The sequence below is a fragment of the Bos javanicus genome, chromosome X, assembly GCF_032452875.1.
Source record: "Bos javanicus breed banteng chromosome X, ARS-OSU_banteng_1.0, whole genome shotgun sequence".
NCBI lineage: Eukaryota > Metazoa > Chordata > Mammalia > Artiodactyla > Bovidae > Bos > Bos javanicus.
In genome coordinates, this window is record NC_083897.1 from 128198046 (window position 1) to 128309441 (window position 111396).

A 111396-nucleotide genomic window follows, 5' to 3' on the forward strand; every position below is an offset into this window, starting at 1 on the left:
CCCCCAGATTTTATATCAGGGGATGGTTCTTGCCTAGCCCAGTCTTCATTGTGATGATTACAAAACGCTCTTTTCAATTCCAGCATTCCCTCTCCCTTAACGAGCTGACTCCCAGCTTTCTATGTTAAGTGCCTCATTTGTTAGTATATTTGTGACCTCCACTTACTTGTATATTTATTTTCCATATACCCTTCATGACTTTCAGTTTTTTCTGATGGTTTATAATTTATCATTCTGCTTAATTATTTTAGGGCAAAAACCCTTCTGGGTTTATCCAGTGGGAGTCAAAGTTCAGGTTCAAACTACGCATAAGCAGCCAGGATCAGAGTCTCGTGGTCTGGCTGACTGGGACCCTGAAACCCAGGCCACAGCCCCCTATAGGCTGACCCGGACCAAAGTGGAGGGCTGGAGTAAGAATTCCAGCCACTGGGTAGGGAGTCACCAAGGGCAGAGAGGATCAAGAAGGACAGAGTTGACAGTGGAGGACAAACAGGAAATAAGAGACTCGCAGCAATGCCTGACATCCAAACGGCCGCAGGTCCTATGCAGTGTTCTGGTTTTCGGGTCTGAGTGCTCTATGCCTTTCCGAGTCCTGTTCGTCTTCAGTCTGTGGGAGCACCAAGAAGGAACCCCGAAGACACAAGCCCTGGTGAAAGGACCCTTCACCCACGCTGAGACCACACCCTGCTACGTGTGAAGGTGCGGCATGTTCTCCCTCTATCATCACAGTTGCTCTTCTTGAACACACCCACCTGTGTAACTTCTTCACGTGGCTTCTTCTATGCTCCCCTGGGAAAATGCACTTCTAAGAGTTCCCTTCACAGTGCACTGTAACCATATGCATGAAGCATTAGACAAGCTGAGCAAGAGGTACCGGGTGACGGCCTTGGGAGCTTATACTGTAGCCATCTGTCACCTGGACTTGGGCTGAAGGCCCTGCATCCCGTCCCCACTGCGCTTCGCTTCCATGCCTCCAGCTCTCACCTGACAGAGTCAGAAATCACTGCTCAGCTGTGTTCTTTCCCAGTGGGACTCACCATCCCTTCAGACGTTAAACATTTAAATATACGTGGACAACAGATAAGGGATGAAAACTTAATGCTGAGCAGAAAAAGTAGAAACACCGACTGTTAAGGGACCATGCAGCGGACGCAGGATATGTTGACAAAAGCTCCCCTTAATGCTGGGAGGAAGGACAGAGGTGTGATTTCATGTATCAAATTGAACTCAGACATCTGAAAGCAGGCAAAGGTCTAGAAAACAGAGAACATGGAATATCATCCCAGGAGCATTTCCATCCCTCTGCAGTGAACTCAGGGCTGTCAGAATCCCTTACTGAGAACCTGAGTTACCAGGTAATCATCAACCAGTATTTAAGACTATTTTAGCCCTAAAACAAACATGCAAAAAAAGTCGCTCAGTCGTGTCTGACTCTTTGCGACCCCACGGACTATACAGTCCATGGAATTCTTCAGGCCAGAATACCTAAGTGGGTAGCCTTTCCCTTCTCCAGGGGATCTTCCCAAACCAGCGACTGAACCCAGGTCTCCCACATTGCAGGCAGATTCTTTACTAGCTGAGCCACATGGGAAGCCCAAAACAAGAAAAAAGGATTTCCTCATAGGCAGAGCCGGGAATGATCTCTCACAAGTCCATCGTCAAAGCCCACATCTACAACCAACTGCCCCTTGCCCATCTTTACAATCTTGGGCCTCCATCTCTAGGCTGAGGTGGGGCAACCCCTCAAGACCTCCCTCTGGATATTGGAGGGCTCCTGTCCAAACAGGAGACCCCGTGACTCATTTATTGTTACGTTCCCTACTCCCTAGTATGTCATCTGAAAGGAATCAGTCACTCATCAAAATGACCACCACGTGACTGGTTGCTCCCCAGGGATGTGCTCTACATTAACAAAATGGCCAGGGCATCGCTGGGACCCCCAGATCCAGGAGATAAGCTTACCTGTCCAGTTACATTTATCATCTTACTTCCCAGGGAGATCCCATCCAAGAGTACTCCAATAGCCTTCCAAGGGCACTGGGCTATTTCTTGCCCATGTTCAATTTCTCATTTTTGAAATAATGAGTAAAGCAGAATCAGTGGAATGATTGCCCTGGGTAGTTGAGATTGTAAATGGTTCTGGCTGAGAACAACTGATCCGCCACTGTTGATCTGAGGTTGTGACGGCAGGCAGAAGGGACCCAGCTACCCTTCCCCACCGCCTAAACATAATCCAACAGAAGCCAAAACTATGGGTCAGGGGTTCCTAACCTGGCATCTATGGATGCAATTCTTCGTGGCTCTAAACTTGGTGGGAAAACCTTTCTATATTTTCATTAACCTCCTACTGAAATCGAGCATTTCCTTTAATCATGAGCACAGGTGACAATCCATGTTAGCACTGACAGTACCTATGACTTTGTCAACAAGTCAGATGCGTTCTTTGCACATTTCAGTTGCCAGAGATCTTCTATTTATGCTCATTATGCTTCAAAATGACAATATGTGACCCACAACTAGATCCAGCTTTGTAACATGTCATTAAAGCAGAAATATGAAATCAGATGTCTTTGAACAACATTGTAATGTATTTCCTCGTAATCTTATCTCCTTGATGTATTAGAAAACTTGTTTCTGAGGAGGGGTTCACAGGTTCACCAGGCTGCCTGAGGAATCCACGGTACGAGGAAGGTTAAGGACCCCTAATGTGAGCCTTGCGACAGCAAATTCAGAATGCTGGAACCTAAATTCAGATTGTTACTGGCCACGAGACCCCTGGGTATATTTCAAATTTTGACTACTGGCCTACTCAGTGATATTCACAATTCACAAAGCTCACAAAGCTATTTTTAAGACTGAGCAAGAGAATGTAAAGGAAAGTTGTGTACTGACCCAAAGCACAGCACCGTAAAAGATGGTGCGGTAGAAAGACATTCAGCAACAGGGTGATGTAGAAGGAGGTGAAGTGTTATCTCAAAGCCATGTAGCAGCCTGAATCAAATAATGCTGCCCACCTGGCCTCAAGAACAGTGCTACTCACAGTGCTATTCCAAGACTGGGGAAGGACCGTGCCCTGCAGTGGAGACCAACATGCTGCTTCGTTCACTGAGGTGGTCTTGCTGGGAATGAAAAAACTTCAGCTGAAGCAAACGAAACAATGTGCATAGAACATAATGACCTGCTGAAGGACCACACCAATTAATACTGCTGGAGTCTTGGGCATAGAGCAATGATACATCGCACGCACGCGCGCGCACACACACACACACACACACACACACACCCCTTTCCCTATCCCAGGAGTCATGAGAGCAATGAAATTGATCAATTTATTGAGACAAATGCAAAGTCTTATGGCAGCAATAGTTAAGCAAGAAGGCGTCTGTTCGACTGCAGAGGAAGAGCAGCACACTTTTCTTCAGTGCAGTAGAAAAAGTGTCAACCCAGCCTCCCTCCATCCCAGTAGGATCACCATTAATCAGGTTTTTAAAACAGCCAATCACACTGTCAGAAGGCAGCATTTCTTCTTTTAATAAGCAAATTCTTAGTAACTGCTGATGTGCTGAATAGAATTTAAACTACAGCCACACGTCTTTAATTAAAAAGCAGCTATATAATACAGTATATTCTATTTTAGATGATAAAGGGGACTACAACAGTAAATAACACTACAGCCATTAGAGTAATATAGCAGTGCTTAAGATTTTACATTTCCTTAAAATGCAGCAGAACTGAAGGTTGTTGATAGTTATCAAGAGTTCAGTTTGCATACGTTTAACAGTTACAAAGATGTTCAAAAAACACTAGACATCCTTTCCCTACTAGAAAGAAATGATTGTGCTCAGAATTCATGATTATCACCTGAAACAAAAGTTTTCTTTCCATTTCCTTCTTCCTCCCATACCACACCCCTTAGTCTCTCCTGAACACATCTTCCATGGTCTGTTCCAACCCGATCCATCTCGTTCCTAACTCTCAGCTCTTGGCAGGACCTGCTACATCAGCAGATTTAGCTTCAGTCTCAAGCTAGTCTTCAAGTATAAAGTTATATCACATATTAACACCACCATATCCAGACAGCAGATACACTTGCTTTCATTTTTCAAATGAAGAAAAACACCCCAAAACCTCCACTTCCGTTTACCCACTCTGTGTTCAAACAGTACCATACTGTTTAATCTTACACAGTAGAGAGACTTTGAAAGACTGAGGAAGTTGGTGGTAGGGAGGCAAGGCAGTGAGTAGGGTTCCTAGTGTCTATATATCAATGCCATTTTTAACCTCTAGGCACAAGAAAAATATTTGCTGAAAGCCAATCTAGTTCCCATATGAGTCTAACTGCTTTTGTTCATTATTTTTTCTCCAATGCCAATCCCACAAAAAAGAGTAAGTGGACATATATTCATTTTGAAAGATTTTATGTTTCATACCATGAACCTAGCTCGGAAGAATGTTATGGGCTGACACTAATTCTATCTCAGAACAGACAGTGGGTATATTTAATGGTTTCCTTCCTACAAATTCATCATAAATGAACTCATTTCCTCGATAAAGCATAAACCTTTTTAAAAACAACAGGATAACCCAGTGATGTCTAACAGTCTGAGTCAATATAAACTTACCTTTTTATGTGAATTGTGACCCACACATACACTCCCCAGCAGTGACACGCACTTCCTTAGGTGAGCTGAAGTTGCTCCTGTGGCTGTGGGCCTCTACATAAACTATCCTCTATCTGTGCGTCTAAAAAACTCAGACAAGTTCACAGCAGCAATCCACAGTGATCTTTATTTTCACATCTAATACACCGATAAAGAGTTGGAAGAGAAACTCTTATTAAGAGAAATAAGCTTTTGACTTTCAACTTTACAGTAAGGCCAAATCTTTTCCCATCCTCCAGGTCAATTTTACAATGAAGAAGTGGTGAATGTAATAGGCTGTGTATCATTTACCAAGGTGGTAAATGAAGTCATTACTACTGTTCAAAAAAGGCCCTAAGGCCATCCTATTATAGAGATAAATGGCACCAACTGATAGGATAGAACCAAAAAAAGACCAAGGAGACACCTTTGTTCTGTGAGATCAGAAGTGAACACGAGAGGACCTGGCTGAAATAAAACGACAGACACATGAAATTTCTCATTTGTAACTTTAATTGAAGCGTTGCTAATCATTTTTAAAGTCTTTCCTCATAAGCACCAAATTTTAATATCTATATCAATTTGGGTGGGAAAGAAACTCCATGAAGAACTCCCCTCCAGAAGAAAACAATGATGTTCACTCCTCCAAACAACCAAATTCAAAGTCTACCAAAATGAAAACAAAACAAACAAACAAAAAAAAAGCCCACACAGAAAAACAGAAACAAAAACAAAAATCACATTCTAGGGGTTCAGTGCATTTAGCAGCCTTCACTGTGCTGTCTAATCATCCTAGTTCATCAAAATATACATTTTTCCATTTGATTTTTAAATTAAAAAAATAATTAAAAACAGGAAACGTGAAGGAATTCACAATCAATTGCCTGACTTGTTTCGATTTCACGTACAGCATAGAAAGGTCAGGAAGGCTATTTGCAGCACACGTGACTCGGGGACACTGATTTTCAAGGTTTAGCTTTCTTCCAAACAGTGTAAAATACCCACCTGGATAAGGAGTCAAGGAATAAGAGTAGGTAATTGAAGGCATCACTTAAAGTTTGTTTACTGGCCTACAGATTGGAAGATGAATGAGCACTTCACAGCTTACAGCACTGTGGTAATGACGCGAAGGCCTCCGAGACAAGGTCACTTCACAGCCTAGATGCCCACCATCTGTGACGTTGGGGTGAGGTGTGGGGGAGCTTAGCAGAGAAAAGGTTAAAGGGACACAAATATTCTCTCAGAGAACACTTGTGCTTCCAAAGACTCTAAAATGTTTTAGGGAATTAATATGAGAAGGAAGGGTGGGAAGGAGAGAGAAACATCAGAGGGAGTGGGGGGAGGAGGGTGGTGGAGGTGGGAGGAGAGGGACCGAGGAAGAGAAGGAAAAAATGGTGGAAGGATGAGGGACCAGAGAGGAGCCAGAGGGTGGAAACCTTTTCTCCAGATGTCATCAACTGCTTTCAAAAGTCTTTGAGCATGTAGACAAAGATCTGACTGTCACGGAATGCTCTGGAGAGCAACCCTGATGAAGGTGCCAGGCAGGGAGAGGAAGCTTTGGTCTGCAGAACACTGTCCAGTTTTTAGGAGGAAGAAATGCACTATGAAAGTCCAATGACAATGTTCTCCTTTGCCTTTTCTCCAGGTTCTTCTCTTATTTCTCTGGACTGACTTTACTAAGTGGAACTAAATGAAGAACACCAACCCTGACTTTGTGATGCCTGGCATTATTTTTAGCTCTATCTCTACTGCAAAGCAGCATCAAGCCAAGTGTAGAAATTAATATTAAAGTAGGATAATATAAACGTAAAAGGACAATGAGCTTCTTAAGCCAGCCTGCTCCAGCTAGGGTGGCTTTCTGAAGCTCTCAAGTGCACATCAATCTCCTGGCAGGCTGGTTGAGACAGGTCACGCAGCCCCAGCCTCCAGTATTTCTGATTGGACAGCAGGCTGGGGTGGGGCTTAATAATGTGCCTGTTTAACTAGCTCCCAGGTGATGTCACAGGTCTGGTGGTACTGTGAGGACCAGTGGTGCCATACCATCCAAACCATCTGGGAGGCTGTGTCAGGCCACACCCCAGCATCTGAGGCTGGGACCCAGGAATCTGTATTGTTTTCAAGTGCCCAGGGGATTACAACATACAGCCCAGTCTGAAAACCAGGGCCTTCTGTATACTACAGAACTAATTCTGTTTCTTGAAACTGGTAAATGGGCATGATTTTACATGGGGGTTCTGATTGGGCAACACGATGATGTGGTCAAAGGATATAATTCCAAGTACGAAGGGACACAGACGATCTCCTTGGAGAATTCCACAGGACAATACAGGCGCCCCAGCTGTTCTTCATAGAGCGACAGGGCTTCTGTCAAATTGACACAGTTTCCCTAAATCAAAGAGAGAAAAGCAAACAATAGGAATCTTAAGTCCTACAGAGGGTCCCAATCATTGGAAGGTCTCTAATAAATGAGAACAATTCTAGCTTTAGATAAAAGTTCATCTCTGAAAATGAGATAAGGTTTCTGTACTTTCACAAATTGCATTGCATTCTATTTATAGGTCCATTAGCTCATTATCCTTCTACTTCATTTACCAAGCCATTTCAAATTATTCGAGGATGAAGCAAGAGAAAGCAGTGAGACCAATTTCTCATTAGTGACAGTCATTGTATCAACACCATGCAATTAGCAAACATTCATACACATAACCCATTCAAAATAAGTTTTCCCTAAAGTCACTACAGTATTGAGGATGAAGTATCAGAAACATAATGTTCTTGATTTTCAGAATGACTTAAACTACAACCCTCTTAAGAGTCTAAGATGTTGACACAAACTCTTTCTTTCACACCCTTGTGCTTTCTCCAACAAAAGTCAATTCCAGATATACACACTAAAGGTATTCCCTAGTTTACTCTTTATCAAACATTTTGTCTTGACTTCACTGTTCTAATTTTTCTCCGTTTCTTGCCATTTCTTTTTTGTCTCCCCAGCTTGTAGGAGTGGTCAATGAAATATAGTATAAATCTGCTGGAAAAGATTTTTTTTGGAAATGTGTTCTTTTTCTTAATTATTGAAGTATAGTTGGTTTACAACATTGTGTTAGTTTCAGCCATACACCAAAGTGACTCAGCTACATATATACATACACCTATATATACACATCTTTTCAGATTATTTTCCATTGTAGGTTATTAAAAGATACTGAATATAGTTCCTTCTGCTGTATGTTGTTTATCTATTTTATGTATAGTAGTTTGTATCTATTAATCCCAACCTTCTAATTTATCCCTCTTGGTCCCCTTTCACCTTTGGTAACTATAAGTTTGTTTTCTATGTCTGTGAGTCTGAGTCTGTTTCTTACAGATTCATTTGTAGTATTTTTTAGATTCCATGTATAAGTGATATTTGACTGTAGACAAATCAAGGATAAACACAGTGACCTTGCTCCTTCAACTTTCTTCCAGCCTGCAACTTAGATGTGATATGTAGAGCTGCAGCAGCCACTCTATGACTATTAAAAAAAATGGTGAAGAGAATCAGAAATGCTGGTGGCCAAGACCCAGGAGAGCTGGTGAATGGATACAGAATCTGCCTAATTCTAGAGCTGCAATTCTCAATTTTTAATGTGTATATGAATCATAAGGGGCCTTGTTACATTGCAGATTTTCATTAAGTAGGTCTGGGGTAGGGTTTATCATTTGAGCACAATTTTCCCCCAATTTTCTCATAATGGATTTAGAAAACAAGATGAGCATTTAATATCAACTATTTCCTTTTAACCTCTGAAGTTCTAAACATTTGGAAGACGACTAGAATATATGTGTTGATAAAATTCCTTCATAAGAACTTCATTATCAATTTGCCTCAAAACAGCCAAGATGAAAATTATTCACAAATAAAGCATCCTGTGATACAAGCATTTCTAAGGATGGCATTTCAAAATCAAAAAACCAGCCAGCTACGGGGAAGTGGGTAGACAGGACTATTCTGAGAGCTGGCCCGGGCAGTTTTAACTGAGCACATTTGATCAGCATGTCGTCATACTTCAGTGCCAACCTGTTTAGTAACCCATCATCTAGGGTCCTGCAGTGGGAATTGGACCAAGTGCCTTTGACCAGCATATAATTTGGTTTCAACATTAAGTTCACCATGAGAGTATATAAACAGCACATGTGTAATTTAAGATGCACAAATAGAAAACACTGCCCAGTTGTTTTTAGAACACCTCACTACTAGGGAAGCTATAGAATGGAAATACCACCAAGGTTCACAGTTCAAGCTTTTCCTTGCCATCTTAAAAATGACACCATACTCTCTCTTTATAGACGGAATACAGGAAGACCTCCTTACAAAGAATGTAGTAAATAAACAGAACAGTTTCAATTTATTCTATCCCAAATGGTCAAAAAGCAGTTTAAGAAAGAAAAACCCCACAAACAGATGCCTACCCCAAAAAAGTACCATGATACATTTCACCTTTCTGTGTATTTAAATGCAACTACACTGTTCTTAAGATATATAGGGGATACATAACAAATTGCTAATAGCAAAGAATTCAGCACCTATTGAGGAGGAGAGGAAGAGAATAATATGGCAAGGCAGGGGCATACCTGGGAGGTAAACCACAATACAGCGTCTTCCATTCTATAAGGTTCTTGCTGCCCCATGTTAGCTCTGGGTGACACCTGCTTTTTTACCTTAGAGATTTTAATATTGTTTGTATCTTTCAAAGAGTTTATGTCATATCTGTAATATAACAAAGTCTGGAAGACTATTTCCTTAATGATACCATTTTAATGTCTTCTAAAACAAGCAAAAATAACGTGATGATTTAGGAAATCACACATATGTGAAATACCTAAAAAACAGAGGGGAAAAAAACTCTAAATGAGTTACTTCCAGAAGGTGGGAGGGGTTGATGGAGAAATGTAGATGTGTCAAGCGTACTGGTAACATCGAGGTCTGTGGGGGGTGGGGGGAGGCGCAGAGGGGGGCTCATGTCTTTGTATCATAACTAACATGAATGTCACACACACATTTGTACTTTCAAATAACCTACAGCTTTTTTAATGAGGAGTGGAGGGGCAGAAGTCAAGTCCCAGGATCTGCCTCTTAGTTCCACAAAAGCAACTCTCTGCCCTCTGGCCCACCAGACGTGGCTCCATGAATGAGCACGTTCCAGGAGGACTTCCCCAGCTTTGTGGCCCACAGACAAGGCTGTCTTCAAGCAGCCACAGTGAAATTAGTGACATCATAAAATCTCCATGGTGATGTAAGCAATTTTAGGCAGGGACGTTTAGCTTTTGTCAGTCACCAAGTTAACAAGCCAAACACCATTTCTGTCCCATCTTTAACCTTTCCTCTGTTCCTAAGCTACAGGCCAAGGGAAGCAGGGTGTGAGTGTATTAAGGGCATTTCCTGAGCACACCATGTGCTACAAAAGGAAAGTGTTCCACTGTGGCAATACTATCAGTGCATCCTTAGTCAGAGCATGCTGTGGCTCTTGACCAAACTACTGCTTCTTCACAGGCCTATGCCCCTGTGGTCCATATGGCATGCTGAACCACCCGACATACTATGGGATTCCAGGCATCATAAAATGAGATCGCCTTGAGTTTCCAACTATTCTGAATACAGGGGTGGGAAGCACATCCTAAGACATCTTTTGGATAACTCTTAGAAACCAGCACAGCCTTGAGTATTTAAGGTGGTTTTTAGTAAAAGTTGGTTGGCAAAGGCCAGGTGATCAAAGCCTGATCTTTAGTGTTAACAAATGTGTGGTGACGATCTGTCAAGCAAGTGCTTCTATTAGTTGTCCACACTGAGAAAGCAGTCTACCAGGCAAATATTTGCAACAAAAGACACCAGTCACACTTTCCTCCTAAGAGCACCTGTTGTCTACTGCAAACTGACTGGTTTGCATTAGATCCAAATTGTTCTCAGTCTCTTTTGATTAAAGATGCCAGAGCCTCACTTTCTTTCCCAACTTAAGCCCCACGGAATTTCTATTTGCAGAAACATAAAAAGAATCCAGTTCTATCAATATATCAATGCTCTCCTTGAGAAATATTCACTTATGAAAACCCAACTCATTGAATTTGGGTTGCTTTTACAGGAATTAGGCCACTTGGTTTGAGCAGGTTTCACTGTAGAGTTCCTGTAAAGCAGGGGTAAGCAAATTTCTGCAAAGGGCCAGAGAGAAAATATTTTAAGCTTTGCAGACCATATAGTCTTCACCACAACTGCTCCAAGCTGTTGCTGTACTGCAAAAGCAGCCGCAGACACCGTGTAATGAACGGGCGTGGCTGTGTGTCAAGAAAACGGCAAAAAACAAGCAAGGGGTGAGAAATGGCCCGTGGTTTATGGACCTCTGGCTTTTAAAAAGTCAATATTAGAATGTGTTTTTAAAAATCATTCCTCGTACGGGGAGGGAGGAGGGTTCAGGATGGGGAATACGTGTATACCTGTGGCGGATTCATGTTGATATATGGCAAAACCAATACAATATTGTAAAGTTAAAAAATAAAATAAAAAAAAAATCATTCCTAAGCATCAGGGGTTACAAAAAATAAAAGTCCACTTGTAGACAGTTGTCTGTTCCCCTTGAAGCTTGCCAACACTTTCAGCAAGTATGAGATGATCAAAGATTAACTGCTACCTGTAGGGGTGTTCTGTGCAGGGGGAAGAGGAAGAAAACAGGATCGGCTGGAAACAAATTCAAGGAGTTGCCAATTTGTTTTCAGCATTATAAATCTCAGGCCTCATAAACTCCCCAGGGCTTACTTTAAAAAAGCCTCCTCAGAAGAATAAAATCAGGAATTTTCCCATAGTTCTTGACGTTTAAATATACTTGGGCTTCCCTGGTAGCTCAGATGGTAAAGAATCTGCCTGCAATGCAGGAAACCCAGGTTCAATCCCTGGGTGGGGAAGATCAAAAATAAAAGTCCATTAAATATACTAATGCTTTTTAAAAAAAAAAGTTGCGGGGGCTGGGAGGGAGAGGTAGAGTTCTCCTGAAAATGCTTAAGAACTAATTACAGGGACCAGAGTACAATACTGCTTATCTTCTGCTTATGAATCAAGGGCTTTTTCAACCAAGTAAAAAGACTGATCACCAATTAGCCGCTTTTGCCATCATTTCCAAAATGTTAAGGACTTAAGTAAGATATATATATGTATTTTTATGTATCAGGAAATACTGACTTCAAACCTTCTTTTAAAATTAAGAATACCCTAGAAAATGAGGAAAATACAATTTGCTTCCATCTGGTGGCAGCAGTTCATACTGCAGCCAGAGCAGTTTATGAAATTATATTGATGACTTTTCCTAGAGGATGAGGCCCGAAGGCAAAAAAAAAAACAAGAAAAGAAAATCACGGTCTATGTCTCCCCCTGATGTCAGCAGCTGATACTGCAGCCAGTGCAGTTTATGATGGTTTTTTTCCACTAAAGACTCTCCAGAGAATATGGGGGGCGGCGGGGGGGGGGGGGGGGAATACACATATCACGGTCTGTGTCTCCCTCTGTGGCAAAAGCTCATAGTGCAGCCACTGCAGTTTATGATGGCTTTTCTACTAAACACTCTCAGGAGGGTGAAGAGGGAGAAGGGGGTAAAAATCACGGTCTGTGTCTTCTTCTGGTGGCAGAAGCTCATTCTACAGCCAAAGCCCAAATTTAATAAATTGGAAGGTTATGGTAACAGGACAGAACAGAACAAGGTACATGCCTGCCTAGATGCTCAGCCATGTCCGACTCTCTGCGACCCAATGGACTGTCGCCCACCAGGCTCCTCTGTCCATGGGATTTCCCAGGCAAGAATACTGGAGTGGGTTGCCATTTCCTCCTCCAGGGGATATTCCTGACCCAGGGATGGAATCCATGTCTCCTGCATTGCAGGTGGATTCTTTACCACTGAGCCATGGGGGAAACTCTCAACAGGACAGGACAGAACTCATTAATTCCCTAAAAGGGACAGGTCAGCTATTTACAAACTTACTGCTTGAGAACACAGACAGACATAAGAAAAATTTTCAGTACAACAGTTTCATTTATCCACTTTTATATTACATCTTCAACTACCTACTTCCACATTGAGAATGCTAAGGATAGAATTAAAATATTGCATAAATGCTCAATGGCTTTATGCCACATTGCAAATACAACTAAGAAAAGCAATACTAATGCCATCACCACCAATATGATTACTGAAAATACGTAAGATTTTGGCATATACTTGTCCCAGTCTCTCCCACTCACCATTGTTTTCAGTAGTTGTACTGTCCCAGCATTGGAAGAGCATACTGTTGTACTATACGCAGTCCCTTTAAACCTTATTTAGTCTTCATTTGACAAGTAACTAAATAGTTAGTGCTATCATTAGTCTTTATGTCAATGTCTAAGTATTTTGGTGTGTGAAGCACAAAATGTAAAATTTTTACTGAGTATTTTTGGGGGAAAAAAACAGAAGTCTATACCTGTGTAAAATATTTCCCATCCTGTTTCAATACTTTCATTGAGAGATCAAGAATCAGTCTGAGAAACTCCCATGTGGAATCTGGATGTTAAAAAAAATTAAGTTTTATAAATATCAGTTTGCATGCATGAGAAACAACATCTAAAGTCAAACATTCACATTAATATTCAATGATTCAAAAAAAAAAAACAAAAAGAAAAAAAAGAGAACTAGCCATGAGACCCAATATTCAAGGGCTCGTGAACAAGAACACACTGTCATGTATTTTGTGTCTTGGACACACGTGCACATATACCTCTATACAAGCAAAATCAAAAGCAAATGCGGAGGCACATAACACTGCTCTCACTATACCCGTAAAGATTTGACACAAAAGCAGGCTGAAATCTGAAAGAGAACACCTTTAAGCAAAGGGAAAAGCAGTAACATCTCAGGAGAGAAACTGCAAGAGTGAGGGTGGGGACCTGAGTCTGGAAACTCAGCAGGAAGACAAGGTAATAGAAAAAACATGAACACTGAAATCCTAAGCCAGCAGTGATTTTGAGTGCATGGCATGAGAAGGGGCCTTGTCTCTGGTGTTGCTCAGAAAGGTCACCAGATTGTCCCGGTACAGGTTAAAAAAAATCCCAATATGTAAATTATGAAACAAGCAGATATCTCAATGGTATGATCATGAGTCATTTTATTTCTATACTTGTTTCAAACGACTGCGTTAATTTTGCTCATTTAGTGGCAAAACAGGATCTGACCAAAGCCAAATCTAGCCATCTTTCCACCACTGGCCTCAGTTTACTACCTTTAATAAATGAAGGAACTTCACTAGACAATGTCTTAAGATCCTTTCATTCTCACATGATGTTAAGAAAAACATTTCCATATTTCTGTGAACATGGGGCAGCCTGGATGGGAGAGGAGTTTGGGGGATAATGGATATGTATATATGTATGACTGGGTCCCTTCACTGTTCACCTGAAACTATCACAATATTGTTAATCGGCTATATTCCAATACGAAAAAAAAAAGTTTAAAATAAAAGGAAAAACAGAATCTACCTTCTTCCGGAGATGTGGAGATTGGAACAGCTGTCAAATCATTAATCACATAATCAAACTCTCTCCCTTCTTTGGCGTACCTCTTCAGTACTGGAATACAGTCTTCTATTAGAACCTTCCAGAGAGAACAAGCATAGATGCAGGTGAGCCAAAATATGTGAAAGTGGTTAAACACTTGTAGAAGGAACAGGGAAATACACACAGGGGCTGCAACACCTACCAGAGGAACAAAAGCCACTTCCACCCATACCTGCCAGGAGCTAAAAGTTCCGGGCTTACCAGATGCTTTACATGCCTTTCAATTAAGTGGAACAATTCCTCTTAGGAATTACTATCATTGCCATTTACAAATAGAGAAACAAACAAGAGACGTCACCAAGTCTGCTCTTGCGTGCATGCTCAGTTGTGTCTGACTCTTTGCGACCCCGTGGACTGCAGTCTGCCAGGCTCCACTGTCCGTGGGGATTCTCCAGCAAGAATACTGGAATAGGTCGCCATGCCCTCCTCCAGGGGATCTTCCTGACCCAGGGAATGAACTCACATCTCCTGCATCACAGGCAGATTCTTTACCACTGATCCACCGGGAAACTCCTCTGCTTCCTTGGCCCTTCCAAGAAACCTTGCTTTGCTCCAAACTCTGAAGTTTGTTTGGCCTCACTGTGCACCAGGCACACAGATTGGGTTTCACCACATCTGCTGAGCCACCCAAGGGCTGGTGCCTGTGGCAGGTTGGTCCCGGCCAAGAGCAGCCCTTTTCCTTGAGTCTCCAACAGTCCCCAGAGTTCATTCCACTAAAGAGAACTAGGAGGGACAGGTGATGCCTGCCGTTTTGGAACGAGGTTTTTTGGAAACAAATGTTGTGACCTATAGCCCACCCACCTTAGGTATGGGTTTGGGGTCTCTCCCCCACATACGTAAGCTGGGAATTCTACCTGCTCCTTCTGAGTTCACCCACTTTGGGAAAGCGAGCCACTCTGGGCTCATTGTGAGTCACCCTAATTCTCTCTTGGGACCCAGACTGATCTGTTTGGGGGCCTCCATGTGGGAATGGGAGTGCAATTTTAAACTATACTTAACCTGATCTCGTCTCTGCACCAGGGTATTCTTCCCAACCTCACTGGCTTCACTTACAGCAAGAGTACGGCTTGGTCATTTGGCTTCATCTCTAATGGGGAACTGACTGGGTATCTCCTCTCTGGGGCAAGGGAACTGTGACCTTGAGAGACCATTCTGCATTGCACTGATGTGCCCTTTGCTTGGTATTTGACAGCAGCAGCAGTGAATAAGTACGGGTAATGACAATTCTGTTCCATCTTGTAGTCCACTAGGGTACACTTTGCAAAACGGGGAGATCAGCTTTGCTCCCATGAATGAAAGAAAAAATTTCACTGTAACACTGCTTGGCCTCAGCACCCCTTCAACACCAATGGCCCTCTAAATTAGAACATCCTTCAACTAGAACTGTTTTATAAAAGGGAAGGGAAATGGGATAGAGTTCCTTATGCATAGGCTTTTACACTATTGTGTCTAAGGGAGCCTTTTGGAATTGGTTTGGCTTTTATTTGGCGTGTGTGCCCAAGTGTCTGGGTACATGAATCCTAATACTGTTCTCTCTTCTGGTTTTGACCCTCATTAAGGGGGTCTTGCCATCTCTTCTTAAGCAGAAGATATTAAGAAGAGATGGCAAGAATACACAGAAGAACTGTACAAAAAGATCTTCACAACCCAGATAATCACGATGGTGTGATCACTGACCTAGAGCCACACATCCTGGAATGTGAAGTCAAGTGGGCCTTAGAAAGCATCACTATGAACAAAGCTAGTGGAGGTGATAGAATTCCAGTTGAGCTATTCCAAATCCTGAAAGATGATGCTGTGAAAGTGCTGCACTCAATATGCCAGCAAACTGGGAAAACTCAGCAGTGGCCACAGGACTGGAAAAGGTCAGTTTTCATTCCAATCCCAAAGAAAGGCAATGCCAAAGAATGCTCAAACTACCACACAATTGTACTCATCTCACACGCTAGTCAAGTAATGCTCAAAATTCTCCAAGCCAGGCTTCAGCAATACGTGAACCGTGAACTTTCAGATGTTCAAGCTGGTTTGAGAAAACCAGAGATCAAATTGCCAACATCCGCTGGATCATGGAAAAAGCAAGAGAGTTACAGAAAAACATCTATTTCTGCTTTACTAACTATACCAAAGCCTTTGACTGTGTGGATCACAATAAACTGTGGAAAATTCTCAAAGAGGTGGGCATACCAGACCACCTGATCTGCCTCTTGAGAAATCTGTATGCAGGTCAGGAAGCAACAGTTAGAACTGGACATGGAACAACAGACTGGTTCCAAATAAGAAAAGGAGTTCGTCAAGGCTGTATATTGTCACCCTGTTTATTTAACTTATATGCAGAGTACATCATGAGAAACACTGGACTGGAAGAAACACAAGCTGGAATCTAGATTGCTGGGAGAAATATCAATAACCTCAGATATGCAGATGACACCACCCTTATGGCAGAAAGTGAAGAGGAACTAAAAAGCCTCTTGATGAAAGTGAAAGTAGAGAGTGAAAAAGTTGGCTTAACATTCAGAAAACGAAGATCATGGCATCCGGTCCCATCACTTCATGGGAAATAGATGGGGAAACAGTGGAAACTGTCAGACTTTATTTTTCTGGGCTCCAAAATCACTGCAGATGGTGACTGCAGCCATGAAATTAAAAGACGCTTACTCCTTGGAAGGAAAGTTATGACCAACCTAGATAGCATATTCAAAAGCAGAGACATTACTTTGCCAACAAAGGTCCGTCTAGTCAAGGCTATGATTTTTCCTGTGGTCATGTATGGATGTGAGAGTTGGACTGTGAAGAAGGCTGAGCGCCGAAGAATTGATGCTTTTGAACTGTGGTGTTGGAGAAGACTCTTGAGAGTCCCTTGGACTGCAAGGAGATCCAACCAGTCCATTCTGAAGGAGATCAGCCCTGGGATTTCTTCGGAAGGAATGACGCTAAAGCTGAAACTGCAGTACTTTGGCCACCTCATGTGAAGAGTTGACTCATTGGAAAAGACTGATGCTGGGAGGGATTGGGGGCAGGAGGAAAAGGGGACAACAGAGGATGAGATGGCTGGATGGCATCACTGACTCGATGGACATGAGTCTGAGTGAACTCCGGGAGTTGGTGATGGACAGGGAGGCCTGGCATGCTGCGATTCACAGGGCCGCAAAGAGTCGGACACGACTGAGAGACTGATCTGATCTGATATGAAGGGGGTCTTGGGAACTCGAATGCTGATTCAAGTTCTTTTGTAAGAGAAGCATGTGAATATGAGTGAGTGACAGGTATGTAGAAACTGAAGGAAATCTCACCCTGGAAACAGTCAAGATGGGGCTCTTTTGACATTCTGAAAGTGGTTTTTGTGTGTGCAATTAGTACTAAGCTAGCTTTCTAGGAGAAACATACAGATCTTTGTGCCTTCAAGATGAAAATGATCTACCTGAACTGGCAGAAACTTTAATCATCTGTGATCCCGGGGTGGGGTGGGGGGTGCTTTTTAAACTCAAACAGGTGAAGTTTTAGATCTGTGTCTGTACAGACATATGCATATTTATGCATACATTATAAATACAATGTGCCTCCATCTCCAAATTGCATTGCTAAGCTTGGTTTGCAGATGAGCTCTGTTTAACTTAAAAGAACTTAAGTGCTTATGTAAATTCTCAGAAATATAAAATCTAGTCAAAATGAATTTCAGGTTCATATGATCTAGGAAATATTCACTATTAAACTGATATTTGGTATTAAATCTAGCCTTTAAGTGTGCTGGTTTAATATGACATGTTTCTAGAGTCATCAGTATTAAGTTTATCACTTTTATTGCATCTAAGAAAGTCAATAAAGCTCATATTGTTATAAAATCTGTCCACAAGAAAAACTATGATGAAACATTTGAGTAAATTAAATGTAAGAGCTCCCCTGGTGGCTCAGATGATGAAGAATCCACCTGCAATGCAGGAGACCCAGGTTCAATCCCTGGGTCAGGAAGACTCCTTGGAGGAGGGCATGGCAACTCACTCCAGTATTCTTGCCTGGAGAATTCCATGGACAGAAGAGCCTGGTGGGCTACAGTCCATGGGATCACAAAGAGTCGGACACGACTAAGCAAGTAACACTTTCACTTTCAAGAGATTTCTAGGTAAAACATTTTTTCAAATGTTTTAAAAAAAGAGAAATATTTCAACACACAAGTATAGCTTTTACTGTTTGCAGTAAAAGCAGGTATGAAGAATGGAAATCCATTTTGTTAAATGGAAAAAAAGGTAATTCTGTCCTAGAGTTGGTTGTTTCTGAATGGTAAAGAAACTCAGGGACAAAATAATATATAGAAAGTTTTAGAAAGTTTGTGAAAAAGGAACACTTAGAAAAGTTCATGTATGTGCATGGTCAGTATTGGCTATGATTAGACTGAATTTAAGTAAATAAAATTTATTATCAAGAATAGGCTGATAATGCAAGACTAGAATTTGGATTTTTGGTTTTCTCTCTTTGCTTTCCCAGCATAAAATAAAGTTTTCTTAGAGTGCTAAGCTGCTTTTGCCTTTTTGAGAGATCTGATTTTGACTTCATGTATTTACTTTTGAGATCTTTTATTGTCACTTTGGTTGGGTGAATGGTTGTTGTTTCACAGTGACTTATCATCTTCTTTGACTTTCTAGTATTTCTGACAAATATCAAATTCGATCTGAAGTTCTTTTGACCTCCAGCTAACTTTGGGGTGCTTCAGAGGAACCCTTGAGGCATCTCAGAGATTAATTAGGACAATTCAGTATGTTAAATTACATGGGCAACATTGCCAAATGAGTGATAAGCCTCCTCAGGTTATACTGTGTGGGCAAATGTTTTTACACTCTTAAAATTATATGGAATACAACATTGTGAATCAACTATATTCCAATAATAATTTAAAGAAAATTATATGGTGACTTCCCTAGCAGTCCAGTGGTTAAGTCTCCATGCTTCCACTGTATGGGGCATGCATTTGATCCCTGCTCAGGGAACTAAGATCTCCACATGCCACAGGATGTGGCCAAATAATAAATAATAAAATAACATGGAATTTCTATAATTCTGATGTGTCCTAACAAAATGTTACCCCTAATTCTAGTTATTACCAAGTCTTCTGTCAGTTACATTGAGATCAGTTGTTTCACTGTACCTTTTAAGTCTTGTCACTCAGTTACTGTCTTACTGCTTTTGCAAAAATGCTTCATCTTCAAGAAGATTCACAAGAAAGGCTTTTTGACATGCCCTAGTTTCTAATAAATTTCAAATCATACCCATGAACTGGGTAAGCAAGTAAAGAATCCTAAAAGGAAAACCTGGTGGCTTCATAAAAAATGTTAACAGAAAAAAGAGTACTAAGGACTTCCCTTAGTGGTACTATGGATAAGAATCTGCCTGACAATTCAGGGGACATGGGTTCGATCCCTAGTTCGGGCAGATTCCGCATGCTTCAGGTCAACTAAGTCCCAGTGCACCACAACTACTAAGCCCACGTGCTGCAGCTACAGAAGCCTGCAGCCCTAGAGCCAGTGCTCCACGAGAGAAGCATGGCAGTGAGAAGCCCGTGCACAACTAGAGAGGAAGCCCTGCTCCCTGCAACCAGAGGAAGCTAGTGCACAGCAACCAGGAGCCAGCACAACCAAAAACAAGCAAGTTTTTTTAATGTTAGTTTATATATATAATGCCTTGTGTTGATAATAGATTTAAGATCCATATTTTACATTCAACGAAAAATCTTCTGGGGACAAGATTTAGGGCACAAAAATTCCTTAAAACTGCTAGATTCACTGCTTGCAAATCTTATACATATATACAAAAAAATCTTTCATTTTTCTTTCTGTACTACTTTAATTTTAAGATTAAAATTATTCCATCATAAAAGGAATGGGGTGTGCACTGGAACATTTTCTAAAAACGGTTAACAATAATTGTGTTTTCAAATGACAAACAGTTGCAAGGACCTGGTTTGTTTCTTAATGCTTTTTTTTTCAGTTTTATTGAGATATAATTGACATACAACATTATAGTCATTTAAGGTATAACCAAGAACCTATTTTGTCTTTTTATTTTTGTTGTTGTATTTTAATGGCTAAGGGGCTTGCCTACTGCTGTCCCACAGACCAGGAACCCTCTGCCCTTTAGAGCTTCAGGAAAACTCTTAGCATCAGAAGAGTTTGTCAGACTCCCCTTGGTAGCTATTCTGTTCCCAAAATGGGGAGGGGATGCAGTGGGGCACTAAACTTCAAGAGCCAACCAATTTAAAATATTTTTCCTTCTCAAAAAGGTCCCCCTGTCTATGTCACCATCTGCCTTTGGTGCTCTGTCCTCAGAGCTTGGACTCGAAAGTCGAGAAGTTTTTTCCTGGGGCCATTAGCAAATCTTCCCACTTACAACCACATCCTGCCTCCAATCACAACAGTCTATGACTCTATAGTACTGCAGGTTTAGATGTGCTGTCCTTGTATTTTTTTCTTAATCCATATAAGTAAGTCAACCTAAGGAGTCAGGGAGACATGAATTCGAAACATTCCTCTAAAGTTACCCTATAACCTTGAATAAATTGCCCTTTGAACTCTTCGACTTATAGTCTTCATCTACAAAACAGAAAGCAGCAGCCACATAAGGCTTTGAGGATTAAATTTTAAAACACTTAAGCAGAGGGTCTGGCTCACAATGCAAATATTTATAAACAAATTATAAAATTTGCAGATATTTTAGTCATCGTGAAAAGGCTGCCATGCTCTGAAGAACCTAAACCCGCCCTCTTCCTTTCCATGTTGCACAGCATTATAGTTTAACTTTCGTGTGTACTACAGTACACTCACCACCGAAAGTATCATTTCCATCCATTACCAGACAGTTGGTCCCCTTTACACATTTCAGCCTCCCCTACCTTTTGCCCTTCTGGGAAATACTACTCTGTTCCCTGGATCCATGTATTTTCATTTGGTTTGGTTTGTTCCTTTATTAAAACATTTTTTATATTCCACATGAGTGAAATCATACAGTATTTTTCTTTCTCTGTCAGACTTTATGCTAATTGAAAATAATACCATCAAGGTCCATCCAAATTGTCACAAATATCAAGATTTCATTTTTTTTCTTTTTTTTTTTATGGTTGAGTAGGATTCCACTGTGTAATATACACCACATCTTCTTTATCCATTCATCTGTTAATGGACAGTTAGGTTGCTTCCATATCTTGGCTATTATAAATAATGCTGCAATAAATATGGAGGTGCACATATCTTTTTGAATTAGTGTTTCCCTTTCCTTCAAATAAACACCGAGGATTAGAACTGCTGCATCATCCCTCCCTTTTTAAACTTTACAATAGTCTAAGTGAAATATGTATCTTTCCCTTTTGCCCATAAAACTATCACAACTGCATTTTAACACAGATATAATTTCTCTCTCAGCTTAAAAAAAATAATATGAGTGTACCATGAAATCAAATTTGGACACACACCTTAGAGAACATGGGTAGGAGTAAGTACTTTGTGTAACAAATTAAAGCACTCATCTAAACTGTTTATAAAACTAGAGACACATATTTAAGATTCTAGTCAAATAAAAATATGCATTTGCTTAGCTATCTTGCTCTACCAAATAATGTGGGTATGGGCACTGATATTTGGATACTCAAAATACAATACAAAATGTATCCTACAAACTGTAATGATTGGTCAACTTACAAGCACAGTAGAATTTAGGAACTTGGCTTCCCTGGTGGCTCAGCTGGTAAAGAATCCGCCTGCAATGAGGGAGGCTTGGGTTCGATCCCTGGGTTGGGAAGATCCCCTGGAGAAAGGAAAGGCTACCCACTCCAGTATTCTGGCCTGGAGAATTCCATGGACTGTATAGTCCATGGGGTCACAAGAGTCAGACACAACTGAGTGATTTTTCACTTTCACTTTACTTAGCAAGAAGCAAATATTCCCACGCCAAACATTTTAATCATCTACACTCTCTAAATTTGTAAATCCCTTCTCAAAGACTCAGAAACAGACTCACACTAAGATAGGCAAAAGGTAGGGGTTACCAGGTCATACAAAGGCACATGAGGACTTCCCTGGTGGTGCAGCGGGTAAGAATCTGCCTGTCAATGCAGAGGATACGTGCTCAATCCCTGGTCCAGGAAGATTCTACATGCCATGGAGCAAATAAGCCTGTGCACAAGCCACAACTACTGAGCCCACGCGCCTAGAACCTGTGCTCCACAACAAGAGAAGCCACCGCAATGAGAAACCTGTGCTCCTCAACTAGAGAGTGGCCCCTGCTCACTGCAATGAGAGAAAGCCCGCTTAAAGCAACAAAGACCCAGCATTGCCAAAAATAAAGAAATAATATTTAAAAGGTACAAGATATCTTTTATATAAGAATGTATTCATGCTATTAAATTCAAAGCATCTGGAATTGGCTTTTTCTTCATTAGATGTACACACTTTCCCTGGATACAAATATATATAGAACTCACATAAGAGAATAAAGGGCAGCAGAACAGGCTATCTCAAAACAGTAAATGTAGAGAGAGGCTTTCTCTGAACTCCCCTTTATCTACCTAAAGACAGAGCCCCCAAAAGGAACTAAAGTATCATAGATTCCTCCCCGAGGGATTTAACCAGAGAAGATGACCTCTTAACTCCCCTTTATCTACCTAAAGACAGAGCCCCCAAAAGGAACTAAAGTATCATAAATCCCTCCCCGAGGGATTCAACCAGGGAAGATGACCTCTTAACTCCCCTTTATCTACCTAAAGACAGAGCCCCCAAAAGGAACTAAAGTATCATAAATCCCTCCCCGAGGGATTCAACCAGGGAAGATGACCTCTTAACTCCCCTTTATCTACCTAAAGACAGAGCCCCCAAAAGAAACTAAAGTATCATAGATGCCTCCCCGAGGGACTCAACCAGGGAAGATGGCCTCTTAACTCCCTTTATCTACCTAAAGACAGAGCCCCCAAAAGGAACTAAAGTATCATAGATCCCTCCCCGAGGGATTCAACCAGGGAAGATGGCCTCTTATCACAGCAGAAGAGGCTGACACCACACCCAAACTTTGTTATGAAGTATCACACCTCTTTTCCTACTCTTCTAAAGGCCCTATCTATTTTTCCTAAGTTACCTACTCTCACCTAAGACACCTACGTCCCCCTTTCCCTGTTAGGATCGTATTTTAGTCTAAACTCTAAAGCTACCTCTGAGTTGCTCATTTTCCTGTGTATCTTCCATGTATACATGAGTGTAAAACATTAATGAACTTGTTTTTCCTCTTGTTAGTCTTCTATTACAAGGGGTCTCAGGCAAGCATTGGAAGGATAGAAGGAAACTTTTTCCTCCCCTACAAGATCATTCATCATCTTAATTTTCTTCTTTTAAAAAAATATTATTTATTAATTTATTTGGCTGCAATGGGTCTTAATTGGGGCATGTGGGATCTAGTTCCCTGACCAGGGATCACACCCAGGCCCCCTGCATTGGGAGTTTGGAATCTTTAGCCACTGGACCACCAGGGAAGTCCCAATTATTTGTCTCCTTAACCAATTACACTTAAAGCTGTTTTAAGAAGGCACAGTTGTGATCAACAACATCATATCATCACCTGACTTAATATAAAAACATTTATCTGGTAAAAATAATTACCTGATAGCAGTCTCCTTTAAGATTGTCTAAGACATCACCACACGTTTTTCGCATGTATTTCTTACATCCGTCAATCACCATTTGGTCAATGTTCAAAATAGGTTAAGGAGAAATTTCCCCTGTATTTGAACATGTCAAAGAATTCTGAAATGTTTTTAAAAAGTAAAGATGAACATAACATTTTTCACACTAATTTGGGTATCATAAAGTTTAAAAAAATGATGAATGAGACAATGACTTCATTTGGGCAACCAAGGACACTCAAAAGGCACTGAATTTCCTTCTAATGGAGAAGCTATCTCAGCAACTGCTGGGCAATCGACACGGTGCAAAGGTTGCCTGCTCTTTCATTCTCAATTCTGCTGCTTTGTTGGTGGCCTGTTGGTAGCCATATAAAAAGGCTACTGGTACTAAGTTGAAATCTTTGTTCAAAGTAATCATAACATTGCCTGTAGTATTAAGACAAAAAAGGAGGAAGAGAACAAAGTCCACCAAACTTAATCTCTTATACAGCAAAGGATATCTCTACCATAGTCACCATCTTTGGTTTCAGTTTGACTATTTCACATAATATGCCCCCGTCTCCACCTCCCAGAATCAGTACATCTTTGCCACTGTAATCTTCTTTGCCACTGCCCATGATGGCCCGGGTATACGCCAAATCACTTTCCGCCAAATCTAGGGAGGAGAAACATCCAAAATGGTGACTTAACCACAGCCTCAGAGCACCTGACTTATCATTCCAGAAACTGCTAGAATCTAGAAAATTCAGACATTTTCCTTTTCAGTCTTTAAAAACTCAGTAATATCGAGGGTTTTGATGTTTTTTTTTTTTCCTTTTGGATTGTGGACTTTTCTTCATCCCTACTCATCTAACACCCAACATGTTACCTACATAGATTATACGCATATATAGTTTAGTTTAGAAGAAAATTCAGTCTTTAGCCTGTTCTGATATGATAATTAAAAAGCAATTACATATTTCCAGATGAAATATAACAGCAGAGTTGCTTCAAAAGAATATGAGAGGGAGAAAAGTGGCTGGAGTTTAAAGGAAACAAGACTGGCCAGGAGTTGATCATTGTTGACACTCAAAGGTGAGTATATGTGAGTTCATCTTACTGTTCTGTCTACTTTGGTTTGAAATTTTCCACAACAAAAAGACTCCCTTATAAACAAGCAATTAATATAAAATAACCAACAAGGATCTTCTGTATAGCACAGGGAACTAGACTCAATATCTTAACAATAACCTATAAGAGAATGTTAATAAATATGTATTGTATATCTATGTATACATAAAAAAGAGTATCAAGACAAAGTTTTCATGGCTCTACTATAAAATATGAAAACTCAGACAAGCCACAGGTAAATCTAATGTAAATATTCATCTCAAAAACCAAACACACACAAAAATAACCAGCAGTGCCCAACGACACACCTGGACAAACCCACAATGGTGGTATGTCAGGAAAACACAATCTAAGATTGTCACTTTGTTATATGATTGGGGTAGAGATGGAATACTTACTAACATCCCCACTGAGGATGAGAATATTCCCAAATTGCTTTGAGTGTAAAATTTTAATGTTCTGGTAAGGTGAGTCTTCGTCATACACCACTTTATCTATGTCGTACTCAACCAGGCGACCATCCGCAGTGGGCCAGTATCTGTCAATGGCCCCTCCTCGAACTATGGGTGGTAATCTGGAAAAAAAAAGGGAAAGAAGGAAAACAGGAATGAGCCTTACAACAAACTGCTTAGGTGAGGCTGCCTTAAAAGAAGACCTAGGAACAAGAATGTTCCACATGGAGCCACAAAGCCTCAGACAAACTCCTAAATAGTATACAACCAACCTAAAACTTCAACTTTGAGGGCTATGTAAGAATGGCCACTACCAAATTTCAACACTGTTGTATATTAGGAATTAACTTGGGGCTTCCCTGGTTAGAATCCGCCTGCCAATGGAGAAGACACAGGTTCGATCCCTGGTCCAGAAGATGCCACAACCCACGGAGCAACTAAGCCCATTCACAACAACTGCTGAGCCTGTGCTCCATTTGTGCACTCAGCTGCCAACTCACATCCAACTCTGTGACTTCATGGGCTGCAGCCCACCAGGCTCCCCTGTCCATGGGATTTTCCAGGCAAGAATACTGGAGCCTGAGCTTTAGAGCCCAAGAACCATAACTACTGAGCCCACATACTTTCAGCAACTACTGAAGTCCATGCTCCCCAAGAAGAGAAGGAGGAAGCTCTCACAGCACTAGAGGGTAGCCTCCACTTGCCACAACTAGAGAAGAGCTTGGGCAGCAACAAAGACCAGGCATGCCCAAAATCAACAAACAAACAATGTAAAAAGCATCTCTGCAAAAAAATGGATTTATTTGGCTGTGGCAGGTCTTAGTTGCGGCATGCATAATCGTTAGTTGCAGCGTGCAAACTCTTAATCGCAGCATGTGCGACCCAGTTCCCTGACCAGGCGTCACACCTGGCCCCCCTGCATAGGGAGCTTGGAGTCTCAGCCACTGGACCACCAGCAAAGTCCCAAGAATTTACTTTTTAAAAAAACCTTTCTATAATACTATAAATTTTCCCTAAAAAAAAAAAAAAAAGTTGAAGGAGAAAATGGCCACTAGAGACATGCTTCACGCCCAAATACTCTAGCAGGAAGGACTCCCAAGAATGTCTGCATCACCACTTTGCCACTAGCACATTCATCCAAGTGCACACACATGTAAGACCATCACCTAGCTCAGAATCCATGTTAAGTGTTCCCAACTGCCCCAACTATCTCCTTCATAACTATTCTACTTTTGAATAAGAATCACATACTGTATTTTGCTTTTTTACCCTCATTTCATCTAAAATAGATAGTTGTCACTGTCATCCCTTCCCCGTGTGTTTCATGACTTTCACATCTCAGCAAAGTCCAGACCAGGTGCTCTACAGAAAATCCCTCAGGTGGGTTTGCCTGAAGATCTCTTCAGTAGGGTCACATTGGCACATTATGCAACCATCACATCAGGGACACTGAGATGTATGCCTGTCCTAATTGGTAATGTTAAGTGTGACCATGTGGTTAAAGCCAGTGCCCCCAAGATCCCTCCATTTGCAAAGGTACCTTCTGTCCCTTTGTAATTATGAAGCAGGGTGTGTGTGGGGCTGGGGGGTGGGGGATGCTGGGGGCAAGTCCATGAAATCCGAGTCAAGAAAACCGGGTCAAGTTCCTGATCTCGACACACCTTCAGCAGTGGCATCTAGGAGATTCTTGCCTGAACCAATTATTATGAGAATGTCTGCCAACTGATGATTTTCTCATGCAGTCCTTTTTGTAAATCCTGAGTGTCTTACACAGAGTGAGTATACTAGAAACTGCCAGCAGAGGTCACTACATGACAGGGAAAACCAGACTTAAAAGGGGGCTTGGCAAATGAAGAGGAACACAAACAGAGCTCCCTGCACACACAACACAACCACGTGCAAGTTCTGTGTCCTCAAATACAGTGGGGTTCACAGTAAGCAAACCCCAGGTACCTAAAATGCTGGGCTACCTCCAACTTGCTCTCAAAACTCTTTGCTCTCCCTGCTCACTTGTTTCCAAGAATACAGTCTGAACCTGTTACAGGTTAACAAGGCTTTCAATGAAGAAATATTGCATGCGTGCTAAGTCTCATCAGTCATGTCCTACTCTGTGCAACCCCATGGACTGTAGCCCACCAGGCTCCTCTGTCCACGGAATTCTCCAGCAAAGAATCCTGGAGTGGGTTGCCACTCCCTTCTCCAGGGGATCTTTCTGACCCACGGATCGAACCCATCATCTCTCACATCTCCTGCACTGGCAAGCGAGTTCTTTACCACTAGCACCATCTGGGAAGCCCCATGAGGAAATACTAATATCTGTCAAAGGCACTGAATTTACAAAGCAAGTTTCCATAAACTATCATTTAATCCCAACTCCTGATTTAACCACTTCTTCATCTTCTAGAACAAATGCAGCTGTTGGAATTAGACAGCTAAGTGGTTTTTCTTGGAAAATGTCGTTGCCCCGGCAGGACAACCCCCGAGAGCAGGCAAACAGGACTCGGGAGAAGCCTCTTCCACCCCTGGCTGATGAGTGGTGGGAGAACGAGCCCAGGTGACACTGGATGAAAGCAACAGCAACTCAAGGGCTTTCGGGGGAGGAAACCCACCCCTCAGGGTTGACAGCCAGCCAGCTATTGGCAGCTACTGAACTCTTGCACAAAACCAAAGTAAACAATGTCCATTCTCACATGTGTCAATGGTGCCTTAGGTGCAGGTAGAGCGCTTTATTGAACACAGTAGTTTTTAAAGAGATTCAAAGAAGCAAGGATCTTTAAGGATGACTACACCTTGATGAATTACTCATTCTATGATACCCAGCAGGACCCTGGGGGCTCCTAAGCACAAAAGTCTTTCTTTGTCCCTCCATTTCTTGACTACAGGAAACAGGCTTCCTTCAGCCTCCAGGATCTACCATGAGTTCCAGGGAGCAGGTTCAAACACATGCTAATCAGAGAAGTGAGGGGATATGGACACAGAGGAAGAACAGTCAGAAGAAACAAGAGGGCAGCCTTGGGGTACAGTCCTGGTTCCCATCAAGGGATGCACACAAGGACATCTTTGAGAAGTTTGTAAAGACTGAAATTCTCATCAGGTAGGAGAAATTAAAGGTATGCTGCCCACAGGGGAGTAATCATTTCCGATGTTAATGATTCAGTCTTTAACAATGTCATTCCTCAGACAGCAAAGCGGCAACATTTTTGTCCTTTTGAGGCCAAAAACAAAGGGCCTACGACAAAGTATTCCCAATAACTTCCTGCGCCCTCCACCCTGATTTTATAAAAAGATGTAAAAACAGTGACGAGGAAAAACAAGGCCTGTGCTGTGTTTTGAACTGAAATCGGAAATGTAACTGCACTCTCACTTCAAAAATTCCCACACCACAACCACACAGGAACCAGATTTCATGAGTGCTGAGGCCCATAAACGCATTTCATCTATTCATTCACCCCTAGAAGTAACCCCAATAAAAACAAAAATCTGGCATTTTGATGTTGGCCAATTCATTATCACCCAACTAAAGACACAGTGGGAACCCGTTCAATTCAGATGGATCAACTCCGGAAAGATTAGGTAAACTTTGCAAACAGGAAAAGAGGGAAATTTCAGAAAAGAGTGTGGGTGTGGACAAGTTACTTGAGGACCAGGAAGGGCCTCAGGATACATAAACTGAACTTGGGGGGTAAATAAGTCTGGCTGCTCTAACAGATTTCAGTCAAGTGGCCAAGTTCTATACTGTGTCCTGTGGTCCTGCTCTCTTCACATGCAGTTTCCTGCCTTGTATTCAAGTTGGTGGTTAAACAAGTTTCTAATTATTTTACACCTGTCCTGGGGCTTTCCTCCAGGCTGATCAAATTTAGCAGGATGAACCATTAAGTACTTAAACATCCTTAAACAGCCAGTAAGGATTCCCTCTTGTGGAAAATGCCTTGAACTGGAGAAGTCTGTATTCTGGTCACTTCTAACAGTGATGGTCTGACCTTAATCAAGTCTCTCTGTGTTACTACATCTATGTATTTGCCTTTATGAGCAAGCTGTTACTGTCGTTCAGTTGCTAAGTCCTGTCTCTTTGCAACCCCATGGACTGCGGCACGCCAGGCTTCCCTGTCTATCAACATCTCCCGGAGCTTGCTCAAACTCATGTACATCAAGTCAGTGATGCCATCCAACCATCTCATCCTCTGTCGTCCCCTTCTCCTCCTGCCTTCAATCTTTCCCAGTATCAGGGTCTTTTCCAATGAGCCGGCTCTTCACATCAGGCGGCCAAAGTATTGGAACTTCAGCATCAGTCCTTCCAATGAATATTCAGGACTGATTACCAGGACTGACTGGTTTGAACTCCTTGCTGTCCAGGGACAGACCCATTTTGGGGGGTCCAATAAGGACCCACCCAGGGAGAGCAAGGCCAAACCGCTCAGAATAACTTACTGTGCAGCCATGATTAATGCACATTCTTAATTCCCAGGACCTGACAGACTCTGAAGTGAAGTGAAGTGAAGTTGCTCAGTCGTGTATGACTCTTTGCGATTCCATGGAATGTAGGCCACCAGGCTCCTCTGTCCATGGGATTTCCCAGGCAAGAATACTGGAGTGAGTTGCCATGTCCTTCTCCAGGGGATCTTCCCAACCCAGGGATTGAACCCAGGTCTCCCGCATTGCAGGCAGACACTTTAACCTCTGAGCCACCACCCCTCCCAAAGAATGCCAAAACTTTACTTCTATCAAAGCTCTTCTAACATCTGACACCACCAGCACATACATCTGTGCTGTCCAACAGAACATTTCTCTGTGTTGTCCAATATGGCAGTCACTAGCCATTAGCTAGTGACAAGAGGGGAGTAAGGAAATGAACTGTTTTTGGTTTTTTTATTAACTTAGTTTTAAACAGACACAGGTGATATAGTAGCTGCACTCCTCAACAAAAGCTTAATGGTCTTTGTCATCAACTGAAAAGAACCCACTGGGGGTGCTCAAGGTGGGTTGGCTCTGATGTTCTTGCAATGTCAATATCATCCTACCTGAAAGCACTGAGGCATATTTTCTATCATCCCATCCTGTCAAAATCTCTTAAAACTGCTTAATTATACTGTGGGGCCCAGAACTCTGAGGAAAGATAGATGATTTTTTTCTCTTCACTAGACACGGTTGAGGAGTTTTCTAGCTCCTCTTTGAGGTGCCAGCCCCATCTGATTCTCTGCATTACAGTTTCACCCCTTGGGATCACTGTACATTCTTCTGCCCCTGTTCCATTTTATCTAGCATCTCTCTCTCTCTCTCTCTCTCTCTCTCTCTCTCTCTCACACACACACACACACACACACACACACACAGTTAGTCTTCTGCCATCAGGGCCATCTACATTAGCCTATCAAGTGGCCAGAAGCAGAAGTTGACTGATTTCTTCCACATCTTACATAGACACTGCTCAGGGATAATACCACCATTGCGATTATTTTATTGATTGTTTTTATTGTTGTTTAGTCACTCAGTCGTGTCCAACTCTCTGTGACCTCATATACTGTAGCCTGCCAGGCTCCTCTGTCCACAGGATTCTCCAGGCAAGAATACTGGAGTAGGCTGTCATGCCCTTCTCCAGGGGATCTTCCCCACCCAGAGATCAAACCCACATCTCCTGCATTGGCAGGCAGATTCTTTATCATCTGAGCCACCAAGGAAGCCCATTTTATCAATTAACCAAATATAAAAGAATATTCAGGAGTGGACTTACCGCTTTACCCGCTCAGTACTGTCCTGACTCAATTCTTTCATTCTTTCTTCTACTTTGTTCAAAAGCTGCAATAACAAGAAAAGAAATCAATGGGCTTATCAAATAAGCTGAGTAGAAGGGCTAAATTACAGACCAGGAGGTCAAGGTCATGTTGACAGAGCTGTCACTCTGGCAGGTGTCCAGATATACTTGTCCTCCCCCAACTCTCCAGCAGCCTGCAGGCCTGGCCCAATTCCACACTCCCCTGTCATCTATCCCTCCCAGTGCCAATCTCACTTCAGCCTATGGTATCAACAGTATCAAAAGGAAGGCTCAAGGATATTGCAGCTATTGATATCCTGGTTAAAGGTTTACATTCCCTCCAGTGCAAAGTCAAGTCATTTACTCTGTATTCAAATGGTCAAGGGAAAGATGAGAACCAGGTTACTAAAAATCACTTGAGGAACAATTATTTTTCTTCTAAAATCACTTATCTGAAGGCAGCCAAGTTTAAAATTAACTGGGAAGTCAGCAATTAGGTGAAAATGATTTTATTATTGAACTGAGCTGTTTTTGTGATCCTTAAATACTTGAGTAAATAAAAGTAGAAAACTGACACTATCAACTTCTTTGCCTTGTGCGTCACCGTCGTAGCTCTGAAGATCCAGCAACACCAATCCATGCGGGTAGATTCTCAAATTGGCAAAGCTACAGAGGAGAGCATAATTGTAAGGTTAGGAACGGTATCATGGCACTCCAAAGAAAAAAGGCACCAACCCAGTTAAAAGGCAAAACCACTGCTCTTTTTTCCCCAAAATAACATAATTACCCTGTGGCTTTCTTATTAGAGCCTCTTCATGGGGGCAGGGAGGCCAATCATTTAGGCAAGATTTTAGACAGAATCATGAAGTGCTAAGGTTTTCAAACAGGTTATTTGGCCCAGAAAGTGATTCAGCAGGAAGTCCTGTGAATCTGATTTTTAAGAAGGTTCCTCAGCAGTGACTGATCCCTCCTTAAAAGGATGGAAGGGTGGGGCAGAGCAAACTTGGTTCTCCCAATTTCCCTCGGAGTTCAAAACAGAGCCGTGTTTTTCTGACTGCAGGCAGGTGGTGGCTACATTCATTGAGTTAGCGGCCTGCAAGTCAGATCCAGCCCTTGGCATGTTTTGTGAAGCATGCAGATTAAATATGGTTCTTACATTTTTAGAGTTGTTTTAAAAAAAAAAAGGAGCTCCTTACAGGAAAAGCTTTAACCTCTAATTCAGTGTGTCTGGCCAGCTTTTTTATGAAATAAAAATAGTGTATCAAACATGCATAAGAATTATCTGAAGAAACTTTTCCTTCAATTAGACATGTATATTTGTATATATGCAGATATGTTACGTGCACATCTGATATAAAATCACTTCTTTTTTAAAATATTTGGCTATGCCAGTCTTAGTTGGGGCATGAGGGATCTAATTCCCTGACTAGTGATCAAATTGGGCTCCCTGCATTGGAAGCAAGGAGTCCTAAGCCATAGAACCATCAGGAAAGTTCTAAAAGCACTTATCTCACTATAAGGTGTGGTTAAAGAAACATTTGAATAATAATACTAAATAAGATGAAGAATTCTGTTCAGAGAATACAAGCAGTGTGCTTGGATTTAAAAAGATAAATACAACTAGTTAATTTTCACCTTCAGCCCTTAAATGGCCTCAAAATCAAGTTCAGGCCAGGGATACCACTAACTCATGTACTCCTGAACTAGCTGATCACCCCCCACCCCAATCTGCCACACAAAGGAGAGGAGCTAGGGGTCAAAGAATGATAGAGAAATGCCACCTCTTAACCAGCTAGGTGGTTCTAGCAAAGAATCTTCCACCAGAGAACTGCAGGAACACGGAGAATGCCAGAAGGTGGGGACAAGCACTGACCTCATCTGATTAAAAGCAAAAATAATGAAAGAGGAAAAGTTGCAAGGGGGCGGGGGGGGGGGAGGGGAATGGAGACCAAAAAAAAAAGGTGACTGAGGACCAAGATCTTAGGCAACATGGAGATGGGTCCCAGCTGAGCAAGTGAGAGAAGAGGAAGACCAATGTGGAAACAAGTCTCTAAGCACGTTAGTGACTTCCCTGATGGTCTAGTGGTTGGGACTCTATGCTTCCACTGCAGGGGGCCCGGGTTCCATCCCTGGTCAGGGAACTAAGAGCCAGCAAGCTGCATGGCAAGGCCAAGAAAAAAAAGTAAACTAAACATGTTAATTTTTCTTTTCTCTGTTTTCAGAAGCAATTTCCAACAGCTCTTATCACTCAAAAACTCCCTTCCAGGAAGAATTCTAAGTCTTCTAGAAAACTGGGATTGGTGTCTAGGGTAGAAGATTCAAGAACTGAAGTAGAATGGTTGGCCCTGTCCAGCCCCAAAGGTCCTTAGGAGGTGGTAGGAGATGCAAGGGACTTCCCTGGTGGCTTCGCAGAAAAGAATCTGCCTGCCAATGTAGGAGATGCGGGTTCCATCCCTGGGTTGGGAAGATGCCCTGGAGAAGGAAATGGCAACCCACTCCAGTATTCTTGCCTCGGAAATTTCATGGACAGAGGAGCCTGGCGGACTTCAGTCCATGGGGGTTGCAAAGAGGCACACAACTGAGCGACTACACAAAAACAAGAGATTCAAGGCTTCAGCTGGGTTAGAGGAGGAACCTACAAGGTGGCAGAGAGGCAAGGTCTGATTTGCTGTGGTCCCCAAGTTATGGACCACAGCTAGGACAGGGAGAGAGGGGGGCAGAGAGAAAGAAGAGAGGCCAGAGGGTGTAAGGCCAGCTGCAGACCTCTGCTTCCAGGAGACTTGCCAGTAACTGGGCGAGGACGGAGGCAGTGGAGGGTCTGGGTAACCCTTGAGAGGAAATCACTTTAGATACATTGGAGGGATCTATTCCATGCACATATGGGGGTTTGCTATGCAGTCAGAAATACAGATTTGGGCTTGAGGGCACAGGGGTTAGGGTTTCTTTGAGAGGTGAAGATATGTTCACAGGGAAGAACTACGTGGACTTACAAAAAGAATAATAGAAGGGGAGGTGAGCTCAAAAGTACAAGTTTCCTTCACCTTACGACATTGTCTTTTGAGCCTCTCTAAGATGGGAGCAGGGGTTCTTTTAATTAGAAAAACCAGGGGGAGAATGTGGGACATTAATGAAACCTCGTGGAATTCTAGGACTTAGTTTCCATTGGGAGAAAAGAACGAAAGCCATCAAAAATACACAGGAGTTCACATTTTAAAATTAATAGTGCAAATTACTAAGACTCTTAACAGTTTTAGACTCTAGAAGATACTACATAGACTTAGGAAAATACAGAGAACTCAGTGCACCAGTATCTTCTGTTATCAGTCATTTCTTTTTTCTTTTTAACTTGGCTGTACCAGGTCTTAGTTACGGCAAGCAGGATCTTCGTAGCTGCAGCATACAGGCTCTTAGGTGCAGCATGCAGGATCCAGTTTCCTGACCAGGGATGGAACCCAGGCAGCCCCACATGGGGAGCAGTGTCCCAACCACTGGACCACCAGGCAAGTCCCCTGTTCTCAGTCATTTCTTAATTTAGGTTTCCTTCCCTAGTCTCAGGTTGACTTTCATTTCATATTGATGAGAGAAAAAGTCTAGATAGATCATCTATAAAGTCTTAAGGAGAAAACAAAACCCAAAATCTTAAACTCCTGGATGCCCCTAGCATCTTATCAAGCTCTTTGCAGACTTTTTCATCCTGCATTTGACTACAGTCTGCATTAACTGATAACCGCTTATTACAGTGCTACTCACAGTGGGGTTAACTGACCCACAGTATCAACATCCTCCAAGAGGAGCTTGCCAGAAATACTGTTTGGGGTGTGGCCCCAGACCTGCTGTGGCAGAAACTACTAGAGTAGAGCACAGCACATCTGGCTCACTGCCTGCCAGTTCACACTGCTTACGCTGCCCGAGGCTTCTGAGTCTTGGGCACACAGAATCACCTGAGGGTCTTTAGAGAAACAGCAACCCTCAGGGACCTTAACCTCTGGGGGGAGTGCCTGGACGTGGGATTCTGTGACATGTTTCTACTGCGCAGCTCGGAGCACTGGATTCTAGACCCCTCCTCAAAGACGCCAAAGGAGGAAAGGAAAAAAAATCTGGATGCCCCCCCACCACCACTCTTTAAACAAACACACACACACACACACACACACACACACACAGCTGAAGCGCTCAACCTGGATGCCCCCCACCACCACTCTTTCCATACACACAGCTGAAGCGCTCAGATCCGAATAGGAGCGCTCACGGTCACCTCACCTGCCGTTTTTGTTTATGTACGTCGCTAAATAGCCATGGTCCTGCCAGGTGTGCACTGACTCCGTCATCCCCTGCTCCTGGAAAATGGACTGGAGGCCTTTCAGAATGGTCTCACCATCAGCTGGAGAACAGGGGGAGAAGGCAAGATGGTCAGATGAAACACTGAGAAGCAAAGCACAGTTTGATGAATGAATTTTTGAGAAACCCTGAACAGAGCTATGGGCATCATTTATCCCCTTTGTTATGAACTAGAACTTTCTCAACCCTATAGGGAGTGGCTGCAGATTACCAGGTAACACAGAAAGAACAGCAACACCAACCACAGAAGAGCTGTGCCAAAAATGCAGACGGATAATTGAGCCAACTAGAAATAGCATAACAAAATATTCAGCCTAGCCAGAAATCAAATAAAAACACGATAAAAGACATTCCACTTTAGGTGAAATAACTTAATGAGGATCTAGAGTACTAGAAAAGGGTTTCCATCCATTGTTGATGGGTACCATAAATGACTTCAAAACTTTTGACTCTGTATTCCAGGTGTTCTGCAATAAGGATGCCTTGTTTTTTATTATTGGGAAAAAAGAAACAGCACAACCCAGTAACCTATTTTTAATTGATAGAAAATGAACAATTCAATATGCTACAACCTGCTAAGCATTCTGATGCCCCTCTCTCCCATCCCATGGGCTACCCCCCCCAACCCCCACCAAAGTGGAGCTCAGATCAAGGACTGAGGTCAAGGTTATAGAAACTGCATTAACCTCTGCAGGTTTACTTGAATCCAAAATCTTCAAGAACATCCAACAGTATGATACTTAGATGAAAAGCAAAATGCAATTAATTCTCTAGTTGTATCTGCCAAAGCACTCATTCCTTGAGAAGGTTAAGATAAAGAACCACAATGAGACAAAAGGAGTTACTCTGTACTGTCCCATGAGCCCACCACAGGCTGATGCTTTTTCCACTTGAAGGAAAAGAGGGCAGGCTGAGAAGCGTCCAAACAAAGCACCCCTGTGACTTAAAGCAAGGGCAAAAAGAAAAAAAATGGAAGATCCACAGTTGACCGCAGTGCGGTTTCACAAGAAAATTACACTAGAATTCCTTCCATAAACTAAGGCGTGCCAAAATGGACTGGAAGAATTCCTTCAATCTACACAGAGTTGATCTCCAGTGACATCTGGAACACCTTCCAGCGCACAGTAAGAATGAGGGCTACAAACCAGGTTCAGAGCCCACCCTGGGCAGCAGATAGGTCTTATTCTGGCCTATGCAGACTTTTTTAGCATGTAAGTTAACTGGCGTTTGAAAACCAGACGATTTCATCTATTCCCACTGTTGAGGGTAGAAGAGTGACCCCCCCACAAAATATATGGCCACATTTTAACCCTCAGAACTTGGGAATGCAACCTGATCTGGAAAAGGGTTTTTACAGATGTAGTAGTTAAAGATCTTAGAGTATCCAGGTAGGTCCTAATTCCAGTAAGTTCTTATCAGAGACTGAAGCCTGGAAGACACAGGAAGGAGGAGCAGGAGCAGGTGAAGACAGGGAGAGACTGGCATGTGATGGCCACCAGCCAAGAATGCAGAGCCACCAGAAGCTGGAAGAGGCCAGTGAGGACTTGCCCCTCGACCCCTTAGGGGAGCGTGGCCCTGCTGATGCTCTGCTTTCAGACTCCAGCCTCCAAAACTGGGAGAGAATAGGCTTCTTTAGCTTGAAGTCACCAGTTTGTAGTACTTTGTTACAACAGCCCTGGCTGACTAATACACCCACCAAAATATAGATTTTAACTATGCTTAAAAAAAACAAAAGCAAATGCAGTAGCAGAGATGGCAGTGAAGGAGTGATTTCGTTCATCTTCTCCATTTCCAAACACAGAGCAATTAGGGTAGCACCGCCCAACCTCACAGACAACATTTAGAACAAAACTGAACGACAGGCGGTGTGTATGCCTAGATAGCACGCCGCGTGTGGGTAGAGACAAGCATTCCCCACCCACAAACCTGTACGATACCACCAAGTGTGAGAGGAGCAAGTAGGCACAGCAAAGGGACTTCCAACCCCTCATAAAAATACCAACAGGAGTTCATCCCAAAGGGAGGGGCCCCCTGCTTTCAGATGGTGCCGCCTGGCAGGCCATGGGGCCCGGAGTCGGGTCAGGGAGTGTGGGGGCAGCCGAGCCCTGTGCTCAGCCAAACGACCTGAAGCCTCTTCAGGAAGGGGCCTTGTGTCCCACAACAGGAAGGGACCCCTGGAGGGGCGTCCACACCACTGCCCCACCTGAGCACAAGCACTGCCCAACGTGAGAGGCGACCTCCTGTTCCATGTAAGCCTCCCTCATTCCCAGCAAAACTCTGTGTTTGGGAAACTCATTTGACAAAAAATAATCTAGCTGGCTTTGCTATTCTGAAAGTGGTTTCAGGAAGTTAAAAGGGGGAAGCTTGAATTTTATCCCCCAGAACCATGGTTTTAAGACTGAATTTGGCCCCTGGGAAAAAAAAATTTCAATGTCAAACTTGATGGAAACATGTGATCTTGTTCTTTTTGGGTCTGAGAAGCCAGGGGTGGGGGTCAGGCCACCATGGAAGTGACCAAGCTGTGGGGTGGTGAAGACAAGTGCGCCCGGCAATACTTGAACTGTGACTAGGAAAGCCACTATGCAATTATTCAATCCCTCCTTGGCCAGAACAGATGTTTTCTGTTTTGAAAGTGTATAAAACAAATCATCACTCCCTGTAAATGGCCTCGGGCCCAAGTTCAGTTGGCACATTCCACAACTGAACACAAACCCCCCATGATGGTGGAGGGGGCCACGCCGGCAGGGCCACCCTGCGGGTCACTGGCCAGGCTGTGTGCTGAACAAGAGCCCCGGGGCTGAGCTGGAGCATACTCTATCCCTTGGGTAGGAAAAGGGGGTGTCTTTGTCTGGTACACACAAAGCCCTTGACTGCTAGCCAAGCCCAGTGTGGCGACCATCCTAACAGAAAGGCAGAGGGGGCTAACCTCCAGCCAGGTTGCAAATTGAAGAAAACACATTACAAAAGAGATCCAATTTAGTGTTCTTGTATTTCTACACTGTGGGCTTATTTCCCAATTCAGTAGAAATACCCTAGGTCTGAATGACCTTTCTAGTGGTCGCCGCCGCCTAGCTCCTGTGGCCATCTAGTGTGCCAGCCTTGCCAGGGACACAGGGATCACACCATTTTGTCCACTGTTCACCTCATGTCATATTCACCTTCCTCCAGACCTGGGGGCTCCCTTGTCAGCCAAGCTGCTCCCAGCCCTTGGAGAAGACTCCAGAAAGCAGAACTGGAGCTGAAACACCTACCTAGGATCTCTTTTCCAGAGCGAAGTCAAAGAAATGAGTTCCAAAAGCCTTAACGAGGTGACCTTCTTGGTCATCTTGATCCCAAGTGCTCAATAAATGTTTTGTGAGTCAAATGAAAAATTCATCTAGCTAAATTAATCATCCTATTTTTGTATCTTGTTGGAACACCCAGACCAGTAGTTTTCATGATCCTAGCTGCACATTATAACCACCTGGGGAATTATAAAACTTCTGATGCCACATCCTACACCAGTTACAGAAAACTTTGAGGGTGGGACCCAGGCATCACATTTTTAAAGCTCCCTGGGAAGTTCCAATGTGCAGCCATGTTTGAGAACCACTGATCTAAACCACTAAATACAAGAAAGAAAACCAAACTCCCCACTATCTCCAAACTAACCACACTCAAGTTACCAAAAGGTTATATCGATAGAAATATAACAGGGGGCCTGAAAAAAGTCCAAAGTCCCTGCTAGCTATAGCCACAGGTTTCAGCTAGAGCCACTGCTCTGCAATTAATTATCCAATCTCAACCTCTGTGCCTGTCTAGTAAGGAACATGTAACATGACCAAACAAAATGTACTGGCTGTAACAGAATTACTCAACTTGGGTTGAAAATATGATGTGAATGATTACCCAAATTTGGGAATACCAGACAGCAATGTCATAAATGCCTACAAATCAGAAAATGTGAAAATAGATTCAATGATAAAAGAAATATAAGCACACCGGATTCAAGTCGACATGGTAATCCAAACTAGGCTAATAAAAATGTTGTTTGGCACAAGTTCTTAGAAAACTCTGCCCAAGCAAGAATGACATTTAACTAGCGAAGCACTCAGACAGAGCCTTCCACAGTGCTCAGCAACACAGCGACCTGTCCCAGGGCAAAATGTGTCCTTTGTCTAACAGGCAACTCAACGTCCTCATTTCCAGACCACTGCCCACTTTGTCTGTGTTTATTCAACAAGAACTTAAGAGGAATCAACTTGGAGGTCTGGTCCAAATTAAATACACCACTATCAAAAGAAGGCCAGGGAAGACAAGGTTTCATCTCCCTGCCTCATTTTGTCCCAGAGACCCATTTATAGGCCTCTCTCAGGAGAATGAACCTCATTCCTCTTACCCTGGCCGAATCCCAAATCTGTAAATATAGCTGGAACCTTCTTCCCGCCCTAATGCTCACCACACTGTCCTGATCTCAAGTCTGGAATCAAAACCCAGCTCAGACTTCCCTACTCCTTCCCACCAATGGTTAATAACCCTGCCACTTACGATTGCCTAAAGAGACCTGCCCCCCCCCCCAGCTTCTCCCCAGAGTCCCCCACCAGAGCCTCTCTGCACCACTCAAACTCACTGGTCAGGACAGCCCTCACTTACACACCTCATTTCTTCAAATGTTAAAAAGGAGACGACTGTTTATAGGGTCCCTATAAGGAGCCTGCACCAATGTTCGATCCCTCAATATCAGGCACCACCATTTAATCATTGATCCATAAGGTGGGCGGCCCTGTGGACGTAAGTTAAGTACATCAGCCATGTACTTACATCAGCCAAGCTTACTAGCCCAAATAGAAGAGAGAGTCCTGCCAATGAAATCCTATGACACTTGGTGCCCTGGCAAAAAGGCAGGGAAATATGCTCTGGTTAGATTTCTACTTCTTCAACTTTAAGAGGCTAAGATACAGTAACCTCCTTAACTAAGTGAATTCCATTAGAGAGGCTGGCCTCAGAAAATAAGCAATTCTCACATGTTTAGAAAAACTCTGGACTCTACCCCATGACCGTGACTTGCACCTTTAAGTCTTTTCTGACTTCAAATACTTCAACTAAGAAAATTCTGGACCTCAGGTGTGAGGGCTTTAAGCTACACAACACCCAGTCTCTGCCTCTGTGGGGCCACCACCCTGCCACAATCCCACTAGTCCCCTCTGCATAATTAGGCTGCGTTCCTTTCTGCTCGCCCACATTTAAGCAGCACCTGGCTTATAAAAATCAGGACCGTCCCACCCCCCAACTTTATTGTCTCCTAGGTCTCTCCCACGAAGCTCGAGTAATTTAAGCTCCAAGAGGTTGTTAATTATTTCCATGGTTGCACCATGCCCAAGAGGTGAGGCCCCAAACCCAGCCTCCTTCCTTTCCACCTCCCACTCCCCAGACTCTGGAATTTCCAGAGCTCCCTGCCCTCCCTGATACTTGGTACCAGGCGCCCTCTGATCAACCTCCTCCACACACATCCAGGTCAGAGAGCCCACCCCTACTCCCGCCTCCTCTTTTCAGACATCTGCACTCTCTCTGTGGGAGGATGGCCCTGAAGCTGTGGGCAGATCCGTTTGCAGCTCCCCACAAGAGGAAACATAAAGGCAGGTATCCTTTCCCCCCAACCTGAGACTCTGATGTGTCAGAGAACCTAAGAGCCAGGCTTGGCTTGTGCAGTTTACCAGCTTTTTGGTCTTCTTGACAGACCCCTAAAAGAGGAAGCAAAGGAAAAGGGACTCCGAATACAGTTGGAAGCAGTTGAGTACCTGCTTTAAAAGTCCTCTCAGGTATCCTCATCTTCACAGTGGTGTGTTCACAGGACCATATGCTCTGGTCACAACTCAGAACTGTACGCTAAAGTGTACTCTATGTAAAATATATCATGTTTAAAAAAAATCTTCCAGAGTTACCAACCCCACTGGCATAACCACTCTGAGAACAACAAAATAGCATAAGCATTCCTCACGGGCCCCGTTCCACCCCAGCTGACAGCCTAAGGGTTCAAGAACAACATCCTTTGAACGCACACTGAATATGCTAGATTTTTTAAAAAAGAATATTGTAAGGCAGAAGCAACAAGGCCACATTACTGAAATTAAATGATAAACAGATGTCTTCATAGTTTATCAAAAACACACTTAAATTTAAAATTATATTTTTTAAAAATTTAATTTTAACAACAGGTCTGTGTATCAGAAGACTTCTCAGACATTCAAAAGCCTAATTCATTTCCAGGGATTAAAGTGAAGGTCAAGCAGGTGCTTCCTCAGTCTGTCTTAGGTTCGACAACTTGGTCATATAGTCCCCGTTTCTAACAGCTGCAGGATGATTAATCTCATCACACAAAACCCACGCCAACAGGAATGTTCAAAGCAGCATGACTCACAGTCAAAAAGTGAAAACACCCAACAACCCATCAAGTTATAAATGAATAAGCAAAGTGTGATACTATCTACCCCATGGACAATTATTTTGCCACAGAAGGAATGTGATATTGACATAACCTACAACACACGCTGAGCGGAAGAGGCCAGGCACAAAGGACCACACACTGCATGATTCCATTTATATGAAATGGCCAGCGAAAGCAAATCCCTAGAGACAAAAAGCAAATTGGTGGCTGCCAGGCCCTGGGATACAGGGATCTAGAAGGAATGAATGGAGTGACGGCCAAGGGGCATAGGGTTTCTTCCTGGACTGACGAGCATGTTCTAAAATTGTGGTATGGTCGCACAACTTGGAATATAATAAAAACCACTGAACTTTAATTAAGCAACTGTATGAGTCATATCTCTCAGCAAAGTGGTCCAAAAACATTCAAACAAACAAACGGCACTTTTATACTCTCAGTTACTGTGGGGTAATCAAGGCAACAAACTTCCAGAAGCCAGTCTCTACCCTTCAATCAACCATAAGACAGGCCCCAGAGACTTTGCTGGTCCAGTGGTTAAGACTTCAAGCTTCCACTACAGGGGGTGCCGGATCAATCCCTGGCCAGGGAATGAAGATCCTGCAAGCCACTTACCCAAAGGAAAAAAAAAAAACAGGTACCAGTTCAAAGGGGTCGCAAGGGGTGGTCTTCTGTACCCATCCCCACCAATCACCACCCTCATCATTTAAAATGTGTTTGAAGGGCTGCCTCATGTAGATGCTGTCTGAGGCCTTGGAGATGGTTTCCTGCCACTAACACATGTCTGCAGCCCATGTCAGTGCCTTGGGTGCAATCACAGCATTGCAGCTAGTCATGAATACTGTATTGTATATTTGAAAGCTGCTGGGAGAGTGGACCTGAAAAGTTCTCATCACAAGGGAAATAATTTGTAATTACGTGTGCTTACGGATGTTAAGCAGACACTGGGCTATCATTTTGCAATATTTCCACTTATTGAATCATTACCTGAAATGTTATGTCAATTACAACTGCCTCAATAAAAAAATAAATAAATAAATCCCAGCATCAGGGTGGGGCTGCAGAATTCTAAAAGGGACAATGACATCAACACTTTGGGCGTATTTTCAGAGCACAGTTTCTGATATGCACAGAGAAGAAAAACTAAATCAGGAAAAAATTACTCAAGACAGAAAGCAAAGGACCTATTGAAGTTGAATTGACAGCCATATAACACAGAAATAACACCCTAGCTCTTTTCATGCAAACGTATGTTAAGGAAAACCATATGGGACTGTTTACAGTACCAGCCACAATGACTATTTTTTAAAAGTCACACTGTGGTGCACTCAGGATACTGTCAACACATTGCTAATTGCTTCGCCACCCGGCCTCCCCTTTCCCGGCCTCCCCTTTCCCACCGCAGGAGCAGTGAAAAGGGCATTTCCCACAGTCATGTGGGCCCCCAACACCTACTGGGGAGGTGGCAGGAGCCTGGCTCTACTTTAAAATAAGAGCAACTTAGAAACAATCTCCTTAAGAAACTAGAGGAGGATTTAAAAAAAGAGTAATCTATGAGACACAACTGTCATCCCTCTACACTCTGGAACCAGAACACTAATATTAATAACATAGTGTAGCTCTTCTTCCTGGTACGGCCATTTTCCTGAAGACTAGGATACTTTTCAAAGTACAGCCACCACCCACAAGCCTCAGTGGGCAAAGGCGGGGGGGAACCTCCTGCCCCAGAGGTGGCATGTGGCTCAGACTCGCCCATCCTCACATCCTGACTTACCTACGTGCGAGGCTAAAACCAAGATTTATAAAATGAAGCAAAGAAAAGGGAGACTAGGCAAAAGCCTGGCTTTCTTTTGGTGGTGGGGGAGCTAACACTTTTCGTTCGTTGGCCACAAGGCGCTGAACATCAAGCCGCTTGCCCTCTCCTGGGAGCCGCTGGAGAAACGCCATGGCCCTGGCTTTCAGGGGAGAAAGAAGGCAACCAGCCTGGAGGTGTGGAGGAGACTAAGGGAAGATCACCAGGTCAGAGGACACAGAGAAGAGGTCACAGGCACAATAAACCCTCTCGGAGGGTCAGGCTCACCCTGACAGACAGGAAGGGGACGTTCAAGGGAGCTAAAGCAGACCCAGCAGCACCCCCAAAGGACAAGCAGGTGGCAAGAGGGGAAGGACAGGGTCTGGGGCTGGAGGACAAAAGACCTGAGGTGCCTGGCCCAGGAGGACCGACTGCTCCTATGATACTTTAGTTCAACACTGCTGTCCGCCGCGGGGCATGGAGAGAGCTCCAGCCACCACCTGCCACCTCCCCCCATCTCCGGAGCGGCAGGGGGAGGGCACACGACAGGCTGACCCAAGGAGGCACGGCCTTCGGCTCCACTCTGAAGGAGAACAAGATTTCTTTCCCAAAGTAGAAAAGGTAGGACTTTTTTTTTTTTTTTTAAGTCCAGGAAGGATGAAATAAGTTTTCCAATCACTTAAACAATATGAATATCCAGCTTTCTTCCCACTATTTTTAGGGGGGCAGGCTCTCTCCCAGCTCAGACCTATTATGAAAAACATGTATGTTGCTATAAAAAATGCTACGGTTTCTGCCAGAGTTTTTATGCTAGGCTGCAAATCAACCATGAAATACGATTTCCGGAGATAAAGCAGTTTGGACTTTGTGAACTTGGATGTCAAAAATCACATTCATGTCAGAAATGCCCCGAGGCAGCCCAGGCACCCTCCCTTGCTCTGGCTTTGGCTAGGCCAGACTCAGCCAAGTCGACACCCAAGTCTGCCCACCTCAGAAGGGCCCAGGAGGTGCCTGCAAAGTGAGTGTGGCTGGAGAATGGCACAGCAACAAAGACTGAGGGCACAGGGAGGGGGCATGTGCTACGACAGATGGCGAGGCACCTGGGACCTGTACTTGCACATTTTCCAGACGGCTCTGAAGCTGGCTTATATATCTAAAGGCAGCGGTGAGCAGGCTTGCTTTGTGAAGGGCCACACAGGAATGACGACAGGCTTCGCAGGCTGAGTCGGGTCCTGTCACAATCGTTTGTATGCAACTGAATTACTGCCCTTTAAAAAGGCAGAGGGAACTCCCTGGTAGTCCAGTGGTTAGGACTAGGCACTTTCACTGCCAAAGGCCTGGGTTCAATCCCTGGTTTGGGAACTAAGATCCCATAAGCCTCTGCAGCATTGCTGGAAATTAAAAAAAAAAAAAAAGTAAAAAGGCAGAAATCATTCTTAGCTGGAGGATGGTACAAAAAGATGCCAGAAGGGCAGGATTTGGTCCAAGGGCCTTAGTTTGCTGACCCCAAGTCTGAGATCTTTTCCAACTCTAAATTCTTAAACAACAAGCACGGATGCTCAGCTGTAATTCAACAAGCTGAATTCTCAGAAGTGACATTCTAGAATTCGAGACTGGAATAATCCAAGGAACATTTTCTACATTTAACTTAGCAACTTACTAAATATGGAAAAAAAAAACAGCTAATAACCTGCATAACTAAGAACCCTGCATTTTAACGAATACATAAAAATTACATTAGTAACTAATAGGAATAGCCTCACACTAGAGAGTTAAGAGTATTTTAAAGTACCAGCCTTCATTTTAAAGTCTCAACCCACAAAGCTATGCTCCCACTTCAAGAACTTAGAAAATGCGAAAAATAAACCCAAAGCAACCATGTTGACGTATGGCAGAAACCAACACAATATTGTGATTATCCTTCAGTTAAAAATAAATAAAAAACCCAAAGCAAGCAGAGGAAGGGAACAGGATAACAGCAGAAATCGATGAAACTGAAAGCAAAAAACTATAGAGAAATCAGTGAAGCCAAAAACTGTTTCTTTGAAAAGATCAATAAAAGTGACAAACTCTAGCAAGACTGATGAAAAAAAAAAAGATACAGATTACCAGTATTAGGAACCAAAGAACTATCATTCTAAATGCTGCAAACACCAGAAGGATAATAAGGGAACCTACAAACAACTGTATACACATAAATTTGACAATTTAAGGAAATGAACTAATTCCTCAAAAAACACAAACCACAACCCGCCAATATGAAACAGGTAATCTGAACAGCCCTATAACTTAAGGAAATTGAACTTGAAATTTTAAAATTCCAAATAAAAGAAATCTTGGGGCCCAGATAGTTTCACTAGAGAATTCTACCACACATTTAAAGAATTAAACACCAATTCTACATAATCTCTTACAGAAAATAAAAAAAGGAGAGAACACTTCCAAATTCATTTTATGAAGCCATTATCCTAACAGCAAAACAAGACAAAGTTAGCCCCAAAAGAGAAACCTACAAACCAAACTAATACCCCTCATGAACAGAAACACAAAAATCTTTAACAAATTCTTTAAATCCTTAATTAATTTAGCAATATAGGAAAATTATTATGTACCATGACCAAATGTGATTTACTCCAGGTATACAAGTTCAATACTTTAAAAAAAAAAATCAATCTGATGTACCGTATTAATAAACTAGGGAAGAAAATAAAAACACATGGTATTAATTGATGAGGAAAAGTATTTGGTATACTTCAACACCCATTCAAAATAAAAGCTCCCAGGAAATAAGAACAGAGGGGCATGTCCACAGCTTGATAAGGAGTTATCTACAAAAAACCTACAACCAGCATCGTACTTAACGTTAATGGACAGGATGCTATCAGTAAGGAGGCAAGAATGTCTGCTAAGTACTGAAAGTGCAGCCAGCTCAATAAGGCCAAGGCATCAAGATGTACTCACGGTGACCGAGCTAATAAGTGGTAAAGCTAGGCTCCAAAGTCAAGCAACTGGTCTCCAAAGATCCAGTGCTTTTAATCTCAGCACAGTTTTGTCTCCTTTAGTTATATATAGGACAAGAATAAGCCATTTGTCTCACATACCAACACATCAACAGTGGTTATCTACTTGTCATAAGATCAGAGATCTGGGTTTTTCCCCATTTCCTTACACCCTGTAGGGAGTCTAAAATGAGCACATAATTTAAAACGAAAACACCTAAAAAGACAAATGTATAAACCAATACTTGAACAGCTTCTGCAGTTTCTTCAAGGAAAGCCATACCCTCTATGCAAAGAAAAAAAATATGCATGTGAACTCTATTAACAATTTAACATCCGCAAAATGCTTTCTTTTTAAATGACCTATCATATTCCAAACAGAAAAACTGGTGTTAAGCTCTTTTCCTCTCCAACCTAGACAGATCCCATTTAGGAACATCAAACACTTGGACTGACAGGCCCATGACTTCCTACAACCCCAGAACTAACTGGGCCACTTAGCTACAGCATTAAACAGTTCAAAAATTCAGTGTTAAACCCCTACTGTTTTCCCAAGTGTGATCCACAGCACTGGTTCTAAGAAAAGGGGTCCCATAAGTCAGTCACAGGATGTAATGCACGGCACGGTGACTACGCATTGGTGACTATAGTTAACACCATACTGCATATTTGCAAGTTACTAAGAAGAGATGTTAAAGTTCTCACCAGAGGAAAAAATAATTTTCAAATTATGTATGGTGCCAGATGTTAACTAGACTTACTGCAGTGATCATTTTGCAATATATACACATATCGAATTATGACGCTGTACACCTGCAACGAATACAGTGCACCTCAATAAAAAAAAAGAAAGGGCTCCATGTTGAACCCAGTTTGAGATCTCTTCTAATATTTTCTAGAAATTCAGAATGCCCATTATCCTATCAGTACTGCTTGACCACTGTAATCTGCATTTGGTGTTAAATATAACAGTAGCCTAGAAACTGCTCAGGAGTCTCACAGGAGAAATTTCCACTCCAGGGGAAAAGACAGTCATGCAACAGAAACCCATGGAAGTGTTATCTTAAAAATCAAAATGTCTTCTTAAACTTCTGCTTTAGTAACTTGGAGTGGTCCTTTAAGCAGACCAACCTTCAAATCACATGCCAACCCTTTATTTTCTGCCTCTTTTTTGGCAGCAAAACTTTCCTTATCTTTCAGTAAGTGAAATTCACACCTCTTTATAACTGATCATCTTTACCCACTGGCAGAATTTCAAAGTGCTCAGCGCTAAGTATTGCAATTAGCGTGAAGTGTTTTATGTATCGCTTGACACTCTTTCAAATATTTTATTGGACATCCCACCCAACAACACAATGTGTGGGATCCTGTTATCACTGGTGCCTTTATGCAAAGGGTGAAATTAAGGTACATGGGAAACTACCCAAAGGGTCAAGTCAGCTCAGGATCCCAGAAATTGCTACTGGGTCTTACCAGCTCCTTTTGACTCTGCAACTTAGTGCATAAATATCTTTCATCACAAGTACAGCCACTAGTGCAGGGGCTCTTTCCAGAACATAAGCGACATCGTCAGTTTAACAAAATGCAAGCCCACCACAACTTAGGGCTGCAGAGTTGTCTTTTCCCGGGGTCTGGAAAAGTGCCTAGCTGTAAGGGTTTAAAAGAGCATTTGTGCAATGGTTTACATACTTGGTTTGCAGAATTCAATTGAGGAGGTTTCCCGACTTTTCAAAAGAACTGAGCCTGTAATTAAACTACCATGAAATGGTGGTTGGAGCCACAGAGCACACCAGCAGGTTTAGCTTACAACTGCAGTGAAATGGTGGATTAAAATGCCCAGAATATGCGTGACTCCAAAAACTAAAATCAATAATAGCTTTCTTGAACACGTTTCTAAACAGATGCTCAACCACAATCCAGTAACTTTCAAACTAATCCTTACCTGCCAAGGGTTACTATAACCACGGTGGTCTCAATTCAAATTACAAAGTCCATAATTACAAATCTTTCCATGGTCCCAAGTTCAACACCAAACGCTCTAACTTTTCAAAGTTTTGAGAGACCACAGCACTTCAGTCTACCTCCCAAGAAGGTAGGGAAGGCCTTCAAATAAAACTATTTACATTATACAATTAAGAGGATACAAAGAGAGACTTCCCTGGCAGGCCAATGCTTAAGACCCTGCAGGGAGTGGGTGTTCGATCCCCGGTCAGGAAACTAAGACCCCACATGCTGCATAGGGCAGCCAAAAAAAAAAAATAGGAGACAAAGAACATTCCAAACTGCTAACTCCTCCACTGCAAAATGAAACCAGCTCTCCCCCACAAAAATAAAACAAAAACCCCACAAGACAAACCATCTACCAGTCGGTTATTAAACTGGAAAACACTTTTTAAGAAACCATCACCTGCAGAGCTTCAGATTACTTGAAAAAAATACATCTTGTTAGCTGGGGTGGGGATTATTCCTAATACCTGGATTATAGAGTCAATTTCTTAAACAGCTATCATCCTTTGCAAAGCATCTAAAACAACTAGAGAACTACCAAGTAAGAACTAGGTGAGGATTTTTGATATAAAGCAAAAGTATTAACAATTTTACCATATGCTACCTCTACAGGCTTAAAGATATGGGTATAGTTTCAGAACTGTACTTGAAAAAACCATTAAGGTTTACACAATTTTTAAATGGCAAGCTCACAAGATGAATTCCGAGCAATGTGCAATTATTCAGCCTGGGGTCAAATAGAGCACGATCAGAGCTATTAAGAAGCTTGCAGAGTTGGGAGCGAAGAGCATGCCAAATGTAGGCTGACTCCAAGGAGGGACCTTCCCAGGCAGACTAGAAAACATTTTCAAAGACAATTAAGGTATGAGAGAATACCTATGTAACACAAAAAATACCTTCCCTGGGGCTGTTAGAAAATTAATTCTAAGTCCAGGTGCTATGTGGAAGCACAAGGAGTGTGAGACTCAATTGTGTGTTGGGTGAGGATACAGAATGGGTAGAAACGGACCTTCATGGACCCTGCAAGTGCTGATAAGGACTCTCAAGTCATTCTGTAGCGTGATGAGACGTCACAGGAAGGCTTTGAAATGGGAAAAGGGGCAGGGATCTGTTGACTGAGCCCTTCCCCGACAAGAGAGACAAGTTGAGAGATTGTGGCCAAGAACAGTAGCCAGGGAAAAAGTGAGCAAGGAATTTGAGAGGGTAGCAGGTACAATCCACAGCACTTAAAGACGTGGATGGGCATGGTTTCTGGTATAAGGGGGTTTTTGTTTTTAATGAGGATCCTATTACTGTGTGGTGGTTTTCATACTTAATCAGCATCAGAAGTGCTGGGAGGAAAGCTGGTTAAAAATGTAAATTCCAGGTACTACCCAGCCCTCAAAGACTGTGATTCATGTCAGTCTAGCGTGGGGCCTGTGAATGCCTTTTCCCCACTCAGCAGCCGCCCCAAGCTTCATTGTTAAAGCAGGGGTGTGGGTGTGGGTGGTGTCATGGTGGTGGATAAAGTGTAATGGGACAAAGATAATGATAATGCTGAAGGGGAAGGGAAAAAGCTTTTTCTACGCTTGAACAAAAGAACAAAAAAAGCCAGATGCAATAAAAACTGGCTTAAGTTTTATGCTTATAGTAATAGCTACTGAAAATACACAAAGATGATGTTTCCACCAGAAAGCAGCTCAGTAAACGCATGCAAGAACAGGAGTTTGGTGGAGAGGTCGATGGTTCAGGAACTCAGGGAGGGGTCACCTGAAGCCACAGGCTTTGCTGGGTACGAAGCACTAACGGACCTCAGTGCAAACCTCAGGGGAAGGTAAGGCCCATCCTCCACCCTGCCGGCACCATGGAGACTTCCAAAAAGAACCAGGGAAATTTTGCTAATGATTGGCCACCCAGATCACAACTTGGTTAGAACTTACACTGGGGATTTCTCTACCTCAGCACCAGACATGATGGCTTGTCAATGCTGTGCACTGTACTATGTTGAGCAGCATCCTTGGCCGACTGGATGCCGAAAGCACCTCACCAAGCTGAGGAAACAGCGATAAATTGGTGGAGGGCGAAGCAGGAGACATGGCCACTGAGACGCACTGCCTTAACTCAGACGCTTCACAATTGTGCAATTAACAAAAAGGCCTTGGAGTCAGAGAGACAGGGCTTTGAATCACAGATACCCCACTTAAGAGAAAAACTTCAATGTGCTTATGTGTTCACCTTTAAAATGGGGATAAGAGAACCTACCATATAGGGCTGTTGTGAGGATTACATAAAATAATGTCTTCTGAGCTTAGCGCAGAGCCTAGCCCAGGAGACAACTAGTAAACATTGGCTTTCATGTTTTCAGAAAGATGTTTTGAAGAAGCAGGGACATTTGCTTACAGCTTTGGCCTCGGTGGAAGTGAAGTGCAGTGAAGTCGCTCAGCCGTGTCCGACTCTTTGCGACCCCATGAACTGTAGCCTACCATGCTCCTCCGTCCACGCGATTTTCTAGGCAAGAGTACTGGAGTGGGGTGCCATTTTCTTCTCCAGAGGATCTCCCGGGGACTGAACCCAGGTCTCCTGCATTGTAGGCAGACGCTTTACCATTTGAGCTACCAGGGAAGTCCTAACCTCCTCCCAAAAGGAACAATATAGAGAAATGACAGTTCCAGTCCTCTCTCTAGCTCCTAGGATCTATGGGTTGACGGACTCCCAAAGAGCCACTAGACACAAATCAGGGACTCTGTGAACATAGATGAGAAAAACATACATCCTTATTTTCACTAACTGAAACTTAACATTTTATTCATTGCTGCTTGTAAAACTGCACATTACCAACTACCTGGCCATTGTCACAACAGAAACGCAGTTTTTGCTTATCAAATAACAGCTGAAATACCGATTTTCATGGCTCTACTTCAAAATTATGGAAATTATGAGGCCCGAAGCTAGACTATGTTTTAATGCGTTACTAAAGAAGCATATATTACTATTTACTATGCCACATATTAGAGGGTTTATTTTGAAGATGTTCTTTTTTTTTTTTTAAAGGGTTATTTTACGCATTTAAAATTCTTATGCTAAGAAGCGTTCCACAGGCTTTCCCAATGAGGGTTAAAGGCGATATGATTTAAGAACCCCTATCCTACACCTTTTTTGGCTAAGCCCTTAATTCCCAAGGAGACTTATGTTGTTTTTGTGTTTGTTTTTGGCAGTGGCACCCGCTTGCAGGATCTCAGGCCCCAACCAGGGATTGAACCCAAGCCATGGCAGTGAAAGCCCAGAATCCTAACCACGAAGCCATCAGCGAACATCCGTGTTCTTAATGTATTAAATAAGATTTTTGTTATGAAACTAACTTGTTCATTTGAATGGCACAAGTCACTTTGTTTCCCTACCTCAACTATATAGATCAGTGGTCCAAAAGGTGGACCCAATAGCACTGGCCACGTTTCCCCACTCAGGACCCATTCTCCACATTCTAAAGGTAAATGTGTGCCTGGTTTTCCTCTAGTGGACTTTAGCTTTCCACCTTTAACGTAACACCAATCAGGTACTGTATTTAACCAGTACTTCTCAAACATCTATGATGTATCAGAACCAACAGGTCTGTATCCCAGACCATGAAGGTCAGCTTCCAAAGATACTTCCAGCCCGGGGATGAAATGGACATGAAAAAGAAGAGTGCTACCTTGCCAGGGCAGGCAGAGGTCAGGCGCGCCTCACTCTCCTCTACCTCTAACGCACACTTGCTGGCTGCCTGATGTAAACAAACCACGTGTCCTCCACCTGCCCAGAGATGCTTACGCTATACCAATGTGGGACATGTTTACTCTTGTTAGCCTCAGGCTGAGAAATCACAAAGTGTTTTCTAGGCTCAAGGGTCTTCACAGTGAAATACTTCACTTACAAGATCAAAGATGAGATTTTTTTTTTTCCAGCAGCAATTAACATTTCCTGAGTTACCTCATCAACCAGAACTAAACAGGCACAGCCAGGCCCAACCTATAATTGGCTGCAATGGCCCAGTGGCTGCTGGGTACTAGCTGGCTTGCAGTGGTAACTATGTTATACAGAATCGCAACATAGTAAAATAACTAAGTGGTTCAAGTTTAATTCCAATAAAATCACATCATGGAACTGGAGCACTAGGAAGGATTACTGACAAATGGGAAAAAGAACATGATTCCAGGCTCCACAGGCATTTGACTCACCCTTGAGTCACATCCAATACTCACATGCCAAGAGTAATGTCTTTTGACTCATTATTATCAATTAAAATAAATGTTTTTGGAGACCTCACAGGTGGTAGACTTCTCACCAAGTGCCCCTTAATGAGAACCAAAAACTTTGATCCTAGTTTAGCCAGATCCCTTTATTGTACAAGGGTAGATACCTTAGGTATCTCACCCAAAATCAAGTGATGGGGGAATACAATAAGAATCACGGTTCTCCTTCTCCAGAAACAGTTCAGCAGAGACTCAAGATCTAACACAGATGCCTACTCACATGTCCCCTTAGTATCTTCTTTCTTCATCTTGCCATCAAAACTTTTTCATCTTGAAGATAAACAATCTGGGAATTAAGAGTAACTGGCTGGGAATTCTCCTCAATCTTTTTTTTTTTAATTTTCTCTGCACACAACTAAATTATTCAGATGCTACTTCCACACCTCACCAACTTCGAACCTGCCAGCTTCTTTCTCCTCCTCCCTTCCAAACTGCAGGTCCAGAGTTCTCTCTCCCTCTCTAACCAGTGACTGCCCCAAATGTACAAGTTCTCTAGTTTTCCCCCTGGCTTCTACAAAGGAACACAGAAGGCCATTGGGAACGGCCTGAATTAAGCTGAAAAGTGTTTAAGGCTTCAAGCAAGGGCACTTAGATTGAGGGAAGTGCCAAATCTTCCAACCTCATCGTTACCCTCCTGACAGCCTAGAAAACCCACGTTCAATGAGAACAGGTGAGTGTTCATACATGCTTGTCACCAAAAACTCAACTTAGCGGCTTAGTGACCTTGAACCACTATTTCTTCCCCAAGCCTCACTCTCCTCACCTCTAAGTTGTGTATGCTAGAAACTTCACTAAGCCCTAAAGCTAGCAGGCTAATTACTCAACAAAACCTTTTTAGCTATCTGCAATCACCATTTCATCTTCTGATTCTCCCCAGCCATCTCCAGCCCCACACCAGAAAGGAGCGAACTAAGAAATGCTTTTTTCTCCTTGTCACTTCCCCACCACCCAAATAGCCTGATACTACTTAACAACCTTGCAGTGTTTTACAGAAACTCCATTGAAAAGTCCGGGGCGGGGGAGCCCTACGAAGTGTGCACTGTCCTCCATTGTTACCATAAGGCTCAGAAAGGTTGAGAAAGTCACAACCAGAGCCAGTCAAGACACGACGCAAACGTAGGTCTTCCTTCTGTCCCTAAAGTCTTATTTTTTCCCTCTCATGTTATGCCCTTGGAAAACATTTACATTGGGAGAATGCTGAGTGAGTACTCAGAAGTTAAAAAAAAGGGGGGGGAGGGGGCTGAGGGAGAGAAAGTGTGAAAGTAATGTTTTCAACAGTAACAGAAAAGATGGCTCTAGCTTCAATGAGGAGGAAGACAGTGAAAAAGCAAGACTTGGGTGAGACCTCCAAGTGGGACGGACGGGAAGCGCAGATTCAAGTCTGCGGCACTCACAGGTTTAAAAGCCACCAGAAAAAAAGACCAGCAGTCCTACCCCTCCCCCCCCCCCACCCCGTGTTAGAAGCACCAGAAAAAGGCGTGCAGAATACCCTTCGTCTCCACGATTCCTGCAGTCGGTCCGGACTTTCCCAGCCCTCTGTTCTGGCCGGCTCGCGGTCTTCGAAGCCTCCCTGATCCCGAGACTTAACAGTTCCCGCGCTCGGACCTCAACCCCCCCACCCCCGCCCAATAATAATATAATCATCGTTTCCTTTTCCCCTGCCCCGTTCCTTTCCGGGGGAATCTGTCTCCTACGCAGTTGTCTGAGAATTCTACGAGCGCGGCGCGGTCCTGCCCCAGGCCGGCTCCCACGAGGGGAGCCCCAGCCCCCGGGGAATTCGCCCGCCTCAGGGAACTGGGAACGGGGAACGGTCCTGCGGTCCGGCCCCCGCGCGCGCCCCCACCCCGGAGTCTTCCTCCCGCGCGGGGGACGCGAGGGGACCCCGACGGGGACGACCGATCCCTCGTGGGACGCGGGTGGACGACCCGGGCCCCGGAGGCCGGCTCGGTCCGGGTCGAGGAGGGAGCCGGCGCGGCCCCTCAGGGCCCCGCGCTCCCGCCGGGACCGAGCGCGGCGGGAGGAGGAGCGCGGCCTCCGCGCGGGCGCCGGTGCACGCGGCAGCCGGGGAGACGCCCGCGCCGGAGCCGGGGCCGCGCGGCCGTCCGCATTGTTCGGCCCGCGGCGCGCGCCCCGCCCGGCCCCGCCGGCCCCAGCCCGCTCGGCGGCGGGAGCGACAGGGCAGGTGGCGGGCGCGCGCCCTCACCTTTGGCGCCGAGCATGAAGTCGAGGGTGCTGTGCCGTGCTGCTGCCATAGTGAGGCGAGGCCCTGGGCCATGCCTGGGGGAGACGGCCGGGGAGACTGGGGGGGCCGCGCGGCGTGTCAGGCTGCGGCCGGCGGGGAGTGCGCCGCGCCGGGGAGGCCGAGGGTAGGAGGTGGGAGGGGCCGCCGGGAGCCACCCGGGGCGCCGGGGGCGGGGTCGGGCCCGCCTCTGGGAGGGAAGAAGAGAGGACGACCGCAGCCCGGGACTCGGAGCGCCGGGTGTGAGGCCGCGCGAAGGCAATGGTGGAAACGTGGGCGCCGTGCTCCCCGGCGTGCGTCACCAATGGCCGCGCCCCGCGCCGAGGATCGGGCGGGCGCTCCCGCCGTCCGTTAGGTCACCTTAGGTTTAAACAGCGCAGCACGACTTCCGGGGGGCCCACCCCCCGCACTTCCCCCAGACCGGCCCCCAAGCCCAGGCCCCTCTGATTTCCTGGCCAAGCCAAGAAAATGAAATGCTTGGATCCACCCTGGAGTCTAAAAGCACTGCCGCCTTTTTCTTAACTCTTCAAATGCTACAATTTAATCCATTAGAATTGTCATTTCCATTATCATCAGCCAGGGCCAGCTCTGCGTTTCAGCACCGAATAGAAAGCTCTTGGGTATTACATGTTAGTTACCTACGTTTTTTGTGAAAAATGGGCACCGGGAAGAAGCAAGTGAGAGGCAAACTTGGTTAACGTTAATTTGAAAAATTACAGCTTCTAGAGTTGCTCGTCCATCACTGATGGCTGGCTCTGTTCATGGCAGTGAACCTTTCTGCTGCGGGCTTCTCTATGACTTCGGGGTTCTAGCTGGTATTCAACAAGATGTGCAAAGGAGAGGACATCAGTATCTGGGCACTAAAGCCTTCTTGATGACACTATCACTGGGCCAAGGCCTCCATCATCATATCAGTCCTCTGTGCCTCTCCCTGCGTTCCCAAGTTCCTCAGGAATTGCTGAAATGGCCGGACAAAGTCTAGATCAGTGAGCTCTACCACCTTGTTACAAGCCCAGGGCGAACCTAGATATTAAACTTTTCTCTTCTGCAAACACTCCCTATTGGCTATTTGCCAAGTCCTTCACCTTTCTTCAAGAACTGGGCCAATTTCTTCATCAGTGGCCTTCGATAGACCATCCTGTTAAGAACTGGATCTGCTTTCAGCCCCCACATTGATTTTCTCCTGCCCAGGCCACCTGTTGGTTGCCCTGAACGGTTTCCTTTCATCTGTGGATCCCAGGGTCCTCAATTTCAGTAGCTATTCTGCTATCTTGGCCTTCAGTCTCTTTATCTTCAGACTGCAGCTCCTGTTTGCTTCCTGGAATGTTCTCCAGTTCTGGCCATTCCTCTGGAGTTAGGGCCCTGGGAACCCAGTTGTCCTTCTGCCATGTTGCAGGGGCAACAGGGCTCTGACAGGCCTCCTCAGGCTCAGAAGGGTCCTGTACTTGGTTTAACTTTCTGCTCTCACTGTCTTGAAATTGTTAATAAATCTTGAACGAGGGGCCCCTTGTTTTCATTTTGCCCTGGGCCTGCAAATTATGTAGCCAGTCCTGCTTAGCAGCTTGTGTCTTGGCAGGACAGCTGACAGCGGCCAGAGCTAGTGCCCGGCCTTGACTCTGCAGGTACAAAACAGACAGAGAGGAAAATCAAGACACTCTGCCATTAACTCATCAGACAGCCACAACAAAAGCAGAGTTTAACAGAAATGCTTCATAATGTTAGCATAGCATCAGAGATAAATGGGCCTTGAAATGGAGCCAGCATTGTTGGGGTAATTTAAGCATGTTTACAATGCCTGTATCACCTACCAACTACAGGATCCTGGCAAGATTGTTAAAAGTAGGACATGGACAGGAATCAAAGGCTTGAGGCCTTTTTAAATACCTCCAACTGGGCTGTGAGTACCTATCTGGATTCTGGAAGGTGTTCTCCTTGCCTGGGTTTTATAATCTAGGCCCCTCGCTTCAAGGCCTGTTAGAGGACGAATAATCACTTTGTGGAAACTGTTTGTGTTAGAGTTGATTGGTGTCTTCTGTGCAACTGTGGTCACATCAGAGAATTCAGCAACTTATCCTGCAACAAAAAAGCAGAAGAGGGACTTCTTTGGTGGTCCAGTGGCTGGGGTGTGGCATCTAGTTCCCCAGTGCAGGGGACCTGGGTTCCCTGGTTGGGGAACTAGATCCCACATGCCATGACTAAAGAGCCCACATACTGCAACAATCTGACCCAGTACAGCCATTTTAAATAAATAAATTTTTAAAAAACAGAAGAGACTTACCCAACTCCAGCCTGCATTTTCGAAGCAACTTCCTCATCATCAACAAAATCTTGGCAATGGTGAAAATGTAGACATCATGGATTAATGTCCTCTTGACTGCCCTCATCTATTCTTGGCCCAAAGGAGTCCTGAGACAGAGAAAAGCAACGCCTGGTATGTGACAAAAGCTGGCCAAGCACTCTCCTGTTGAACACAAACAATTCCCCAGAACTCCAACATCAGACGAGGGCACTCTGAGTTCAAGATGGGACTGAACAAAAACAGGACCACTCTGGAATCTTGTGAGAACACGGAGCAGGAACTTGTCCAAACCACCAAAATCACCGAATGTCCCTGGGTCCTGGCTCCTAGGAGTGACTTTGGCTTCTTCACCAATCCCAGCCTTAGTCTGGTCTTCCTCCTGCTCTGTAAGGTTACTAAGACACCCCATCAGGACTCAACCCTGCTTCCTGGCAGCACCCAATCCAGAGCAATGCCCAGCTTCCATCAGCGTTCCCCAGAGAACCCAAGCCAGGCCCCACTGCTACATGTGGTCCTTCCTGAGCCCTCTCTCTCTGTGATGTCCATGGATCCCCACACTGCAGGGCTATTCCACTGCAGGTGTTGCTATGGGGTGGGGTGGGGAGGGGGCGCAGTGGTGGTGGGTGTAAGATGGTGACAATAAGATTAAGTCAGTACTTAGAGGGGAAAAACTGCAGGTGACCCTCTTTGCAAAATGCTACTCACTGTGAGACACTTCTCTCATCTAAAACTCATGTTGCAGGGGTCCATCTGCTTATAGGCAGTCATGCCAACTTGCACGTCAGCAACAGTTTGTAAAAACTCAGAAGAACCACACTATCCTGCACAGTTAATAGCAGTAACTACCTTCTGGGAAGAAGAAAATCGAAAACAGAAAAGAACTGTGTTAAAAAGGAGAAGGCAGTGGTGGTGGCAGGGAAGTGGGAGTGCTAACTGGACACCTCCTCGGGCTAGAAGAACCCAGAGGCCACCTATTGGGCTACAGTCCAAACCTTCCTTGTGCAGAGAGGTAGGGGACCGGCGGGGAGCGCTACCCAGCAGCCCTTTGTTTTACTGTTTTGTTTTTTGCTTTTTCACCAGTTCGCTTGGGACCCTTGGAGACATTCTGCCTCCCTCCCTCCTGTGTACAGCTGTGGTGAAATCACTTCCTTTCTTAAAAATAAAAAAGAAGAACTGGCCTTAGCTGTTAGGGTTACAATGGCTGACAGAAATCTGGATCACTCCCCCACCATTTCTCAGATGAATGTGAGCCTCGCCTAGCTAGTTAAACATGATTTAAATTTCTGATTAAAAAGAGTATATGTCCGAGAGGGGCCTGGAATCCTTGATACAATGATTCTCAACTTGGCTAGACACTGGAATCACCTAAAGGACTTTAGAAGCTCTTGCTGCTCCCTGAGCCTGCAGCTTAGGCATTGGGTTATTAAAATAAATATATAAAAACCCAGGCGATTCCAATGTAAAGTGAAGTGTGACACTGCCAGATCCCAAAGCATTGTAAACCCCATAGATAAACCCACAAGGATGGCTCTGATACAAGTAAATAAGGACATTCAAAAGCCAGAAAATAGCAAGTGTTGACAAGGATGTGGAGGAATTGCTGGTGGGAGTATAAAATGGCAGAGTCATTGTGGAAGACAGTTGGGCGATTTCTCAAAACACTACACATACAGTTACCATGCAACCCAGCAATTCCACGCTTGGTATATATACCCAAGGGAATGGAAAAACAGGTGTTCAAACAGAAGCTTGTACACGAGTGTTTACAGCAGCACTATTTACAATAGCCAAAAGGTGGAAACGACCAAATCTCCATCAACAGATGAATGGATAAACAAAATACTATTCAGCCAATACAAAAGGAATGAAGTACTGATAAATGGCACAACACAAATGAACCTTGAAAACATCATGCTAAGTGGAAGATGCCAGTCACCAAAGGACAAGCACTGTATGATTCCACTTGAGATGTCCAGAACAGATAAGTCCATACAGACAGAAACAGGGCTAACACTTGCCAAGGGCTGGGGGAAGGAGGGAAGTGAAGTGCCTGTTTAATGGGTGCGGGGTTTCCTTTGTCAGGGGATGAAAATGTCTTGCGATTACATACAAGTGCCCAAATTGTAAATGTACTAAATGCCAGTGAGTTTTTCACTGTAAAATGGCTAATTCCATGTTATGTACATTTTACTTCAATTAAAAAAAAAAAGAAGACTAAACCAAATTTCTAAGGTAAAGCTCTGTAGAAATTTTTATTAAGTGAACTACATCACCCATAGAAAATTTTAAGTAAATGCCTGATGGAGTGGACTTGAAGTGAGAAAGTGAGATGTTTGCAAAATGGAGCAGAATTGAAGGCTGCTGTGAAACCAGCCTCACGGTTGTGGTTTTCCCAGAGAAGAGCATCCTTCGGCCTCAAATGCTAATTTGAATCTTTACAACAACCTTAAAAGGTAGGTACAATTATCCCCATTTTACTGATGGATTAACTGAGGCACAAAGAGGTTATGTAGCTATAAGTGCTGGGGCCAAGACTCGAACCTGGGCAGGTGGCTCCAGAGTCTGGCTATCTACCCTTTCATGGTGCTGCCTCTGATCATCCTGCCGGTTGTCTCAAAGCATCCCCATTTTTCTTACAACTCCCCAAAGCTGAGGGGCATAAGTCGGCCCGCCTCCCACCAGCAGACGCTCCCTCTCCATTACAGAGTATGCGATTGGAGAAGGTGTCCTGTCTCCCTCCTCTCTGGAGCCATCGCCTATCTCTACAAAACAATTTCTGGGGTGAATTCCTACCAAACCTCCTACTAGCTGTGTGACAGTGGACAGGTTCATCAACCTTTCTGTGCCTCCTCTTCCCCTCCACCACCCCACAGCATTACTCCAGTTTGAGAAAGCCTGACTTAGAGGGAAAATTGGAAGCCTGAGGCTCTATTGCTCAGCCCGGAGAAGACACACAGGGCCAAACTTTTTAAAGAAAACCTCCTTGAGACTCTTTACAAAGTGCTCATTGCTCCAAGTGAAATGCTATCCAGGGACTTCCCTGGTGGTCCAGCTGTTAAGACTCTGCGTTTCCACTGAAGGAGGCACAGGTTCAACCCATGGTCAGGGAACTAAGATCCTGCATGCCTTGCTGGTGTAGCCATAAGTAAATAAATACTTAAATTGCCATCTGGAAAAAAAAAAGAAAAGAAATGCTGTCCAACCCATCCCATTTCCTCCTTTCTTCTCATTTCCAGCAAAGAATGACGCCTTATGGGGAGGGGAGACTAAACTGTTGTAAGGCATTACCTAAGTGCCGATGCCCAAATAATGACACAATCAAAATTGTTACCAAGAAAATAAAAGAACATGTTTTGGTCCCAAAAGTAATGCCCTGGCTTCTCATCTGAATGCAGCATTCACTACAGCTATACTCAATGCCTGCTTAGTTGCTCAGTTATGTCCGACTCTTTGCAACCCCATGGACTGTAGCCCACCAGGCTCCTCTGTCCATGGGATTTCCCAGGCAAGAATACTGGAGGGGGTTGCCATTTCCTACTCCACACAGCTATATTCAAAGGTGTAACTAAATTCTCAACTGTTAGCACTGCTGCTGCTACTGCTGCTAAGTCACTTCAGTCGTGTCCGACTCTGTGTGACCCCATAGATGGCAGCCACCAGGCTCCCCCATCCCTGGGATTCTCCAGGCAAGAACACTGGAGTGGGTTGCCATTTCCTTCTCCAATACATGAAAGTGAAAAATGAAAGTGAAGTCGCTCAGTCGTGTCCGACTCTTTGCGACCCCATGGACTGCAGCCTACCAGGCTCCTCCATCCATGGGATTTTCCAGGCAAGAGTACTGGAGTGGGGTGCCATTGCCTTCTCCGGTTAGCACTAGTTACATATATATAATACATTTCTGTTGTCAAACAACTATCTGCTACTCTGCTAAGTCACTTTAGTCGTATCTGATTCTGTGCGACCCCGTAGAGGGCAGCCCACCAAGCTCCCCCGTCACTGGGATTCTCCAGGCAAGAACACTGGAGTGGGTTGCCATTTCCTTCTCCAATGCAGCAAAGTGAAAAGTGAAAGTGAAGTTGCTCAGTCATGTCCGACTCTTCTCGACCCCATGGACTGCAGCCTACCAGGCTCCTCCGTCCATGGGATTTTCCAGGCAAGAGTACTGGAGTGGGGTGCCATTGCCTTCTCCGTCAAACAACTATACTTCAATAAAAAAATTGTGATAAACAATAGATACATACTTTTCTATCATATTGATTCCTTGCTTCCTCTGTCTCTAGGGAGGTAGCTTGCAGAATGGTTAGGATCACAGCCTTTGTCAACCACCCTGGTTCTTAATTTTGATTCTTCCATTTGCTTGCAGGTGACCTATGGCAAATGATCTAATCTTTCTAAGTTTCTTCAACTATGAAGGAGGTATTGCAACAGCATCTCTTTCACATGATTGTTCTGAGGATTAAATAAATTAGTAGAAGTATAATAGCACTTCAACAGTGCCTGGCACTTAGACCACCCCATGCAATGATCAGTTATTAGTGAGTTAAGACTAATGTTTAATTGGTAGTTTCCTTTGCCCCAGTCCAAATGGTGAGTATCTGGGGGTTTAGAGGGCAACTCCCATTTCAGTTAGGGGAGAGGTAAAAGATTTGCAAAGCTCACAGAGGGTCCACTTATCTTAAATGTATTTGCTACAACTCAGCAGTCAGAGATAGTCCCAGAAGCTGACTGCACTGGGATTGGACATAAGCCACCATTTTGCAGCACCATGCCCTTTCATCTGCTGGGCATTTGAGTCTTTGTCCTCACCTGAAACACCTCCTTTCTCCCGTGGAAAAGCCACACATGAGCATTCAAGGGCCAGCTCAAATGCCACCCTCATCCAGGCAGAGCTGACTGCTCATTTGCTTGTTCACCTGTGTTCCCACAGCTCATTGGTCAGCTCTCCAGTGAAGAACTTCCCATCTTGCATTAGTGGCAGCATGCTAGTGCTCCTCCAACTAGACCTGTGTTTCTCTCCAGCCATCACTTCTCAAATGAGACAACAATCCAGAAAAAGCACAGCCCAAGTTTAGATGCTTGTTAGTGAAATGAAGGCTCAGGGAGAGGACTGTAAGCAGTTAGGGTAGGGGTCCCCAGAGAAAGAGAATCACGCATGGCTTTCTTGAAAGGAGAGAAGTCATTTTTGGCCTAAGCCATTTTGCGATCTAAGCCTGGCCACAATGCTTGCCCTTGAACAGGCCTCAGTAATTCATGATTGCAAGGGAAGTGAGGGGATGCAGGAACAAAGGAAAATCAGTCAAGAAACAATAGCTCAGCAATAAAACAGAGTCCCAGTTCCTCCTTAAGGGATATACACAACAATCTGATACATTATCTTTGAGTTCTGTGGGAGCTAAGGCCCGCAGCCAGGTGGAGGATGGAATGAAGATGTTGACCTTTTCTGATCCTTAAGACTTCAGTCACCTAAAGCTTGAATTCTGTCAACCCTTGCCCCAGTGCTATGCTAAATTATTCTCTGCCCAATTCACAAATATGCATGTACCCTTAATTTAAAACTTCCCATTTGGTCTTTGGGGAGACACTGCTTTGGGAAAGATCCCCGGTGGGTGTTCTCCTTACTTGCTGCAAGTAATGACTCCTTCCTCCTCCTGATCGATCTCTGGCTTGGCTGTGTCTTTTGACTTGACACCCACCAAGAGATGAACTCAGTTTTTGGGTAACAGGACTCTGGTGCCCCAGTTCCCAGGCCAGGGTTCTTTTCTTTAAACTCCATTGTCCTTGTGTGCAGCTTCCATTATTGAATGTCCACTATGGACCATAGTATTTGTAAAGTACTGTAGGTTCTTTCTCATTCAAGTGTGGATCGCTCAGTCGTGTCCGACTCTTTGCGACCCCATGGACTGTAGCCTGCCAGGCTCCTCTGTCCATGGGATTCTCCAGGCAAGAATACTGGAGCGGGTTGCCATTCCCTTCTCCAGGGGAACTTCCAACCCAGGGATCAAACCCAGGTCTCCTGTACTGCAGGCAGATTCTTTATCAAATGAGCTACCAGGGAAGCATATGTCATTTCTAATCCTTGCAACCCAACAAGGTTTATCCCCTATTTAAAGACAGAGACACTGGGACTTCCCTGGTGATTCAGTGGTTAAGACTCTGTGCTTCCTCTGCAACGGGCATGGATTTGATCCTTGGTCGGGAAAGTTTCACATTCCCTGTGGTATGGCCAATACGTAATAAATAAAAGGGTTTGTTATTAAAACATAAAAATGAAAAATAAAGACAGACACTGAGGCCAAGTGCATGCAGGGGTCAGTCTGACTCCAAAGTCAGGAGACTTCTAGTCTACGGTGTTGCCTCTCAGTCCTGGAAGTGAGAACAGAAAAGAGCACTGAATGGTTCATTTAAAACTCACTCATTCTACATGCAGATAATTGTTGTTTTAAGGAAAGGAGAGAAGAAAAGGAGAGATTACATTTTGGCATGCAAAGGCAAAACAATAAATATTCTTTTTTCCTGTTCCTGGATCCCATTACAGCTTCTTCAAAGCAAGTGAATTTATGCATGTTGACACAGCTCTTATTTTAAAATCTTCTTTGGCTCAGTTTTCAGCTTCTTCCCCTTGGCACAACCAGTCCCATGACTCCCCTCTGTCAGGCTCTGAGAATCTGCCCAAAATCATTATGCAGCAGTTACTGTTAAGATCCATGCTACAAAAATAATTCACTTCTCTCCAGTATGCCATAGGGGTTTCTTCTGTTTTTACAGTATATTACGTAGTATAGCACCATGTTAATCATAAAGGTCTTGGACTTTAAGGATAAATTAATATTTTAAAAATAGATTTGCAAATATATAGTTTTCTCATTATTGTCTGAAATAATATATATATATGTGTGTGTGTGTGTGTTTTGCTCCCACTCCTGCCTGCTGGGTCTAAGTATATTTTGTTTTGATCTAAGTATACCAGTTTTCATTAAAACTTCACAAGTAAAAATGAATGGGTATTATTTTAAACTTGCTTCCTTTAAGAAAAAAACAGGTTATTGCGCTTTGGTTATTTGCAATTAATCAAAACTAATTCAGAAACTTCACATTATCATGCTTGTGCGAAATAGAAAATCATACTGCAATGCAAGATGCCTGCCAAATGGGAAAAATAAAGCTCAAAAAACCTTCCATTGCTGTTATAAAACAACGGTAAGATCTCCAATCGGGCCAAACCAACATCATATGCCTCCCGCTGGGATGTACTGAGAAGAACCCAACATCCTTACTGTGGTCTTTTTTGCCAAAAATGAATCTAATCTACTCATGAAGAAACATCAGATAAACTAAAACTAAGGGACCTTCCACAAAATGAATGACTTATATTCTTCAAAAAATGTCAAGGTCAAGAAATACAAAGTCAAGTTGAGGAACAGTTCCACATGAAAAGAAACTAAGAAGACCAGACCACTAAATCACAATTTGTTAGTCTGGACTAGATCTTGGACCGGGAAAGAAAAATAGAAATAGGAGACATCGTTGGAACAACTGACAAAAGTGAAACAAGGACTGTGGATTGAACAACAACAGCTTTATCACAGTGGTAAATTTCCTGACTTTGATCAGTGTACCGTGGTTGCATAAGAGAATGTCCTTGTTCTTAGGAATTACAGACTGAACCATTTGGAGTAAAGGGCTATAAGGTCTCCAACTAACCAGTGGTTTGCGGGAAAACAAAAACATGAACGTAAAAATAAAGAGAAAGAGAGTGACTGATAAATAAATGGAGCAAAATATCAACAGTGGTTGAATCTGGATAAAGGGTATAAAAGAATTCCTTGTACTCTTTTTTACAGCTTTTTAGTGCATGCATTTAAAATTACATCAAAATGAAAAGTTACCAAAAACATTGAATGTGTAAAAAATGTAAGAATATAAAAAGAAGGAAAAAAGAAAAGCAATGCTCCTGAATCAGCCTGACCTCAGGGAAACAGTCTGCCTTTTAAAGTGCAGGGTTGAGAAAAACAGGAAGGGGCCTTTTTGATACTTGCAACCCACTGTTCCCAGAGTTAATGAAGAAACAACCACCACCCAAGAGACAGGTGCCTTATCTAACCCAGTCACTCTCTACCAGGCCTCCAGGCCTCAGCTCACCTTCACTGACAGCTTTGACACCTGTGTGACCTCAATGCCATGCTGCCTCATCCTGGGTGGAGTTTTGGCTTCTCTGGGAAGATTCAGCCACCGCCCTGCCTCAATTCCTTAATCTCAACTCCAGTAATTCCGGATACTTGGGGCGGGGCAGGAGGAGGAAGCAGCTTCGTGGAAAGGCCATTGGCCACTCCGAGTATATGTGCTGTACCCATTCTTTGATCATATGAAGACCTTCAGTCCCCAAACCACCCAATTTCCCTTCACTGTATCACTCACCTTATTTCCTTATTCTCTCTATGGTTAGTCATCACATCCTCAGCCTCTTAAGCCCTTGTACTCCCAACCCTGGATCAATCTAGCCTTTTGCTTCTTCTGGTCCTTCCCACTTGTTGCTCAGGATGGGGAAAACCTCATGTTGGTGCTGACTGGTATGTGCGTGCACACACATGTATATGATTATGGGACTATTTCCCCCAACATGATTGGGCTTCCACCTTATTTGACAATCTTTTCTCATCTTTGGTTTTTTTTTTTTTTTTCAATATTTATTTATTTGGCTGCGTCAGCTCTTAGATGCAGCTTATGGGATCTAGTTCCCTGACCAGGAATCAAACTCCAGGCCCCCTGCATTGGGAGCATGGAGACTTAGCCACTGGACCACCAGGGAAGTTCCTTTTGATTCTTTTATTCCTTGAAATTATTCCATATTGTTGAAATCTCCTTTTCCCATAGTTCCCATGACATTACTCTCTTTGGGTTTCCACTGCTTCTTTGCCCTGCTCTCTGTCGTCTCTCTACATGTTGAGTTTCTTCAGGGTTCTACCTTGGCATGTCTTCTTTCCTTATCCTGAAGTTGATTCTCAAACCTGGCTGCATATGAGAATTGTTACAGGAGGCAGGTAGCTAGGTATGAGCAGAGAAAGGGGTGTGTGAGCCAGATGGCAGGAAACTACACAGTTTGTAAACAGCAGGGGTCCATGGGCAGAAAAGAAAAGCAGGACCTCCGGACTACAGGAAAGCACTCATTTAGGGGGTGAAAAGTGTCCTGGAGGCAGACAAAGAAAGGTGGGCAAAGGTGAGAATCTCCAGCATCTGAATGTTGACTTTTGCTCTTATGTTATCATTACAATATACTTAGCCTTGCAGATAAGAAGTACCCATCATGCACCGAGGCCATGACACTTCGAATCAAAGCAAAATAAGGACAAAAATCCCTTCTCCCCTCTGGAAGGTGGCAACGGGATGAAAATCAGGGACTATGACCCCCCTCCAAACTCACCTTCCCCAATGAATATTCCACCCCTTCATTTGTACACCCCACAAAACCAGCTTGCCAAAGAAACTCAGGGCAGCTATTCTCCTGAAACTGCCCACTCTCATCTCCAGAGCATACTATCACTTAAATCCTCACTTTACTAACTTACCTGACCTCCCTGTCTCATTTCTGAATTTTTTCTGAGACAAGAGTTTTTCACTGGGAACAGAATCACCTGGGAAATTAAAAAAAGTTATCATGCCTGGGTCTCATCCCTGATTTGATTGGTTGGTGATATGGCCTGGGCATTGGGATTTTTCAGTCCCTCTGAGTGATTGTAAGGTGCAGCCAAGGTGGAGAACTTCTTTATCAAGGTTATCTCACCTACTCCTACAATTCTAGCCACCTAGATGCAGAAAATTGCTAAATCTCCATTCCTAGCTCCCACATTTTCCCTCGAGCTTTGGACATGTCTACTGGTTATACTCACACCTTACAGCTGCTGAAGCTAAGTCGCTTCAGTCGCGTCCGACTCTGTGCGACCCCGTAGACGGCAGCCCACCAGGCTCCCCCATCCCTGGGATTCTCCAGGCAAGAGTACTAGAGTGGGGTGCCATCGCCTTCTCCAACACCTTACAGAGTCCAAGTCAAATGACCAAACTGAACTCTTGACCTTCCTCCCCTACTTGATCTTTCTCAAGTCATCTCAATCTTGAGGTATTTACATGTCAGAAAATAGTGATGGTCTGTACCATCACCATTCACTGAGCAGAGCACATCAAAAACTTCAGACTCATTCTTGACTCTTTACCTTCACTTCCCACACTCTACAAATCTCCAAATTTTTCTTAAATCGATCTCATCATTTCCCCTACCCCTTATTCCCAATTACTTACATTTGAGTCTTTTTTCTATTTGGCATAGTAATAACTGGCTTCCTGCAAATGGTGCCCCACAGGCTTCAACAGTTACCTTTCTGGAATACAAATCTAATGATGAAAAAAAAACCCTTTGCTAAAACTCTTCAATGGCTGCCAATTGCCGACAGCCTAAAGATCAAATGCTTAAAGATTTCTCACAGGGACTTCCTTGGTGGTCCAGGGGCTAAGAAGACTCTGTGCTCCGAATGCAGGAAGCTCGGGTTCACTTCCTGGTCGGTGGAACTAGATCCCACATGCCACAGCTGGCACAGCCAAATAAATTTAAAGGAAAAAAAAAAAAAAGGACTTCTTACAGTCTGGCCGTAGACTTCCTTTTTTGACTCAACTGCTATCATTCTTCCAAAGACACAGGCTCAAAACCTGGTGAGTTACTGCAAGTCTCAGACATGTCAAGGTCTTTCATGACCCAATAATGTTAAGAAAAATTATCCAAAATTTGGGAATAAGATTACTTATCAAATAATAAAATAACTGTCCTGTGCTCTTTCAATGTCATACTGGAGGATGTCAGATAATATGATTGTGTTACCCCATGCAGAGCAGTGCTGTCCAGTGGAGCCGCAAATGCAATTTAAAATTTGCTAGTAGCCATAATAAAAAAAAAATAAAAGGAAACTAGAAAAATAGATGTTAATAATGCATATCACTTTACCCAATATATCCAAAATATTATCCTTTCAATATATTAGAAAAGAGTACCCAAAATCATTTTCCTTCAACATTTGCATCTGCCCTGATAAAACTAGTTTATTTTTTTTAAGAATTGATTTGACTTTAAAGTTAAAGCATGTCAATTTCAAAACCACATCTGTCCAAGTTAAGCAAATGCACTAATTTGTGTCTACTTGGTATTCTTTTTTTTTTTTAACTTAGTATTCTTAACATTAAACCCAAGGGGTACTATGCTTTTTGAGAAGCAATTCTACATTTGTCAACATAAATGAGGCATTCTTCAAATTTTCTTCCAGTATTTACAGTCTATTTATAGAATGCTATTACAATTAAAATCTTCTATACATTGATTCATGTTAGAAAAGTGTATAAAATTACTGTTAATGCTTTGAACCATGAAAAAATTTCCACTTTAACATAAATTCTTATACCTGTCTAGCTAAATCATAAGCTTTTCCTTGGACTTTCAAATTTATCTTGTTCATATGCAGTGTGAAATCCATGAGAAAACATGTAAGACACATTGCCTGTTCTTAATTATTGTTAATGAATATTTGGCAAGAACTACTTTTGTTTCAAGAAAATCTTGAATTGGAGTTAACAACACAGTAAAACTTTGTAAAACTCTTTGTGGCTCAAGCAAGAAGCGTTGGTAATAAATACAAGATCATTAAATTTACTGTCTACTTCTTTCAACACTTCCATGAACTGGTGATGAGTCACAGCATTTGCATGTATATGCTGAACAATTTTAACAACTGTATCCATGACGCTTTTCATAGAGTCTGTTTCAGAGAATGGAGCACAAATATTTTCAGTATGTATCATACACTGATATGAAGTCACCAGAAAAACATCAGTCTCTTGTTTTTAAAAATCCAAGAGATCCAAAATTTTGACCTAACAGATGGAGTACTGATATATTTTTTTCATATTTAACTGAATTTCTTCTTTGACAGATGTAAAAGATTCAAAAATATCTATGCCACAATTTTTTAGGCTATGAATTGGTATTTTTTTGCAAATACAACAGTACTGTGAGACAAAACACACCCAAAGTATTAATAAGACAGTGTCCTGTATCACATGAATCATCAAAAACTAAAGAAAAGTACTTGCAATATTTCCAACTTTTGAATCAATTAATCTTGGATACTGTTAGAAAGCTCTTGTATTCTACAGACAATTATTTTACAGTTTAATTGAAGATCATTCTCTTTTTTTCAGAATATCTTTTTCAGTCTTCCCTTTATATTTTTAAAACAGAATTTCCATAACAGAAATAATTTATTTTACTATCACTATCTAAAACTGTTTTCCTTCACGTGTAAGAATCCAGCCCATTATAAAGCTAACCAACATTAAAAAAAAGATAGCTGGCCAAAGGTACAAGTTCAGAGCCTGTGATCATTTTTTTTAAACAGTTTTTATTGAACAGTCATTTTGAATGCAGGCAACTAATTTTATTGACTCTTTTTGAACTATGGACTGCTCTCATCAAACTCACTCTGTACTTACTGAAAACGTCTCTTAATATTATCCACTTGACTATCTTTAAACAATTTTTACATAATAAACAGCTTTTAAATCTTGGTCTGCTGCTGCAAATTACATGAAATTTACATGAAATACCCTCTTCTAATCTGTTTTTCTTTCCTCTTCTGGTATTAATGTTAGTATCCACATCCCCATTAAATTCTGCCTCAGTAGTACATCTTTGTTTTAAATTTAAAAATTAGTCCATACTATTTTTTAATTTAAAAATAGCTTAATTACATTATCGTCTAAAGTGTAAGTATTTCACAAAGGTCTCACTGTAAACGGTGCTCTCTATATAAAATATTCAAATAAACACATTTCAGTGTAAACTTAATATGTAGAAAAAATCATTTAAATAGAGTCCATTCATTGACACTAACTAGTTGTATGATCAGTTTACATGCAATATTGGAGACGATTCTCAGAATTCAGTACAGTAATATTCACCTGATGTAACAAAGTGAAATGTAGTCCTACTGAAACCAAGTTGAATTTAATGGGAAAATATTTTACATTGCTTCAGTGTTAAATTTAAATTAAAGCTGAGTAAAATGTTTATAAACAACTAAAACTTCAGTTTCCTGGTCAGTCACACTACCCCATCAGGTGCTCAGTAGCCATGGGTGGGTAGTGGCTATGTATTGGTTAGTGTAGCCAAAGAAAAATGTGACTTTATTAATTACTATTGATTAGGGTCCAGACTCTATGAAGTTACATATTTATATGTTAACTTGAAGAAAAGATTGGTAAGATTGTGAGTGCGTGCGTGTTAACTCACTTTAGTCGTGTCTGACTCTTTGTGACCCCATGGACTGTAGCCCGCCAGGCTCCTCTGTCCATGGGATTCTTCAGGTAAGGATACCAGAGTAGGTTGCCATTTCCTCCTCCAGGAGATCTTCCTGACCCAGGGATCAAACCTGCGTCTCTTATATCCCCTGCTTTGGCAGGTGGGTTCTTTACCACTAGTGCCACCTTTGTGAGTAAACTGTATATATTTTGGCCCAGTACAATTGCAAAGAATTTCTGCCCAATAAAAATAACACTAATAGTTGCATTTATATCTAACTTTGTAGTTTAGTCAGCAATTTTATTCCAACATTTTTCCATATAGTGCTACCCTTTAATTTTATATCCTAGGAGAATATGTGATGATGTAGAAAGATGATCATATTGTTACTGCTGCTGCTGCTGCTGCTGGTAAGTCGCTTCAGTCGTGTCCGACTCTGTGCACTGGAGTGGGTTGCCAAGTCGTGTCCGACTCAGTCGACCCCATGGACTGCAGCCTACCAGGCTCCTCCGTCCATGGGATTTTCCAGGCAAGAGTACTGGAGTGGGGTGCCATTGCCTTCTCCGATCGTATTGTTAAGTGAGAAAAAAATAGGTTACAAAAGAAAATATAGATTAGTCGTATTTTCATATATTTTTATGGAGAAGGCAATGGCACCCCACTCCAGTACTCTTGCCTGGGAAATCCCATGGACAGAGGAGCCTGGTAGGCTGCAGTCCATGGGGTCGCTAGGAGTCAGACACGACTGAGCGACTTCCCTTTCCCTTTTCACTTTCACGCATTGGAGAAGGAAATGGCAACCCACTCCAGTGTTCTTGCCTGGAGAGTCCCAGGGATGGGGGAGCCTGGTGGGCTGCCGTCTATGGGGTCGCACAGAGTCAGACACGACTGAAGTGACTTAGCAGCATATATTTTTAAGTATATACATTCTAGAAAAACAGTAAAGATATAAACAAAGATGTTTACCATTACCTATGGGTGGACTCATACCTGATTTTAAAATGTTTTTTCTTGGACTTCCCTGGTGGTCCAGTGGTTGAGACTCCACGCTTTCACTGCAGGGGGTGTGGTTTGATCCCTGATCCAGGAACTAGGATCCCACATGCAGCAAGGCCAAAAAAAATGTAATAATAGAAAATAAATTATTTTTCTTTGTCTTCTTTTTTAAAACTACAGTTTATATAAAGAGAAATTTCAAAATATTTTATAATTTTAACACAGGTTCACTGCAGGAAGCCTTTTCTTATTGCAGTTTAGCAACACTGGTAATCCTAGGTACTTGTCAGTTAATTCTAGTATCACTTTAAAAAATATTTATATATTTATTTGGCTGCACCAGGTCTTAGTTGCATGTGGGATCTAGTTTCCTGACCAAGGAACAAACCTGGGCCCCCTGTATTAGGAGGGCAGAGTCTTAGCCACGGGACCACCAGGGAAGTCCCAAGTACCACCTTTCTAAAAAAATGTATTTATTTAGTTTTGGCTGCGCTTGGTGTTCATTACTTGGTTCCAGCTTTCTCTAATTGTGGCGATCAGGGGTTACTCCCTAGCTGCAGTGCGTGGACTTCTCATTGTGGTCATTTCCCTTGTTGTAGAGCATGGGTTTCAATAGCTGTGGCACATGAGTTCAGCTGCCCTGTGGCCTGTGGAATCTTCCTGGACTAGGAATTGAATCCATGTTCCCTGCATTAACAGGTGGATTCTTAAGCACTGGACCACCATGGAAGTCCCAATTCAAGGGCTACTTTTAAAAGTGATGATGATGGTGATGACACTGAGCCTGTGCAATTAATTTTCTGTCTTTTCTATAACTATGTTAGGTTCTTTTGGCTGCTTACTGAGATTCTGTGCTTTTTTTGCCCTTCCCTATTCAGTGTGCCTAAATTGTGAATATTTTGACAATGCCTTATAAAATAAATACAACTACAAACACATTTACATTTACATCAGGGGCTCCCCAGGTGGTGCTGGTGGTAAAGAATCCACCTGCCGATGCAGGAGAATTAAGAGACATGGGTTCAACACCTGGGTAGGGAAGATCCCCTGGAGGAGGGCATGGCAATCCACTCCAGTATTCTTGCCTGGAGAATCCCATGGACAGAGAAGCGTGCAGCCCAGAGGGTCACAAAGAGTTGGAGACAACTGAAGCAACATAGCGCACAAAAGCAGAAATTAAGAGACATGGAACCAAGAAGGCAACGTAGGCCCAACTAGTTTTATACAGTGGGATGTTCATCCTGACTAGGAAACAACTGCATTGCTGTGAAAGAGAGAAGCGAGGTCCTTAATAGACTTTCTCTCAGTGGGCACCGGATCCTAACTCCATTTAGATGGTTTAAAATAAAAAGACTGCTCTTTGCTTTTCTTCTTTCTCCAAATCTCATGATTTGGGGTCAGAATCACCAGTTGGCAAACCTACACAGAATTTGTTTTAAGCACAGACTCTGTTGAACTACAAATAGAATCAAATGTTTTCATCACAGCCGGATTTCTACCTTTTTATGCCAGCTGTGGAGTCCACTTGCTGGGTAATCAGTTACCAGAGCTCACCTTCTGTCTGTATTCCAACGGCATTAAGGCAGGTATTTCCACAGAGAAAAGTGTAACTCTGAAGTAGAGTCCCTTGATTATTACTGTTATGGTGGTCTTAAATCCATGTGGCAAGAGTTATTGAAGAAAGAAGATGAGACACCCCACAGATTACTTATTAATTATAATGAAGCAATTGGGTAGACAAGATTTTAGCCAAATGATACAACTTTTCATCACTTTTAATAGGGCAAACTGATATCATATGCCTATGATATGATGCCATGGGTGTCTGGGTTAGCCATTGCTGCCTGGTAAACCACCTCAGAAGTTAGTGGCTTAAAATAACAATTGAGGGGGACCTTAAAATTGAATAAAACAGAAACCAATGAACTAAAGCATTTTTCAAGTAAATAACATGATAACATTGGGGAGGGAGTATTAATCCTAGTAACTTTGAGACACAGAATTTGCACCACAAGCCCTCAGACTAAGGAGAAAAAACTCTAAACAAATACTGAACTCTCTAGTAAGAAAGTTTTCTTTTAGGTAGACAAAAGTTCACAATTCTGAAACTTTCTATGATTAAGCCAATAAATAAATATATTCTGCATAATGGGATCCAGGTTTTTCTGTTTCCACAATTAGGGAAAAGAGGGAGAAGTTGACTGAACATTGCTGTGTTGGATGGGAAGTAGAGATATCAGATAGATCGATACAGAAATGGATATAGTTGTGTGTGACTGTGTATATGTGTTCATTACATTTATACATCTATTTCTCAGTTCTGTCTGCTGAGATGGCCTAGAAGTAATGATTCCAGTAACAATAAACATACCTAGGACCTAGATCATAGCTTTCAAATAATATTCTCCACTAAAAGGAATGAGGAATCCTTGGAGAAATGACTGGAGTAAGGAGAATACAAACTGAATGCAGATTATCTGTGCTAAAAAGTAAAAGAGAGCTCAAAAAATGATGGGGACATGTTAAAAGTTCACAGAAGCCAGCTTGAAGAAATCCTCCTGGCTAACTCTGGAACAATTTGAGCATAAATGTAAATAATAACATTAAGAGTTATGATTTATTGAATAAAGTAAGGATCCATGAGTCCACACTTAACTGAATGAACAAACCAAACAAGCAAATAAATAAGAGAAAGATCTTTCTTACAGTAGAAAGTCAGAGTATAAATGTAGAAGGAATGATGAAAATATAAAAATCACCATTTGGCCACTAATCATAATAATAGCTGATTCCGACAAGAATTATCAATGTGTGCTAAACCCAGTAGGTGACATTTTAAGTAGTAACAGGATAGTTAGAGTCTTAAAGCATCTCTTCAGAAGAAATATATTTATTACAAAGAGGAAAGCAGTAACTTTATAGTCACTGGCAGGTGCCAGTTTAACCCAACAATCAAAATTAACACTCTCAGTAACAGGTCTAGTTGATAGGATGTGCCTCCAGGTAGGATGCCCTGAGAAGATATCAGTATCACTCCTGAAGTATTCTGGCCGCAAATGCATGATCTGAATCTAATAATGAGGAACAGTGCACAAACTCCAAGTGAGGGAGCATCTACAAAATAACTGGGCTGTGTTCTTTGAAAAATGTCAGTGTTACAAAATACAGAGAATACCTCAGGAAGTCTTCCAGCTTAAAGGGGACTAACTACATGATAGCTGAAAACAGCACATTATCTTGGAATTTTCTGGGGTTTTTCTGTTTGCTTTTTGCTATAAAATCATCATGGAGACAATTGGTGAAATCTTAATCAGGTATACAGATCAGGCTGTAGTATTGCATCAATGTTACATAACTGCTTTTTCCAGTTTTGTATGGTTACAGTGGATGAGATGGTTAGTTAGCATCACCAACTTAATGGACATGAGTTTGAGCAAACTCTAGGAAATAGTGAAGGACAGAGGCGCCTGGCATGCTACAGTCCATGGGTCGCAAAGAGTCGGACACAACTTAGCAACTTAACAACGAACAACATGATTACATAAGATAATTCATTTTTAGGAAACATTGAAATATGTAAGGGTAAAGGAGAATCATACTGCTACTTACTCTTACACAGTTGAGAAAAAAAAAACTAGGGAGAGAAATATAGAGAGTGATAGATGATAGAAATTTAGAGAAGAATTAAGCAAATATAGTAAAGCATTTGGGGACTTCATAGCTGGGAATTCTTTGTACTATTCTTGAAACTTTTCTGTAAATCTGAAATTAGGTCAATAAAAAATTTTAAGTACATTATTATCTTTAGTTGTCTTGTAGGTTGACTGGGCTCAGCTGAGTAGTTTTTTCTTAGGGTCTCATATGGAAGTCACTGCATGGTCCTTGATTGGATCCTGGGAGAAAAATAGCTGTAAAAGTGACATCTGGGGAGGGACTTCCCTGGTGGTCCAGTGGTTAAGAATCCCCTACCAATGCAGGAGACACAGGTTTAAGCCCTGGTCCAGGAGATCCCACATGCGCAACCAAGTCTGTACCGCACAACCTCTGAGTCCACACTCTAGAGCCCGAGCTCTGCAGTATGAGAAGCCATCGCAATGAGAAGTCTGCGCACTGCACCTAGAGAGTAGCCCCCGCTCGCCACTGCTAGAGAAAAAGCCTGCACGTAGCAACGAAGACTCAGTGCAGCCGAAAAAAAGTGACATATGGGAATAATTGGGGAATTGTGAATGTGCTCTGTACACTAGTTGCATTAATGTTAAATTTCCTGGCTATGATAATATTGTGACTTTGGAGGAGAGTATCCCTATTCTCAGAGATATAAGCTGAATGAAGTACTATATTTCAGGATATGGTATAAGAATGTCTGCAACTTATTTTCAAATGGTTCAGCAAAAGTAAGAAGAATACATTCATGTTGTTGTTTAGTAGCTAAGTCATGTCTGATTCTTTTGTGACACCATGGACTGTAGCCTGCCAGGCTCCTCTGTCCATGGGATTTCCCAGGCAAGAATACTGGAGTAGGTTGCCATTTCCTTCTCCATTAAGCCACCTGGGAAGCCCATAAACTTATGGGGGTGGGACAAATTAGGAAAATGGGTTTAACAGATTAAAAACTGCTATATATAAAATAGATAAGCAACAAAGATTTATTGTACAGCATAGGGAATTATATCCAATATCTTGCAATAACCTATAATGGGATATAATCTGAAAAAAAATCACTATGCTGTACACCTGAAACTAGCACAATATAGTAAATCAGCTATAATTCAAATTAAAAAGAGAAGAGGACTTCCCTGGTGGTCGAGTGGTTAAGCGCCCACATTCCAATGAGGTGATATGGGTTCAATCCCTGGTCCAGGAGGATTCCACACGCCAGGAGCCCTAGGGCCCGTGCTCCACAACTAGAGAGTAGCCCTCACTCCCTGCAACTAGAGAAAGCCTGCGTGCAGCAACGAGGACCCACGGGGCCACAAAGAAATCAACAAATAGAAGGGGATGTCTAAATACAAAGTGCAGAGAAAAAGGAAAAAGAACAGACTTAAAGTGTGTGTGTGTGTGTGTGTGTGTGTGTGTGTGTGTGTGTGTTTGGACAGAGGAGCAAATGCGGTTTAAAAAAAAACTGCCAATCTTGGTAAAGGGCATTTATAGAACTATTCTTTCAACTTTTCTGTAGTTCTGAAATTTTCCAAAATAAAGAGTTGGAGATAAAAATAAAATGAGTATGTCTTGAAAACATCTGCCCTCCCTAATACTGTACTTATTTATATGATCCACAAATAAATCATAGAATCTCAGAATTCAAGAGTCCTTGGAATTCATCCAGTCCAATGTTTATCAAACTGTTTCAACTCATTCCTTCATCATAAATAGCAGATCACTGGCCAGCATTTCTTTGAATGGACTTAAATGGCATAGAATAAGAAATATCAGTGGGCCCCATCACTTATTAAGAGGTATCTGTCTGGAGAAAGTTTTGTTTGAATTGCATATATGTGTATACATGCATGCTTGTGATGAATTCAAATAAAAAGAAACTATTTCTTACCATGGGTCACAGAAAGGTTCGAAAGATTCAGCTGCTCAGGACTTCTGGACAATTCAAGTTTGGGCATTCTGTTTGGACAATTCAAGGTTGGGCATTCTGTTCTTTAACAGGCATTTTTGAATACTTTTTTGTATTATTGCTTTTTTGCTATTGTTTCTATTTTTCAAATACCACAAATTTCAGAGATGTAATTAAATGAGCCAGTATAGCACATGAGTGGAGTGGCACAAGAATTAAAAATTTATATGCTCAAGAAGTAGACACTAGTACATGTAACAATCTAATACACAATAAAGGAGGCACCATAAATTAATAGTAGTGACACGAATTCAGTAAATTTTTGACATATTTAGGTAATTATTTGGTTTCAAAATATTTTAGAGCCTTACTCCACACCCTACAAAATGTATGTTTTTTAAAAGTCAAATTAAAAACAACCAGAATAGGGGCTTCTCTGGCAGTCGAGTGGTTACAACTCCACTCTGCCAATGCAAGGGGTGTAGGTTTGATTCCCTGATTGGGGAACTAGGATCCCACATGCCGGGCAGCATGGCCAAAATTAAAAAAATAAATAAAAACAAAAACAGAGCTCTTTCCCTCTGAGAAAGTGGCGGAGGCAGATTATACAGCCCTGGCCAAGATTAAGGCCTGAGACCTTCCTGGCAAAAAGAAGGAGTTACTGAAACAGCTGAGGATGGAGTTGAAAGTAGAGCTGTCCCAGATGTGTGCAGCTAAAGTGACAGGTGGCACAGTTTCCAAACTCTCTAAGATTCAAGTTGTTGGCAAATCCATTGCCTGTACTCACCGTCATTAACCAGACTCAGAAAATGAACCTCAGGAAATTCTCTACGGGCAAGAGGAACAAGCCCCTGGATCTTCAGCCCAAGAAAACACGCGGCTCAACACGTGCCGATGGCTCAACAAGCACGAAGAAGACCCGAAGGCCAAGAAGCAGCAGCGGAAGCAAAGGCTGTTCAAGTACTTCCAGCAGGGTCAAGGCCTGAGCATCCATGTGTCAGTAAAACAAATTGGAAACGAACAAATAACAAAACAAAAAAACAGAATATAATTCAGATGAATTTGTATCCTGAACCTACAGTCACATTCTTCGTTTTTTAAGTATTGAAGTGTAATTGACATATAACATTAGATGAATTTCAGGTATACAACTCGATTCCCATATTTGTACATACTACTTGGATACATATTGCTGACATTTATTCAAAAATTAATTATGTTACCTTTCTTCTTGTTCTTAGCACAGTGGCAGGATAATTTACTGAGGTATTAATTTGCCTGTGGTTCTCATATCCCCCCTCCCCAAGGGCCTTTGCACCAAGAGAGCCTTAGGGACTAGGAACACCAAGCAGAAGGCAGAAATGGTTTGAAAGCAACTTCCCTTTTCCAAGTTTGCTTTTAAGCCCACGCTCCCTGAGGGAGATCAGCTAAGTAGAGAGAGGCCAACTGCATAGACACCATCAGTGATTTTCTTCGAATGAATTTTATTTGAAATTATCTTACATATTTCACATAAAAGATTCCTCACCTTTAAAATGAAGAGAGTGTATTAACCCAGGCATTCTCAATCTGGGGTTTAGCAGATCAATGGCACCCCACTCCAGTACTCTTGCCTGGAGAATCCCATGGATGGAGGGTCCTGGTGAGCTGCAGTCCATGGGGTCGCTAAGAATCAGACACGACTGAGTGACTTCACTTTGACTTTTCACTTTCATGCATTGGAGAAGGAAATGGCAACTCACTCCAGTGTTCTTGCCTGGAGAGTCCCAGGGACGGGGGAGCCTGGTGGGCTGCCGTCTCTGGGGTCGCACAGAGTCAGACACGACTGAAGCGACTTAGCAGCAGCAGCAGCAGCAAACTTGAAAGAGAAAAAGATTCACTTTCAGTGATCTCCAACAAAAGTTAAGGGTTTCCTTCAACTGTGATCATAAATACCAAAGCACAGTTGTGTTGGAAGGACCTGTGACTTGTCACCAATAGATATCATAAGTATTTTCCTATCACACGACAGTTGTCACAGATGCCTTGAAATATCACTTACACTCATGTCCACTTCAAAATCATGGGTAGTTCTTAGACTGCTCCTAGATCTTGTTATTTAATAGATTAAATAAAGAAGTACATCTATCACACATATATGATATTTAATAATTTGATAATCACATTTTTATGTAGTTTTCCTTTGTCTTCCTGTGTACAAAGTTTTATGCATTCAGAAACATTATTCTGAGAAGTCAGACTGAAAGGGCCCCTGGGTCAAAAAAAAAACATGTAGAGCCCCTGGACTGAATGTTCTCTGGCTTTCAACATGCACATTGGTACATGCTCAAGATCTCTACTGAAAATGATTCTTGGAAAATGACTCACAACTTAGATAATCATTGCTGTGACAAAATTACAGTGACATTTTGATCATTCCATATGTGATTTGAAGTGCAACCTCAGGCTAAAACTTCTACATTTTAAATTCAACCTTCCAGACAAACCCTTCTATTAAAATTATTCTCTAGGACTTTCATGGCAAAATGTAGGAAAACAACACCAGAAACAGAACCAGAAAATCCATGTCTTGTTCCCAGTTCTGCTGTCTGATCCTGGGAAAGTCATTTAAGTTCTCTGAACCTCATCTATAAACACATTTAGATGAGCTTTAAAATCTATAGATTCACAGGGGTGAGGGGTAGGGATAAATTGGGAGATTGGAATTAACATATACACAATACTATATTAAAATAAATAACTAATAAGGACTTACTGTACAGCACAGGGAACTCTACTCAATACTCTATACTGACGTACATGGGAATAGAATCTACAAAAAAGTGGATAGAACTTTCCTGGCAGTTCAGAGGCTAAGACTCTGTGCTTCCACTGCAGGGGGCATGAGTTTGATCCCTGGTTAGGGAACTAAGATCCTGCATGCCACACAGTGTGGCCAAAAGGGAAAAAAAAAGAGTGGATATATGTATAACTGACTCACTTTGCTGTACAGCAGAAAGTAACACAACATTGTAAGTCAACTATACTCCAATAAAAATTAATTTTAAAAATATTTAAGTTAAAAAAAAATAGTTATGTTCCTTTTACTATGTGTATAAAATACAGTAAAATTCTATACTTCTAAAATTTTCTGCCTTTCTTCAGGGTGTATTCTTTGGGATTTACTTCTTAGTATTCAAACTTTAATTCATTCATTCACTTACTAAATGTTGTGGGGAGGATAACTAAGCAGCTAAGCAAGAGAATTCTGGGAAAATTTTCTCATGAGTCATATTTAAGCTGAGCTTCAAAGGCTGAGTAGGAGTCTGTGAAGAGAAGACTAGGACATTACAGGCAGAGAGGACGCTGCCAACACCCAGCGTGCTCAGGATCCACAGCACACTGAGGGGCTTGATAGGAGTTCAGTTGAGACCAGATTTGCACCAAGTCTGGTCTCCTTCGCTTATAAGAAATGGAAGGAAAGTGTATGGACAGGTGACATGACATAGTCAGGTATGTGTTTTAGAAAAACAGTCCTGAGAGGAATGTGAAGCATGGAAGAAATCAAAATCAGAGGGATAAGTTATAAACAAGGCTACCGCAACATTTGAGGTAAGAGATCATGGAGCTCTGAATCAAGGCACTGGCCATGGGAATATAAAAATGAAAGCAAGGAATGGAAGTAGCAGATCCTTATGACAAACTGGGTGTGGTGGCAAAGGAGGAATCAAGGGCAACCCTAGTTTCTATTGAGGACAACCTGGTGAAGGCTGATGTTGAAAAGTATAAAAAAATTTTTTAAATTTATTTTATAGAAGTATAGTTGATTTACAATGTTGTAGTAATTTCTGCTGTACAGCAAGTGATTCAGTTATACATGTATAAATTCTTTCTGATATTCTTTTCCATTATAGTTTATCACAGGAGAGATATATATATATATAAATAAAACATTAACATATATATATATAACATCTTTAACATATATATGCAAAACTTTCTTAACATACATCCCAACTTAAACAGGAAGAAAATGAAGCTTTGAAAGGCTGAGTTTGAGGAGCCTATTTGACCTCTAGGGATAAATTCTGGCCAGCCCTTGGAAACGTGGTCATGGAATTCTTGGGGAAAGGTGTGCCTAGAGATACAGAATTATAAACATCACAAGGTAGCTAAGGCAGCTACACTGTGGCACCACCATCTGCCTGGTCTCTCTTCAGGAAGAGAGACCTTTCCAAGTCTCTCCAATCATGATGCCCGGGCTTGTTTTTAAGGCTCAAAACAATTGCTTCCGGGAGGGACAACTAAGGATCTGATCAAGTGGAAGTATTGAAAAGAAAGTACTGGCTTCCTCCTCCCCAAAAAAACAGAAAGAAAAAAGAAAGTACTGGATCCCAAGGTTTCACAGAGTAGTGGTCTTTAGTCCTTAGCGTAAATGTTACAATGAGAATATCACTTCAAATCATTAAAGAGGAGACATGACAGTGACTTGGTTGGTGGGCACTGGTGCCAAACTGCCCAAGTTCATATCCCAGTTCTACCACTTGCAAGTTCAGCTTCTTCACAGGCGAAGGTGGACCCTCACACCACAAAGATAATTGTGGGGTTCACGTGGGGTAGTATCTATGAAGCACTCATATCAGTGCTTCCCACATTGTAGCTGCTCAGTCATTGTTACTTATTGTAATTGTTAGGATCACAAGCCAGACAATTTGCAATAGCAAAGTGGAAAAATAAAGTTCAGCAGATCACATATATTAAGAAGGAGATGTCTTCTCCAGATCTCTGTCCTCGCTCTGCAGAGGTAAACGTTCTCCCTTTGGCCATGTTTCTAGTCACAGAGCTAGCATCTGTGAAATCAGACAACCATGAGAAAGAGATTATTGTTGTCCTTGCTTTCCAAAGGTGACATGTTGGGGTGTGGGGCCCCTAAGGAAATGACAAGATGGAATTTAAGAACATTATCTTAAAGTGCGAATCTGTGTTCCTGCATACAGCTGTGTTGTTGAGCTATTCCTGCTGCAAATAAAGATCTTGGGAAGGAGTCAGATATATACATATATATATATGCTATATGCTGGGTGACTTCGGTCGTGTCCGACTCTGTGCGGCCCCGTGGATGGCGGGCCGCCGGGCTCCCCTGTCCCTGGGATTCTCCAGGCAAGAACGCTGGAGTTCTCCAATGCATGAAAGTGAAAAGTGAAGGTGAGGTCACTCAGTCATGCCCGACTCTTAGCAACCCCATGGACTGCAGCCTACCAGGCTCCTCAAAAAAAAAAAAAAAAAACAAACAAAAACAATTGCTTCCTCCTAACTGCCACCTTTCTAACTCCCCTTTCTTCATAACACAACTCTATATTAGTTAGGGTATAGGTAAAGTTGCTGTAGCAAAGGAACCCCAAAGTACAATAGGTTACATATGATAGGTGTTTCATTCTTTCTTATATAACAGTCCAGGGCTACAGGACAGCTCTGTTCCACAACATACAGGAACCTAAGCTGGTGGGCAGTTCTGTCCCTTTCAGCATCTCTGTTACCACTGAAGCGATTGTTCCAATCATCGCCATTTCCCAACTGGTGGGGGAAAAAAATCAGGGCAAGCAGCTTCATCTTTATAGAGATAATACACATCACTTCTGCTCACATCCCTTTGCCCAAACTTGATCACATGACCGCACCTACCTTTGAGGGAGATGGGAAATGTAGCATGTTGCTGGGCAGTTGTGTGGTAAGCTCACACTCAGAAAGGCTCTATTACTGAAACGCAGAAAGGGAAAATGGACACCACGAATAATTAGCAAACTGTGACACTCCTAAACCCCTGGCCATCTAAATCCATGCACACCCTAATTTCCAGGCATAAAATACATTTGTCCCTTCCCTCAGAAAATAATCCAAGGTACAATCCGCTCACTGAGTACAAAATAAAGTCTAACATCTCTGGGTGATGGGCAGCCTTCTCCATCGAGTCTAACTCCAGCTATCTGTCTAATAACAGGACGTGACTCCCCCACTACTACTTAACTTTCAGTATGTAATGTGGAACAAAACAAATTGTCTACAATGAAAACTTCCATTTGGAAAAGAGAAGAAAGGAAAGCACTTAGCAGTCATTGGTGCATAGAAAAAATGAACCATGTTGGACAAGAAGTACACATTCCCTGCCTCTGAGTGAAGGAAGTTCTCGCGTCAGGACTTGGGTCTGTTCTCTTGGAAGAAGGCTCTGCACCTGGTCCTCTCTGAACTTTGCCATGTCCCTGTCCAATGTTTTCCACGATCATACCTAAAGTGGGATGTACAGAGTGAGTACCTTGGTGAGATTAATACCTATATCAGCTTTCTTTTAGTTAGCAATTGTGGGGTACGTGTCATTTCTTTTCTTTCTACCTGTTTTTATTCTTATGTTTTAAATGTATCTCTTAAATAACATATAACTGGGTTTTGTTTGCTTATTTTCCATCTCACAACCTTTGTTTTTTCCACTGGAAAATTGAGTAAATCAGACAAATATCATATGATATCACTTATGTATGAAATCTAAAAGAATGATACTAATTGACTTATTTACAAAACAGAATCAGACTTACAGACTTAGAAAACAAACATATGGTTACCAAAGCTGAAAGGTATGGGGGAGTAAATTAGGTTGGGATCAACATATAAACTTTAGTATACATAAAATAGATAATCAACAAGGACCGACTGTATAGCACCGGGAACTCTACTCAATACTCTGTTATAATCTATACGGGAAAAGAATCTGAAAACAAATAGATATATGGATCAAAAAAGGAGGGGGAATTGAGTTCACTTACATTCAACATAATTACTGATACATTTTTGTTCAAATCTACTATCATATTATATATATCTCTTTTCCTGCCTGTCCTGTGTTCCTTTTTCATTTTTTTCCCATGCCTCCTCTTGGGTTGATCATTTTTATCACTCACTTTTTAAAAGATTTTTTTATGTGGACCATTTTTAAAGTCTTTTATCGAATTTGTTACAATATTGTTTCTGTTGTGTTATTTTGGATGAGAGGCACGCAGGATCTTAGTTCCCCAACTAGGGATTGGACTTGCATCCTCTGCAGTGGAAGGTGAAGTCCTAACCACTGACTGCCAGGGAAGTCTCTTTATCATTCATTTAAAAAAATCTCTTTTAGCTCACAAATCATGTACTCTTCTTCTATTCTTTTGGTAGTTATTCCAGAATTACAGCATGTATTCTTTACTCATAAATATCTAATGTTCACTGGTATCTTTTCTCTCCTCCAAATGTGAGAAATTTAGAACATTTAATACCACTTAAAGCCCTCCTAAACCTTTATGGTATTATTGTCATTTAAATATCCATCTGTCTATCCCCACAGAACAAATAATAATTGTTTCACACAGTCAATGATCATTTTGATTTACCTAGTGGAATCCCTTTGTATCTGTGTTGTTGTTCTTTTTTCCTAGTGGTTCCTGCTCATGGTTTTCTGTCTATTAAGGCTTTAGTTATCTTTGATTGTGTACAAATTATCTGTAGAAATAATTTGATACCCAGGTTGATGTTATCTTCCTCTAGAGAGGACGTTCATTTGCTTTTTCCAGGTTGGGCTTAGTTCAAGGTTTGAGATTCTCTAAGCAAGCCACTTCCAATTCACCTTTACTCCTGGGATGTGTGTGTGTGAGATGGGGAACGTATTACTGACCTCCACCGTGACAGCCCCTCATCCAACTTTGGTCCCCCTAGTCCCATGAGATTGTTACAAAGACAGCTCACTCTCTCAATTGTCTTCAAAATCAGCTCATGACCTTAAGGGAAAAAAGTTCAAAATTAGCCAAGCTCATGCCTCAATTTCTATTCTCTTCTGGATCTCACCCCAGTTAATTGATCAGTATTTTGTTAGCTTTTTGACGCTTTTAAAATAACGTTTAATAAGTTATATATGTGTGCCATTACTGAAACTGGAAGTGTTATTTCCCTATAGCTCCTAGAGCAATGTTTCTCAAGAAGTGGGGCTCTATGGAGTATGTGCATCACAATTACATTCTGCTTGCTAAAAATTGAGATTCCGGTGCTACCATATCTACGTCATTCACAGCCTATGACACTAAAACCTAGAAATCTGCTGTTTTGATAGGTTCTCAGGCTGTAATTATGTAGACTTAAGTTTGAGAAACTTTGCCCCAAAGCTTAGCCCAACATTCTTAGTAACAGGCATTCAAGGAATTGATTTGATTCTTGTTTCCAAGGCAGGTAAGGGGAACAGTTCTCAGAACTTTCTGATATGCTCTTCTTGGGTTATAATCTTCAAACAAATTTGGCTCGAATAAAATTTCCCATTTCTTTCATGAATAAATAAATATATAAATGTTAGGCAGGGCAGAATTTGGTCAATGTTTAAATCTCCTACCTCCTCACCTTTTAAAAAAATCTTCCTTAAGACAAGAGGATTCTAAAGAAAAACTCTCAAGAACCAAGTCCTTATCTGGAGAAAAAGTCTAATCCTGTCACAATTACCTGTCTCATTTTGATCATTTTGAGTAGGATTCGTTTTGATCGGTCATGGATGACACGTACTCCAATGTGCCTGTTAGTCGCTAATGAAAAGTTTGAGAAAGAAGTTACCCAAAGATATCTGGACCCCAAATTCACTGATGAATCCAACTATGAACTAGCCTGTGAAGGCCTATCTTCCATGAAATGACAGCTATTGTAAATAAAAAGGTTTCCCCTCCCCCAAGTATTATTTTTTTTGGCAAAATAAGAAGTTAACACCATGTTAGCTTTCAATGTTGTTTTCAAAGTTTACTGGTCCCAGAATCTGCAGATTTTGGAATCACTGACTTGGAATTTCTCAACCACTCCAGGCACCAGTATTCAAGAAAGTCTGATTGCTAGTCTCTGCAAATAGCAGGCGAATCTGAATTCCACACTGTCAAGAACACAATTAATTATCTATTTGGATTAGCCAACAGAATCTGTGTTCCCATGTTTCTGTGACACAGTTACTTAAGTTTCTTAGCTTTGGTCATGCTTTTGAGTTCCAATGCCTTCCCAAATGTTTGTTTTTGCTTTCTTGCAGTGGGGAAAAAAAACAAAAAACAAAAAACACAGCCAAGCAGCCAGTGACAAACACCTTTATATTTCTCATTTCTGCATCAACATGTGGTGTCTTAGCTTTAATCAACTTTTAAAGGAAAAGCTTTAAGTGAGTTACTGTGTTTTCCACAGCTGAATAACCTTGCTATGGAAATGTGCTCATATTACACGCCATAGACTTCAGTAGAAAGTTTCAGAGAATTTGAGCTTTTTAATCAGATGATCTTACTCTCAGAAAATGAAATTCCATGGGGAAACTGCTACTCAGAGCTGGCTTTGTTTGCTTATAATATTTGTTTTCTTTTATTTTTCTTTAATAGGATGCTTCAAAAACCATCTGGATATGGAGGATGTTATTACACACGAGCTGTCATGAGCTTCTTAAAAATCAGAAATGTTTTGGAAACTATTATCAGTTGGAGAGTGGTTTAAATGTGAACTGGGCTAAATTCCTTAAAGTTAAACCAACTCTGAATATCCCTTATCCATGAAATAATGTTTGTCGGTTCAGTAACCTAATAGACCAGGGTACATTTCACAGGCTGTGATACATAAAGCAAGATGACTAAAAAATTATCACGTGCCCTTGTGGTTTCATTTAACCAGATTAATCTGCTTTGGTAATGGAATCATTTAGGCCTAATTAAATCTAGATATGAATCTAAAAACAGAAAGGGTACTTTGTAATAAAATATCTGTAAAACTATAGGTTTGGAGCAACATCACAATTCTAGGTTCTTAAAGATAAACTTGTGTTTCTAATGCAGAACCCAGACTTCTTAAACACCTATCTTTTATTTTTGTAGTCTCTTTATAAATTCATTCCTGGCTGTTTGTTCCAGTAGCTCTCACCAGACTGGGTTCGTTCTGTTAAGGAGGGTGAGATGTATGTAGTATTTGACCGTATTAAGAAAAAATTACCTAACACTTGAAAACAAGGCAAAAGGATGACTGCTTGTCCTTTCAACATGGGACTAAATGAAGCTTCATTTACAGTTCTTTCTCTAACAGGCCCACCCAAGGATTCAGTTCTCCATGGGAATGCCCTGTGGCTTGATTAAGGTTCAGACACAGTTAACTTGTAGATTTTTGTGCAGTAGAGATGCAAAAGATTTCTGTGCAGAAGTGACAGTCCCAAAGATTATGATTCTATTGTCCTGTTTTGCTTCTAGTTTAGGAAACTTATTTTGGCATTCTTTTTGTTTTTGAACATATACATCTCTCTGTTCTGAATTCTCTTTTGTACCAGATTTACTATCCTGCTGGTTTCTCCATTAAAGCATAACCCCATGACAAGTATTCACTCTATATTTTCATCAGGGTCAGGTCTTTTAAAATTACACTTTGTCTCTATGGTGAAAAGAGATGCATCTCACAAGACATCCAAGAAAATGAATCTCATTACTTTAGCTCATCTAATTTCACCTCTCAAGGGATTGCATTTCCGAAATGAAATATTTCCTGCCATATCGGTGGGCAAGAAATGTCACAGCTATCAGCGATATCGGGCTTCCAAATGTGAATGAGGTCTCCAAAATGGGAACACAACACCTACGATCCAGCAGATGCTGGCACTCCCACCCCCAAAGTGATGACTGAGGAGCTGGGGGAGTGGGGGATGCAAGAAGTAACCAACCACCACACTTGCCACTCCTTATGGTGAACAAGGAATTAAGGATGTAAGCAATCAAGAAACAGGATTTAGGGGCCTCCCTGGTGGCTCAGATGGTACAGAACCAGGATTTGGCCTCAGATAGCTGAGGTGCTTATAAAGTAAGTCCAGAGGCTTGCATCTTCCCATACATAGAAGAACCTGTGGCGGATTCATTTTGATATTTGGCAAAACTAATACAATTATGTAAAGTTTAAAAATAAAATAAAATTGGAAGAATAAAAAAAAAAAATAAAATAAAAAATAAATTCCTTAGCTTGATATTTGATTTTCCTTACTACTTAACAATAATCTTTGATGTTCAGACTGCCTGCCCCCTTTGTTGCAAACTTGTATATAGCCTGACTCCCTTTGTCAGGGCAACTGACATGCTGCCTCCCGGGCTCAGAGTCCTTAACATTCCCACCAAATAAAATAACTCTCTACTTTCAGGTTGTGACTAGTTTTTCAGTTGACACATTTTATAAGAATTAAACCAATGCATTTTGATCCCCCTCTTTAAATCCTATTTCGTAGTAGCCTTCTGACAAAGTCATCAAGCTTGTTGTCCCAGGAGACAGGACAGACAGGTGCTGCCCAGAACAGAGTGGCCATTCATCAGCTTTGAATTTCAGAGTTGGTTTTCTTGACCTCTTTTTAGTAAGACGTACAGAAAGCCCAGGCTTTTTGGAGAAGGGGATTTCTAAATAACAAAGCTTCCTTTTTAATGTATAGGCTCTGTGTGCAGAATAGAAGGAAGACTTCCCAGGCTGTAAAGAAGAGAAGGGGGAAAAGTACGCCCCCAGTCCTTCTGGGCTTACTTGTAGGGAAAAGAAAGGGGCAGGGCAGTCTGGGAGAGAGATCACAGGGCATGGTGCGACTGTCTTGAGCTCCTTGTTCCAGGTTGAAGTACTAGGGCAGGAGGTCTGTTAGCAAGGTTGCTGGGCAAGCAGAGGACAGGAAGAGGTGCAGGGTCTGGAGCCTGCTCTTCCTTGGCAGGATTAACATCTACCCTTTGCCACATTAAGGTCAAGGAAGCCACGTCCCTCCCTCAAACACCCAGATGCCTTCTAGGAGAGGAGCAGAGGGAGGGGCGTAACTCTTACCGGCTGAGCACTTAGTTAAGTCATCCAAGTAGAGGCTTTTACCTACAACGACATTTTAAATTACGGGATTGAACTGAGGTTAATAAATTGGACTTGATCTTGTCCCTCCCTCCCCATTTCTCCCTACAAGAGGGGCGCTTGTACGGTAAATCAGAGCAGACTTATAGGAACACACTACATTTCTAACCTAGTTGAGTTGCTCTTGAGTAAATCTGAAAGGTTGCCTCCTATCTATGTATGGTATGCTTTCTATCTTCTCTCTGCCATACACAATTAACAAATGCATTGCTATTTTTTGATTTCACAAAGACCTTGTCCTAGTCTCTTGCAATTTCCGGCCTCCACCTGACATATCTGTGCACTTTCTTCACTGCTTCTATCTTAACAAGACCAAGTCGGCCACAGACTCCAGTAGAAGGTGCCAGAAGTACAACCACTGTGATCATAAATTAACTATAGGAATATGAAAAACCTCTATAAGCACAGTTTTCAGAAAACCATACTATAATCCCACCATTCAAAGATAACCAGCCATCTTTGGGGAAAATATTCTTATAGACTTGTATTTATGCATACAAGCATTCTTATCTCTTCCTATTCTTTTAAGGGACTTTTAATGTATGCAGTCCTTTTAACCAGCATTTTTTTTCACCTAATATATTGTGAACATACTGTTAAGTCGATAAACATGATTCTACATCATTTTATTGGTTGCTCATTTTTCTATTATATATGTGTACCATAATTAACTTCACTAATCCTTTATGTTTGAGTTGTTGGGCATCTGTGTTGTTTCTACTTTTTCACTAAACAACCATTAAAATTGTTTCTTTTTTTGCATGGTGATTAATTTTGTTACAGCCAATCATTTCCCTAGGATTGTCTCTTAGAAGTAAAATTTCTAGGATTTCCAATGGTCCTGCAATGGTTCCCCTCCATGCTTCCAACGCAGGGGGCCTGGGTTTGATCTCTGGTCCAGGAACTAGATCCCACATGCTGCAATGAAGATCAAAGATCACAAGTGCTACAGCTAGGACCAGGTGCAACCAAATAAATAAATGTTAAAAAAGAAGTAGTGTAGAATTTCTGGGTAAGCAGCTTTGATTATATCATTTTTATAGGATTTTGCTTGATTTCTTTTCTTATGCTAAATACAGTCATGCAGTGAACAAAGTTTCATATCCTGTTCTCTTTTTTAATGGAATACTTCCCCATATTACCACATGTGTCTGACTCTTTGTGACCCCATGGACTACAGCGTGCCAGGCTTCCCTGTCCATCACCAATTCCCAGAGCTTGCTCAAACTCATGTCCATCGAGACAGTGATGCCATCCAACCATCTCATCCTCTGTTGTCCCCTCCTCCTCCTGCCTTCAATCTTTCCCAGCATCAGGGTCTTTTCCAATGAGTCAGTTCTTAAAAAGAAAACAAATTTCCTTCTCGTGTTCTAGATCAGACTTTCAAAGACATAGGAATGGGTTGCTAACTTTCAATTAAAAAAAAAAAAAAAGACATTTAAATTATAAGCACCAGGAAGGTTAACATGAACTTGGTGTTCTTTACCTTCTCTCTTAAATCAGATCTTAGATTTGGGTAGTAACTTTCTTTCCAAGTGAAATGTTTTCACATTATCTCTACAAGCAAAGTAGGTGCTTATTCTATGTGTAGGAAAACACTGAGGCACCAAAGATTTTTTAGGTGGCCACATATCCTGTTCTCTTTTTTAATGAAATACTTCCCCATGTTACCACATGTGCTATAAAAACAATTTTTAATAGCCTTATGTGAATATAATTTAATCTATCCATTCCACTATTTTGGTTGTTGGGTAGCTTTTTTAATAGCCACATAATTTATATCGAATGCACATCTATAGTCCACACTGTGGGGAGGAATTTTTATAATCCTAGTAAAGTTCAGGTTCATATCCAGAAAAACCAGATAAACAACAATATTTTTAAAGAGGGAGTTCCAGGAAGGAAGGCTTCATTTAAGCTCTGTTAAATAACTAAATCAACTGAGTAAATGTGAAGATCTAATTGACTGTACTCAATGATTCATGAATCTGGCAGCATCGCATCTAGTAAACAGAAGGGCAGTCTGAAGGGTTGTACAAAATGGAAGGTTTTTATAGGTAGAAGGAGGGTGGGACAAGAAGGTATTAACAAAAGAAAAGAAAGGATTGCTTCAGGCCAGGCCATCATCTTTTGGAGAAGGGGGTAGGGAACAGCAGGGGTCTTTATCACGAAGATTACTTCACTATTATTGATCAAGAAATTTCAGATCATCTGGTCACATTCCTGGGAGCGGTTGAAACTGCAAGTAAGACGTGGTCTGCTGTTGTCCCTGGCGGCAAATGATTCCATTTGGGTCTAATTATTTCTTTTTAACAATTCCCTTTTCATCAAACTCACCCTAACAGTGACCAAAATTTAAGGCATCAGCACCATTCTCAGCTTCCGCTCTGTAGTTCCCACAGCTTTGTTGATCCTTGATGACCCACAGGTCATGACTTTCTGTTTAATCCCCGTGACAGTCACAGGTCATAATCCTTAAACTGGTCATTCTCTTCATCCTCTCCTTGACAGTCCTACCGTAGGGGGATCATTTGCCTGGTGGTCTGTGGCTGTGAACATGCATTTGAAGCTTTTGAGAGGACACAATGCCAAGAAAATCATTACGATAACACATTGGTTGTTGGTTGTTTAGTCGCTAAGTCGTGTCGAACTCTTTTGACCCCATGGACTGAATGTAGCCTGCTAGGCTCCTCTGTCCATGGAATTCTCCAGGCAAAAATACTAGAGTGGATTTCTATTTCCTTCTCCAGGGGATCTTCCCAACCCAGGAACTGAACCAGGCTCTCCTGCATTGCAAGCAGATTCTTTACTGACAGAGCTGTGAGGGAAGTTAACCATAAGCAGGATAATTTCCAATATTTGAAGTTTGCTTTGGAGCCATAGTCCCTGTTGACTGGGGGGAAAAAATGCACAGCCTAAAAGCTGAGAATTTCGTTTTATATGGCTGATTTTTCTGAGGGCCCCCAGCCCTAGAGGCAGCCTGTCAGGTAGCTCTAAGGGACTGCTCCCAAGAGGTAAGGGAGCTGCCAGGATGTGTGGGAGTTTTTGCAATAAAAACCAGGTAGTTAGGACATCAAAAGATTACTGTTAAAGAAAGCCAGAAATTTTCAGAGAAGGCAATGGCACCCCACTTCAGTACTCCTGCCTGGAAAATCCCATGGACGGAGGAGCCTGGTAGGCTGCAGTCTATGGGGTCGCTAAGAGTCGGACACAACTAAGCAACTTCACTTTCACTTTTCACTTTCCACTTTCATGCATTGGAGAAGGAAATGGCAACCCACTCCAGTGTTCTTGCCTGGAGAACCCCAGGGACGGGTGGGCGGCTGTCTCTGGGGTCGCACAGAATCGGACACGACTGAAGCGACTTAGCAGCAGCAGCATTTTATTTTAGTGCTTTTACATATGGGATGATGCAAGAGCCTGGGCTTTTTGAATTTTTTCCTTTGATATGCACCTCAGCTCTCTAGGGCCAGTACCCTGTTCTTTTCCAACCTGAGTCCCTTCGGGGTGCACCACTGGGGGTAGCTGCAATGGCTGACGTTTTGGCAGTGGGCAACCCATTCATCTCCATCCTGAGTTCCCTCAGGCTCACTCATATTCAGGGGCAGTGGAAATGGCTGATGGCTTGAGGCAACGTTTTTCACCGATATCCCCAAGGCCCAAACCAAAGAAAGACTCCACTGAAAGACCCCGTTTTAAGACACATGGCTTCTTCAGTGATCTTACATAATTGAATTCCAACTTTCCGGAAATAGTGATGCAGGTTGTGCACAAAGAATGTCGCCTGCGGCCACCGGAGCAGGTTCTCAGGTGAGCGCTCTGTGGCTGGGGAGGGCGGGGAGGGCGGGGGTGCGTGAGTGGGCGGCCAGCGCCTGGAAATCCGGCACGGGATCCTCACGGACTCTGCGGGCACAGGAGGGACGTCCAGAGGAGGCGCGGGGACACGGGCAGGGTCCGGCCTCAAGCGGGAAGGGGCTCCGGAGCTGCAGGGAGGCAAGATGACTTCTCTCCCCCAAACTTGGAACAGCTGAAAGAAACAGTACAGGATGAGAACAACAAAGGTCTACACACTCGTCATCCACAAGAAGGGCTTCGGGGGCAGTGACAATGAACTAGTTGTGAACCACAGAGTATTTCCGCACATCAAGCTTGGAGACATAGTGGAGATTACCCACCCCAACGATGAGTACAGCCTTCTGCTTTTTCAGGTCAAGTCACTTAAGGAGGATTTGCAGAAAGAAACTGTCAATGTGGACCAGACCGTGACTTAGGTGTTCCGGCTAAGACCTTATTAAGATGTGTATGTGCAGGTTGTAGACCCTAAGGATGTGACCCTTGACCTTGTGGAATTAACCTTTAAGGATCAATATATTGGCCGTGGGGATATGTGGCAACTAAAGAAAACTTTGGTCAGCACATGTGCCTATATCACTCAGAAAGTGGAATTTGCTGGCATCAGGGCACAGGCTGGTGAGCTGTGGGTCAAGAATGAGAAGGTCATGTGTGGTTTATCAGTGAAGATACCAGGGTGGTGTTCCCTTCTACATCAGCTATGGTTTACATATTTATTCAGATTTTGATATTTATGGGGATCTATATTTTGAGAAATCTGTGAATGGTTTCCTTGCTGATCTCTTTACCAAGTGGAACGAGAACTCCAATCATGAAGTGACAGTGGTCCTGTTTTCTAGGACTTTTTATGATGCAAAATCTCTTGATGAATTCCTGAAATAAACAGAGCCTCAATTAGGCAGGATCACAAAGGGCGATTCTATGAAGACTTTTACAAGTATGTTTGGGTGCTTTGCAATTTTTGCCTTTTTTTCCTCCTTGGTGGTTTCTTACCTAACTTAAAAAATTAACCTTTTGACTTTAGAATAATTTTAGTTTTGCAGAGTAGTGGCAAAGCTAGCACAGAGAATGCCCATATACCCTTTACACAGTTTCCTCTGAACATTTCCTAACCAAGGTACATCTGTTAAAGCTTGGAGATGAGCACTGGTGTGTGCTCAGTCACTTCAATCATGTCTGAACCAAGGTACATCTGTTAAAGCTCGGAGATGAGCACTGGTGTGTGCTCAGTCACTTCAATCATGTCTGACTCATTGGAAAAGACTCTGATGCTGGGAGGGATTGGGGGCAGGAGGAGAAGGGGACAACATAGGATGAGATGGCTGGATGGCATCACCGACTCGATGGACCTGAGTTTGAGTGAACTCCGGGAGTTGGTGATGGACAGGGAGGCCTGGCGTGCTGCGATTCATGGGGTCGCAAAGAGTCGGACACGACTGAGCAACTGAACTGAACTCTTTGCGACCCCATGTACAGTAGCCCACCAGGTTCCTCTGTCCATGGGATTCTCTAGGAAAGAATACTGGAGTGGGTTGCCATTTCCTTCTGCAGAGGACCTTCTCAACCCAGGGATCAAACCCCCATCTCCTGCTTGGCAGGTGGATTCTTTACCACTGAGCTATCTGGGAAGCCCCACACTGGTACATTGCTATGAACTAAATCTCAGACTTTTTTCAGAGTTCATCAGTTTTTCCACTTATGCACCTTTTTTTAAATTCCAGGATCCAATTTAGGATATCACATTGCTTTTGAACTTCCCAAACTTTTTATTGTGAAAAATTTCAAATTCTCACAGAAAAGAAGAATGAACTAAATATAATGAACCCAGTTCCTGGATTAAAGTTATTATCATTCCAAAAAACAAACAAACAAACAAAAAACCAAAAAACAATGTTGCCTGCCTTATCAGTAAACAAGGATATTGAGGCCACCCAGGCAACAACAGCCACTACAGCCATTTGGACTGTGCACCCTGAGGGGATTCAGAAGGGAGAAAAGCAAGATACTGGCCCTAGATAGTTAAGGTGTATACCAAAGGAATGATTTCAAAGAGCCCAGACTCATTCATCTTCCCCTACATAGAAAAATGCTAAATTTGTTAACTTGGGATGTCTAGTTTTCTTTAATAAACAGCAATCTTTTGATATTCTGACTACCTGGTTTTTTTGTTGCAAAAATTCCTTTATATTCTGGCTGCTCCCTTAACCTCTTCAGAGCAGTCCTTCAGTGCTGAGAGGCTGTTTTCCGGGCTTAAGTTCAGAAAGTCCATGGAATAAAACTTAATTATCAACTTACAGACTGTGCATTTTATTTCTTTAAAGAGGACAAGGTACATGTAGATAAGGTAGGTGGTCCTCAGAGAAAGAGAATCAGGCATGGCTTTCTTGACATAAGAGAAGCCATTTTTGGCCTAAGCCATTTTGTGATCTAAGTCTGGCTACAAAGCTTGCCCTTGAACAGACCTCAGTAATTAATGATCTTAAGGGAAAGTAAAGGAATGCAGGAACAAAGGAAAAATAGTCAATAAACAATAGTTCGTGGACTTCCCTGGTGGTCCAGTGGCTAAGAATTCAAGCTCCCAATGCAGGAAGCCTGGGTTCGGTCTCTGGTCAGGAAACTAGATCCCACATGCCTCAAATAAGAGCTTGCAAGCTGCAATTAAAGATCCCTCATGCCGTAACTAAAGACCCTACATGCCATAACAAAGATAGAAAATCTCAAGTGCTGTAACTAAGACCCAGACCTGGTGCAGCCCCCCCCCAAAAAAATAGTTCAGAGATAAAACAGAGTACTAGTTTTGCCTTAAGGGATATACACAACAACCTGATACTTATCTTTGAGTTCTGTGGGAACAAAGGCCCCCAGCCAGGTGAAGGGTGGAATGAGGATGTGACATTTTTTGACCCTCAGAACGTCAATCAACTAAAGCTCTGACTGTCAAGCTTTGCTCTAATATTATGCTAAATTTTCCTCTGCTCAAACCACTTCACGAGTATGCATGTACCCTTAGCTTTAAACTTCCCCAATTTTGGTGTTCGTGGAGACACTGCTTTGGAAAAGATCCCCAGGGTTCTGCTTATTTGGTGCAAGTAACAATTCCTTCTAAATCTGAGCAGGACCTGGTAGGGCTCCTGGCCAGGGAAGCCTTTTCTGTGTCCCCCATTTCTTATTTGTACGGAATAGACTTCAGTGTCCTTGACCTTCCCTGAGGCCGAAGGGCAGGGTCAAACAGTTGCTAATCAGGTAAGTGAGGGAATGCAGAGACAAGGGAGGAGCAGTCAAGAAACAGTAGTGCAGCCTTGGGGCAGGGTCCCGGTTGCACCTTAAGGAATACACATAACAATATAGTTGAGCTTTTCTACAGAATGAAAACCTGTAAGAAATCACGTGATGAAGCACTCCCCATCCAGAGAGTAGGATACGCAGATGCACATCAGGAGACTACCTGCGGCCAGAGTAAAGGAATGCAGGCTCTGCACACACGCTGCTCCTTATTAGCAATCCTTCCCTAGAACCATGGCTATAAAATTCCTCACCAAACCCTCCCTTGTTAGGACACAGTTTTGTTTTTAATTTTTTCCCCATTTGGTCATGCTGCACAGCTTGTTTGATTACAGTTCCCCTGACAGGGGACTGGACCTGGGCCCACAGCAGTGAAAGCGCCAAGTCCTAACCACTGGACTGCCAGGGAACTCCCTGGGACATAGTTTTGAGGGCATTAGCCCACTGTGACCCCCTCTGCTTGGCAAAGCAATGAAGCTGTTCTTTTCTACTTCACCCAAATCCTTGTCTCCAAGATTTGATTTGGCCTTGGTGCACAGAGGCTGAGTTTTCGGCATCACCTCCTTCTCCTGGATCTTTGTTTTTTTTGGATGACACCCACCAAGAGGTGAACTCAGTTTGGGAATAACAATACTGGCCACGGCACAGACACCGCCTTGCTTAGCTAAAAGATAATCAAGGGTTTTTCTATGATCAAAAACAATCTTGGACAGTGAACCTAAGGAATTTGTTGGGCAGCCAGTGTTTTAGCAGTGAATTCTACAATACTTTTAAGAGTTAAAGGTAGGTCCTTTTTAGCTAAGACAAAGGCACAGTTAGATAACCCAGAGGCATAGCCCAGCTGTGTACAACCATTCAGGTATTCATAGGCCCAAGGATGATAACTATCACAGACCAAGATGAGACTTGTGGGCACAAACCATTCCTGTTAAGAAAATACCCTTAATGGATTCATTCACAGGGACTTCTGCATTTAGCTGTTAGATTCAGAGGTCACTCAGGTTTTTAACTCATGTGGGAAAAGATTCTCCTAATTCCAGAGGTTCACTCTCCCCTTAACAATGACCTGGGAGATACAGATGAGGGCATTATCTTTCCAGGCCAATGCCAGAGTAAAGGAAGAAAGAGAAGAACACTTTCGTGTTTAGTTAAAGCATGAAGTCTTCATCTGGCATCTTGGGAATAAGCAGTCCACATCAATATCAGCTACTTCTCAACCTCATAGATCTCACTTGGAGGTCTCCAATGTTTGCAGAGGACCGGCTATCAGGTAGGGTCTTCTTCTGCTGTGAGATGTGTTCAAGGCTCAAGTCCCTGAAGTTTGACTGCCATCTGAGTAGTGAAGCAGATATGATATAGTCCCTTCCAAGCAGATTCAAGGGCAGTCTTTGTTCTTAGTGATTCTAAATTAGAAGGGCAAGAGAAAACTGGAAAAGCTAGTTTGGTGAGTTGTAGCCAGATATTTGAGGAAATCAAAAGAATTCAGGATCCAGTTCAGTTCACATATATAACAAAATCTCAAAGACAACTAACAGGACTGAAATCTAATTTCTACATAGGTATAAACATGATTTTTCTTCCTACAATTACCCCCATTTTTTCCCCAAAGATCATCACAGTAAAACTAACCTGCTTGTAATAAACTTTACCTGATTATTTATGTAAGTAAAGTGAACAAGAAAAGTGACTGATATTTAAGTTCTTTTTAAGATGTCTTTGCTGGAATTTTTTGTTAGAAGTCTCATGCTTTACCTGTAATACCATTATAGTCAAAGTGTAGGTAGTGTTTCCAATTGTGCGCTATGTATCATCTTGTATGAAAATAAGAATACTCTTTGAGAGTTTCTGAATTCTGGAGGGACTGGGTAGGGAGAAAACATAAGTATTTCATAATTGCTTAGAAAAGTATATCTTACCTAATTGTTGAGTAGCTTAAGAGAAAATATATCTTTAAACCTGGAAAAAACAGCAATATTTTAATACAGTCATAAAAATTATAACTATCCCCATCAATTAAGTTTCATGTTATTAATTCTTATTCTGCTTGAATCCAGATTTTCCATTAGTTCTGTCAACCTTTCCTGATAATTTCAAGTGATAGGGAAAGGGATAATTCCAAGAAGCTTGCTAAGTTTTGTTAAGGCCTGTATGATTTGCCCAGTGCCTTTATCACTGGAGACTGTGGAAGGTATACCCCAAGTGGTAAACACATTTTCTAATAGTTTCTTTGCCACTGTCAGAGCATTACCCTAACAGCAAGTGAGAAGCTTCAACCAACCAGAAAACATACATACAATAACAAAAACATATTGGTAACCCACAGTAAGTGACAGTTGAAAAAAGTCCCCTTGCAGGTGTTTAAAAGGTCTAGTGGGAGGAGGTCTGAGGCTTGTAGGTACAAAAATAGTTTTTCTTACATGCACTATGGTGGGTGAGAGAATGCAAAAACCAAAAAATCTGGTTTGCCAGGGAGCCAGAAGGAAGCAAGTAGCTGTCTTTGTTTTCCCATAACCCTGACTGTTTGTTTAATTCACAGCTATTGTTTACTCATATTAGTTTCTCTGATTCAGGAGCAGACTGCTGCCGTTACGAGGACACCAGAATGACAAAAATATGGCAATGAGGGATCATTTTTTGCAGAAGGAGATGGGACTGCATCTGCATGTGCCAAAATCTTTTTAGATTCTGTTGCTGCTACCTTTGGATGAAAGTCAGTTATTGCAATGCTCTGGTAATGAGGTTCAGTCCTTTTAGTGTGAGCCTCAATTTTGACAGCAGCAATTTCAGGAAGTAAGACAATAGCAATAAGATCACTTACTTGTCCATTTCTGAGTGGGTTGCAGAGGACATCATACAATATTTTAAGATAATGACTAGGATTAAAAGTTACTTTATACCAGGATATATCAGATTTCTAGGAATCTCACAAAATTTCTAGAACACTGATATCCCTGTACAACATAAAGAAAGCTCAGTACTACTTCTTACTTGACAATGCTTCCCATGTAGTTTAATATATCAAATAAGCCTAATTAGTTGGTAGTGGTAAAGAACCCTCCTGCCAATGCAGGAGATATAAAAGATGTGGGTTCAATCCCTGGGTTGGGAAGATCCCCTGGAGAAGGAAATGACAGCCCACTCCAGTATTCTTGCCTAGAGAATCCCATGGACAGAAGAGCTTGGCAGGCTACGGTCCATGGGGTTGCAAAGAGTTGGACATGACTGAAGCCAACTTAGGAGTTTAACAAAATTTTGGAATGTCCTAAGGGCCCTCTGGAAATTTTCAAAGTTGGTTTGTGGTCAAAAGACTTCATTTGGAATTTGATTTGGGGAAGTTTATAAAAAATATTTTAAAAACAGTTTTAGAACACTTGCCTTAACAGGATCACAGATCATTATGAAATAATACTTAATTATCTATTAGCAAAACTTAGGACTTGGTTTTCAAAAGTAATCAAAAAGCTGATGAACACAGGAAACAGCAAATCATTCTGATAAAACAGAATTTTTGTTTTCTAGGCAGACTACTGAAAAGGTAACAAAAATCTTTTTTTTACAATTTCTTATCAAGAGCACACCAATGGTCCAATAACTCTTTGTCCTTTTAGCAGATGAAAGAAAGCCTTGTTTTAGTTTTATATAAGTATACTATTGATGCTAAATCTTACTTTTAGCATTCTTACAATATTTATTGTTTTAGCCAGCTTGATTACAGAAGGCACAATTTTCTCCTTTCCTCTCTTCAACATTTTGCATATATTTAGTTTGTCCTTCATAACCAGAAGTTCTAGTTTAAACAAAATTCTCATTTTCCTTAACAAAATTATCCTTCATACTTTTTTATAACCGAAACACACAGTACTTTCCTTGCATAGAGTTGTTTCCTTTATTATTTCTAATAGTTTCATTATGTATATTAGAATTCTTAACACTTAGAAACCTTAATTTCTACCAAAAAATAAGTAAGCAATTATGAACTATCCTTTATATTAGCACTCTGAAGATAGACAAACTTACATAAACACTTTTTATAATTTCTTGAAACATATGCTTTCTCATAGAAAATTTCTCAGCTTGGCACCAAATATGTTTACAAAGAGATTCAGTTTTCATCTTTAGTGTTTCAGCAACAGAAAGCCAAAAGTAGATAAACCTATGTTCAGTAATTAACATTTCATTATTTTATTTGGAAATAATCTAGATAATTAATAAACTTCTATCAGTTAATTTAACACAATGCAAAAGGTTCAAGTTACCAAAAAGATTTTGGATGTTATTTTTAAATACCTCATGAGAAATGCTGGGCTGGAGGAACCACAAGCTGGAATCAAGATTGCCAGGAGAAATATCAATAACTTCAGATATGCAGATGATACCACCATTATGGCAGAAAGTGAAGAAGAACTAAAGAGCCTCTTGATGAAAGTGAAAGAGGAGAGTGAAAAAGTTGGCTTAAAGCTCAACATTCAGAAAACTAAGATCATGGCATCCAGTCCCATCACTTCATGGCAAATAGATGGGGAAACAGTGGCTGACTTTATTTTTCTGGGCTCCAAAATCACTGCAGATGGTGACTGTAGCCATGAAATTAAAAGACGCTTACTCCTTGGAAGGTAAGTTATGACCAACCTAGACAGTATATTAAAAAGCAGACATTACTTTCTCAACAAAGGTCTGTCTAGTCAAGGCTATAGTTGTTCCAGTGGTCATGATGGATGTGAGAGTTGGGACTATAAAGAAAGCTGAGTGCCGAAGAATTGATGTTCTTGAACTGTGGTGTTGGAGAAGACTCCTAAGAGTCCCTTGGACTGCAAGGAGATCCAACCAGTCCATCCTGGTTGGATCCATCATCCACCAGGAGATCAGTCCTGGGTGTTCATTGGTAGGACTGATGTTGAAGCTGAAACTGCAATACTTTGGCCACCTGATGCGAAGAGCTGACTCATTTGAAAAGACCCTGATGCTGGGAAAGATTGAGGGCAGGAGGAGAAGGGGAAGACAGAGGATGAGATGGTTGGATGGCATCACTGACTCAATGGACATGGGTTTGGGTAGACTCTGGGAGTTGGTGATGGACAGGGAGGCCTGGCGTGCTGCAGTTCATGGGGTTGCAAAGAGTCGGACACGACTGAGCAACTGAACTGAACTGAACTGAAAATATAATTGTTTCTAAAAAGTTTAACTATAAACTTATCCTACTTACATTTATCTCCTCTAAGCAGATAGGGTATGGAGTCCACAGAGAAAGAAAACCAGGCATGGTTTTCTTGACAAAAGAGAAGCCATTTTTGCTTAAGTCATCCACAATGCTTGTTCTTGAACAGGTCTCAGTAACAATGATCTTAAGAGAATAGAAGAACAAACTGTCACCAGAGAAGAGAAATGAAAATAGCAAAGATAAGAAATTGATTGTGAAGACTCCCAGTTCTGCTTCAATGGTAAAGACTACCCTGAAGCACTCAACCACTACATCAAATGGAACCTAAGGGATGATGATAATTGACCTTTACTGACCCTCATGACTTCAACCACCTATAAAGCTTGGACTCTGTCTTCTGTCCCAGTTCTATGCTGAATTCTCCTTGACTCAAGCCCCTTCATGAATATGCCTGTACCCTTACTTACTGCAAGTAATAAATCCTTCCTTTCTCTGCTCTTTGGCTTGGTTATATCTTTTGGCTTGACACTAACCAAGAAGCAAATCCAGTTTTTCGGATAACACTCCCGACTATGTTTACATTACCTAACAAAACTTCATGGGACATTAGACAAAAATCAGCCATAATTCCAAGTTATTTTTGTTGACAAATTCCATAACAGAGATAACATGAAGTTATTTGACTAATAAGACAGGTAGAATAAAAGTTGGTTGTCTGCATTATATTCAGTGTTGATAACTTTAAAGACATATGTTAACTAAACCAATGAACTTAAACTACTTTTATTTACCAAAGATTATCCCAGATTACTTGAACTTGAAAAGCATTTGGGTTAGTTTCTGTTACTGCCCAATCCGTTCAAGTTCTTGGCTTCAAACCAACTAAATAGAGCTCTTACAAATTAAGTTTGGCAATAATAGAATTGAGAGATAGAAAAACATCACACATTTATGTAGTCTTAAAATGCCCATTGTGAAACATACTTCTAAGTTTGGCAACAAGTTCATGTGTCCTTTTTCTTAGGAAGAAAGTCTTTTTAGAGGATAAAGCTTCCGGAATGTGAAATCTTTAAGCCAGCGGCTTATTGCTTCTCCCAGAGAAGGGGCTCCAGATGAATGGGTTAACAAATTAATTTACTATATATCTATAGCTATATATGTGTATGTGTAGATATATATAGACAGTTGTAAACAGAGAAGTTACAGTTACTAATATCTGTGGAGGATTTGCAAAATTTCTCTTTAGCCCAATTACCAAGTACCTCCTGTTTTATTTTTTCATTTCGATGAGAAACTTCTTCCTAAAGTTTTCATTTCAAACAATGGTGCTGAAGAAGATGGGGGTAGAAAATCTACATCACAGAGGCATCGATTAAGTGCAGGTCAATTTTGTTTCCAATGTACTGGTTCTTTTCGGTATTTTGAGAGGAATAGGTGAGGCCTGGGGAATTGGCAAAGAATAAACAGCAGGTGAATTTTAAACTTTGGGAAGGCAGCCTGAATGATAAAGAGGCTAACCTGCTCTAACTACCTTTTCTCTAATTTGCATCTTTCCTTCTGGATACAAGGTTTTGCTTTAGCTAAGGAGAGAAGGCATTAAAAACATCCCTAGCAGGCTCTGAATATCAAGTTTGGAATTTCAAAAACATTTAGAGCCTTCTGCATATTACTCAAAATCCATATTCCATTTCATCTGTTTGAGAACTCTTGCTTTTAAGTCACTTTAAAAATGATTTTACCTATTTGGAACATTCTTTATAATGGCCATTGTAATTTCCCTGAAGACTGGCAGCAGGTTAGTAGGTTCCTGGTTGCAAATGGAATTTAACCTCCATTTCTATTCCAGCCATATTTTGAAGTGTCCATCCTTTCAGCGACCAAGCTAAGCTCTTAGGCCAGAAAACAAGCTTAGCAAGATATTACCATTTTTGTAACTTTCTACAGCTTCCAGAATCACAGTTCTCAGACATACAATAAGCAAGTGTGCTTATTTTAGATTGGAACGTTCAGCTCTTTGGATGAAAAAGATCCCATTAGCAATTAATCTTTATCTACAAAAAGTAAGTCCAAGAAAATGCTAAGATAGTGACAGTAAGCAAGTGACGATACTGTGTCCTGGCTGAAAGATGGCCCAGTACACTCTACCACCAACTCTCGTGGACCCATGGACTGGAGAAGGATTGAACAGACAAACCCAAAGCAATGGGACTGAGGACTGATTCCAGACAAAATGGAGAACTGCAGCAGCCACCAGCAGTGCCAAATGTGCAAACTGGGAACAGAATCAAGGGCTGGGGTTTTTCATTCAAAAACTTGGGAACTGTGGTCTGAAAGGCTAGGGGCTTGGCTCTGGGCAGAACAATCTGCCAGCACAATTGAGCTCTGGGCAGAATCATCTACCAGCTCAAGCTGACTTGCCGCTAAAATGAAGGCCAATTAGTTTGAGAGCTTGAATGTAAAGACAATGAATTTCAAACTGAGAGGAACTTATCAATGGCATTCACAAACAGTGAGAATGACAGTGAACTTGTTGCAGGAAGGGGGACCCATTCCAGAGCTCGAGAGTGGGCTCTTGTCTAACACTTGGAAATGAACTGTCTGAGGAGACACATGAGCTGACAATGCAAGAGACTTTACTGGGAAGGGGTGCCAGGGCAGAGAGTAGCAGGGCGAGGGAACCCAGGAGGACTGCTCTGCCATATGGCTTGTAGTCTCGGGTTTTATGGTGATGGGGTTAGTTTTGGGTTGTCTCTGGCCAATCACTTGGACTCGGGGTCCTTCTTGGTGGCCATTGCATCACTAAGCCAAGATGAATGCCAGTGAGAAGGATTCTGGAGGTTGGCAGGACACATGGACTGGAGTCTCCCTCTCTTCTTCTGACCTTTCCTGAATTCTTCCGGTTGGTGGTAGCTTATTAGTTCTGCATTCCTTACCAGGACGTCCTGTTGTAAGATAACTCACACAAGTGTTAATTATGGTGCCTGCCCAGCACAGGCGGTTTCAGTCAGTGGTTCCCCTAACAGACCCATATTTCTTCTTTCTCCCCTTTGACAAAGGGCATCCCTCTTGCTGTTTTACTTGTGCTCTGGATCCCATCTTCTCCCATGATGATCCTTCTTTCTCTAGGTTCTTCCCATTAGCACCAAAAACATGCCTCATGATCCTCCCACTGCTAAAACAATGACAACAACAAAACTTTCCTAAACTAACCCTATGTCCTTCACCAAGCCCCTTCACACTCTTCCTCCCCAGCCTTTCCAAATGTAACTTCTTGAGGGCATCTTCTGCACTTGCAATCTCTATCTGCACACCTCTCCCTCCCCCTGTCCCCACAACTCCTCCATCCACTACAACCTGGCTCATCTTCTGTACTGCTGTACTGAGGCTGCCCTCTTAAGATTATCTATGAACTAAAGCTAATTGCATGGATATTATGCAGCCTCTCTCAACCACACCTCACATTATTAGCATCTCCTTCTGGACACATGCTCTTCCTTTTGTTTCTCTAATACCAAACTTTTACTTACGATTTACTTACCATAATTTTTCTGAAGCTCCTTCTGTTTCCTCTTCCTTGTACCCTTCTCATCTAAATGCTGGTGATCCTGAGAGCTCTTATCTAGGATGCCTTCTCTTCCCTCTTCATTTTTCTACATTCTCCCCAGACTATCTATCCACTCCCATGGGTTGAACTACATATTTGGTGTGTGTCAGTTTACACATGATAACTCCAACTAATATCTTTCGAGTTCCAGATCTGTACACTCAATGGGCCACTTGAAGTCCTCTCAGGTATTCAGACTCAAGAGGTCTAAATTGAACTGCTCATTCTTGATGTGTCCTAGTTCTATAAATGGCACTCCCATCATTTAATTATCCAAGCCAGAAACCTGAAGTCCTCTTGGCTCCTTCCTGAACCTAAACTATATGAAACCATCAAATATAGTGGATGTACTTTTGAGTTGGTCCTCTTCTTTTGATCTTTTCTGCCACCATTCTATTCTATATCACCATCATCTCCTGCTAAGACTAGTGAAATAGTCTCCTAACCAATTTTATTGCCTCCAGACTCGCTTCCCTTCAACCTACATTTTACCTTCAGCCAAGGTGATTCATTCAAAAATGCAATTCTGTTAATGGTACTCTCTTACTTGAAACTTTCAATAGCTTTCCGTTTTTGATTAGGTGAAAGTCCACACTCTCCTTATCACATTTCTAAGACTTGGCCTTGCCACCCCATGCCTACAACACAAGGAGTATTCAGAACATTCTTACTGCTTTAAAAATAAATGGTATTATAAAAGAGAAAAATTGTCTTACTTACCGTAGAATCCCCAGAGCCCATAACATAGTAGGTATGCAATATTTCTTAAATGAAGGAAACAACATATGCATCAGTTCTAGTGAGTGCAGAATGAGGATGAACAAGAAAAATGGAACATTTTAAATCCAATAAGCATCTATTAGAGTAGCATATTTACAAAAGTCACTCTAAAATCTGGCAAGTTAAAAAACCAACTACAATGATCTTAGAAGCATTTTAAATGGGGGAAAAAGCACACTTAACCAACGTCTTTTAAAACGATTGTTTATTATGAATAGAAAAAGTTCAATTTTTGTAAGATATAATACACAAATTCATAGTATCCTAACCTCTTATTTTCCTGATTTTAAATTATGATTAAAATTAATGCATATATATGAACAAGTAATCAAGAAATATAGTATTCCATACTTAATCATTATATAACTAAAACAGATAAAGATAAGATACCTACTTTAAAATCAGGACATTTATCTCAAAGACAGATTTTGTTTTTAACCTTTAATACTTAAAATTCCACAGAAAGAGGAATTAAAGTTAGAAAATTTAAGAAGCAAAAATAAAAAAATATTAATTAAGAATGTGATGAAAACAGTACCTTTAGATAATGATATATATAAGAATAATCTCCAGACTGCTAATTTATATTGTTTAGAAATGAGAAACACTATTTCAATAAAAGTAAAAACTTATCTTAAGGAAAACTAATTATTTAAGTACTTTATCAATTAAAACATGAAATATACTCAGTTCTATATTACTAAATTGAGAAAAAAATAATAAATAATTGCCTCCTATATAAATAGAAGTTATTTATCAAATTAGAGATAATTTCACATATTATATCTATTCTTTCTAAAAGATATAAGTTTATGCTTTTTCTTGGCTGGTATGAGAAATCTAAGACTAAACCATCTCTTTTGAGATGACTGGTTAATCATTTGGAGATAGCAAATCACAAAGTTATATGCCTACTTTGCACCAACATCAAAATACACTGCATGTAGATCAACAATGTGAATGCTTGAAAAATGAAATCATAAAATTATTGCAAGAAAACATTTATGAATATTTATAAAATCTTGAGAAGACTTTCAAAACACATCGTCAAAAGTGGAAAGCATAAGGCAAAGATCGACAGACTATAATAGGTGAAAACATAACAATAAGCATTATATTTAAATGATGTTTTAATATATTCACATGTAACAAGTCAAATGGTGGAGCTGAGCTTATGAGGAAAAGCAGTAAGAAGACAATAATCACCTTCATGCAAAATGGGCAAAGGATGGGGATAAATAAAAAGAATACAATGGCCATTTAAAACTGTTAAACTCTTTTACAATCAAAGAAATGTGAATTAAAATGAGATGCCATTTTTCCTTACTCAATTAACACAAAAGAATGTAAATGCAACAAGGCAATATGTACATATAAAACTTTGTTCAATTTCAAGACTGCAATTTTTCTTTTCAGTATTATCTTGAAAATTTCTGGAATTATCCAAAATCATAGATATACAGAAAGTTTTAGTTATAAGGATATTCCTCACAGCTTTGTTTATAATATCACAAAATTGGAAATAACAGGGGTTGCTGATTGATTTATGGCATATTTAACATTGGAATATTATATATCCATTAAAACAACACTAGCACGTGGGAGCCTGGTGGGCTGCCGTCTATGGGGTCACACAGGGTCGGACACGACTGAAGTGACTTAGCAGCAGCAGCAGCAGAATATTAATAATATTTAAAAATGCTTGTAATACATTGTAAAGTTAAAAAGCAGTTTACCAATTACAATACATGCTATTTTTTTCAAGAAATTTACTTCCATTTAACATTTTCTATAATGACTTACATTTCTTTTCTTGTAAGAAATAGTCTATAAAGGCCTCCAAGTTACTTATCTATCTCCTTCTGTTCTAATACTCTATTCCCAAAGTAAACTCCTCATTACCAACCTCTTTTGCCCAGGTATTTCCATAACAGAAAAGGGTATGGCCTGAACTGGAGAAGTGAATGTTCTGTATTTTGCTAAGTGCTACCTCCCACTGTAGATTTCTGGTGACACCTAAGGCCTAGGAAGAAAACTAGAAGCCTTAGAGGATGGAAACAAAGTGGGTGGAAGGGAAGAAAGAATGCTAGGAATAAAGTATGAAAGTCAAGGACCTGTAAAAGAAGTCAAGAGACGGTCCAATATATTTGCAAACCCTTTGTGAAAATGTGAGTCTTGAATGATGAGAAGCAATAAGAAGGTGATAATCACTGCAGGGAAATATGGGCAAAGGATGTGGATAAAAATTTCTACAAAAAATCAGACATTAAAAAAAAGAAGTTTACAAATCATTGTGAAAGGAATGATACTCCAATTAAAAAATAAATTTAAAAAAGTAGTTTGGCATCTTTTCTAACCAAAAAAGTGTAAATTAACTTGTTAAAAAATAAAGCTTATTTTGAAATGCAATATCCCAGACTTTGTACAGCTTTATATTATCTGATTTAGTCCTCAAAGTCTATTCTATCCTGAATTCTCTCTTGTATTGGTCCATCATAGTGCCTTCTTTTGAGTTAAGACAGTTTGGGTAAGACCAGATTTAAATGTCCGTGTTACTATCATCTTATGAATATACCCATGAACACAGGTTATTTTAAATAGTTTCAGTGAACAAAATCCTTAGTTAACATCTTCAGTATATTAGGTCCATTTTGATTGGGGGAAGAAATGTTTAAAAGGGTCAAGTCCTGAGGATATACTCTGGACAACCAGAGCTAGCTCGAAGGCACTGGAAAAAATGGCAAATCAAAAGGAGGCAAGATCTAATGCCAGTGTGGACTGAGATATGAGGGCAAATTTATGTAATACTTCTGCATTCTGAAAGTAGTTTACGTACATAGCACTAACTTGAGCATGTTAGGCACCATATGCAGAACTTTATGTAAACTGTTTTATTTAACATCTTATAAAGAAAATACTATTACATTTATTTTAAAGACAGTTCATTTTATACAGAAAAATAAACCTGGATTTCCTACCTCAAACCATATATTCTAGAAATTAAAGATCACATTGTGAAAGTACAACTCTAAAGCACAGAAAAGAAAGTATAGGATATTGCTATGACTTTGGGACAGGACAGAACTTTGTAAGTAAGACTCACAAAATACAAACAATGAATCAAGAAATTAATAGACTTTACATCAAACTAAAAATCCTTGTTCAACAAACGATCTCATAAATAAAAATTTACAGATGGGTGATAGACTAGGAAAAATTATTTGCAACATCTGAAATGGACAAGAGTTGATATCTAGAACATGGGTTATTCTGTAAATAGAAAATATTTTAGGTTTTATGGGCCATATGGTCTCTATTGCACCTGTTCAACTCTGTTGTTATAGCATGAAAGCAGCCATAGACAATACAAAACTGAAAGAATATGGTTGTGTTTCAATAGAAACTTATTTATAAAAATAGCTGGTGAGCAGGATTTGGCTTTCAAGCTGTAGTCTGTTAGTCCCTAATGTAGACTGTAGAAGAAATTCCTATAGATCAGTAAGAAAAATTCAGGATGCTCGATGGAAAACTGAATGAAGGATAACAATAAGCAATTAGCAGAATGAAAAGTCCAAATGGCTAAGCAAATATAGATGTGCAACATTATTAATAATATGAGAAATGCAAATTTAAAGGAAATACCATTTTGCATCACAGGATCTGACAGAACATGGAAGTCAGATAATTCAGGAGGAGGTGAAGATGTAGGTAAACAAGAAAGCCTCACACCTTGCCAATGAATGTGTGTCAGTTACAGAGAGCCATTAAATGCTAAGTGAAATTATTGTATTTCCATACCCCAAATAAAGGAGAGCTCTTTGATAAAGGGCAGCTGCTGCTGCTGCTGCTGCTGCTATGTCACGTCAGTCGTGTCCGACTCTGTGCAATCCCATAGACGGCAGCCCACCAGGCTCCCCCTGGGATTCTCCAGGCAAGAACACTGGAGTGGGTTGCCATTTCCTTCTCCAGTGCATGAAAGTGAAAAGTGAAAGTGCAGGTAACGTTTTAATCACACACATTATCTTTATTTCACTATGGATCCAAGGACACCAACATAGACTGTCACTAGTTTACAAACCAGCTGTTATAAACTACTTTCTACCAATGTGTTTTATTTATTTTTTTAGTTGCACTGCATGGCTTGCAGGGTCCTAGTTCTCAGATCCAGGGATTGAACCCAGGCCATGGAAGTCAAAGTGCCAAGTTCTAACCCCTGGACTGCCAGGAATCTGTCTATCAATGTGTTTTAGACATGAAGAAAATCTTAATATTCTTAACATCTAATTCTTTTACAGTTTAGAGTTTCATATCTTTAAGAGGAGGACTGGCTTCCTGATGCCTGATTAATGGAATGTGAAATTCACAAGAAGTTAAGATAAATTGAGGGACTTCCCTGGTGGTCCAGTGGCTAAGACTCCAGGCTCCCAAAGCAGGGCCCAGGTTCTAACCCTGGTTGGGGAACTAGATCACACATGCCAGCAAAGTCAAATTAAAAAAAAAAGGTAACATAAAGTGACATTCAATTTTATAGGATGGAGAGCCAATTATAAGGTTATACTCTTAGATACTTCAGGGTTTTCCTGCCTCTACAGTGTAAAGAGCACTTAAGTACAAAAGTCTGAGAAACACTCAGATAATAAGAAGGGGCATTTATTGAATATCCATTGATCTTTAGCTAAATAAAATTAAGATATGAGGGTATTTTTTTTCTTTCTGTAATGGGAAATCGAACTACACAATATAACCTGGTTGGTAATTAGAACTGTAACTTCCTTTAGCTACTTTTTCTACCTCCACCCTGAATATAACCTATTGTAGCATTACATTCTGAAATAAGAGGCCTTCCCCTCATTGAATTCGTTTGCCATGGTCTGATAAAATATACAATGGATTATTCAAATTAGTATGGCCTAAACAGCAAAAGTAGCTTGAATATGCGCTGATTTTAAAAGGTTTAGTTTCAATAAGCATATCCACATGCTTTACCTTAAAAATAAATTTGTTACCCAACTCTATTCCAATGGTGAAAATCATTCCCAGAATTCACATAGCTGTGAAATAAAGTTTTTTTTTCTTCCTGTCTTTTATTACATGTTCAAGTACTTAAAAAGTTAGATTATACTAAAGCATATGTATAGTATTATTTGATGAGTTATTAAAAGAAAATTGGTCTACATTGAATTGTATGCTTTAAACAGCTGAACTTTATAGTGTTTAATTATATCTCAGTAAAGCTGATAGATAATCAATCATCTAGTCTTGTGGCTCCGGATCAGAGGCAAAGAGGAGGAGTGAAATGAGGGCTGACCAATCAGGAAGTGGGTTAAATCCCCAGGCTATTTCTTGGCCCT

The 111396-nt window shown here is 41.7% G+C and overlaps 1 protein-coding gene and 1 long non-coding RNA gene across 4 annotated transcripts; one reads left to right on the forward strand and one right to left on the reverse strand.

Annotated features, from left to right (window-relative positions):
* Positions 1-5135: 5135 nt before the first annotated feature.
* SMS (spermine synthase) lies at positions 5136-55318 on the reverse strand. 3 transcript variants are annotated; one of them, XM_061407916.1, is made up of 11 exons: positions 55233-55318; positions 35465-35585; positions 31780-31870; positions 31184-31248; positions 25402-25577; positions 24405-24548; positions 23871-23971; positions 14167-14281; positions 13116-13195; positions 6911-7026; positions 5136-5645 (listed from the first exon to the last, which is right to left on the reverse strand). In XM_061407916.1, exons 1-11 carry the CDS (start codon positions 55279-55281, stop codon positions 5606-5608), a joined length of 1098 nt encoding a protein of 365 aa, XP_061263900.1. In that variant the 5' UTR covers positions 55282-55318; the 3' UTR covers positions 5136-5605. The 3 variants fall into 3 exon arrangements, with proteins under 3 accessions (XP_061263900.1, XP_061263899.1, XP_061263898.1); XM_061407915.1 differs by lacking the exon at positions 55233-55318 and adding an exon at positions 54519-54613; XM_061407914.1 differs by lacking the exon at positions 55233-55318 and adding an exon at positions 41320-41365.
* A 28129-nt stretch (positions 55319-83447) lies between these two features.
* Positions 83448-87110, forward strand: LOC133242032 (uncharacterized). Its single transcript, XR_009734755.1, has 2 exons — positions 83448-83743; positions 86855-87110. It is a non-coding gene; the product is annotated as an uncharacterized LOC133242032 (long non-coding RNA).
* The last annotated feature ends 24286 nt before the right edge of the window (positions 87111-111396 follow it).

Bases quoted from the DNA above. Each gene is read 5' to 3' on its own strand.
- SMS (XM_061407916.1), bottom strand. From the start codon at position 55,281: ATGGCAGCAGCACGGCACAGCACCCTCGACTTCATGCTCGGCGCCAAA. The intron at 25,578-31,183 runs GTAAGTCCACTC...TTTTTTTTCCAG, and splicing joins AGTACTGAGCGGGTAAAGCG to ATTACCACCCATAGTTCGAG. The intron at 7,027-13,115 runs GTATAGACTTCT...TCTTTGATTTAG, and splicing joins ATGGGAAATATTTTACACAG to GGAAACTGTGTCAATTTGAC.